Source organism: Drosophila rhopaloa, unplaced genomic scaffold (assembly GCF_018152115.1).
Source record: "Drosophila rhopaloa isolate 14029-0021.01 unplaced genomic scaffold, ASM1815211v1 contig_115, whole genome shotgun sequence".
Lineage (NCBI taxonomy): Eukaryota > Metazoa > Arthropoda > Insecta > Diptera > Drosophilidae > Drosophila > Drosophila rhopaloa.
Window position 1 is genome coordinate 3243948 of NW_025334990.1, and position 129016 is coordinate 3372963.

Sequence of the window (129016 nt, forward strand, 5' to 3'; positions counted from 1 at the left end):
GATTTCCAGTTTCGGTTAGGAAGTTTGGGAGTCTGAGAGTAGGTAAACTTTTACTTTCTCTTTGCTCAAACTTCGAGCGAACTTTGCAATCTTGAGATAAACTAATTAGCTAGATGTGTGCTTAATTTTTGTGGTTGTAGGTTGAATATTTCTAACAAATCGATGAACGTATGAAAAGTAAATGGAATGGAATTAAAGAAAATCCTTGCTTAGCACTGAAAATGGAATTGAATTTACTTCTATATAGCCGATTTTTCTATGTAATGAATAGTTAAGAATTAATATAGAAACTATTGTATTGTATAATACTCTAAATAAGAGCCGAATTTTTTGAATAAGTGAATTGAAAAATAACTTACGGCCTCAGGACTCAACTTTGCTTTCATGTTAGCCATTTTCGCTTCCATTAGATAGAATACTGCCAGACGAAAAGTTGTGTGGGCTGCTTTAAAGCCCATTAAATTACGCGAAAAGAAAAGTTTCTGGCCCCAAAGTTGAGCTAGATTCGAGTGGAAATCAGATACAGATCCAGCTACAGATGCGGATACAAAGGGAAAGCTCTGGAGTGGAAATGACGTAGCCGCAGTCTTAGATTGCGTGCGAAATGCAAGCAAAGTTGGCTTGCTAATAGGAAAAAGGGAAGAGTTGCAAACTGCCCGGCCCGGAATGAAATCGAGATAAACTACTCACAATATTTACTTTTAATTGGAGAAGTTCAAAGAATAAACAAATATCAAGGGACCGAGGAGTAGAACGATGCGGCATTAAAAGTTTTTTGTTCTTCATTTGTTTTCCACCTTTTCCCCCACATAGATGGGCAAAAATAAAACACCTTGCTATGTACACGGAAAAAAGTTCAATCAATATCAATTTAAATCAACTGGCCTAATATGTATCAATGCTATCGTTTGCCATGATACAAATATTAATTTAAAAAGTAAATAAAAGCGCAAGATACTGTGTCTTAATGTAAACCAGAATAAAGAAGATATCCTATCACACACAAGAGCTGTAACTTAAAATACTGGTATTTATTTGTATAGTTTGTTACATTATATCGTTATGTAGAAAATTATCGCTTTATTTATTTTTAGATGATTTGCCCTATATTTTTCTGTGTAGTTTTAGCTTTAATCCCGCGATTCGAGTTCATTAAGCTCCTTAAATACGGCCCAAAGTCGAATTATTATTCCAAACAACATTCGCCGCATTTGGTTGCTATCCCACTCGCTCCCATTTGACAGCCAGCCAGAAAGTTGAGCCAGAAGTTCAAAGGAGCCAGGTCAGGGGCGAAATGGGCGTGGCAGAGGTCAAGGGGCGCGGTAAAAGCGTCTGCAGTTAGCTTTTAATGTTCTCTTTTGCGTTTCGGTGTTTTTTTACGTTCGCCTAAATGGTAATTAAAATATGCCCAGATGGTGTCTGGATGTCTGTCTTTTTTTAGCTGTCCGTCAGTTGGATAAATGAGTGGGCAGTTCGGGGTCTCAAGGTCATTTGCAATCAGGGAGTTCTTTCTTTATCTCAATCATAGTCGAGGTGCGAAAAGGTCATCGGCAGTTGCTACTTTTTAACTCTTGTCCTTTTTGGCTATTTAAAAATGCAACGAAAATGAAATCTAAATTAAAACAGTACCGTATTTGGCATTGTCATCTCGTACAATTTGGATTTACTCGAAGGGCAGATAACAACTTTCGGGGACTAAGGCGTCGCATAAAAAGCTATTCGGATAAAACTTTCACAAAAGTCTCATATCTATTTCAGGTTGGAACTGGAAAAAAGGAAAACTTTTAAGAAAAAAATTATAGCTTGGTTGTTTCTAGACAAAAAAGAATATACTCCGAGATATATCCATCACTATCCATCATCTTCAAAAATGTTATTTAATTTATTAAAAATGTATAAAAACTGCAAAGATTCGAAAATGAAAAGAAAAATCGAAAAAAAAATGTTTTATATTGTTCCAGATTCTTAAGTTTCATAATCTTTAGAATTTGTTATGCATAAAGTATACCTACGACACTTTCCGTATAAAGCTTATTACTCCTTTCAGTTTCCAGTAACCATTTAGAGAACTTTACCGCCAACTTTCATTTATAATTTGCCAGCCCCTTTTATGCCGCATATTTTTTACAAACACAAAAGGGGGTGAGAAAAGCCGGGAGGGGAAAAGCATCAGACGCAGCTGGGCGACAAGGAAAACTGTGTCAACGCAACCATTTGGCTGCCAAAACTCCCCGCTTTTCCTCCAATTTCCGCGCCCTGCCAGTCTTTGCTGCTTTCCACGCTGATGGCGACATAAATAGCACCGCTTGGATGATGGCCCGGCCCTCTTTTCCCGGAAAACTCCCCATTTTCCCGCCACCCGAATGTTGGCCATATCCCTGGTAACAGGTAACAGCCGACAGTCGCTCATAAATGTAAACTTTTTCGGCTAGTTACATGTAATTATGCCATTTTACTGACAGCAAAGATGAGAGGACTTTGCCGCAGCTTTCCTCCCCCCAATTTTCCTGCTGCGACTGCTGATGTCTTTTCACTTGATTGCCAATTTAATCGGCTCGCAATTTTCCGCCTTGGCGCCATGATTAGTGGGCGGGGCCGTTTCTAATTTGTGTATCAGTGCAAAAGGAGATTCTTCAGAGCAGATTTCACAGCGGCGACACTAGAGCGTGAAAGGAAAGAAATATATTCAGAACGACGGGTCTTATATTTATTTATTTTTCTGCCTCTGACACTGGCATGTGTGCGTGTGTATTTTCCGGTCTCACTGGCACACATAATTCAAATACGTGCCGTGCATATGTAGGAAAAATAGGATGCACACACAGTGACTGCAGTTAATCTTCGCTAAAGCCCTGTGTGCTGTCAATATTGCGTGTGACCAGAGATGACGAATTTTTTGGTTTTACAATATATATTTTTCGCTCTGCTGTGAAAAACTGTTTTAAAATAACTGAAAAAATCACAGAGTAAACAATGAAAAGACTTTTGTCCGCACTTTTTTCTGCGACAGTGTGTTGTTTGCTCAACATTTAGACTGCGTGCACTTGATGTACAGATTTGCATTATGTTTATATCAAATAAACATTTGTATTTTGTAGATATTTATATATTAGTAAACTCTAATTTTTTTACAAGTTACATTAAATACCCGAAAGGTGGTTGTGTTTAATAGAAATATAATTAAGCAGTTACATGCTATTGAGTAACAATTTTAATCAATTTTTGTTACAATTATGTTTTTTAATAAGCTGTAAAGCTGTTTTTTTTTAACATTTTTGTTTCAAATATTTTGTATGCGGCATTAATTTTATTTAAAAGCTTAAGCCCAATTATATATTTACAAATACAACTAAGTACTATCTTATCGGCGAATTACGCTGAATTTAAATCCCTAGATTTTGTATCAAACCACACTCAATATAAAGACACCCAACTGAAGCAAATGGAAAGTAGCATGTGCAGTTATAGAACGAATGAAAAAGGGGAGAGTAAGCGCTTGTTCTTTCCTTTCAATTTTCCTGTCATTTTTCTTTTTTACACCCACGTTCATGCATTCCACGATAGTGTGTGTGTGTCGGAGTCCGTGTGTGCACACACTTGCATGTTTGCTTAGTTCACATGAAGTCAGTTGTTAAATTGTTGGGGGCTACTCTGGGGTTTTCATGCCATCTCTTTCGTCACCACTATAGTTCTTCCTTTCTCTCTTTTCAGGTGGTTTCAGCGGTTTTTCGGGTTTGTTCGGTCAGGTTTTCGTGCTTTTTTCGCCGCAATTTTCCTTTTCGTTCTTGGCCTTAACAAATAGACTTTAAATGTTTTGGCACTAAATTTATCTGTGCCAGCATGTGGGCGTTTACACATTCACAAACAGGTGTATACGATTTATGACATTCACCGAAAGAGAAATGTAAATATTCTGCGGTATAGTTTTCTGTTCTCTTTTTCATTTTTATTGTGAAAGCTCTTCCGAAATTGGGCTTTTCATTGTCATTTAAAGTGGCAATCATTGCTTAGCTTTACCATTTTTTGTAGGAAACACGACATATCTATTAATTAGAAAGTATATTTATAAAATTTTAAGGTCAACTTCCGCGGTATACCGGGTCAAGAAAATTGCTAAAAGGCATAGTATACTTTTTAGAGTCTTTTGTCGCTCGTGATTAATTCACGGTGGTTATAGTTTTTTACTAAATGTATTAAGCTTTAATCCAACTTTAATATTCAGTTCTTTTTAAAAGTACTCGTAAAAACCTTATCGTATTTTTAGTTGACGTTTATTTACCCCTTTTTGTTTTCCAAGGATAAGTGAAATGAATATGCGTTTTATTTACGCACTGCCACTAAAACTACAAAATACGACTTAGGGTATGGCGATTTGCTGGAATTTGATTAAACTTTTTGCATATTTCACGGCTGCAAACGAAAATGTATATAAAACTTGAGCAATTTGAACTTCTTTTGCGAATCGTTTGGCTTTTTTTTTCCTTTTTTTTAGTTATATACGGCTATGAATTTATAACGAAAAGTTTTGCATTTTGCAAATCATTTTTAACACCTGCGGCAGGGTTAAAGTTCAGTCAGCGTAAAACTTTGCAAATTAGGAGTCCTGCGCTGTTTCTTTCTCTTCTTCTGCTATTCATATATTTATATTTCGCTCAGCGCAGATTTAATTTAAAATGAGTTAACCTGTTAATGGTGCAATGATGAAGAACGAAAGAAAATGTATTCCAGGCATGACTCGTAAATTTATTTGCTGTCTGAGGAGAAGAAGGTCTAGATATCGGGGAAAGTAGAAAATCCAGAACAATGCATGAAACATATACATTGTTCGGGGTCACCGAGCAAATCAGCTGAGCTGCTGACCATAAGCAAACACCGAAGATTTATGGCTAACTAATCGACACAGGCAATCCCATAAATCTAGCCTCAGTTCTACTGTCAAATGGCCAAAAGGCCAGCGAGAGGTAAGCTTCTCGGCCAACAAGCCAAATTAAAGTTCAGACCCAATAAATGTTAATCGCTTGCTCTTTGTCTTCTCCTTCCTTAGTCCAATTCACCCTCTTCTTCACCTCAGTTTTCGAACCTTCTTTTGACTAATTTATCAACCTTTTGGGGTAAACATTTAGAAAAGTTTTCTTAAATGATTTCGGCGGGTAGTCGTTCAAACAACTATTTTTAGGTAAAATGTAAATAATGAGGTAAATATGGAACAACTTAAGGTAATTTTAAATATTATTTATATTTTCGGCCCAACATCGAATAAACTATAATATGCAATAAATTGTCAAAGCATTTTGTAAAAATGTATGTAGTTTTAGTAGAAAAAAACACATTTGTACATGTAAGTGCAAATAAATCATTATTTTACCCCTAATAGTTATCATATAAATATAAACATTTGTAAATCATAAATATACCAGTAAACATCGTCCTTCACTTTTTACAAGGTAATTAAGCAAAATGTATTTCAACTCAAACCCAAAGCAAAAGTAATATGTTTTTCTTTCTGTTCGTGCATTTGTTCATTACACCTTAACTGTTTCGGGCAGGTGCCAATGATGGGCAAACGTTGTTGAATTTATGGCCAATAAATTAAAAAACTTTTACACAGTTCCACAAATCCAAAGGGAACACGACAGTGCGCTTAGTACCTGGAAAGACATTTGGCAACATTAATTGAAAAACCCCGACTCTTGCAAGTGTGGCTGAGCATATCAAAGGCAATTACGGATGCCGTTAACAGCAGCCAAATGGCGAGGATACCACCCACTTGCCGCTGCCCCACTCATCTCATTATTTAGTTAATTATATGTTTGTGTGCCGGCAATTAGAACTCAGATTTCATTGTTGGCCAAAAACCATTTTGTGGCCTACTCGGTTGCCATCAATGGAGATGATGATGTCCATGAATGACTTTCACCGCCGAAAGGGCAAGCAGGCAACTTGGATCTGCTTTGCTTTGCTTACCGCAAACTTCTAATTAATTTGAAAGGAAACATTTGAAACGCCTTGTGTTGTGGTTACAGTAGCCCCTCCTCTCACAGCCACCCAGTGAAATGGGTCCTAGACATATGCAAACGCCTCTACATTTTCCTGTGCGCTCATTAGAAGGCAGCTCGTTAAATATAACAGTGCTTGCACTCTAGGCCAAGAAGCCAAATAAGTCATTCAATACCATTAAAGCCCTTCTGTGATTTAACAACTAGATTCGTCAAGAAACAAAATTAATAAAAAGTTTGGAAATTGTGCAAAGCTGGCGTTCATCTGTCCACTTCTCTGGCGAAAAAGTTCCACTCGAAAAACTGTCAAAATTATCTTGGCCAGCTAAAAGTTGTCCAACTTTAGGCTCTTAACACATTTAATTAAGAAGCGGAAAAACCCGAAATTTTTGCGGCCCAAGTGCCACACACAATGCATTAAAACTGAACTGAAAGTGAAATTGTTGGCAGTGCAACTTTTAGTTTTAGGAATCCATTTCGGTTTGGTTACATCATTTCGATGGCTTAAACCCTCTCGCTTTTGCTTTCCTAATTTTTATACCCTTGCAGAGGGTATTATAATTTTGGTCAAAAGTGTGCAACGCAGTGAAGGAGACATCTCCGACCCTATAAAGTATATATATTCTTGATCAGGATCACCTCCTGAGTTGATATAGCCATGTCCGTCTGTCCGTCTGTCTGTTTCTACGCAAACTAGTCTCTCAGTTTTAAAGCTATCGAATTGAAACTTTGCACACACCCTTCTTTCCTTTGCACGCAGTATATATGTCGGAACGGCCGGGATCGGCCGACTATATCCTATAGCTGCCATATAACTGATTGATCGGAAATGCCATAACTTTGGTGTTTGTAAAGTTAGGAAGCTGGGATTTTCTATGGGTTTTATATTTGGCCAATCAATCCGACCTACCAAATATCATAAGGATCAGCCGACTATATCTTATAGCCGCCGTATATCTGATTGATCGGAAATGCCATAACTTTGGTGGTTGTTAAGTTAGGAAGTTGGGATTTTCTGTGAGTTTTATTTTTGGCCAATCAATCCGACCTATTAAATTTCATAAGGATCGGCCGACTATATCCTATAGCTGCCATATAACTGAACGATTGGAAATGCCATAACTTTGGTGTTTTTAAAGTTAGGAAGTTGGGATTTTTTATGTGTATTAAGAATGCATCTTGTGAATAATTTTGGAGAATATAATGTACATAATATTCTGCAAGGGTATATCAACTTCGGCTCCGCCCGAAGTTAGCTTTCCTTTCTTGTTTTTGTATTTTATTTGCTTGAGATTTTCCCCAAAAACCTTGCACACAACTGGGAAACAAGAGAAACAACAACAGCGAATGGAAAAGTTTCCCCAGCTATGCCAAATGTTTGTATAATTCCGTTGAAAAACTTTTAATAAGCTTACATTTTTTCTAAATTTTTTTTTTTTAACTTTTATTTTTACCATTGATATGAGCTTTATAACTTTAAAATTTGGAAAAAATGTGGGGCTTAACAGAGCGAAACTAATAATATAAGGCTTGAGGATTAAAGAGGACTATTCAATTGTTTAATTAGATACTAAAGCTCAGAGAGGAATTTTTTATTTTAAAAGAAGCTTAGCAATTAGATGTTTTAACACTTTTTGTAAGAATTAAGAATATTTGAAATATTAAATATATTTATTAAAATAGGAATACAGAGTAAACTAATTAAGCAATACTGACATCTTACCTGTTGTACAGACTGAAAGTCACTGTATGGAACATGTCAAGAGACTTGGCATGTCAACCGCAAAATAAACAAAATTCGTGACCAGAGGGAAAAGGCGTCCAAAGACTCACAACGATAGAAACTGACCCCAGAAGATCAGGGAAGGGAATCTCCATAAGTCATTAACCAAGTGATAAAGAACCTGGCCTTGGGGCAATACAAGTTGTCATTCAAGACGACGACAACGGCTTGTCATTAGCGGCCGAAAATGTTGCATTTAGTTGTGGGCTTGATGAATATGGTTAATTCCAGTTTATATACCGTGGGCCGTGGAGTCTGGGAAATATGTATTTGTCCCAAGGCAACGATGACAGCGCCTGACCAAGACACATTTTTCGTTTGTCCTCTAATTGCATATCTGAGGATGGTGATTATAATGGAGATGGCGATGATGATGGGGATGCCGTACAATTACCAAAGTCTCCTGCTGTGCCGAGCTCTGTTTTGATGTCGTGGCCAGAAGAAGAACCCCTGGCCTTTGGTCTTTTGGTCAGGCAATGCCGAGTTTTAGTGTCTAATTAAAAGCAACAGCAACTGGCCTCTTAATTTATGCTCGTTCAGGGACAGGTTCCGAGAAAATCCCTCCTCACATTTGGCTTTTCCATTCAGTATTTGCATGTTTTCTCTCGGGATGCTTAATGTTCTTGCCTTGAAAAGTTTACAGCATAATTCGTACACTTGGCTCGTAATTCGCAGCTGTGTCGGAAGGTAAAAGTTGGAGGGGTAAATTGCATGTTTCGAGTCTTTGAATGTCGCACACCTGATTTCTCGTTTTTTTTTCGTAATGTCTTGGAGATTTTCAATGATCCCAATGAAATGATTATGTGTGCAATTAAAATACATTTTTACTTTACTTTTCAGTATTTGTTTAAATTAGTTTAAATTTATTGAAGCTGGCTTTGGACCGTTAGAGGTAAAAATAAAATCTGGATGACGTAACAACAATAAATAAATTTAAAAAATCAATTTTTATTTGTATTTCTTAAATATTATTATATTTTTGTTTTTACTTCAAGAATTTCTTTTACTAAATTAAAAACCAAGCAAGCCTTGTTTCACCTTTCGAATTTTGTTTTCCCAATATTTCAAATCAAATTCAAGTTCGTGAAAAATCACAGGAAAAACATTTAAAGTGTATGTTAAGAACAACGTAAAAAATTGGCATCCAAATTTATAGTTTTACAATTGGAAAAGTATTCTGAAAGTTACAGTGCATCATGGCGGATCCAGAAATGAATCAAGATACTGGGGTGTCACCTATGGATGGCGGTTCCACCTTTAACTTAAACGAACGATTGGATTGCGAGAATTTAGGTAAGGAAAAATCTGGAAACGTCAACTAAATATATACAAATGCTAAAAAATGTCAAAAATAGAGGAGATGACGGATGGTTGGACCGATGGCCAGAGACCTTCATTCGTTACCGCACTTATGCGATTGTTTGGCAATGTGTTCGGTAAAAAAATCAAGAGCTTCTTGTTATATTTTCATCTAATAATACCCTTTTTCGCAGTTGATATGTTCAGGGCGATTTTCAGCTGAAAAGAAATACCAAGAACCCCGTTTATCCGTAATCAGTATTTAAAAAAGTTTTCCCAGTTTGCTGTCTAATTTGAAAAATAAAGTCGTTTAGTATATCAATTCTGTTTATTTTAATATGACTAGTTTTATACAAGATTTTTAGCCGCAGTAGATTTCGGTTAATACGGGAATACGGCAATAGCAGGTGCAGGTTTCGAACTCTTTCACATACTCGGATATTTCGGAGAGGAACTTCTCTAGATTTTCCGGATTCCTAAAGATGTTTTTGTCCACATTTAGGTTGTTATCTACCAGTATTTTCCAGCGGCGCATGCTGGCAATGACGTCACCGCAAAAATCACGTTTATTTTTGTGCTCCGACTTTTTGATGTTTTGCATGAGCTTCTTTTGCTTCCCTGGAAATTAATTAATAACTTATTAATGTACCTGATTTCATAAAAACGTATACTTTTCAAAATTAAGAGTAGTTTTGTTTATAATCTTTAAAGGATTTACTAAACTTACTGTGCGCTAAATTCTTTTGCACTAACGCCGCGTGAGCATCCCTCTGTGAAGCATCGTACATCTCAATGATCCTGTACATGCGTTTGTCGATATCCTTGGACAATTTCAAGGCGGTTTCGCACTTCGGCTTGCATTGGCTCCAATAGCGCGCCCCCTCAAACGGACTTCGGCTCAGCTTATCGCTCCTTTTAAAATTAAGTCGATCCTTATTTCTGGAGGCCACGTGTTTTGCCTCTTGCGATTTCACATTGCCATTATGAAACCGAAAGTGTAAGCTTGCCAGCAGTTTCTCTATTCGCGACATGCAGCTAAGGGTAAATTTATAATATATTTTATCCAGTTAAAAAGTGGTTTTAAGGTTGATAGAAATATTCAAGCAGCTATCGTGTTAGATTTTATATAAATACTTACTGGCTTTAAACTATATACTTAAATATAAGCGAAAATAACGCCTGTTAAAATGTTCAACGATAAAAGTGAGCTATTAAGTTAATGTAATATTGAGTTACACAAAGATGTTTAAAGTGCGCATTATCAATAAAAAAGGTAGTATAATAATAAATGCTCACTTGGAGTTCTTCAGGGAGTAGACTCCCGGAATCGCGTAGGTGCGCAGCAGGTGGTGCAGCTTGAAGGCCACGCAGTTTAGCAGATCCTCTGCGGCGCACACCTGCAACCTTAGCAATTTGCTGTGGTCGTGCACCGTTTGCCGGCTTTTCCAGCCCCGGAACAGAGCCTGAATCTTGGTGGCCGACCTGTTGTAGTGATCCACCAGCCTCTTCTGCAGCATGTTCTCCACGAAACTGTAGTGATTGTTTCTGACCGAGAATCCGCGCCACCACCGCTGAATCGTGATGGCTGCCTTCCTTTTGTCTTGAAACTTCTTCCGGAAAAAGAATCTCCGCCAGTTTTGTTGGATGATTCGAGCTGCCTTATACTGTTTGTAGTCCAGAAGGAGCATCCAGGTACTGAAATGTAAAGCATTATTTAGCTAAGTGACCAAGTTATTGCATTAAATGGCAGATTCGGTTTATCAAAACATCTTGATTTAGCTTTATGGCAAGTTTATTGTACTGTCTTGTTATACCCTTGCAGAGAGTATTATAATTTCAGTCAAAAGTTTGCAACGCAGTGAATGAGACATTTCCGACCCTATAAAGTATATATATTCTTGATCAGGATCACCTCCTGAGTTGATATAAGCATGTCCGTCTGCCTGTTTCTACGCAAACCAGTCTCTCAGTTTTAAAGATATAGAATTAAAACTTTGCACACACCCTTCTTTCCTTTGCACGCAGTATACAAGTCGGAACGGCCGGGATCGGCCGACTATATCCTATAGCTGATCCGACCTACCAAATTTCATAAGAATCGACCGACTATATCCTACAGCTGCCATACAAGTGAACGATTGGAAATACCATAACTTTGGTGTTTTTAAAGTTAGGAAGTTGGGATTTTCTCTGGGTTTTATATTTGGCCAATCAATCTGACCTACCAAATTTCATAATTTCACTATATGCTAAGCCGCCATATAGCTGATTGATCGGAAATGCCATAACTTTGGTGTTTGTAAAGTTAGGAAGTTGGGATTTTCTTTGGGTTTTACATTTGGCCAATCAATCTGACCAAAAGGATCAGCCGACTATATCCTATAGCTGCCATATACCTGAACGATTGGAAATGCCATAACTTTGGTGTTTTTAAAGTTAGGAAGTTGGGATTTTTATGAATAATACTCATAAAAAATCCCAACATCCTAACTTTAAATGCATTATATGAATAGTTTTAGAGAATATAAATTACAGAATATTCTGCTTAGCTTTTCTTTCTTGTTTTGACTGAAATGATCTTTTTATTACCATCTCCAAAAAATCAATGTTGGTAACATTTTGTTGATATATTTTGACTGATATTATCATTTTATTACCATCGCCAAAAAAAAAATGTTGGTAAGATTAGGACTTTTTCAGTCTTTTAATATGTGTACGCGGAGGTCTATATCCTATAGCTTCCATAGGAATAATTGGGTCAAATATCTACGATTTTCGGTTTTAAAAGATTTTTTTCTAAATCTCGCTGTATTTGTCTATTATAATATTTTTATCCCGTTTTTGGACTAAGACCTTGAGAAAATCACCAGCTTATTAGTTCAATGTTAAACATGCTACCAAATCTTTCCGATCGGATGACAGACCATATGGACTAGGCATATAGTTTACATAATAACCAAGAAAGGAAGCCAGCTTCGGCAAACCGAAGATAAGCCCTTGCAGTTATTACAAAACGATATTTCGATTTCTATGCCTATATTACTAAAAACTATGAAGCTATGTCGATTTTGCGCTGCATTTTGCCATCGTTTCTATGTCAGCTATATGATATTGTTGTCCAATTCTCAAAGGAATATTTTGATAAACAGAAACAAGCAGATAGTTTCAAAACGGAAACTAGTTTGCGTAGAATCTGAGGGACTAGTTTGTGAAGAAACGGAGATCTAACAAAAATACAATATTAAACGGGAAAAGTTGGACTTATCAGTTGTTCACTACCCTATAATGATTCGTTTCAAAAGCAAAAACATTGTACAGGATTTCTATAGGGGCAAACAAGCATTGTAGTCTCATGTTTATTATCTCTGTTTATATACATACATATGTTATAAGAATTTCGATCTTCGCATTCAGTTTAATTTTGTTCAGATCAGTCTAGAATTGACGTCTCTATCGGTCGCAATGAAATCGGAGTGTTTGGTGATCGTTTTAATGTTCTTTCTTTTTGAAGAACATCCGTTTACTGATGCTAACTCAATCAAAGATTTGCAACAGGATCCATCTAATCAGTTTATTAAAAGCGAATGCAATGAATATTGCTTTTTGATTTTTAAGCCTGTTCTTGATCATTTCGTACAACTTAAAGTAGCATCTGATACCAACCAGGAACTGAAAAGCCAAGTAAATACCATGAAAGAGACTATATTACACTTGCAGAGTCAGTTGGTAATAAAAGAAGAATTTATAAATGTGAAAAATGAGCAAGCCAAGGCCCACGATGAACACCTTAAAAATAGAGATGAACAAATTTTGGACCTAAGAAATCATATTAAATCGATTGAGACATCTCTAACTGAAAAATCGAAACTGCTTTTGGAATGCCAGAAAGCAGATGACAATTTACCTGACTCATGTCCCAGTGGCAGTCCCAATGGCATTTACCAAATAAAACTTCGCGGCCTTGAAGCATTTAAAGTGCCTTGCGTGTCGTCTCCATCTGGTTGGACTGTGATTCAGAGGCGTCTTGACGGATCCGAGAACTTCGATCGAAACTGGGATGATTATAAAAGAGGATTTGGGAACATAAGCGGAGAATTTTTCATTGGACTGGAAAAATTGCATCGGATGACAGAAGCACGACCCCACGAACTCTACATTAAACTTGGGAATTTTAATGGATCCACAAGCTACGCTCAATATGACGATTTTAAAGTTGGCAATGAGGACGAATTTTACAAGCTTAAGAATCTAGGAAATTATTCTGGTAATGCCGGAGACTCCCTTATATACCATAAAAATCAAAAGTTTTCCACATTTGATCGGGATAATGACGAAGATAACGGAAATTGCGCTGGGAATGAAAATGGTGGTTGGTGGTTTATCGAATGCTATTGTACATCTAGGTATGCATGTTAAATTATAATGTTATTTATTCTTATTAATTTAACCACTTACATTACAGTGCCCTCAATGCGAAATATTATAAAGATGGAAAAGCTAAAGGTTTGTTTACTTCAAACCTAATATTTTGGGGTACATGGCATGGATACGACTGGAAAAACTCACTTACCTTTGTGGAAATGATGATTAGACCTACATCATTGTGAACCGCAGTTGTTAACTATCAAAAACCATAATTTCAATCCAAAAGTTGTGAATTTAAAAGTATGAATTCTGTCTGTTATAAACTATTTTGTATACTAATTAATACCATTAATATTTGAATAAATTAAACCTGTTTGCAATTGACTTCCCCCTTTTTTGTTGGAAGTTTTTTGATTTTTCCTGGATGGAATCCCGCAATAAAATTAATAACACTCCCTTTAAAAACGGAGCTCAGGAGACTATACATGTTTCTTTTTATTTGGATGCCATTGCCAGCCACGCTTAGTATTTATTAAGTTGAAATACACTTGCAGAATATTTTGTAAATTATATTCTCCAAAATTAATGCATCATATTCTTAACACTCATAAAAAATCCCAACTTCCTAACTTTACAAACACCAAAGTTATGGCATTTCCGATCAATCAGTTATATGGCAGCTATAGGATATAGTCGGCCGATCCCGGCCTTTCCGAATTATATACTGCGTGCAGAGAAAGAAGGGTGTGTGCAAAGTTTCATACGGACATGCTTATATCAACTCAGGAGGTGATCCTGATCAAGAATATATATAGTTTATAGGGTCGGAGGTGTCTCCTTTACTGCGTTGCACACTTTTGACCAAAATTATAATACCCTCTGCAAGGGTATAAAAATAAACTTTTTATGTGTCGAACCTTTTAATTAAGTCTGAAGTCTGTAAGTCTTATTTTAAATAGTGTACATTAAGTATGAAATTGATATTTTGCTTACCGGGAAATATGTTGCATTCTGAATTGAGATGATTTTACTGATCCCTGGTTGGACTCTGATAATACACTGCTACAAATGGTGAGACGTGATCAAGTATTTATACGTATACATCAACTGAGCAATCGTGCTTACGGTACTTCCTCACTTTGTGGCGCAGTGCCCCTTCGGGTGTGGTGCATCATTGGGATGTGGCCTGAGAACATACTGCTAAAGTAATCGCGTTGATTCCTGGTACAAATAAATCTAAGGGTTTTTCCTAAACTTAAATCTTTGCTAAATTTAAATGTGTGTGTTTGTTGGACGATCCGTGTGTTTTAACATGTTTTAATAGAACAAAGTGTTGTTTGTGACTGACATCTCGATGGAAAATCGATGATTCGGAGATTTCCGTCTAGCAGCTGGCTATAATTTATGGCCATCGGCGATTATTTCCGCATAAATCTTTGGGTTTTGCGTCCGGGTCTTCTTTCAGACGACATATTTTATTTCGCCTCTGTATCAACATGTTTCCCGCTTATCGCGTCACGAGCAAACAAATTTATGTGACTTTTTCTCCACCTCGGGGTTCCATAAATATTCCCCAGACTGGTTAGAGTTTTCTAAGGCTGTATTTAATTGAATTGTACGACTGTCTGTGGGCTGAAGTTTACTTGGGCTCAGCCAGAGCCTCCTCATTGGCAGATTCCCATTTATGATGCCCTTGACTGCAACGGGTCTCCAATTGTGTTCTAATGCTGACAAATGGTCGAGGTTAAGTTGCCATAAATTCGGCACACCAAATGCCGTTAGGTGGTGGTCGTCCGGCTGCCACTTGAAATGAAAATCGATACAGAACCACGTCGCTTTCCCTGCTCATTATGCGCCACAAATGAACCGCACAGGCACACACACACACACACACACACACACACAATCGCAAACAAACGGGCGGAAATGAAACGGAAATTCTCATTTATGGCGCCCTTGACGCCATTTCCAGTTTGGCCGCTATCTATTTGGCCCTGACAAGTTGGCACTGCTCGCTGATTTCTGATGCAGATTGCGATTGCAGGTCCTGATTGCAGCAGCCATGAGATTTATGGTCTATATACCCCGTGCTGACCCAGTAACTGATAGGAAAACTAGACCAGAAAGGGCCAACAATTTGGTACGTCCTAGTCTCTCAAAAACTTTTCACCTTGAGGATTCGCTTGCGGTTTTTTTGGGTATTCGACTGGCATGGCCGTAAATTAGTTTTTACACCTGACTGACTGGGAACAGCATGTTGTTTGATCTCTCGAAGGTGTATTTTAATTGTCCTCCAATAAGAAGTCTAGACGAGAGGACGGGAGCTGCCTCAGCTATTTATTTTTGGAATGTGTTCGCTTGTGTAAATACAGAAAGGTCCTGCCTGGGTTTATGACACACACAAAAGGAAGGGAGCCCAAATCTAATTTGAAAAGTACTAACCCGTAACGGGGCAAGGGCCATATATCAAAAGAAGCTGCTAACCCAAAACCCGACAAGCAAGGAATTTACGAGCCAGCACCCCAAACATGTTAACCATAAAATTGCTCCGAAAGCAGGGGGAAATGGTCCAAAACCCACCTAGCTCGCCTTTAAGAAACCCCTTTAATTTTCTGTGGCGCATATTATCAACTAGAAGTAATTCGCAAAAAATAGAAAATAAAATCGTTCAATGATTTAAAACCAAATTAAAAAACCCTGGACTGCATGCGCCCCATTTCTCAATACATTCTTGATACGATGTTATAGTTTATCTAACTTTAACTCTTAAATAAGGACAAAGTTTTAGTCAAAAGTAGCTAAAACGAAAACGACATATAAAATGTACATTACATATGATTTTTCTGACAGATTACAAGACAATGATTACAACCCTAAAATGACATTGAGAAGTTGGCTGTTACTGTAAACTTCTACATATTTTGACCAAATCAAAGAAAACGTAAAGTAGGCTAGGCGTTAATGGTGAGTATTAAAATGTGAACCAATTCATTAGCTCATCAGAACTCACACTCGACAGTAAATTACAGCAGAAACGTCTGGTCAAAGAAAGATTGTATCATCGCTCGCTTGTGGACCGGAAATTAAGAAAAAAATATATGCAAGTAAAAAATCCAAAAATTATACATCTTTTATAAATTGCATACACATTGCTGGAGGCTGTGGGCTTCAGCCGTAATCACCATATAAATGGATCGCATCAAGATCGGCGAGCAGCTGTTTTTCCAGCGAAGTGACGGACGAGTCCATCCGGTGGTCTGCACGGCCAAGAATCCGGAGCTCGACTCTGTGACTGGGGAATGGACGGAGGGCGCGGTCGTCAAGGGCAAGGAGGTGCCCATAAGTCTGCTGATTAACATTAATCGTCATATATTCGCTGAGAATCAATCGCCAGCGATGGTCTGCACTCCATCGCCGACTGCGACGGGCTCAATGATTCCGAAACCGAGGGATTCGAGTCCCGCAGAGGGACCTCCTGACTCCTATCGGAAGTCCCTGGGCAAGAATCCCTATGCGGAGCGCATGAGGGAGTTCCGCAGTAAGATGGCCCCAAGAAAAACCGAGACTCGTTCGGTGGTCAATCGTGACCTGGCTGGGGCGTCTACCTCGCGAGTGGCCTTTTGCAAGGCCCGCAATGTGAGTCCCGCCCAACCACGCAAGTCCCAGGGTGCCAACAACAACCAACGCTGCTCCAGTGTGGTGAGGGAGGTGAACCGCATGAAGGAGGAGCGGGAGAAGAGAAGGGCTCGCCAGGCGGAGCAGCTGCTGGAGAAGGATGCACTTCGTCGCCAGGATCCGGGGAATCCCAACTGGGAGGTGGCCCTCATGCTGCGCCAATACCAGGCCACCTTGAACTTTTCCCCTCTCCGGTTCCTAGATCCACATGGCGACTTTGTGCAGCCAATCACCGTGTGTGTGCGCAAACGACCCATGAGTCGGAGGGAGAACAACTCCAAGAACATGGACATCATCACAGTGCCCACGGCCGATTCACTGATCGTCCATGAGCTGCGCCTCAAGGTGGATCTCACCAAGTTCCTGGAGCACCACAAGTTCCGCTTTGACTACACCTTCGACGAGGAGTGCTCCAATTCGCTGGTCTACGACCACACAGCTCGTCCCTTGATCAGGACCATGTTTGAGGGCGGCAATGCCACATGTTTCGCCTACGGACAAACGGGCAGCGGCAAGACCCACACCATGGGCGGGGAGTTCTGCGGCAAGGTTCAGGACTGCGGAACCGGCATCTATGCCATGGCAGCTCGCGATGTCTTCGAGGAGGTGTCACGGCCGGAGTATCGCGAACTGGGCGCCAAGATCACATGCAGCTTCTTCGAAATATACGGCACCAAGGTGTTCGATCTCTTGCACACGGACAAACCGCTGCTGCGGGTTCTGGAGGATGGCAGACAGCAAGTCGTGGTGGTGGGACTGAGGGAGATGCCGGTGACCAAGGTGGATGACGTCCTCAGACTGATTGAGCTGGGGAATAAGGAGCGCACTTCCGGCCAGACCTCGGCGAATGCCAAGTCATCGCGCTCCCATGCCGTCTTCCAGATGGCCCTCCACTTGCCCGATTCCTGGGGTCCCTACGGCAAGTGCTCCTTTGTGGACCTGGCGGGCAACGAACGCGGGGCGGATACGCAATCCGCCGATCGCCAAACTCGACTCGAGGGAGCCGAGATCAACAAATCCCTGCTGGCTCTCAAGGAGTGCATTCGGGCTCTTAGCCGCCAATCCAGTCACCTTCCCTTCCGTGGCTCCAAGTTGACGCAAGTCCTGCGGGACTCCTTTGTCGGCGGGAAGAAAAACAAGACCTGCATGATAGCCATGATATCGCCATCCATGAGCTGTGTGGAGCATACCCTCAATACCCTACGTTACGCGGATAGGGTAAAGGAACTGGTGGCCAAGGAAGATGATGCCTTCCAATCCCCAGGGGGGGATGAAGAGAAGGCCCCCGATCTGAACGATGAATCCGAGCCAGAAATCCTGGACTACGAGGAGCCGTTGGAGGAGGAACAAGAACCGGAATATGAAGATGAACAAAATCAGCACATTTCTATATCCTCTGAAGAAGCAAGTTATTATACTCAGCAAAATACCAGCAGTATGAAGGAACAAACTTCCCTTACGAACCTCAATGAAACCATAGAACTATCCAATCCTAAGAGTGAGCAGGTGAAACTTCAGCAAGTGGTTGAACAGCACGAACTGTTGATAGATTATCTGGAGAACTTTGTGCGTGATTCTCGGACTCTAGATCCCAAAGAGGAATTCAAAGGATTAAACGACGTATTCGTGGAACTGGCCAATATTGTAAATTTTACCAGGGACTTGGTACTCAATTTCAATGCTCAGCGATTAATTAACGGCATGGTGGACAAGGATGGGAAGCCGAATGAAAGTGGAAAGGATTTGCAGAAGAACGACTAGATAGACTCCTTCATAATACCCCCATTGTATTTATTTTGTACCACTCTGTATCTTTTCATTTGAGTTTTGGGAGACCTTCAATCGTCACAAATTTCGATTCGATAAACAAGCAGTTAATGAAAATTCAAGCACGAATCTAGTTTTCTTTCCCCACAGCCACGGCCCCACACTGCACTCAAGTTTCACTTGAACTCGCCGAGGTAAAATAAAAAACTTTTCCCCTTCCTGCGGACTTTTCTTTTTATATAGCTTCCCAACTTGCTGTATGAGTTTCCACCGCTCGCTGATACAAATTTATGACCGTCCAAAGTGTAATCAACAACATGAGGAAAGCGAGTGGGAGCGAACAAAAGAAACCGAACCTTTGGGGTGGATTTGTTAACTTGGTTAACGGGCAATATATCCGGCATCATATGTAACAGGTCCGCGAGAAGCCACAAGAAGTGTAAAAAGAACGGTGCGAAACTTTTGACTGCAATAAAGCAAAAAGTAAATGTTTCAAGTGACTCGAACAGGTATCCCGAAATATGGAGCAAAGAAGTTGGGATGCTCTTTTTGAAGTTTAAGATATAAGTTAAAATTGGCAATGTGGTTACTAAAGCACTCAATCAAAAATACATCAAAAATAAAAATAAGCAAAGTGATACAATTATAATGCATATTTCCAATAAGTAAGTCTACTCCTGGGAACAACAATAAAAACTTCTCCATTTGAAAAATCCTTTCTGATTTTTAAACATTTTCCCATTTGTCATATAAGCTCACTTTGTCGTCTCTTAGTTTACTATGTAGTGTATAATAACTTTCATAAAAACATCTCTGATAACTCATTCCAAATGATGTCCATGCTGATCAAAGATGAAAAAGTGTCCCTTTGGTGCTTTAAATTAGACTGAAGCTTTATATATAAATCTTTATGATAGGCAGATCCAAATCGTTGGTAGAGAATGCTTGAGGGTAAGGTTTAAACTCCAAGCTAATAACACTGCGAATAGATACGACATCGACATTTTTCTTTAATATTTCCAGATAATTAAAATATGTATTTTCAAGTTTAAGTTCTCAACCACTCAGATTACATATTTCAAATAATTAACTATGATGAAGCAAAGCATAAGCGTCGTTTTTTCAACGAACTTTTACCAAATTTTAAGCAAATAACAATTATTTGAAATTTTGATTTAAAATGGCTTACAAATTGTTTACCGAGTCGTGAACTTGCTTCGGTAAATTCTTGCAAAACTTTAAAGTGTCAAATGCTGATGACGACGAGCACGACGATGACGATGATGAAGCTCAACCACAAGCAGCTGTAGACAATTTCCTGCCCCTCCGTCATACTCCCGAAGTCTCTACACAAGTAAATGTAAAATTTCCCCCAGATGCTGAAAATTGCAACTAATTCCACGAGCTGAGGAAACTTTTGCAGAACTTGCCGCACACACAGAGATCTCTCATTTGGAAAACTTTAAAATTAGTTAAGTTCGAGCTGAGATATCCAATAATGCAGCCCCAAAATGTGAACAAACAAATTCATCTGCGACTTCAGTCTCTCTTCTCCACTTTGCTTACATTTGAATGGATTGGTTGGGTTTCCAGTTTGGTTTGGTCTGGGTTTTGGTTTAAGTTCGGGGCATATATTTGCATCAACTTTTCCTTTGATGTGGCCTCAAATTTGCGGCATATGTAAGACTACCCACACAAACTTGATCCAAAAACTTTCAATCAAATTAGCCCAATGCAATGAACGTTGGCTGGAGTATTTGAAAACATTTGTTTGTTATATATATTGGAGAAATATATAGATATTTTTCTTATGAATAATACTAAAATTACTAAAATATGTAGTAAATGAATTCAAGGAATTGATACGCAAACAAGTTTGGTTAAAAATAATCAAAGTTGTAAAGTTCATAGTGAAAGGATTAGCCAACTTGAGGTCAATAAAAATATAAATCTAAGACGCGACTTTAGCTTATCTTTAAAATATTTACTTATAAAGTTTTAATAGCGTTTGCATGCATTTTATTATGATTAAAAAAGTACATTGTTTAAGACATGAAATCGTCACTGCATTTATTTTTGTTTTAATTTGGGTAATGACTGTTAACTATTTTCAGTTGTTCTAATGAGGAAGCCTCTTCAGGAGCTCCCCGAGATACTTTCTGCTCATTGTCTGTTTAAGCGGTTTTGGGGGAAAAGCGAAAGTGCAGTGCTGAATTTTAACGAAATTTATATGGAACAGCAGCAGCTGCGAAAGAAGTTAAAAGGACAATTTACCTCCTTCTTGTGGCACTCTCATTTTCTTGTTCCCAGTTTCTGCTCCTGCTGCTTCTTGGCTTGGAATGCATGAAAGGGAAAAGCACAAAAACATTTTCACGTTTTCCCCAACTTTGTTGGTTTTTCCTAGTTGCCCTTCTTACTCGTCTTTTCTTGTGGGATTCGTTTTAAGCCAGACCAAAAGCACTGCAATGCCAAAGAATTTAAGGGGCTGTGGCAACGGGGAAGGGGGATCGGGGAGGGGATGTCGGTGGCTTGGTTTCAACTCGAGGCAAAACACTTAAGTTTTAACCCAAATTGTTGCCAACAAAGCGGTTTGTCTAACATTCTTTTTGAGAAAATTTTGTGAAAAAGTGTTTTCCAACAAGACCGAAACATACACACACACACACCCTCATGTGTTTCCACGTACGTCTCCGCATATAAAGCCGTGAACATCCAAAGAGTAAACAAGGCATCCGAAGAGCTAAGGACCAGCCTTGGATCTGCCCCCAAAGCTAAGTAACAATAAACGTCGGGCTGAAGGGGCAAGAGCGGGGTTTCTTAGGGGTTTTCATAGGGGCGGCAGTGGGGGTGGACTTTCGGGATATCAATAAGGGATGCAGTATTTAGGAGGGATTTCGACTGACTTTTATATAATATTATATTCTTTCTGGATTTGGTTCAATGATTTAGCCGTTAACTTTTTGAATAATTTAAGACATTTTAAGACACATTTTTTACTTTTTTTAAATTTCATTGAGAATTGTTTACGTGGTAGAATATATAAATTTTTATTTTTTTATAAAACGGCTTTAGCAAAACAATTAAAGATGTAGTCTTGATGAAATTATAAGTGCTAAGCACATATTTATTCTAGAAATAAATTATATTAGGCTTAAAGATGACACCAAAATTTAATTTATACCAAAAATGTAAGAACGCCACGTAAAAAAAGGGGTTAAAAGACAATTCTACTTTAACAATTAAATAGCCATAGTTAAAAAAAAAATCTATATTTAATTTCTGCCGCATATTGCTTAATTTATTTTTTTTATCTACGAGCTGCATTTATTCAAATGTATTTTTAAATTATATATATACAGCGTTTTATTCGAACTAATTTAACTAAGCTTGAAGGAATTCCAAAATGAGAACCAAGCTCTTGGTCCAGTCCTTTGACAATCGCTGGGAATGTGAATGGCAATTCGCAGGACCAACCAATATTTTCCGCATGCCACCTTCGGGCTAACCCTTTTGCCGCCCCCATTTCCCGCCCCCGAGGCCTGTTAGCCATGTCTGATGTCTAATGTCTGGCCTGCCTGCCAGCGACATGTTGACCTTAAAAAACTTGACGTGTTCAAATGTTGCAAAACAACTCGAGGGCTTTCGACTTGAGCACTTTTTCAGTTCTGTTCACTGTTCGGTGTTCACTGTTTGGTTCGCTTTTGATGGCGGTGCAGTGTGTGTGTGTGCTGCTATTCCCCTCTCGCTTGCCCGTGCTCGTGCCATCTCGCTCTGACATTCTGTTTGACGCACATGAAGTGCCGCACTTGAAATATGCTTTTCGCCTCTGGCCAAAAGGAAAAGCGGGGAAGGGGGAGGTGTGGAAAATGTGTTTTGACAAGTGTCACTTATGCGTAGCTTCTATGAAATATTCAAGCCCCGCAAAACCCCTCGCTTTCCATCGCGTTGTAATTGCAATTGAGTCAAATGCAAAAGGGGAGGGCTTATGGGGCGGATGAGCTATATAGATGTCTGTGTGATCAATGCGTTTATCGAGTGCCGACACACACCCACAGGGACAAAAAGAAATGAAGAGACCTGGAAAAGGGATGTAATTAATTTGCACCGAAGGACTTTGGCAATGGCAATTTGAATGAGCTATAAAATAAACACAGGAAAGTGGAAAGGAATAGTTGGTTTAATATATATATATGTTATTTTCAAGGTCTTCAAGGGAATGTTTTGCTTGCTTTTCTCTATGAAAAAAAAAGGATTTACTAAAGCATTTTTGAAAGTGCCACATATATCACAAGTGAGAAATATCACTTAAGAAACGTCTGGGCAATGGGCTTCCTTTAATAAAGATTTTGCATTGGTGATAAAATTTAATTTTGGTTGATGCTGGTTGTTGTTAAATATATAAAGCTTAAACAAATACTTTTAAGATATAAGCAATTAAATATTCGAATATTTTAAGATATTTTAAACCGCACAAAAAATATTTTCTTAATTTTAAGAAATAACTCACTTATATTTACATTGTTAATAATTAAAACAATGTCTTGCTTAAATGTCACATACTTCTTCCAATACATAATTAACTTGACAAACTAACGATAAGCGATGGCTTAGAATCTCAAAACATTAAAACCATATCTAATGAAGCTCGAGCCAGAATTACTGGGAGGGCAAGCACCTGAGCTGCCCCCGCCAACTTTTATTAAATCCATCCGTAGCCAATTGAAATCGCTCCCCTGTTCAGTTCGGTTCTGTTTCTCCCACGCAGACCGGCACTCCACAAATTACCAAAGAAAACCGAATCCCCCAGTGGAGCCAACAAGTTTAGAGCCACACAGCCAGCTCCCCAAAGGCAGACGGACAGATAACTCGCTGCTCAGACTGTGGCATTTAATATGCGAACCTTTTTCGTGCTTAAATTTCACAAATAGAGAGAGCGCACAAAAGCCATTTCGTCCTCCAGGGATTTTGCTATAAATATTAAAGCAAAGCAACGCCGAATCCGGTGCAAGAGAATATTTAATATATATATTTTGATATGAATTTAAGACCGACAATTCCCTGGGCAGGTCAGCTCAGATCGCGGCCACCCGCGTCGTATACGTAATACGCCCATTAATATTTGGGACACGTTAAAGAGTTGGCTGAAAACTTTAAAGAAATGTGCTACTCTTAGCTTCCAGACCTGCTTGCCGCAACCCAGACGGGTAGTCATTTGTCAGTGGGTTAAAGTTTTTCCCCAAACTGGAGCACTGCTCCGTTAATTAGCATTTTACCGCAATCAAACGGGGTTTGCCCGGCATTCCCACCCCGTTCTGGCCACCACTGGCAAATGGCAATTGGAATGTAAACTGCGATAAATGTTAGGGGTTTTGCCATTCTGTATCTTGGCCATCTCCAGAGGAATTAACTCGACTATGGTAATGTGCAATTCAATTGCCCTTAATCATGAAATATTCCTGGCTTTCCTAAGGGATAATGTTATTATTGCTGTTTTTGAATAGAAAAAAATTAAAAGAAAATAAAGCCGAGGGGTGCTGTATAAGCTTCTCGACTTTTGTAAGGCTATTGGAGATTTTTCTATAATAAACATTCTGTATAAGTCCATTGTTTAATAATTCTTAAATTTCTCAGAAAAACATTATTTTTTATACACTGTTACCTAATGCAACAAACTCTACCATTATATAAAAATAAGCAATAGCGCTCCCAAATTAAAAATTAAGATTGAGTCTCATTTAAAATGGAACCTTTAAAACAAACATAATGTAATAATTAGGCTAGAAATTTGTTTATAAATTTTAATTTTTCTTATGACTAATAAAAATAGTAATAATACAAATATAGCCTCAAATATTTGGTCTTTGCTTTTACGAGTTCTTCCCTTTGTAAATAGATTACCAATCTCCGCCTCTTAAACCTTTAATACTTGTGTGTTCCTAGTTAAGAAGTATATATGAAGGCTAATTCTAATTTGCAATTTCCAACTGGTTCCGACAATTGCTGCAAATAGTAAATATAATTCTTCCCTTTCAGGAATTAGCATAGCAAACACTTTGTAGTGTCCCCAACTAACCAATCTTCTGGCCCGCAATTTCCCTGCATAGTTTTTCACACCTTTTTTCGCATTGAGGGGGCTTTTCCTTGTGCACAACGACATTCGGGTCAAATGCGTATAAATTTTAAGCCAAAAACACAAAGGCACATTCCAGGATATGTGTGGAAAATGGCGAAAAGGGGCGGCTAGCTGGGGAGTTTTCCCTTTGGGCCAGCAAAATCAAAGGCGAACGCTGGAAATTGAGATCGAGAATGGCAAACGCTTAGGAGCAATTACAAATTCCGGTTCTGTCATCCTCGGCTCTGTCGAAGCGGAAGTCATTATCGTGGCAAACAAAACCTAATAGGGATGGGGTCGACCCCCTCTCTCCCCACCCCCCACACTTCTTAACCCCCCCGTGCACCCCTTAACCCTCGTGTGCCTCCTGGCTAACCGCAGGAACAACAACTGTAACACGTCATTACATACATTTGCGACAACTTGGGTGGGATTGGGTTTTCTGGCTTTGACTATACGTGTGGCTACGGGTTTTGTCCTCATTATCGAGTTAATTATGTGTGTGTGACCGTCTTTATCAGGGTGCCAGTGTGTTTGTGTGTGAGAAGGTAATTACAGCGGGCCTCCATTGTTGGCCAAAATCGCATGGAACTTTGACTGTGGATTTCGGGGTTTCTTGCCTCTCAGTTTGTCCTCCATTGATACTCCGGTGTGTGCTCACCCACCCACCCAATTTTCCACCCAGCTCTTTCCCCCGAGTTTTCCACCTTTCGCTTCGATTGTAATTAATTTGCAAGGCGACTGCCCTAATGATGCGGTTCGTGGTCTATTTAAAGTGATGAATGTCTCCGAATAGCGAGTAAATCTTTCTCATCAACTTTTACCTCTTGTGTGTTGAACGATATCAGAAATATGGCGCAAATATGTTAACCCATCATTTACACCAAATAATCGGACTTTCGCATCTGTTGTCCATTTTTTTCGACCGTCTTTCCTTTTTTCGTTGGCAGACCCAACTCAATGTTCGCGATCCCGAAGGTTAATTACATTTATCCAAAACGCAACTGAACCCGCAGGACATTGACTTAATTTCCCTGGCGTTTGTTTTTCTCCTTCCTCGCTTTCGCAGTATTTTTTCTTATTTTTTGCTTTTAATTTTTTTAAACGCTTGGCAAGAGGAAAAAATGCTGAAAAAGTCGAGACCAAAGTGCTGCCAGCAATTTCCTCTATCTATCTTTATTTTTTCGCCTTTCTGTAATGCTCGTTGAAGCGCCTAAATGGTAATTAAAAATTGTTGCATTGCCGCTCGAATGCGTTTGCTATTTATGTAGTTTGGGGCATTACGTAATTTGCCGCGGACTTTCACGGAATTTAAGGTTCAGTGGATTAGCATTATATCATGGTTTTATTTTCTGTATTTTATTCTTTTCTATTTTATTTGGTAAAATATTTTTGATTATTTGTCCATGGACTGAGATTTTATTTGGCTTAAATTTTATAATATATTTTTCATTACAAAGAGAGTTGATTGATACTCGTATTATTAATTTAATAGGAATAGTAATTATTATAATGCAGTGGTAAAATCTTAACTTTTTCAGAGCTTTAAACATTGCTATAAATATATAATATACATATGTTTTTGTGAACATAACTTTGTCTAAGTTGGCAGAGAACAAACTTCTTTCCGTTTCGACTGCATTTTTGGACGTGTTTGCGCCACTTTACACCAAAGCACCTTGCCTTGGTCTGTTGAAAATTGCAAAATCGAATGCATTGCCAAAATAAATTCTGATTTGACAGCCAATAATCGACAGAGGAAAGTTGGCAACTTTTCCGAGGTGTCAGCACGTTCCGAAAGGCTTCAAAGTGGAGGGAAAAAGCCTGAGTCTGGGGAAAAGTTGATTATGATGACGTTGGCAGTGTTCTGTAATGCCGCAGTAGTTGGCTTAATCCGCCAGTGGCAGCTGCGAATGTTGCAGTTGCAGTTTCAGTGTCTAAAGTGGTGCACATCCCTAATCCAAATCCTAATCCTTAGCCACGCAATTCAAAAGGGGCCAAAACCACAGCATGTTGTGAAACAAGGCACAAAGTTATGGGTGTGCTTTGTGTGCTTTTTCCAGTACTTTTCCACTTTGCCTCTCATTTTCTCCTGCCCATTCAGGCATTGCGAGCTTAAATATTTAATTTCATTACGACTCCCACACACTCAAAGAAAATGTAAGAACGGCGACTGAGAGATATCAAGCATTCATCATTCATTGAAAAGAAAAAAAGATGCTGAAGGAGGGGAAAATGTGAGGCAACTGGAGAAAGGAAACATTTATGTGGCTTTCTTTATATGGTATGGAAACCCACTTCTGCCCTCCTTTTACTTGGCTTTTGCATCGTGAAATGCTCCGTTTTATTTTGCCCTGAGAGCTTGTTGGCAAACTGAAGAGGACAGATTCCCAAGGGAAGAGATTCCTGAATACAATTACGAAATTGTTAATAATAAGTGAAATGATTCTTTGACATCATTCTCTTGATATTCTTTACATGCTCATTGAAAGGAGTGACACAAATTGGGGCTCATATGTAATAATATAGGTTAACTGATCTTCTCAACGGTTCTTGTTCTTCTTCTTTTTAACTTGTACAAAAAATAAAAATGTATCTTCCCCCAAAAAAAATTCATTACAATGTTTTTTTTAAGCGAGTTTGAATTTTCAATTCAATTCTTCTCAACGGTTGATGTTGCCCTTCTTTTTAATTTGTACAAAGAATAAAAATTTACCTTCACCAAAAAAATAATCATATCAATGTGTTTTTTTAAACGAATTTAAATTTTTAATTCAATTCTTTTAAAGCTATTCTTATAAAACTAAAAACCAAAATATTTTCTTTTATGTTAGTTAGTTGACATGAATTTATATATATCAGAAGGTTTCTTATTTTTTTTGTATTATCAACTTTTACGCCGCAACCGGAAACCAAATATCGCTTCCGCCGGATACTACTGTCATGTCAAGGGCGGAAAACCTAAAAAACATACGGGTGAACTGAACAAAATGCGGATTTCATTGGAAAAGCCGATGGCGTGGGAATTCAAGGCAAGGATTGCACTTGATTTGCCATCAGCCCGCCGCCTTTTAACCCTCAAAAAAACGTTACTACGCTACTAACGTGTGCAACAAAAACCAACACTTTATATTCTTTGTATTTTGTTTTGGGCGCCGGCAATAATTTTGTCAATAATATTTGTTTGTTATGGCCATAAATGCAAGTTTGGTTTTTATTAGTGGTTCTGCCAGTTCCCTTTATTTCGGCGTGTCAATGGCAGCGAAAGTTTTGAGAAAAGTGGGTAGAAATGGGCAAAAGAGCGGGGGATCGGGAAAAGGGGCTTCCCTGATATTGATATACTAGCCAAAGTCATGCAATGCGGCAAATGATAAACAGCAACGCCTTCAATAACAGTTACAATTGCTGGTGGCAGGGGCAGGTGTTAAGGAAATTGCGGGTGGGTGAATGAGGTAAGAGCCACTATAAATAGATGTCTCAATGAAATTATATCGATACATGCAATTGAAAGTGAAACGGAGACAGAGTTTGCTAACAAACAATATCTTTAAGACTGTCGTACTAAAGCTTTTTAAGCTACAAAACCTTTAGTATCCGCTTATCAATATTCTAAAACCCAAATAATTCCAAAAAATGTATATATAGTATATATCATATGACTGCTAAATGCCCAAGTGGCTTTTAGCTTTACTATGACCAATTCACTTAGTGATAAAAACCCATAAATGCTTAGCCATAGATGGAAAAACAGCTGTTTCAGAGTACCCAGTTGAGCTCGTTTCGTAAAGTAAAGTGAATGACAGTCAGTACTAGACGCACTATTCATCGAAACAGTAAACTTTTTATAGACAATGACCAGCAGTGAGAACTTTACAGCTCCGGGCGGTACGGACATTAACTCTAAAGCTCCGGCTATATAACTGATAAGTGATTCTTGTTTAGTGACCGGGGAAGAGCAAGCTCATAACAATCTGATGATGGTGATAGCCACCTTGACATGGCTGATGCTCAGCTTCTTAAGTGAGATATTCAATAAAAACTGGATGTATTTGAAAAACTTAAAACTTCTTTTTTTCCTGGCCAGCTCTCATCATTTATTGCTGCAATTACTGGCAAGTTTTGAGACCGCACTGGCGAAGAAACCGGGAGGATTCCGAGCCACAGCAAAGCACTTTGCTATCAGTGGATGATTAGCTGGGAAATGCAAGGAAATGCCATCACAAAAGAGATGGAAATGGCCAAAAGGAGCAAAAGGGGGCGAACAGCTGCCGGCGAACATCCTTGGGCCTTGACACTGGCCATATGCCCCTGTGCAGCAGCTTTCATTTCCATTTTCCATTTCCGCTTCCGCTAAGTTAATTCCACACGACAACAGAAAAACAAAAAAAATGAGACCCAACAAAAACGGAAAATTCCATGTGTTGCTATTTCCCTTTTTTTTCGCGTGTCTCCCTTCTGCGCTTCTTGCCGTTTAGTTTACATCTTCTCCCGACTTTTTCCTTTGCCCAAAAATATTTTATTTCCCTCGGCTGCCAGGCAACCCAACAAAAGCGGAGGCAGCCGTCCTGAGATATTTGCAGGCTGAGCTCTCATTTCTTTGGCTGGAAAAGTGAAAAGCATCTTTTATGCAAATTTAGCAGGTGGGCAGAAAAGAGCGGGGCGCACCAAACGGAGGTCCTGGCAGATGGGCGTGGCAGGCCGGAGCTAACATGACTTCCGCTCCTTAACTGGCTTAATGTTGCTCGGCTGAAGAGAAAAAGAGTTCAGCAAGGAGAAAAGTCTGAAAGGAATTTAAAAAAAATGGGAAATAATTATTAGATTAAAGCTGAAAGGTTAAAGGTGAACAAATACCTTTGAAGTCAACTGAATCTCATTTCATGTTAATGCAAAAGTACGCAAAACCTGAAAAAGATCTATAAGTTGGTAGGCCATGAATGGCTATTTACTATTAAAGATATTACATTTTGGTCAAAAGTTTACAACGCAGTGAAGGAGACATCTCCGACCCTATAAAGTATATATGTATATTCTTATTCTGTCCGTCCGTCCGTTTCTATGCAAACTAGTCCCTTAATATTAAGCTGCTTGAAACTTTCCCAAAAGTTGTCCTTCTATCACAGGTAGTACATATATATGTCGGAATGAGCCAGATCGGGCGATTATATCATATAGCTCCCATAGGAACAATCGGAAAAATAAATTTAAAAAGATTAATACTTTGTTGTTGTTTGTTCTTTGGGATTTGGTAATATTTAAATATTATGAAATTACAGTTTTCATTAAATTAAAATCGGATAACAATATCATATAGCTGCCATAGATTTGGCTTGCCGAAGTTTCCTATTGCCGATTGTTCCTATATTCGCGTTATGATATAGACGCCCGATCCGGCTCGTTCCGACTTATATACTACCTGCAATAGAAAGACAACTTTTGATAAAGTTTCAAGCAGATAGCTTTAAAACGGAAACTAGTTTGCGAAGAATCTAAGGAACTAGTTTGCGTAGAAACGGAGATCTAACAAAATTACAATATTAAACGGTAAAAGTTGGACTTATCAGTTGTTCACTACCCTATAATGATTCGTTTCGAAAGCAACAACATTGTACAGCGATTTCTAAAGGGTCAAAAAAGCATTGTAATCTCATGTGCATTATCTCTGTTTATAAGTAAATTGCATGTAAGAAGAGAGTGCTTATAATATTGTACATTTTCAGGTTTATATACATATTATACATACGTATGTACATATGTGTTATAAGAATTTCTATCTTCGCATTCAGGTTAATTTTGTTCAGATCAGTCTAGAATTGACGTCTCTATCGGTCGCAATGAAATCGGAGTGTTTGGTGATAGTTTTAATGTTTTTTCTTTTTGAAGAACATCCGTTTACTGATGCTAACTCAATCAAAGATTTGCAACAGGATCCATCTAATCAGTTTATTAAAAGCGAATGCAATGAGTATTGCTTTTTGATTTTTAAGCCTGTTCTTGATCATTTCGTACAACTTAAAGTAGCTTCTGATACCAACCAGGAACTGAAAAGTCAAGTAAATACCATGAAAGAGACTATATTACACTTGCAGAGTCAGTTGGCAATGAAAGAAGAATTTATAAATGCGAAAAATGAGCAAGCCAAGGCCCACGATGAACACCTTAAAAATAGAGATGAACAAATATTGGACCTAAGAAATCATATTAAATCGATTGAGACATCTCTAACTGAAAAATCGAAACTGCTTTTGGAATGCCAGAAAGCAGATGACAATTTACCTGACTCATGTCCCAGTGGCAGTCCCAATGGCATTTACCAAATAAAACTTCGCGGCCTTGAAGCATTTAAAGTGCCTTGCGTGTCGTCTCCATCTGGTTGGACTGTGATTCAGAGGCGTCTTGACGGATCCGAGAACTTCGATCGAAACTGGGATGATTATAAAAGAGGATTTGGGAACATAAGCGGAGAATTTTTCATTGGACTGGAAAAATTGCATCGGATGACAGAAGCACGACCCCACGAACTCTACATCAAGCTTGGGATGGTTAATGGATCCACCAGCTACGCTCAATATGACGACTTTAAAGTTGGCCATGAGGACGAATTTTACCAGCTTAAAAATCTAGGAAAATATTCTGGTAATGCCGGAGACTCCCTTACAGTCCATAAAATCCAAAAGTTTTCCACATTTGATCGGGATAATGACGAATATAACGGAAATTGCGCTGGGAATGAAAATGGTGGTTGGTGGTTTTACAGCTGTTCTATAAGGTATACAGGTTAAATCAAAATGTTATTAATTCATATTAACTTAACCACTTACATTACAGTTCCCTCAATGCAAAATATTATAAAGATGGAAAATATGTAGATGGTGGAACTTCAAACTCAATAAATTGGGGTACATGGCATAACTACGACTGGAACATATCACTTACCTTTGTGGAAATGATGATTAGACCTACATCATTGTGAACTGCAGTTCTTAACTATCAAAAACCATAATTTCAATCCAAAAGTTGTGAATTTAATAATCTTAATTCTGTCAGTTATAAACTATTTTGCTTTCGATCAAATGTAAGTTTCGGAGAGTTCAAAATATTCCTGTATTCCATTACTACGATTACTATGATTACGATTATCTAAGAGGCGCTAATGGTGCTTGATTCTGGCTGAATATTACATCATGTAATGAATTTTTATGCGATAAATGATTTAATAATATTTTCTTGCTACGCGGCAAAGTGCCTCCTTTCATCACCCCTTTCCTAATGATTTAAAAACAAGAAAGGAAAGCTAACTTCGGGCGGTGCCAAAGTTGAAATACCCTTGCAGAATATTCTGTAAATTATATTCTTCAAAATTATTCATATGATGCATTCTTAATACTCATAAAAAATCCCAACTTCCTAACTTTAAAAACAACAAAGTTATGGCATTTCCAATCGTTCAGTTATATGGCCGCTATAGGATATAGTTGGCCGATCCCTATGAAATTTGGTGGGTCGGATTGATTGGCCAAAAATAAAACCCATAGAAAATCCCAACTTCCTAACCTTACAAACACCCAAGTTATGGCATTTCCGATCAATCAGTTATATGGCGGCTATAGGATATAGTCGTCCGATCCTTATGAAATTTGGTAGGTCGGATTAATTGGCCAAAAATAAAACGTATAGAAAATCCCAACTTCCTAACTTTAAAAACACCAACGTTATGGCTTTTCCGATCGTTCAGTTATATGGCAGCTATATGATATAGTCGCCCGATCCGGCTCGTTCCGACTTATATACTACCTGCAATAGAAAGACAACTTTTGGGAAAGTTTCAAGCAGATAGCTTTAAAACTGAGAGACTAGTTTGCGTAGAAACGGACGGACGGACAGACGGACAGATACTTTATATAGGGTCGGAAATGTCTCCTTCACTGCGTTGCAAACTTTTGACTGAAATTATAATACCCTCTGCAAGGGTATAAAAAAGCATATTTATTGTTTAAAACATTTACAATTGAAGCAATATTTTTAGCAAAATAAGCAATAAGACCGGAAGCTCATTTCAGTTTTAGTTTTAAGTTGTTAAGTGATTTGGTTTCTTCCTATTTTTTGCTCACTTTCAACGGCCACGTACTTGACATGTTTACTCGTATACACAGTAATGGCGCCTTTTCAGAAATATTTTTGGCTTTGTCGTTTCTTTAAGTATTAGCTACATTTTACTACATTTTATAAACTATTTTCGAGAATAACTAAAAATGCTGAGTCTGTCATTCTTTTGCTGGATTACTTCTAAAGGTCTATCGGTGTAATTAAATTTCGATATGATACTGAAAGAAATCACACAATCAAAACTTTCTATTTAGCTTTCTGTTCTCGTGTAGAAATGTAAAATCACCAACATATTTCAAAGGTAATCATATTTAATTCTTATAATAATACCTTACTTTCTTATTAAATAAATCTAAAGCTTTAAACACTAATGAAAAAAAACTCTTCTACTGTATTTCCATTTTCAAACGTAGGCAGCAACAATTATCCGTAACCCATTTACGATGGCACACATCATTACCATTCACCATCGAAATCTGCCTTCATCCTTAATTCTCAACCTTTAAAATTTCGTCAGACAGAAATCGATTTGCCGAAGGCCTCGACAAAGCCTTTATCACATAACTCAGGCCAAAGCCAAACTAGAGTTGACTTCACAATCAGCTGTCGCAAGGGGGAATGCGGAAAAGTGGGTGAAAATCGAGGGAAAAGCGGGCTGGGAAAGAGGTAAACTCTTGAGAAAAGTTTTCGTCGGCACCAAATCAAATGCCGATTATCGCCCAGTTAGTTGCACTCACAAAGGAAACCGGGAAATCCGTTCAATTGAGAGTCGTAGTCACAGTCGAAATGGTAGAACCAATTCGTGGCCTGGCACCAAATGTGATACTCCTTCCTCGTTCTGGTTCAGACCCTCTGCTTTCAGGGAAACCTACGACTGTTCACTCATTATCGGCGTGTTTGTTTTATGAAGGTCGTTTCCAACAGCCCGCACAAAAGGATTCGGGCACGCACGCACAGACATCGTCGACAGTGTCGTCACCCCATTCTCCAGCCCTCTTCTATATAACCCCCCTCCCCCCAAGACCAATCTCCAGCCCCTAGAAATCTCTGAACATTTCTGACAATGTTCACTGAGAAAAGGGATTTCTGAATAAGTTCGTGAAACGGAGAAAAATATTAGAAATCATCAGCAATATTATAAGTATGGAGTTTCCTTATGTGGGCGTTGGCTTATCACTAAACAAACTATTATTAAAGACAAAGAAGCCCAAAGTTGTATTGATTAAATGCATTCAAATGCATTCAGCTTTTGCACAAAGGGCAGAATTGATAAGGAAATTGAGCAACACATCGGAGAGTGCCTTTGTTTAGTTAATCAAATAATGTTTGTAGCTAGTAGTCCAAGTTATAGAAAAACACTTTAACCATTACTTGTGAGTCTTATTCAAAAATAATATAATTTTAAAATTACATTATAAATATGTTTGGAAGCTTAACATGTTTCTAGCACTGTTGGTTCTAGTTATAATTTTTACCTTTGTTATAATACCAATTTAAAGTCTTATCACCATTAAACTGAATAAAAATTTTAACTATTTCAAAAAATTATCGGGTCAACTTCTACCCGATAATTTTTATATTGATATATTTTTTATATAAAGTTGTATATAAAATATATTGTAGGTAAGAGAAATGTTATAGCAAATGCCCCTCGATATTGCTTATTTTCAGACTTTAATTTAAAGTTTTTAAGTCAAATATTCATCACAGTGTTGCTGTTACCATTTTGGCCATTGTTATTTGCCTGCTTTGCTTCTGCTTTTTCATCTGCTTTTCGTCTTTTCCCCGGTTTTCCACCTTCCTTTCCGGCTTTGTTGTCTTCCCCTTGCCGCTTCTGTTGACACTTTGCGTTATTGTTGACTGGTCCATCTCGGTGATATCTTTGATAAATCTCGGCTTTTGCTTGTCCAAGTAACCAAAAATTTGTCTTAACTTCAGCAAGTGCTAATAGCAAACACAGGGAGCAGAATGATGGAGAAAATGTGGGAAAACCGAGGGAAAAAGAGCCAAAATCCAGCTCAAGTTCATCATAATTGCTTATGACGATGAGTCGAGGGAAATCTGTTTCCCAGCTTTCCCTCTATCCGGTTGACTTGGAGGCTGCGCATTAAATTATTTCCCATTATTGACAGTTTATCAAATTGATTTAACAAACCGCCCACCGGAATCCCCGCTCCTGCCTCGATTTTCCCCGGTTTTCCAGCATTTCCCCCTTTCAGCCAACTTAAGTGTTCGTGATAAATGTTATGGTTGTTTGCTAGCTTCTTTTCCTGGCCCCCTCCCCCCTTTCGTCCTGCTATCTAAGCTTTAATGTGCTTTTGTTGCCTTTACTTGTAGTGTGTTGTTTGTGTGTGCGTGGGTGTAGTGTGGGTGTGGGTGTGGGTGTGTGGAATTTATGTAATGCCCAAAGTTGAAGCGTACTTTTGGGCTGTTTACTTAATGTTTCTGCTGCCGCCTCAGCCACTCTCAACATTTTTAGTTAATTTTAGTTTGTTTGCTCAGGAAAGTGTACTTGTACTCAAACTGGCTAAATGTTTTATTAATTTAAACACAAAGCTGTCCGGGAAAGCAAAAGTTTTCATTTATGGATTCTACCATGAAATAGTTATTCAGGTCCATTTGAGCATAAAGTCTTTGGAACTGAAGTCAGAGCCAAAATATACATTATGCATTGCATATTTGAGGCCTTTAAAGCTATGCCAAAAGGTGTGACAGCATGGGATTTGCAGAATGAAAATAAATATACCTCGCAAGTGTACTTCAATGCTAAGAGATTTTTAATAAAATTATTAAAGTAATTGAAGATAAAATGGCTAATAAAAATTATTCAACAAATAAATGATTGTATTATTAAAAAAAATTAGCTATTAGTGTCTCTATCGGCTTAAAGCAATATCTTCTTAAGCAATTATAAATATTACAGTTAATCTGGATTGATCTTAGCTGAAATTAGATTGTGAAACTCGAAGGCCTGAAGGCAAAAGGCAACTTATACCGCTGCCATGACAATAAATATTATTTCCGGTTACAAAAACGTTAAGAAATATAAAATAATAATGCAACGGAGTTGCAATCTACTCCCTCTCTGCACCATTCCCTCGATTTCAGTGGGATACATGAGGATGCTTCAGTTCAAATCGAATCGAACAATAGGGGAAAAGCTGCTTTTACCAAGTAGATATAATCCGATATTCATTTCCCCTTCGCATATGCAGGGAAGATGTTTGTTATATATTTTGTGTGCGCACAATATTTCTGTATTGTCGTCCTTCCCATTGTAATTAAGCCCATGCCAGGATGAAGTGCATATCAAACACGTCCTGGGGCATTTGGCTGCGTCTCAAGTGGCTGGAAAATGGGGAATCTGGTGGGGGAAAACGCTTCTGGTTTCCCTTTGTCTTGCTTTGAAAATGCCATTGACAATGGTGACTTGTGCCAGTACTGTCACGTCCTTGTCTAAAATAAAAAAAGAGAAAAAAAACGAGAAACAACAAAAGTCTGACGTCTGAAGTGGCGATTCACAAAAGGTCCGAGATAAAATCCGTTTACTTTTATATCCGACTGATTCCAGCCAATTTGTGTGTTTGTTTTCTATAACAGTAACATAAATAATCTCCCTCTTTGCTCGTTTACACTGGTCACTTAATTGCCCAACAATACTCGCCGTCCATAATTTATGCAAAATTTCCTTCTATTGCCACTCAACACCAAAAACAAATCTCTAATTCGTCTGTTGACTTTTAAATAATTTATTTGTCAAGTCAATGGCTGAGAGATAGTATTTAAGAGGTCGATACTGTATTTGTATATTTTCCAAAATGTCATTGGCAAATTGTTAATTAAATATTTACAAGGACAAACTGTAGTAAATTGTTGATTAATTATTTAGGGGTTTCAGTTGGGAGTCGAGGAACTCGTTGCCCTGCCTGTAAATGAAATAGTATCTAGATTTCACAACTTTGACTGCTGCTTGTTGCTGTTTTGCCAAAAACTTTCTAAAGTTTTCCCACCCACACAGGCTTCTGATTTTTCGACATGCCAACACTTGTTTTTCGACTGAAGTCTAAGTGATTTAGGCTAAACTTTTTCCCCGGAAATGTAGCGGGGAAAACTTTTGTTGTTCTGCATAATCGCCTGTCGGAAGTGTATCGAAAAAGGGAGCACTTTCGCCCGGCAAAAAAAAAAAAGGATTTAGCAGGGCTAAGTGCATTACGAAACAATCAATAAATTTACTCGGGCGCTTATACCGGTGCTCAACTCCAGGAGTCTCAAAGCTCAAAGTCCTGCTTGTGGTCCATGTTTATGGGCCGCCCAAGTTGGGGATTATATATTCCTGGCTGGGAGTGTGTGAGCCAACCACGTGCCTGAGCATGACACAGTCCTAGCCCAGTCGAGTCGTAATTCATTTGCATAACATTAACGGGCGGGCGGATGCCATAACATGAGCCACATGCCAGGGTCTAAACTGGGCCAGCAGCAAAGTTTAAATAAAATATGTGTGCTAACGAATTAACCTTAAACACTTTGTTGGCTTTCAGGTGTACAAGTGTTGAGCAGCAGAACGAATTCAAAAGGTCGTGCCAACTTCATTGGCTCAGCCTGCAACAAAAACGGGCTTTGCTGGTTTAGACTCTGGATGCTTTTATATATGTACAATATAAAATCATTTTTTAATATAATTGGAAGAATGTTTACAACCTTGTTTTCCACATAAAGCCAAATTGATTAGCATTTTTATTTATTATTATTTTTTTAAAAAATTATTCCTTGTTGGTTTACTCAAAAGATCCTCATACTTTATTTGCTTTTCATTTAAAATTTTGATTTGTTTGTAGTCAGAAAAATTTTTGCAGCTTAGCAAGGAAATACAGGTTAAAGGCTTTTATCGACTTAAATGTGGAACGCATGGCAATAAATTGATTTAAATAATAAAATGTTAACAACAAATTTGCCCTTAAAAATTGTTTTATTACCAAAAATAATAATTTTGGGACTGAGCTACCTTAAATTAAAGTACTGTTTCTGACTTTTTTGTAGGTGTTCATTGCTTTAGTCAAAATAAAATAATTTGCTACCTTTGTGTTTTAAATCAAATATTTTTCCTTGCCTGTCTTTAAGTGATTAGCAAATAAAAGGTTTGCAATTTTACATTTTTTATTAGTTTTGAAACGAATTAAAATCTTCAATTGTGTATAAGAACAACCTTACCCCATTTCTCTTTCGGCTGTTAAGACTCCCCGAATTAATTACAAAATTATTTTTCATAAATTCACAGCTTTATTTCATGGAGAATAGTTGACAAAATTAGCGACAAATGGGAGTTATTCGATCGATCTGAGCACTTTACTTCTTGAGCAGAGTGGAGACGACGGCGGGGGCGGCGTAGGCGGAGTACACGGAGGGCGAGGCCACGTAGGAGGCGGAGTACACGGAGGGGGCGGAGTAGACCGAGGGGGCGGCATAAACGGAGGGTGCGGAGTAGACAGAGGGAGCGGCGTAGGCGGAGTAGGCGCGGGGGATGGCGGCGGAGTAGGTGGTCGCAGGAGCGGCTGCGGCATAAGTCAGGGCCGGAGCAGCGGCATAGGTGGCGACAGCGGGGGCCACAACATGAGCCTGGGCAGCGGCGATGAAGAGAGCCAAGCAGATGAGGAACTAAGATATGGGGGAAAAAAGATATAAATAATAATAATAAAATACTACGAAAACTAAAAATCTAATTTCTTGATTATTTTTTCAATCGGAAATTTGAAATATTTTTTATCAAGCTGTTTCTATATATGTATTATATGTATTTACATATATTATATGTATTGTAATTCTTTACTTTTTAGAGACCTAAGGATATTTAATACAAATATATATGTATTTACATATATTATATGTATTGTAATTCTTTACTTTTTAAAGACCTAAGGATATTAAATACAAACTTCACTTACTTTCATATTGATTTTGTTTTTTTGGGTTTGTGTTCGACGAACGTTCTCAAAGATTGGAAGTGCGTTGACTGATGCTGTTCTCCAGTCAAACCCAAGTATTTATACCCCAAGAGGCCAGAGATCCGAAGAACAAGTTACCTACTTTATGCGGATGTGGAATTGGTAGCTAATCCGGGCAAACCATATCGAATGGATTAGTATTGTTCAACCGAGTGTCTGTTTATTTTTACACTCCGACAACAAACCGACAATTGGCCCAAGGGGCAGGAGGGACACATCGATTGACGGACTGGCAGGAATGTCAGCTTCATTGTTTGTCTGCACCTTTTGGGTCAAGTTTGGTGACAAGCAAAAAATGCGAGCAAAAAGCTTTTATAATCACGCTAAACGAAAACCGAGTCAAAGCGGAATCATGAAATAATTACGCTCAAACAGAAAGCGTAAGTGGATAGCAATCACTGTAATTTACGTCATCGAAGTGAGTTTCAATTGTAGCCCTGGCCGTGACATTGAACAGGCTATTGGTCAAATCGTAGAGACTTATCAATCAGAAAAGGTCATTATTATTTCATTTTTGAAACCTTTGCATCAATTACCTTTTTGTCAAATATCTTTAGAGACGAATAATTTAGTTTGGTAAATTGTTTTTATTTGATTATTTATTTTAACAAAAAGCTACAGAAAACATAGTCTTGACTATCAAATAAATATAGAGTGTGAAAGTTAAGTTGGCTTACCAACCTTTCTTTGAAAGAAACGAAACCTTAACTTTTAAAGGTATGTAGCATTCCACTTCTAGATATTTCAAAGAAACAAAGTTGGTAAGTGGGGTTTCGCTAACCCTTTGAACTTCCAGACAACACTTTTCCTAACCCTGTAAAGATATCGTGCCATTTTCAGCTACCGATGTTTGCAGAGAGCTAGTCAACCCTAGACTTGATGTGTCAGTGAAAACTAATTCAACTAACTTAACAACTTTTCAGCAATGGCAAACAAAAACACCGAAGCGGCTGGAATGTCATTTCCCAGTACTTTTCCATTATTATTGACCACGGAGAAACTGTCGCTAAGGACTTGGATTAGTAACGCTGTGAGTTCGTGAGTTACTTACCAATTATGCTAAATATAAGCAAAACTTTTTCTTTGACATAGCTGGTTTGCTATTCCCAACATCTGTATGATCATTTTGTACATATCCTGGAGACAGGCATTAAAAAATCCCATAGACAATACAGCTCCTACAACGATGATCTGGCAAAGGCATATACTCTGCTGTTGGCCCATTTCACCAGGCTGGCCCACAAAGAGTTGGGCAACCGTCGAAGTGTCCTACTGGCCAAGGTAATGAATATTCTCAAATTGCTAAATGGGATGCAGAGGTCGGGAGATCGCAACGTTCAGTTGGTCCGGGGATTCGCTTTGATGCCAATCGCCGACAGAGCCCAAGACGCAGATGCGCAGTTTGTGAGCGTTCTCAAGCAAATCCCGACCCATGTTCCGGCCCTGATTGGACGCGGCTGTCTGGCCTTCAACCAACAAGATTACCTTTCGTCCCTGGGCTTTTTTAAAAGTGTCTTGGCCAGCCAGTTTTCTGGACCGCCGGATGTTCATGTCGGCATGGGGCACTGTTTCCTGAACATGGGTGAACTAGACAGAGCCCGTCGATCTTTTCAGTTGGCCCTGGAACACAATGGCCGATGTCAGAATGCCCTTGTCGGAATGGCCCTGCTGAAACTCAACCAACGCGAGAAAGAGTCCACTCAAGAGGGTATCAATCTGCTGTGTGCCGCCTTTGAAAGGAATAATCGACATGCCGTAATTATGAGTATCCTCGCCAATCATTTTTATTATGCCGGCGACTACGAAAAGGTCTGTGCTTTGGCTGCAAACTCCTATAAGGTCACTGACATTCCGCAGTTGCAATCGCAGAATTGCTTTCAGATCGCCAGATGTTTTCATGCCACCAAGCAATTCGAACAAGCCATGGAGTTTTACACTCGGTCTGTGAGATTGGCACCTGAAGGATATGTTCTGCCCTTCATGGGCCTGGCACAAATGTTATTAAAGCGCGGTGAAATCACAAAGGCCAAGGCCTGCTTGGAAAGATTCCTCAAATTCATGCCCAATGAGGCTAGGGCACTGCTGCTGCTGGCAAAAATTTACCTAAACGAAAGATCTCCAGGACAAATCGATAAGGCGATCAATATGCTGGTCAAAGTGACGTCATTCGTGTCCGCTCGCCATGATTTCGATAGCAGACTGAGTCTGGCATTTGCATATGAACAGAAACAGCTCTGGATGCCGGCCATCGCTGCCTACCACCAGGCCATGAGCATATACATGGAGCACGGACAACAGATCCCTACCGAGTGGCTCAACAACCTGGCGGCCACTCAGGTGAGGGCCAAGATGCCACAGAAGGCACTCCATACCCTCGACCTGGCGATTTTCCAATGCAGAGCCAAGAGTGGCGTTCACGAGGTGACCAATCTGCTCACCATGCGATTCAATAGAGGTCGGATTCTGGAGGATCTCCATAGGTACGACCTGGCCGAGATTGTCTACAAGGAGATTATCGACGACTATCCGAGCTATTACGACTGCTATTTGAGACTAGGGGTGATGGCGATGCAGCGTAATCAGCTGGACAAAGCCAATGAGTACTTTAAGGATGTCCTCAACGCGGACAACGATAGTCTTGCGGCCAGGTGAGTCAAAAAGAAACTACAGATATTTAAAACAATAATAATAAACCATAAATTAAATCAAAACCATTTTGTATTATACTTAGGAATATGCTGAATTGGTTGACGTTGGTTACAAAACCAAAACTATTTCGTATTTAATTAGGCAAATACTTTAATAAAACATTTCTTGAATTTTTCATACCTTAGGCATTATATGGCCGACTGCTATATGAAGCTGAATCTAAGCAAACATGCTATAGTAAATTACAACGTGATTTCGCGCCACACTGCAGAATGCAAGGATATCTACACCTTGGTGGCTCTGGGAAATTTCTGTCTCGAGAAAATTCACAGTTCGTTGGATAGAGGAGATCAGTCCTCAGACAACACACAGCTGGAAAAAACCTTAAACTGTTATGTAAAAGTAAGATAAAGTAAGGTTAAATAACTTTCCAAATGGAAATTAATAGAGAATTTTCCATTTCCAGATTCTTGAGCGCAGTCCGCGAAACATATGGGCCGCCAATGGCATTGGAGCAGCCCTAAGTAGTTACAAAAACCTTACCGAAGGTCAGGCTATCTTCAAGCAAATTGTCGAGGCTGGGAATGAGTGCCCCTCCGCCATCCTCAACTCGGCTCACACAGCCTTGGAGCTGGGCCAGTTCAAGGAAGCCAGTGAGACATACAAGCAATGCCTGCAGGACTTTCTGCCGGAAAACAGTGTGGAGGTAATGCAGTTACTAGCCAAGGCTCTTTACGGCGAAGGAAAAGCCCGCGAGGCTAAGATGTGGTTGCTCAAAGCTCGACACTTGGCCCCTAACGATAATTTTTTGATTTTTAATTTGGCCCTGGCCATCATTAAGGATGCAGAACAAGTCTTTGTCCTTCCGCAACCCGAATTGCAGGATCTCACGAGGGCGGAACTCGAGCTTAAAGTGGCGCACAAGTGAGTATGACCAAAAAAGAATACAAAAAAAATAAAAAAACACTTTACTGAGCTAAGAAGTTAAAAAATGAATTTCTAGATCAAATCACCACCAGCAACCCCAAATTGGAATCGATAATGATTCTAATAAATATTTTTTTCCAGCTATTTTTACCATCTGTATCTAGCCGAAGATGGAATTTCGCAGCTCGCTTGTGAGAAAGGGGCCAGTGAATGCCAGAACCTGATGTCCAATTTACACGAGGAATACCAGCGAGTGCTTAACTTGCAGATGACAAACAGGCAGGTGGAGGAGCACGTCCTCCGAGAGAATGAAGTCCTGGGGGTTACCAACAAAATTATGTCCGAGCTACTCAAAGATGATTCGAAGAATGGCCAAGAACCTGGAAGGATATATCAGCAGGACGTGGAAGTAGCCGACGATCAAGACTCTAATGATGAGTCCAAAAACCAAATTGCCAATAATTCTCGCAAAAGAACTATGATTAATGAAAATAAGCCGGCCAAAAAGTGCAAGACAGATGAGTTTTTTGATACAGATGATGACAGTGAAGAGGAGGATGACGAGGATGATGACTTGGAAGACAACGAATCACTTGAGAATGATCCTCAAACGGACTTGGATTCAAATTTAAGTGATGATGAGGAGTCCGAGGGAATCGAAGAGCTATTGGACCGCATCAAGAAAGCCACCGAGCGCCGCCGACTGGAGCGGCAAAACTTTATGAAAGTCCGGGAAAATTACAACGAATGAAGAAATTAAGCAAGACATTTCAGACCAGTGACCAAAGGATCTAGACAGATAAATTCAATAACAACAGAATATGGATTACCTTAAAAATGTTCTTTATTATAAAGCGCATTAATACGAATAAAACTGGAACTCGCCAGGCACTTCTGAGTTTTATTTTTAATATCCCAATATGACAGTGCTTTATTCCCCCTTTTAAGTTGATTATTACCCAAAATGCTGTTAATGAATTTACACATTTTCTTCGTGGAATTCTGACCGAGTTTTCCTGTGGCAAACACAAATGATTCATTCAAATGTGTCAGTTTCTCTCTGGGGAGCGGAGTAAAAACTCGTTTCCCCCCAGAACAGCAGCATTTGAATGCCATCTCATGTCGGTGGAGCCGCAGGCCATTGGTGTCCTGCTCGAATTACCCATACACTTGACTGCCACTTTGTAACTGTCAGGGAATCTAACGAACCAAACCGAGGAACCCAGTCGAACTGAGCTGAACCGAAAGTTAAATATTCGTTAGGCAAACGCGAAAAATGATTCGTAGATGGGGCGGTGCGGCTCATTAATATCAATTTATGAGCTGAGACACGAAATTAGTCTGTGACAAGTTTCGCCGCAGGATGTGGACAAACAAACAAGCACCCGAATTCATCCATCCATCCATCCATCCTGCACCACTCCACAGCCACTCACACATGTCGTTGCTTTGTTTTCTGTTCGGTTGGTGGTTTGAGTGTGGGTTCTGGGTGGTTGAGTGGTTTTCGGGCTTCGTCTGGGGTTGCGTTAATTAATTCCAAAAGTGTATTGCGTGTCCTGCCAAAAGGACAAATATGCGTACACGACTCATGTCCTGTGGTGAAATGGGCTTGTTACGGGTGTCTGTATTGTCGGGCCCCCCACTACCACAAATTATGAAAAATATTTCCAAATAAATCAGGGAAAACGAGCTGTCCGAGCGCACACATAAACCTCACTGCGGAGAAAGTCAGAGAATTTTTGGTCAGGGATTTCTAGTTTTGAAGCAATAGAATTTATTTTTGATTTTCCTGCAAATATTTACCCTCCCTTTATTAAAATAACATCAAAAACTGTCAGTTTTATACACATTTTCTTCTTTATTTTTTGTTCACTTATTTTCACTTGTTTTTGCCCGTTTGCAATATTAAGTTTTCATTTGCTTTACATTAAAGGGAACTGAACGAAAAGTAATGATGTTTGCATGAAAAATAAATATTCAATTCGCTTACAAATAAGGGGTTAATTAAGAAAATATATATATTCCTAAGTTTATATTTGTAGAGTCGAAAGTCCTTAGCTGCTAGATCTAAACCAAAATTAAATTTCATTCTTAAGTTTTTCGATTTTCAATTTATAATTCGAGTCACAATTCAATTTGATTTTGTCATTGAAGAAGCACTTTGCATGTTGGGGTTTTTATGGTGGGAGGGAGAAAGAAGAATCTTTAAATGGAAAAACTTTTAGTTCGACCTTAGAGCGACTACGTTGAGTTGGAAATTGGGCTTTTCTTTGGGCAGGTGGTGGCGGAGACACATTGAACTTTCGTTTTTATTTTGTTTTTTTTTTTGCGCGCGATATAATTATGGATACATACAGATCTTTTACATATTCGTATTATATAGATTTGATAAAGAACTCGACAACAGATGCGTATAAAATTTCATTCCACATTTAACAAAATATGATTCGATGCACATATACAAGTATAACTCATTTCATTTCACACCATATCGTATTGTATCGTATCGTATCGTTTATAATATATATAGTTTGCGCCTATTTCAGATTCCTTTGTTGGTTGCTGCTGCTGTTTTGTGCTATATGTGTTATGTCGATATAGAGATATGCCATTAAATTCTGTAATTTTATCATATATATGATCAGGGGGATAGTCTTTTCGTAGATTCGCAATGTGACTAACTAAGTTCAATTTAGTTTAGGCTACATTAAGTGGCTAAATCGTTAAACTAGTTTAAGTATTAGCTGACCTGATCCTAAATTAAGTTACATATATACACATCTATAGCTTAACTAGTTGCGATTCAGTAAATCTCTTAGTTTGAAGTATAAACTAGTTTTTCGTTAATTTCACAAGCATAGCTCCTTTTGTTCACTGAAGTATTCCACACTCTTTTTTGTTTTTTGCGCACAAAGACAGATTCGAGTTATGCAGTGGTAAGTAAACTAAATAAATGCTTTTCCTTTGTGGTTTCCAGTTACACTTAAGTCGGGTTCGAAAAACAATGCTAAATCCAGTACACATAGGCTATATCTATATATCTGATTTTTAAATTAATTTTCCATCTGCTCCTGCTGCTCTTTGCGTGGAAGTCTTGTCGAGTTTTTGATGCAGCTTAACTACTATAATACATAATTTGGGATTCAGTTACCTCTCCTCTTCGACTATCTCTCAGTGTATCGATCTAATTCTTTAGACGATGGTGGTGCGCTCGGCGCCCAGAGTTGTGGTGGTGCACGTGCTGCTCCCGCCAATGCACACGATCTGACACTTGATGTCCTCTTTGGCTAACTCTCAGGAGCTCACCGTCTCGTAGTTCCCGCCCCCGCCGAGCAGGAGTGGTGCCTGGACGCCGGCCAGACCACCACCCACTCCCAGGGTGGTGCTGTAGGTGGCCGTCTGGGAGCGCGGCGAGGTCAGCAGCGACTGGGCCGCTCCGATGGTGATGTTGCCGCTGGTCACCGAGCTGGTCAAGGCCGCCGAGATGCCGCCCACGTGCAGGCTGCCCGGGTGGGGCAGGGTGTTGCATGCACCACCGCCCACCAGACCCACGCCCCCCAGCCCGCTGCCGTTGGTCTGCAGCGATCCGTTGGACTGGCCGCCCAGCAGGGGCATCGTGCAGGTGGTGGTGGATCCGTAGGGCGAGGTGGGCGAGGTCCTGGTCTCGTACGCCGGCAGGTGGTAGCCGCCGGCTCCTGCCGCCGTGACCGTTGCTCCGCCCCCGCCACCCCCCGACCCGGGATGCGGGTGTAGATGTTCGGGGGCGTCCGCGTGGACAGGAGGGGCGGTGGGGCGGTGTAAACGGGTCGCTGAGCGGCAGGAGCTCGCTGTGGAGTGTTGTACAGGCTGAAGGCAGGATTCGTGGTTAGCGAGAGTTCACCGTACTGCAGAGAAAGCGCAAGTAAAAAATGTTTGATAAATTAATTAAGATTTTAATAATTATATTTTGCACAAGTATTTAAAAAGTGTATTTTTTTGGGAAATGTTTTCTAAAAAATGTATTCTTACATATTGCATTGATTAAACTTTGCACAATCATAAATTGTAATGGTTAAAAGCTTCGTTAAGGGTAAATATATACTTCAAAGTTAACTATTAATTACAATAAGTTAAGCTATTGGCTTCTTATACATTTATATTTATGAATTAAAAAATTGCTTCATTTTAATGGTTTAGGTAAGCAAAAACATAACCTTTGTGTTTATAATAGCTTGCAAAAGTTCATTAAAATTAAATGGTTGTAAAAAATAAAAATTTAATTACTTTTTCCATTCAAAAAAAGGAGACTAATTTACTTTTACTCAGTTTGTAATTAGTTCCCTTTTGTGATATGTAATATTTAAACTAAAACTTTGATGAGGATTTCCCCCAACCTTTTTGATGCCACATTTATGACGAACGCTGGCAAAAACAATTTCTAATCGAAAAGTTCGCAAACTGACCCACACAAACACCAAGAACTTCTAATGAGCTTGTTAGGAACTCAACTCGGAGTGACAGACCAACAGAAAATTACAAAAAGCCAAGCTAAACAAAAACCTAAACATTTTTGAACTTTTCCTGGCGACGACTGTCAGGCAAAAGCATTTTGCTCATCAAAATTTGATGCCGCTTTTGGCCACCAGACCTCAAACAGGAAAAAAAAAAAAGAAGAAAGTTAAACAATGGTACAAATTTAAGCAAAAGTGCACTGGATGTGGACACTAAGGAAAAGTTTAGGTGGGCCAACAACTTGTTGTTGCTGCGGAAAACAACGAAACTAATTTGTGTAATTTATTTACGGTTTCTGGCTAATTGACGGCAAAAAAGAAAAAAGTGAATTCTAGCCTTGCCACACTGTTGCTAAAGGATTTTTATGAAATTTGTATATAAGTAACAAAATTTATAAATACATACACATATAAATTTCGGTAAATTTGTACGTTGCTATTACGGATTTTGTATAAGTAAAATTAAAACACAAAATAAGAAATCATAATTGGGGAAAAAATGTATTTATATTTATTGATTGAAACTCCATTTTTATTTTTTTGTAAATTTGAATTACGCTCCTATAGCTCAATAAAATTGCATTATTCGTAATGTATTGTAATATAGTTTGTGTTATAGAATTCAATAAAAGCGTGCTTATATTTTCTTTTAAATATTAATTCTCATAAGAAAAAATGGATTGTAGTCAATAGAGAATGTACCAAATGTATATCATTGTTCTGCCAAATCATATTATGCGATTCGCAGATTAAAACCCATCGCACTTCCAGCCCCTGAAACCATTCTATTAATTCGAGACTTTTATAAAGCAACAGCCAAAAACTAGGCAACACTTTACGTTTTTTCCTTTGTATAGCGCTGTGAATCGTTCACAATAGCAACATTGAATCCGGGGAATCACAAATCGTAACACTGAATAGCTAGTCATATTCACCTGTTTGCCAAACGTCGGCGACAGAGAGGGCGGTGGCGGGGAGGCAGTGTTAATCCGCGTCGGCGGGGTGTACAAAATCCGCTGCGATTCCATATTCAATCGGTCGAAGGCCTTCTCCTCCTGGTGGAACTCGTCCTCGCTGTTGGCCTCCTGGGGCACCACATCCGGGTTTTTGTCCTCGAGGCTGGAGTGGCTGCCCATGTTGCGGGACAGTGGCTCCGCGCTCCCCTTGTCCGCCTCCGTGGTGGTGGCATCGCCCCCGTTCCCGTGGCGCCTCCCGCCCCGCTTGCTGCGGAATTTGATAACGATCACCACGCAAATAGCCACCAGAATGAGTGTGGCAATCACGCCCACCAGGGCGCCCAGCAGGGGCGTCAGTTGCACCAGCACCGCCGTCGACGAGGCTATGGAAATTGCGAAAATGGAGAGCAGATGCGGGGAAAATGTGAAAAATTAAATGGCAAAACGTGGACAATTCAAAGAACAAAAAACCCTTTACGAGAGTGTTGCCCTCGTTCGACTAGACCAATTAAACCCACCAAAGTGGTTGATAAAATGTTAATACATTTATGGAATTCTATAAAATAAGTTAAAAGGACTTCTTTAACTTTAAATAGAACTGTATTAAAAGCATTTAAACAAATACTATATATGAAGTAAAAAAAATAATAAATAGAAACAATTTTAAATCATATCAAAATTTTTAAAATAATTAAGTGATAAATTGCAATTTTTCTTCATTAAAAATATGTATGTACTTTTAATTTAAATTATTAAAAAGGAAACTAAGTATAAAGTATATACTTGCAGGGGTGATTCAAAGTATTTAATAAAACTGAAACTTAGTCAAATTTAAATCATGAATTAATTATTTATTAATAGAAATATTGAAATTAAATTAATTTCAAAAATGGCCCTAAAACTGAGCTTCAAAAGACTAAAAGGCTAAACTTGCACCTCCAATTGCCGAACACTCACCTGTTCTCAACAAAGGAGCCGAAAGCGTGCGTCCTCGCAGGCGATAGGCAACCTTGCTCGGTCCCTGGGCATTAACCGCCGTGATCCGGATGACGAACACGGAGTCGCTGGGCAGACGCTTCACCGTGAACTCCGGATACTTGTACGAGGCATTATACAGGATCTGGCGGTTCAGTTCGTCGTAGATCTGTGCGTGGAAGTGCTGCGGAATGCCGCCATCGTAGCCGGGCATGCACTGGATCTGCAGCGAGTTGGCCGTGGCATTGAAGGCCGAGCAGTTCTTCACAGGTTCGGGAAGGTCTAATGAGTGGAAATGATAAAGAATATGTGTTTTAAATAATAACATATACAAATTTTTATAATTTTTAGCAAGGGTAGAAGTCCTTATTTAATTGATACTTATAATTTTCCCAAAAATTTTTATTTATTCACCACTAAATATCTAAAGTCTTATTTACCTATTTCTCTAAGATATATTGTTATTATTATTTAACGATTTTTAGTTCGTTGAACATATCGAATGGCTATGGAGACTTGCTAACCTTTTTAAATGTGCAAGTTCAATTTAATGTTAAGGCTGGCAATTGAAAGTGTGCTTTGAACACATTAATTTTAAATATTTAGGGCCATGTGTTGTTAAATTAGAAGATTGTACTGTTGCCAGATAAATAATATTAAAATTCCTAAGTCATCTTTTAATAAAATGGAATTTTCCTGACACAATTAGTTCTACTGAGCACCTGTCAATTGGAAGCCATTGTCCCAGCTCCTATAACCAGAACACTCTAGCTGATGGCCTATCAAAATTGCTTCATGTTTTTGGGCCATGGCCAGCGGAGGCTTTATAAATAAATGATGTACCCTGGCAATTTATTGCATTTGATTATCAGATTATCGGGCCGCACACAGATTGCAGTAGTTGCAACAGTGGCGGCGGCAGCAGCAGCATCAGGAAGGCAAACATGCAGATGGCGTTGGTAAACATGGCTTTTATTGCTGTCAGGGACGCAACCGGACGGACGGACAGGACATGCGGATGCTGTTGCTGTCTTTGGGCCCCCAGGAACTGCCCCACCCCGGGCTCAACCCCTTGACAACCGTCGGACAGGCGGGGCAATGCGTTAAATTGCCGCCTGGCAGGCAACTTCGCACAGCGACCGTCCAAATGTAAATAACGTGCAGAGATTCACTCGCCGGTATCCATCCGTACGTGCTGCGTGCCACAATTATCTACTGACCAGGCCAGCAGCCGAATCGAGTCAACATGTTTGCCGTTTGCCGCTTGCCTCGATGTGAATTTAATTAAATTTTTTCACATACCCTTTGAAAGAAGCGAACGTTAACTACATATTGTTGCGAATGTAGCACAAAATTACGAGTCCGTAAGAAATAGTTATTTTTCGTTCAATTTTTGTATCACTTAACTAGATTTAGTTTGGCATCAATAATTCGCTATTCATGTTTTAAAAAACTAATTTTTAATTCACAATTGTAAATTAACAATTTTTTTAGAATTATTTAAGTAATATTAAAATGGGCATCACACAGTCAAACCTTCGAAATTCTGCTATCAAAGCCATTAGGAAACCTTTTTAAAAAATAATAGGTATAGAAGTTGGGTTGTCTGTTCAACAGAGATAATATGTTAATTATAAGAGTTTAGATCTTTAAAAAAATCATTGAAAACATTAAATTTGTAATGTTATTTTGGTAAAATATCTTTTGAATAGAAGATTATTTTTTGGAAATTCAGGAAATTAAGTGCTAAGTCTGCAAGGCTTTTGGACACGAGCAAGGTAAATAGGCCCCCCAATAAAAAGGGTATTGGAATCGTCTCTGTTCTATCTGATTTCCTGACTCCTCCCCGGGTTTCTTTATCTTTCGCTCACCTGCCGGCTGGATGTGATACCAGCAGGGTGGACTGTGGCCCATCGGACTGCTGGCCACGCAGGAAATGGCGCCGAAGCTCTCGTAGCTCTCCACATGGTAACTGTACACGTTGTTCAGCGGGGGCGCGGAGGTGGTGGTCGGGGGCGTGGCCACGCCTCCCCGGTGGTGCTGCTTGTGGAGGGCGGCCAGTCGCTTGCGCTCCGCCAGCTGAAGGACTCCGCTGGAGGAGGAGGAGGAGCTGTGGTGGCCGTCTCCGGGGGACGACATTTGCTGCTGCTGCTGGGGCAGCTGCTTCCGCTGCGGCTGCTTGCTGTTCTCCACATGGTTCTTGTGCACCATGTTGGAGTAGACCATCTGGGTGAAGGGCTGGCCCACCTCCTCGCCGTACTCCTCCAGCTCCCCGTACTCGTCCTCGTCCTCGAACCGCACGGCCGCCATGCGTCCATGTCTTCCGTGGAGCAGCCTCTGCTGCAGTCCGTACGAGTGCTTCCGCTTGCTCCGCTGATAATATCCGTTCAGGTCCGGACCGGAGGCCAGCAGCAACGGAGCACCCACTCCCAGTTGGGGCAGCTCGATGAGGCTCTCCAGCGAGTTGTTGAAGTGCCACTTGTAATTTAGATTATCGAGTGGATTCGCGTCCACCTCGCAGGTGATGTTGATTGTCTGCTTGAGCGCGGCACGTATAATCGTCGACTCCGACTTGCAAACGGGCGGATCTGAAAATCGGAGAGTACACAGGGAAAAATTGTATTGTATATTTAACTTTGATTATACAAAACTAAAAACTAACTTTAATTACAAAAGTTTAGAATGATTTCTATCATTTCTATCTTATCATTTATTTTAGCTATAAGATTTTTTCATCATTTTTTGCCATTTTAATATTTGTTCCTAATAATTTACTTAGGAAAGGAAATGTGATTTTAAAATAAGCCAGCTAAGAATAAAATTATGTTTTAACAAACATTTTAGGCTGTAAAAGTTATTGGACAATAAACATTTAATATTAAATTTTTTTATCATATTAAAAACTATTTTTTTCTGTGCAGAGTTCAAGTGCTGAAGTCAAGTGAGTGGGGTGTGTGGCCAAGAGGCGGCACTTACACTTCACATCCAAGTAGACCTCGTTGCTGGACACACTGCCCTGGAGGTTGGTGGCCCGGCAGAAGTACTGGCCGTGCGAGGACTTGGAAATGCCCTGGAGGACGAGGGTCTGGTTTGAGATGATGATGCCGCGGGAGGAGTGCAGTTGCTTGTCCTGAAAAGGGAGCGAGATATAACAAATATTATTCAATTAGTGGTTATGGAGGTGTGCTGAGGTTTTCTCCTCCCAAGTACAAAATTCCCAGAGTTAGTGGTTATAAAGGGTTAATCATATTTGTACATTTAAATATACTCACACTGTGATACCACTCCACACGTGTGATGGCAGGATTCGCCTTTACATCGCACTCCAAATAGACATCGGTGCCCTTGAGTAGATTATTCGGATCGAGAGGAGCGCCCAGATTCAGGTTGACAATAGGAGCATCTGCAGAGGAAGGTACATTAAATTTCTAATCAAAGCCCCTTACTTTTAAAGCCAACTTACGTGTTACATTGAGCACCCTGGAATCCTTCAGATACAATCCAGTGTGTCCATTTCCCAGTGTAGTCATCACCGTCGTGTGACCCTCGTGCAGTTGCTGGGAGGTGATCCCCGCATTTAGCGAAACAGAGCACACCACCTGCCGTTCATTATCCTCGGGAACGGGTATCAGCATTAGCTCCGATATGGTTGTGTTTCCATCGGAGGAGGTCTAAGGATATAACGATACAATAACTTATGGTTCCCGATAACTTTTCCTGGTTAGAAGAAAAAACTTACCGATGTCGAAGCCCCTCTCACAATCTGACCCGCCTTTGACCAAATAATTTCCGGCGGAGGACGAGCTCCAATTGCCGTGCAAGTGACGTGGGTTCGGGTTCCAGCTATCACGGCGTGATTTAGGCCTTGTAAAAGCAAACTAAGCGGCGGAACTACCGAGAAAAATAGCAATAATTCAAGTTAGATTTATATCAATGGCATAATGGTTTTCTATTTTTGTAATTTGTTAATAAACGATTTACCCATGAATAGAAAACTCTCTAATTAATGACCGATTTTATCTGCGATCCTAACAATATAATCAAGAGACTACTGACACGCAAATTGTTATTCATTTTAGTTTTAAATATAGAAAACAATGGCTGGTCACGAATTAAAATATGTAAAGATCTGCCGTTAGATTAATTTGAAATAGTTTACAGCTTAAGTTCTGTTTTATGCACGATGCTCATTTGCAACCATTATTGCAATATGAAGGCGGCTGATTAACATTCAGAAATTCAGTTATAGCCACACAAGGACACTGCGCAAATTTCGTATCCAAGGCTGCCGCTTAATTTCCTGCTCATCTATAACCAACCTTTATGGAAATGTCCATTATTTATGACACATTTTATTATGCCCATCACTGGGACCCACAATGCGATTAGCATAGCGAGCCGAACCACCCGCATAACCATAAATGCATGGATGTGGATGAATATGCGAGTGGTCGTGTGTCCTTGCGGCAGAATGACAAAACTTTAATTACATTAATTTCCATGAAAATGTCACGCCCACCAACTAAAACCAAAAACAACAGACCTCAAACGCTGACCTTCAACTGTGTTAGCTGTGTTGGTAAGCCCCAGCAAATTATACAAACTATAAAAGTTGTGCATTTTATTAAAAGCCCATTTCAAGAGGTACTTACGATTTATGTCGAGGATAACTTTCTTGGTCAACGCTGCAACTACATGGCCATTGGACGCCTGGCAAGTGTACATCTGGAATTAGGGTACGAACAGAAGGTACAATATTAAAACCCGATGATTTATGCTCATTACAATAATTGCCTTTTACTAATAAGAGCGAATTCCAATAAAATATGGACCTTTGGACAGGGCAAATATCGATGATAAATCAACCTGCTCAACATTTAATTTTAATTGCGGGAAATGTGTATCGAACACGCACCAATAACAAGAAAAACCGCCCATAAAGCCTAATCAATTATGCTTTCAGTTGGAGACAGAAACTGAGACCAGCCGCAAAGAGTTCAAAAGGTTGGCGAATGCAAGTATCAATATCATAAATTCCCCTGGCTGGTGGTAATGCGATACTTCTTGGGAACATATACATTTCCAGCATTTTATTGGGCCAAACGAAAACTGTAACGATGTCTGGCAATAAAAATATTTGCATAACTTTTGGGTTCGCCGCACCGCAAGTCTCGTTTTCGATTGGAGAATTAGGTCATAAATTTCTATTCGGTTACACAAGAATATCTAACGTTGTTTTGGAGATACTTGGGTCGGTTATTGGGGCAGGTAGGGGGTCTTGGGGGACTTTCCCGGGCTGGGAAATGTCACACAGTGGGTCATTGATACTGCGAGGTGTTTATTATGGCATCGAACGGTTTCCGAACTATTGAATTTAAATCGATTGGCAGAAGCGCGAACAATAGCCACAATTCATAACCACAAAAGCTTTAACTTGTTTTTCGATATTTAATACGGCCAGTTGAACTACTGCATTGTTTTTTCAGCTTTAAAAAGTGTAGATAGATTAAAATGATTTTTTTGCCGATGGCTTATGCTTTACTGTTTGTTGTTCTACTTTTCATCAACAATATATGCTGCTTTTTAATAAGAACAATTCTTATTCTATTAAACATGGAATTGTTTTTATTTTTCTTGCATTAATAAAGTTCCATTTTTAATTTTGATAATGGGTAAATAATCTGATTACCTACAACTTGTTTGCTTATAAAGAATTTGTACTCTTTTATTTTGCAGTGATTAAGTGAAGTCTTTAAATACAAAATAAATACGAAATTATGGCCTGGTTATAGAATTCAATTTTTATGACAGAATTTTATTTATATTATTTGCATTCAAGGAGTACAGTGCAAAATTTTCTTTAGAAATATTCCTAATTTGTAAAACTAGTTACTTTTATATCAAATCGAATGATTTATTCAATAATTTATCAGCGCTTTTTGACTCCATAAATCCCCTGAATCCTCCATCCTAATTCATCTCTTTAGTCTAAGCTAATAATTTTCGGTATTACATGGGCAACACTCAAGTGATTCCACTCAAGCCATTCATCCATAACACAAAAGACCTGAGCGGCTCACAATTTGCTGCTGAACTGCGAGCTGGTGGAACGGAAACCGAGATCTGAATGGCGGGATTAGCGCTGCCTAACAATAATGTTCATTACATGGACCAAAGAAAAATCCGGCTTAGAATCACCAGAACAGAGCAGTCCCCTCGGAGGAGGTGGGCAATCTCTGGGGGAGAAGGTGTTCTCCGAAGGGAGGGGATTCTCCATTGGGAAGAGGGTAAGCCGCACAAACCACCCAGGGAACAATTCCCAATGCATTCGGTTGCATTTGATTTCTATTAGCCATTGTATGGACCCGCTTGCCACACGGAGCGCTGTCATTAACGGAGGCCCACAGACCAAGCCGTCCATTGTGGCCAGCCGAAAATAAATGGCCAACTGGAAGCCGAGGGGTAAGCAACAGCGCTGAGAAGCTGGCTATTTTATAGACAAATCTTTGGAGGTTTTCAAAGTTTATTTGCCAAGCTTTGGTTTAAGTTTTCAAGTGACGTTTATAAAATTTTGTAAGCTAGTAAAACTAAAAAATCAGTTTTAAGAATAATTAAAACCCATATTTTATCTTTATTATCAAAATACAAATATGGGGCCACTTCTAGAAACCACGAAATAATAAATAAAAACATTTATTGAATAGGATAGTTGACTTTCTTATGAGAAATCTTCAAATTTGAAAATAAAGCAATAATGGACAAAAAAAGTTAAATATTAATTTATAACCAAATTTATAAAAAATTTTGTTAAATAAAAAACTTTGAATTAAAAAAAATTAACATGAAGTTAGTTAACTCTTTAGGGTTTTTGAATTAAAATTTGTTTATTATAATTATTCATTATTATAAGTGATTTGTAGCTAATTTAAAATAAATATTCCTCTTAAGCATCATTTTTCAGCTATTTGCGAAATTTTCATGGCAACACTGATGAACAGAGAACTGAGGGCAGAGCTTTGAAATCGAAGGCGCTTTGTGCGAAGGTCGTAAATAAGGCTTTCGATATTTGGAGCAAACACTTCAATTCCCCTCCACAGAGGTTAATGACTTACCGTTAGGAGATCCTTCCGCTGGATGTTTTTCATGCGCAGGACATTGCGAACGGAGCCATCGGGAAGGACCTGAAAGGAGTCGTCGATCAGGGCGTGCTCACGCCACCAGGAGACCCGCGGAGGAGGAACTCCACCGCTCGAAAGGCAGGTCAAGTCGATGCTGTCGCCCTCCAAATAAGGACCTGCAGTTTGGTCGCGTATCTCGGCACCATGATGGTCCAGTATGGTCAACTGAGTGGGTGGAACTGTGGAATGAATATGAAAACAGGAATTAAATAGGTAATCAAATTTGTAAAAAAAATTATACAATGGAAATTTAAGAGTTAAATACATAATATTGTAATCTCGACCATATAAAGTCGTCCGGATTACCCTACTGAATCATTAATACGATAGAAAGTTAAATAATATTAGAACTTCGTTGTTTCTTAATATATATATATATATATATATATATATATATATATGTGTATATATATATTCTTTTACTTCGAGATATAGTATTTTTGTAACTTTTACAGCAATACGGTTTTAGTTTTATATAAATCGGACGCCTTTATATATAGCTTCCATAGGCACGATCGAAATGACTTTAATCACCGATATGTAAAATATTTATTTTTTTGGACAGCTGCTGGGATATATAATATAAACATCGGCTTGCCGAAGTTAGCTTTCTTTCTTATTCATGATATGTATATTATGTATATTAATAAGTAATCAACGCACCCAGCACTGTTACATTAATGCGCCAATTACGGGTTGGTGACTTGTGGAAATCCACACGGCACTTGTAGAGTCCGCCATCTGAGGTTTGGATATTCTTGATCCGCAAGGCAGGAGGATTGGTATCGTAGTGGAAGTGCGCTTTCTTATTAAAGACACTTTCATCTGCCCAAGGAATAGCCTGGTGTAAAGGGCGACCTCGAGCATCAAACCTGTAATGACAAAAAATGTGGAAGTAAATTAGTTATATTACAATGATTTATGTATCCACTATTATACTATTGACATGAAGTAAGTACTTTATTATATGTACCGTATTTTTATTGACCAATTAATGTCTCCTTACAACTTGTTTCCATCTATAGAACAGGCTAGCCATAAATAAACCTTATCCCCAACTCTTTGGCCATTAATGGAACCTAAAATTGAGTTCCTCATGAAAAACGCTTTTGACATGTTCACCACCAATCGCCCAACACCTTCAATTACCAGACCTCGATAAGCTAAATTGTGTTAACCTGGTTCATTGATTTTATTGTCCAGGCAATTGAGACAACATCGGGCAGTGAAATGTGTGTCAAATCCGGGGAATCTACTAAAAGCTGAATACTTAATTAGCTTTCCCTTGGGTCAAACTATTTCCAGCCGTTCAATTCAGAAATAGATATAGAGGGTGCAGGGCATGAATGGCCGAAAAAGAACTTTGTTTTTATTGTTATGGCCAAACGTTTTTGTTTTATGGCTTTGTCCAATGCATTTTGACAAAGTGCCGCATTAAATGTCAACACAGCCCAAAGGCTCTGCGCTCCACACTCCGAAATCAGCTCGCCCATTCATCGTAAAATGCATTTACAGAACTTTTGATTTCCATTTGCTTTCGTTTTTTATCTCCACATTTTTTTAGCATTTTTAAATGGTCACATTTAAATTGGTTTCAGTCTTTTAATTTGATTTTTCATTCCTTTTTTTGTTCAGCATTTCGTTTGACCTTTTTAGTATCGTTGGCGGAGGGATGAGGAGATAAGGCTCTGCAAAAAAGGCAGAAACACATTTTTGCTATTTATGTTAATACGCTCCAACGCCCCCCAAGTGACACGCCCAGTCAGCCCACGAAATCGTGTTTTTCCATTTTCATTTTATAGTTCACTTCAATTAATTAATTGATCAATTTAGCGCTTGTTGTGCTTCCCTTTTGGTTTAAGCGGATTACCATTTTATTTTTGTATTTTCGTATTTTCTTGAATTTTTATTTCACTTTGTTTTCCAAATGAATTAAATTCTTTTGAGGACTTTTATTTTTGTTTCTTGTGGCACTTTTTAAGTAGCTTTAAAGAACCCACAGAGCATTTAAATTTCCAAGAAGTATTTTTGCTATAAAGAGCACATGGAAGAATTTTACGTTTTGCTTTTTTTCGGCTGTGAGTTATGGAGAAAATTCTGTGTTGGTAGAGCTATCAATTTCAAAAGGGGAGCCTCGACTAAATTTAGATTAAGGATTTTGCTTAATGGTGTCTTGGATAAACCTGGAAAATTTTCCTCATGTTTTGCTGTTCAAAATATGACGTGTAGTTTACTGAGCAACAAAATTTGTAGCTGTAGTTATCTTAACCGAAAATTACGTTATAGAACTACTATGAATAGTAAATATTTTTCACTAATATTTTAATTAATCAAATATTAAATTAAATATTAAATAATTAAGCAAATTCTTAGCCGAAAAAACACTTTATAATAGTTTATATTTCCAAGTAATGATTGCTGTTGGTTTTATTTTATATAAATCAATTAAGCAAAACTGGAGAACACTGAGAAAAGCTTTACTTAACCGCAATTATCAACTTAACCCCAGATTATCCCACATTTCAAATAGATCACTGGCCACTTTGTACACTTTAGATGATTTATTATTTAAGCAAGCCCAAACACACATTCGATAAATGCACTCGGAATGAAGAAAACCCAACCCAGAAGAACAGGAGTAAGTGGCACAAGATGGATGGGATATTTGTTAATGGATTTTAAACATAATTAAATTATGTGGAGAAGTGAGTGAGAGCTGGACACAGAAGTGGAGGAGTGGAGTGATCTGGAGGCAAGAGGTTATCCGTGGGTAATCCATGGCAATTGAAAAATAAATTTCTCATGCAATTAATCTCTCGACCTCTTCCAGCCTTTTGGCCATATTGAAACTTCCAGCACGCCAGAACATTTGAGCAACAAAAACAAAAAAACAAGAAGTAAAATTTATGAAGTGTGGGAAAAGCAAATTAAAATTGATGGAAAACAATAAAGAAATGCGGGCGAGAACCAAATGCCGAGGAGCTGGGGAAGAGGTATCTGCATAAACCTCAACTTTATGCGGTCGTAAAAAGTGCTCCCCCTCCCGCTCTCACCCAGAAAACGGTAGGTGCAATCGAGGGCACACTGTACCCAAGACCACAGGAGTTCACATTCTACGACAGCGAGCTTTGACACTTTGACTTGACATCATCGATTTGTGTGCAACGAGAACAGAGGAACAAACTTAATGGAAAATGAAATAAAATTCAATTTCTGGTCTATTGCGCATCTGTCTACTTGAGACTCCACTCGACTTCACCTGGCAGCTTTTCAGTCGTCCCCCGTATTTTCCATCATGGATTTTCCTGGAAAATCGCAAGAAAAAAAAGTGAATTGCCAACGAGCGACCTTTGAGCCGAATTGCTGCTGCCAATCAGTCAGTCTATACGGTTATATATATAAATATATAGGTATTTATATTACCCGTTTGAGAGAACCACCTCCTTGCCATTACTTGTGACATTTTCTGGCACACAGACTCATACATGTTTTTTTTTCGTACCTCGTTCTTATGAGCTTGTTAAAAATTGCTAACCTGCGAGTTAGACACTCAGAAAAATATCTAGCTATATAAAAAGTAATTAGAATTGATTGCTTTGAGAAGCAAATACCAGAAACATAGCAACTTAACATTGAAACAGCAAACTATTAAACATAAATATTATTCAATAATAAATTCTACTATTTTAAATTGATTTACAATTTCCAGGAAAAAGGTGGTTGTATAAAACGACAATTACCTTTATTTATAGGTATCTTTTTCGAAGTGCTAATATCGCGGGGTAGAGGGGGTGGGACTTTTTACCTCAACCCCAACCACAAACCTTAAGTCCCCTTCCACACACGTAGGTTGTTCTGTGTAAGTAATGTTTATATCGTCAAATTCAACATAAATGCCTCACGTTAATAGAATTTATAATGAGCTAGCGCCTACTTTGGGTGCCTCAGTGTGTGCCACGCCCCCGCACACCTAAAACTGGTAGCTTCTTAATAATTGGCTGCCATTACCCACGGAATCTATACGAAACTCGTTTGGGGTCCTTGGATAATTCCAAAAAATATCAGCTCAGCTCTGAGTTACCCCCTGGTAAAATCCCTCAGTGAAATTCATTTAGATGACACTTTAGCGGGGCGTTGACTGTGAAACAATCCCAGGAGATTGAGAAACGGAGGAGGTTTTAATATACACGGGATATGTGAGACCTAAAATGGATGAGGCTGTAAACTTGGGTGATGAGATGAAGATGGCTTTGAGGAGATTTATAAATGATTTATAAAGGAAAGTGAATTCGTAGAAAAGTTGAAAAAGATGAAGAAAAAGGTTTGAATTTGGATAAATTTCTATGAAATATTTAATATGAATATATTGTGATGGGCATAATATTTATCATGGGTTTAAAATTGAAGTGAAAATAAGTAGACTTTAAGAAAGAAAAGATACTCAGAATTGAAGACCACAAGATTTAAATTCAGTTTTCAATACTTTGATATTTGCTATGTATGTATTTTTTACTTTTTTATATTTGTTTCTTATCTATAGTGTTCAAACTTACGTGTAGATGGGCTTGGCATTTCCCTGGCGATACCAGATGACCAGTTGCACCTTATCGGCGATCATTGTGCCTGGTTGCAGATCGCAGGGCAGCGCCACCTCCGAGCCAACGGCAGTCAAAACCTCTGATAGCGGTCCTGAAAAAACACAAATAAACGAAATTATTAATGGGTAAGGCTTTAAACGATGCATTTAGAATGGGTTCGATTCGGAAGTGCGGCTACCAGTTGGTGTTATCGAAGCCGCATTCGTGGTTTCCCTTAATTGAAATATGTGACCTCTGACCTGGGCCTATCGCCACATCGCAACCAGTCCTTTGTGTGTGCGCTACAACTATAAATTGACTGACAGCTTGATTTCCCTTTGATGATAAAGCCCGCTCGCTGAAAGGGTTCGGATTCGAGCGCCAAGCGGCCATTTCCATTGTGCGGATTCCGACATGGAGACATCATCGGCGCAGCGAGTGGCGCCTCCGCAGCCACGTTTCACCACAGTTCCGAATAGTCCAGGTCGTTTGGGTGGGGTTCAAGCCATGGCGACACATAGACACACGCTTTGCGTGTCGCCGCCCAGAGGGGGGTAACTTGGGGGGCGGAGCGGTCTTCAATTAGTCGTCTCCCTTTGGAGATGGGTGCGTGACACGGACCAGGTCGTTTAATTACACAGAGCTACTTAATTATACTAATACTTTAACTATTTAATATAGGTTTACTTCAAAATTTATATGAAGAACTATTTAAACAAGTCATAAATTCCCTTGAAGATTTTTTACGAGTCTGTTTTACAAAAGAACATATACAGAACTGCAAAAGAGCACTCCAGCTTTTCTATATAATTTTAAACTAATCCTAATAAATAATAGGAATATATAAATAAATTTATTTTGTAAAATACTGCAATATATTTAAAATCTTTAATACTTTTTCTAGTTAAGACAATCGTAATAACATCGATAGAACTGAACTTTTTTCTCATCACCATTTTAGGGTGTTGGCTTGGGAGCCCCCCCGCGAACAACTTTGACTTCATTTGTGCCTTTGCTGTTGTTGTTGTTGTTGATTGGTATGTATTTGGTATTATCAAAAGGCATTGTAATTATACAAATTATATTTTCCATATTTTGTATTGCAAGACCAACAAAAACACTGGCAATGGCATTAAAGGGCGTGCCGTACGTGCCTATATGTGTAACCCTCTGCCATATCCCCCCTCACATAATTGGGTTAGCCCCCAAAGGGGAACCGATGAACGTTGAATGGCTTTCCAAATATTAATCAATATTTATCTAGATTAGCTATTTACCTCCCACTGCCGTTTCAGTTGGCTCTTCCTGTTTATCTGAACTGAAATTCAATTATTATAATGCGTTCTTACTCGATTAATGGGCATTTTATAACGATTGGAACATGGAATATTGGAATGGGAATATTATGTTATTGGCATGTGCGAATTGGGAATTGGGGGTATAAAACATAAACATAACAAAATTATGGATTTAAAAAGAATTTCAAATGGGAGGATATAATGAAATTGAATACAATTTGAATACAATACGATACATTTGGGTTTGAATTGAAATGAATGTATTAGCCAACAACAATAGTTTAAATAATTAACTATTTCAGAAATGCCATAAATTCTCCTAATGAGTTTTGGCTGGTCTGCAATGGACGCATTTCCCAATCCAGAATATCCGAAAAATCATTTCCCATTTCTTTGCTTGATTTCATTGGCATTTCCGGATTTCCGAGCGCCATAAGTAACATTTGCCATTAGGCAATCGAACTCGAAATCCTCTCCTGATATGCATAAACACACTCAAATAAATTAGGGGCCACATGGACCGGGGAAGGGGTGTAATATCGCGGAGTCAAGAGGGCGAGGCGCCACGAAAATAAAATAAAATTGAAGCAATTGGTAATCGGATGAATGATATAATTCATTGGGGCCAAATGCAATTTGTTATGGCTCCGAAATGGGATTTGTATTTGGGTCAGCAGATCAAAGTGATTAGGCGAGGGCCGAAATGAGTAACAGAAGAGTTCAATTGCTAATTGCAGTCCGTGCAACAAATGTTCACACACTCGGAACTGAAATGACTCTGAACTTTTGCAATCCCCGTCGATCTTTGTCCGACTTTGATGCTCGGCGGAAATTGGTTGCTGTGGGGCCTCTGAAAAGATTTATTGTCACTCGGCCTGATACTGATTGAACGATCGCCCAGTGTGACAGAAGTGTATTCCAGTGTTTCGTCTCTCCGTTTTTCTATTTCTATTGGCCCCGCAATATTTTGACAAATTTAGTCGGATCTGTTGGCTGACTGTCGGACATTTGGCCGCTAATGGTGCGTGCAACAAATTTCCCGCATCATGTATTCTATAATTAAGCGGATCGCTACGAATTGAGGCAAGAGACCGCCTCAAGATGTTACGCGTTCCGCGTCCGATGTTGTCGCCTCATAATTGTGCCACTTTAAGTGGGCGTCAACATGATAGGGCCAAGTTGTTGGCTCTTCCTCCTCGAAAACATTTCCGACTGATGGAGATCTCTGCGCCGAAGAACTAATTCTGGTTTCCTCAGCACTCAATTTATGAAGTGGCCGGGGGGGAGCTACAGAAATTTATTCAGGTTCGTGGAATATGGAATCATGTGTCATATTCAATGTTTCTCAGTTTGGTGTTCTTGGAAACGGATAATAAAATATTCAAACTACGATGTTGCCGAGGGAATTACCCTTTTCCCATACATCCCATCAGTTCACAGTTCAAGTCGAAGAATAAAATTTATAGTTGTGTAGCAATTCAAAGGAATAAAATCTTTTTTGAAAAATAAGGGGAAGTTTTAGAGCTATCTGTAGTAATAAAGATTTTCGTTGACTGATTACCCAAACGGAACGAAAAATATATATTTACTAATGTTTTGCAGTACGCAAGAATTAAATAACTTTGATACAACTATCATTTAAATCAATTTTTTTTTGTCTAACCATTTTTTAAATTTGAAAAAAAATGATTTATTTAAATTTGATGTCGTTCATGAATTTAGTTTAAAATCTGAATTTCTAAAAACTAAATAAATGACTAAAATTCTGGTTAGATAAAAAAAATGCATTAAACATGCATCATTTTTTAAATCTGTGTTGAAAAAGTGGCATGGAAAATGAAAAGCACATAAATCGTTCGGGAAAAAAGCGTGCTAAATAGAAAGGCAGCATTTCATTGCATTTATTCTCTGCACTGCATTTCCCACTGCAACTGCATAGCTTCCCCGCGGCGGAATACCATCAATGCAGCACCATTCGCTAAGCTCATTTAGAACTTTTATGAAAACAAACAAAAGGCCAACAAAAGTGCCCGGGCAATTACCCAGTCAATCAGTCATCCATTTAAATCCCAGCCATCGCATTCATCTCGTTTCGGTTATTTATTTATTTATTTGTTCTGCCTGCAACTGTGAAAATATTTTGACAATCGCCTCAAGTGATCCCGATCTCTGGCTCCCTGTCGATGAGGTAATTATTCAGATCATTTGTATTGCCCAACGCTGCGGGGGCTATCGGAAAGTTATAGGCGAAAGCCCTTGGAAAACTCAGCGTGAGATCTTTGAAGCTTTTTCTTGGCGCCAACGAGAAGCATAACAAATAGAAAGACCATACTGCAGGAAATAAATCAAATTAGATATGTTGTTTACATTGCTTTCTTCCGAGAGAAGGGTTCAAATAGAGGATTTAAAGGTGGAAATATCTATAAATGGAATTGATGGGTAAGTCAATACCTCAATCTGGTCCCACCCAAATAAAAAGGAGAACACAACACACCTGAACGACAATCCAGCAAACAATTGCTGACGACAAATTGCCAATGACTCAAACGACGCCATCAACAACAGCAGCAATTTGTACAGCAGCAACATGCACAGCAGCAACAGCAACACCAACCGGCAACAACAGCAATTGTCGTAAAATGTTTCTTTGAATTTTTCCATTCTTTTTTGTTGCTTCTGTCTTGGCTCCCTTTATTTCTATATTTTCAAATAACAACGGCAACAAAGTGGAGTTCCCCTCCCCTTTCCCTTTTCCCTGCACGTGACCAATGACAATTTGCGATCCACTGTCCATTTATGACCCCCAAGTTTAGTCGTTGTCGTCGATTTGAGCTTTAATATTTCCTGCAGGCGGCATTGGTTGAGTTTTAGGCGCCTCCATCAAAATGTCGTAGGCGGAAGTTGAAATTGCTTAGGGGGCGGGGCCTGTTGGCCGGTCATAATGCGAATAATACGATTGCCGATTGCTTATGGCCTAAAGTGGAGAATTGGCCAGAGGAACAACGAGTGACAGAATCACCTAAATTAAGTCCGAAATTAGCCGGGCTTGCCAAGTTTAATTCTGAGCTCAGTTCTATGGGTTCCCTCCCTAATAAAGTCCCTTTGTTATTTCCTCTTCATGGGAAGTTGTAAAATATGGAAAATACTCGTTAGACCTTCGTTTCCCTCCCAAGAAGCTCTGAGTTATTTTATTTGATTTTCATTAGATTGACTTTGGGCCTTGGCCCTTAGCAAATTTTTGTTATGCATGGGGCAACATAAAGATGGTATGGCCTTCTCTCTCAGGGGTATTTTTCAATTTAAATGGGGGAGGAGGGGATTCTTTTGGGATAAGTTCGAATATTGAGGAAATTGAGGTTGGATAAATGTTTGAAATGGGAAAGTCAGTTTGTGTGGGTCAAGGTTTTGTTAGAAAGGTTGGAAGTTGTTGGCTGAGGTTAGGAAATGTTAAATCCTGGTGGGTTAAATATTATCGTTTGCCATCTATGGCAGCTTAAAATCAACTGAAAATCTATATTGTGTTAAAAGTATTATTAAAAGTCAATGGTTTTATAAAGCATTTTTTATGCAATAGTTCAGAATGTTTTAAATTATTGAGCACTTATATTTAAATTAAATTTTTAACGCCTAAAATAACCCTTAAAATCCCTTAACCCTGCGACTTTTCTCCCAAATTTTACACATTGTTTTAGCTCTGATACATTTTATTCATTTAAAGACCTTGGCCCTAAACCCCAAGCTTGTTGCTATTAGATTTTTGGTGGTGCTGGCATCAAATAGCGTGTCTGACCCACATCATCCGTCCAGTTCATTCGCATCCCCAGTTTGACCGGCTGTCCAGCGCCTCAGTTGTTATTGCCTACCCAGCGCATAACCCTACAGGTAATTCCCTAAATTAATATTTATATAACCCACCCCCTACTGCTAGGTGTATTTTCGTATTATTTTGATATCACAAATGTAGCACTCTGCCTTTTTCTCCGCTTGGCTTAACTTTATCATAATCTTGGTTGAAAAATCTAACGCTCGTAGCATTTGTGGCAACCGAACTAATTTTATGATGGATTACTTAGCTGAAAGGGGGTATCCCATATAATAGCATTAAACCGCCCACCACCAATAACTTACACTGCGATAAATATTTTATGTTATCAAGTTACAATGCTTTTTCAACTTATGAATTTCCAAATGTTAATTTTAGTGTTAGCTAGAAAAGCACTACGGGTGTCGCCAGTGGAGAAGGTGGTTCCATCTACCGCGCTTTCTGGCTGTCCATCAAGTGCAGCGTTCGCCGCGCTTATCAACCCTCACCTGACCACTAATAGAACCTCGAAGTGCATTTGCCTTTGTTGACATTTGTAAAATGCAAACAGAACACGCAACGGCGATGGAAAGTCCGTCTGGAAGCGGACGTACACAGATAGAGATACCAGGGCGGCCAAAGATACGGATTGCCGTAGACGCGGACCTAGACGGAGTCGCAATGCACCGAAGCCATCACTCAAAGTGATTAGATCGTCGAGCGGGGTAATCGAGTGTAGCGCTCAAGATACAGACACACAGACACATGCAGGATGGATAGATAGACAGATAGATAGATAGATGGATGGATGGATGGATACAGATTATGTGGGAGCTTCAATTGGGTTTTCGGTTTTATTGCCCCAATGGGGGAAGTCGGGAATGCCAAATGGAAATGGTCATGAGGTCGGAGTTCTTTTCGAGTCGGAGTTGCCTGTATTTACGATATTGACACTAGAAATCGTGACTTTTCCATAATGAACGGGATTTACACGTGTTTATGGCAGGTCATAAATGGTTCGACACCTTAAGGAATTCCACTGGCCAAGTTCTCCCCACTTGGCCCTCCTTCCTGTCGGTAATTTCCTTTTGTAGAACCACACGGAGCAGAAGTCAATGCTTGAAATGAAAATATTATTTAAGCTCTCCTACCTCTTAGTGCACTGCGATAAAATATTCAAAATGATTTAACACAAAATCTAAAGCTTTTGAACACTAGTTTTAAAGTAAAACCTTTTAATTTACTTTAAACATTAATTTTGAATATACATAAGTTTTTCCAGTTGCACTTTTCGTACTTTATTTCCATTACCAAATATTGCATTCACAGAATAAGTCCCTTTACATTACTTATATTTAAGTATGTTACAAGTTATTTACGTTAAAAGCGTATTTAATATGAGCTGCTTTTTTTTGCCAGTTTTTACTTATCAAATTATTATTTTTTCTGAGTGCTTTTTTTACTGTATTTTCCTATGTGGCAACAAAAAGGAGAAGCTTTCAGACTGCATTAAGCTGAATAACAGAGAAGTTCTTATGGGTTCTTGCAACCCCTTTGCCTTCCGCCTAAAACACCTGCTGTTTTACCTTTGACAAAGCTCAGACAATCAGAGTGCTTAAGTGCTGCTCCCCAAACAAATGAGACATCATTCAAAGTTTCGCCAAAAGTTTTCTTAAAGCCGCTTTAGAGAAATAATTCACCCACTTCAAAAAGAAGGTGGATGGTGAGCGCTGGAAAAACCTAATCGTTGTGGGACATGAAATTCATGCCGCATCAAATTACCTATCCTAGAGCCTCTGAGCCGGAGAAGAAGATATTATGCAAAATAATATATAATTTTGATAGCACCCAATTTGAGCCTGTCATAACAAGACCAGGCTCACCCCCGTCGACCTCTTCCAGCGAAAAATCGATATATGTAAAAAATGTTTGCATGACTTTAGGAAATTTAGCAAACTTTTTTCCTTTGCCTTTGTTTTCTTTTTCTGGCGGTTTAGTGTGTGTGTGTGTGTTTGCCCCAATATGAAAGCTTCATTGATATAAAAAATATCTTTTAAATGCAATAAACCAACGAGAAAACGATAGCAAATGGGGCGGGAAAAGGGGGTAGGGAGTATGCTCCAAAGGCGGTTTAGGAAATACAAGACTCATAAAATTAATATGATATAATAAAGAAAAATTTGCAAGCTGCCAAAAGCATAACGATTGATTCTGAATTATAGCCCAAGGGGCAGAAAGAAAAAAACAGAGGAAAAGCACCATACAGCGGTGGTGAAAAAAATATAGCCAGATTATTAGGAATTTAGATGTTTTAAATTATAAGGGGCAATTAAAGGTGTAATATTAGCAATTATATTATATACAATATATTTAAAATGCAACGCAATATACAGGAATTAACATAGAACATAGAACAGAGGCTTTAGCATATACGCAAACATTCAAAAATAAAGTCATTTAATAAAATTAAAGAATTACTTGATTATTTTGAGTTTACAAAACATAGTCGAAAAAATCATTGCAGCTGTCAAAAGATTGCAAAATTAATAGGAAAATAGTAGTAGAATCGTTTCTTTTAACTTATCTCTCTAAAGATCTAAATATGTACCAATAATAATTTTGATTCTATTTTTTTGCCCGGAACTGCACTTTGAGGATTGAGAGGAACCTTCGCTTTTGCAATATGTTTGCAGAAAGGAGATGGGGGAGCCGAAATCAAATCGAATAAATAACACGCAGAACCCCCAAGAAAAAAAAAACAACAGCAGCAACCCAAATATGTTCGGCAATCAATGGCAGCCGAAAAAGAAAAACTTTCGATGCCGCAAGGAATTTTCCGAGGGATTAGGGGAGCCATGTGAGCCAGGGGCAGCGGGGTAAGGGGGAGGGGGAGGGGCCGTGCGGTGCGGTTGGCCACTTGCTTCACATGCAGCGAAATTAATCATGGCATTGTTCGGCGCTTTTCAAAATAATAAATACTTCAGCGCGACTATAAAATAAATTACTCAAAATCATTTCATTTCACTAACGCAACAAGAGCGTAGAGGGGAATGGGTCTGAAATGGGGAATGCCATGTGACTCTAAGCACTGGATCATGACAAAAAAAAAATAATTCAGGAGCGGACCAGTGCGTTCCGGCAGACACAACGTGGATCGCGGAACAGTTTCCACTTTTCGGTTTCGGTTTTCCCCGCGCACGTGTCAACTTCAAAACGAAACGAAATGTCAGGGGAATTTGTTGATCATTAATAACGTGGCACAAAAACATTTCGGCCACTTAGGAGCCATGAATGGGCGCAACAGAAGCAAGAACAACAGCTCCCAGACAGTTGTCGGCGTAAAGAAAAAAATAAAAATGCCCATGGCAAAAATTAATCACAGCTCCAAAGGGCGAAACCAAAAATTTAACGGAATTCGTTTACTTCAAAAAATGCCTATGGGGTAAATTTAGCTACAATTTGTAGCTAAATAAAGTGTATATCTAAAAAATCATTGATTTGATTGACACAGTTAAAACGAAGTATTATTTTAAATCAACAAATTTATTAATTATTTATTATTTGCAATGTAAGATGCAATATCATCTATGTTTTATGTCTCGGTTCCTTAAACAGCACTTATATTTTTCTGTGATTTAAATGGTACAAAGTGCTCTTTGCCATATAAAATCTTGAAAGCAGTAAGCTTTTTATCCTTAAACATTTTGTTTACTTATTTTTATATCTTTGCCTGCATTGCTAATTTGTTTTTCGTCGAGTTTATTTTTCTATTAAACCTCTGTCTCTTCATTTAAAGCGTTTGCGATTTATGTGAAATTGAAACTAAATTCATGTGCATATTTTGGTGGATTTTCATTTCACTTTTCCCCATCCCAAGTCTTGTCCTAAAAAAAACTGGAACAGCAATATTCGTATTCCCATTTTTTGGCTGCTTTTATTATTTTTGTTTTCATTGCATTTTTTTCGTTTTCATTTTGTTTGTATTTCGGCGTCGCAGCCACTTCCGCCCAAAACTTTTTGCTTTTGTTTGGTTTTTTCTATTTTTTGTTTTTGGAATGGGCAATGGGAATATTTATACGTCAGCGCCTCCCTTTCCACATTCTCCTCCTCCTTAAATATTACCCTCGTCTTTTGTGTGTGCTTTTTTTTTAATTTGGAGCAAAATGTCAAAAAGCTACAGAAAATTAAGTAAACAAACTATAAAAGCAGATTATAAAGCCCCATAAACATAAACAACAAGAGCGGTGCTCCTCGAGATATGCAAATGAATTGGAAACTAAGGAAAAACTAACTTGAACCGTTGATAACTTCATTAACAAATTGGATCTGAGATGGGGAGAATCAAGAGCAGGGGAGTGCAGCTAACTTGTAAATTATTCGTGAATATTCATGGATAGTTTTTCGGTCCGAAAACACTTTAAAAGGCGTCTCATAAATTTTTCCTCCATCCGACTTTTTTATTTAATACCACTTTAAAAATTATTTATTCTCTGTTGACTTGAATTAAATTATTGGGTAGCGAAGTCCGATTTTGGTGGACGCTTTTTTCAGCTTTAAAAATCTTTAAAGACCTCAATTTTACAGTAGGAATGGCAATAAGGTAATTAAATAGTATAACCAGAAAAGTGGCCTTTGGCTCTATGAACTTTTGCTTAAACGAAATACAAATTGGACGTAACAAATATCCAAATTCTAAGCGATAGGAAATAAAATGACCGACACTGACTACGTTCCACAAAAGCAGAGTGAAGAGGAGGTATTTTCCGACATATACTTATCTTTACTGTCGCGACATGTACACAGATATCCCGAAAATGGGACACACAGAATGTGGGTGCTTCCGCGAATAATGATTGTATTCAGCAGTGGGGATTTGGACACGATTACAGACATCATAACCAGTAATATGGTGCACCCCATTGGAAGCGGACTGGTGGCAAGTGTTCTCGTAGAGGAATCAATAAGAGACGAAATGATAAGGAAAATTCGTGCAAACTTAAAACCGATGGATGAGCGCATTCAGCGACATCCAAATTACTTAAAATCGGTTAAGTTTATCGACCGCATGAAGTGCTCAACAATACACATCGAGGAATTCGAGGAGACAGACATGAAAAAACGTTATGGTGTCAGAATGAAGGGATCTCCAATTATAGTTTTGGACTTCCCGCAATACTTTTTCGGTGATAAGCCATCGGCTGTTATAACTTTAAGTACTTTTCGAAACCTCAGTGAAGTTGTGAAATTGTATAACCGAGAAGGCTTGAACTTCGATTCAGTTTCTGTGTGGTCGGCTAAGTTGGCACAGTGCTTCGATTTGGTAACCAGACTTCCACAAGCTTCGCAATGGACTTTTAACTGCATCAATGAATCAATTACGATCCCAGCACTGCCTGTTCCACCCATCACTGGAGTTTCAATCGTACAACAGGTTCACTTTGAGGTACATGTGATTGGTGACAAGGTAAAAACCATAGCGTTTCCCATCAACCATCACGAAAATTGATGCTAATTGATGCCTTGTTTAATAAAATGTATAAATTATTGGAAAATAAAAAAATTATTAGAAAATAAGTAAATTATTGGAACATAAATGTATATTAAATAAAAATTAGTACTACAAGAAGATTTCACTATTTCTATACTTCGCTGATTTTATGAATTCGTTAGAGTTTTATTTATATTCTTCAGAAATCTTATTATCTTGCCTGGTAAAAGTAACAATTTTTGTAGTTCATTCAACCGTCAATACAGTACAAAATTCAACTACAAAATACATGATAGCATTATTCTACAGCCAATCTACTGTAAATGCTTTTTGACTTAACCAACGAAAATGATATCTGTGTATATATTCTTAAAGTGGTTTGTATTTCACAACTGTTAAACAATAAATATTATGGTTGCAAATGCTATAAAAGCGTATAACCTTTCATAATTTACTTATTCTGCCTTAAGCTGAGTTCATTCAACCGTCAATACAGTACAAAATGCAACTACAAAATACATGTTAGCATTATTTTACAGCAATATACTGTAAATATTTGTTGACTTAACCAACTAAAATGATATCTGTGTTATATACACATTTATAAAGTTGTTTGTATTTCATATCTGTAAAACAATAAATATTATGGTCTGCAACTTCTTTAACCTTTCATAATTTACTTATTCTGCCTCAAGCTGAATTAATTTATTATTTGGGGTAAATCTACTCCCCTCTTTATCTGCTGATTTTTCTTGTGAAGTCCACTCATCAATCGGCTTGGGAATATTTATGGGACGAATGACTCTAATTTGTAAGTCTCAAACCCATCGAACACACACACGCGACAGATAATTTGTCAGATAATGGCTCATCTATCAGTTTTTGACAAGATTGATGGCTAGATAATGCGATTGATAAATCTCCATTATTTTTCAGCATCCTTTCTCTCCATTTTCCTCGAGTTAATTTGAATCAGAGTGAGTGCAGGAGGATTTTTCCTGTACCGCTGAGACAATGATTTGATTTTGGCCATGTCACTTGCCATGTCATCATCCCCCTGGAGAGGTGATTTCTCCCCAGATTTCCACACGCCCGCCATTTATCATGGGGGAAAAAATACACAAGAAAATAATGCTTTGTGTTTTAAAATATTTGGTGCTGCCTAGTTTTTTTTATACCCTTGCTTAGTTTTATATCAATATACTTATTCTTAAGCTGTTTTTAAGACTTAAGATTTATAATAATTAGATATCAGACCAATAAATAAAAAATAGGAATGTAGAAAGTTTGTTTCTATGATTTGGTTCAGTGTACGAAACTACCATCAACTAAGTAAGTGACTCTCAGGCAATCAAGCCTCTACGGCAGGGGCTAAGAAAAATGTTGTCGGCAATAAAAGTGCCCCTTGATTGGCATCATCCGTCGGATGGATTTCTAACCCAATCACACACACTAGCCCATTTATTCAAAGTCATTCACAGCTCACATTGTGATGGAGATGAGGTGACAGTTAGTACCCATTCAAGGTGTGATCGTTAAAATGGCCACAAGCCAGGAAAAGAGGGTTAAGCACGTCAGCTTTTAGCTTTAACCAATTGATTTTGGATCAAATTTTTGGAAACGTTTAGAGTTTAACGAGCGGCACTTAAAGTGTTAAATTCCTATAAATTCCTATTAGTAAGAACTTGAAAATTAGTCTCTAGCTAGCAATAGAGATAGTGGTGTTAGAAACATATATTTTGTAGTTATTTTCTACAGGTATAATTTATTTTTTAGGGAGGGAACAAACGCCTTTGATTGCAGGGTAATCATGTGTGAAGTACCTCCCTTTTTCACTTTCCACTTGAAATGTCCCCAGTAATTACATTAAAAATTGATTTCAATGACTTGTGAGACCACACAAAAAGAACCAAATTAATTTTCCCAGTTTTCCATATCATATAATTTCGTCAAAATACCTATTCATTCTGGAGGACCGTATCGATCTAGTGGATTACTATCGATTTCTCTGCGAGTGAGCAAAGTAAACACAGGATTTTCGTGCACTTTCCTCTTTATTTTTGAGCTACTCCTGCTGTTATAAAAATAGTTGAAAGCATTTACCAAAAAAAAAAAGAGGGAAGACGCAAACATAATAAAACACAACAATAACCAAAACAACATCAAAGCAAGGGCCACACACATCCACCCGCATCGGAAAATCGCTTATGCAGGAAGCACTTTTCTTGGTGGCTCCAGCTCCTTTATGCCGAGATTTCCCAGCTGCAGCAGAGGAAAACGCGGAGCAGAGGAAAACTCTTATCCTAACCCGCTCTAGTTCCATTATTTTTTTTTTGTGTGAACGTGATTTCAGCATAATTCCGTATATCAGAGCACAAATGGAGCATGCCACACGTTCGTTGGGTGAAGAAGGGAAGGACACTCGCAGCGAATCCACAGTCACGGCCACAGGCTCAAAGGAAGGACACCCCGCAAAAACACACACGGAGTTATTGAAACCAGACTGCACTTTTAGCAGTTTATTGTGCCGCGATAGGCGAAGTCTTCCTCCTTCTCCTCCTCTTTTCCCCTCTTAAAAGATCTGGCCAGGTCAAGTACATTATAGCCGACTGGCAGGAATGCTGCTCGAAATCTCCACACAAATATGAGAGCAGTTGGCTGAAAACGTCAAGAGTGTTGAAAAAATCAAGTCGATGAAAAGGCCGAAAAACACTTTGACTGATTTGTATGTGGAGCATATGAGAGATGTATGGGAGGTGGAAAGAAAAGTTCTGAGTTTAAAGTGTACTAAATAAAAAGTCAAAATCAGTACATTAACTTTTAATCAACAAATTAACTTTAAATCAGAAATAAACTTATTAATTAACTTATTTTTAATTGGAGAGTACGAGTTATGAAGCGGTCATTTACACTTATTTAAATCTTTGGCAATATCTAAGGATTGACCCACTTTTTAATGATTATCCCAGCTAAAGTTATATATACGTTTTTATTATTAACTAAGAACTAGAAAGTTTCCCATATATATTTCACCAATGCTTTCCCATTTTAAAATGTTAAATGTATCACCTTTTTTTTGGCTTCTAAAGTATTATTATTATTTTATTTAATAATTTATTATAATATTTCCTAACTTTTCAAAACACACTCGTTGACCACTGCGGCCAGAACTAAAAATGAGGCGAAATCCATTGATTCATTGAGTGCCAATTTACAAATCGAAAAGGCAGCCGCCAATGCACAAACAGCAATCTCAAGCGGAATCAGAAACGGAATCGAAATCGGAGCTCACACACGGAAATCGAACAGGGGTAAAAAAAAAAGAGGTGGGGGCGGGATCGAGGGCTCTCTGCAAACATGGAAAACATGAAAATCGAGCGCTTTAATATTTTGAGCCCATTGATTTTTGAGCCACCCGCTGCTGGCCATCGAATATGGCCGGAACCATACCCAAATGCCCACCGTTTCACCCGTACCCTCTGGTCTTAACATGCATGTGTGTGTTTGTTTGCTCAAAATGTTTTCCTGGGATTTTCCACAAATTTTTCATTCATCCATTTCGTATGCCGGCTGTTGCTGGGATCTGCGCCGCCGCTGCGGGTGAGTAATTTTTCAAGTATTTTCCATGTCCCCGACCCTGTCTGTGTGCTTAGCTCCTGTTGTGGGTCGAGAGGAGAGGGTCGTCCTGGGTTGTCCTGTCCTGTCCCCCGCCAATATCCCCGAAAATCAAAAGATTAAAATGAGCAACGAGCGACGGTCATGGAGATAGGGAACAGGACCTACGTCGCGTATTTGCAGGAGCGCTTATTGCCAGGGATCGGTTTTGATTTCGTCACCAGATGCTGCTGCCCTTTGCTCCACCCACCAGCATTTTTCCACAAATTATTGTACAAATATTTGACTTCCAAAGAGGGAGCGCACCGCGGATGGTGTTAAGAAAAAAAGCATAAAAAAGACAAAAACTCGCGCTACACATTTATTGAACTAATGGATTATTTCTGCGTCAAAACAGCTGCGACCTCTTCTCGATTTGATTTTTTAACCTCCCCGGATTATTCAAAGCATTTTCCGACCTTTTTTTTTATTGATGGACTTTGAAACCAGAAACCCTCTTGATGACTAGGTCTTTAAATGGAAATCAAAGCCAATGCATTTAATTAGATTGGAATTAACATTTTAATCCATGAAATTGTATGGGAATTGAATCGAATTTTCATCTCAATTGGACAGAAACAGCGGAAAAAATGTGGAAAATCAATTTCATATTATGAAAAGGAATGCCAGTTAACGTGGTGAACTTTGATTGAGCGCCCTTTTTGACAGACCATCGGTATCCGGTATGTTCGACCAAAAAAAAAAAAAGATTTGATTGGTTTTTTTTTCTGTACTTTTTAATTGAAAGATATCTGCATTCTAATACGTAAAGTTCATGACCACTGACATATGGAAAATTTAAAAAAAACAAACGTCAATATTTAGTTGGTTATTAATCTATTCTTTGTATAGTATCCATTTAGCTATAAGCCAATTCTTTGAATAGTTTCCAATTATTTATTAATATTTGTATATGAGCAAAGCAAAACAGGTATTTTTGAAGTTAAATAATTTTGATATTCACATTTCCTTGTTTAGCGCCCTCTAAATGACGCCCCTGGCCTTTTCTTTTTTTTGCATTTAAACATACGGTTTGCATGTTCAAATTACATTGAAATCGAGGTAGCAGTGGCAATGGAAAAAAAGGGCAGCAATCACAAAGCACAAAAACCATTTCACAATTTTCTGTTCCAATTGGCCAAAACACACACACACACACTGTGGGAGCTTTGGCCATTTGTAGGCTTGTGTTTAGTCGGTTTTTTTATGGCCCACATGAATTTCAGTTGTGGCCACTTCATCCACAAAAACACACAGAGAAATACAAAACATACACACATGTGCCACAATTTGGCCAAAAAGCTGAACATTAAAATGCACTTGTTAACAAGTAATTTGTTGGAAATGGCAGATATTTGCTTATCGTAGCCATGAAATCAGTTTAGCCGATTTAAAAAAGGTTGAATATTTGATTAGATATAGCCTCGTTAGGGGCATGAACCTTTTGGTTAGAGTGGGAAAAAGGACGGCAATTTGTGTGTGTGTGGGATAGTTGTGACCCTCTGTTAAACTGGGGGGTGAAAAACTATACCCTGGTCATGTGAGCAAGTGCATCACTTACAATTAAGATCGTAATCACTTCGAATGGTGTTATAAATAAGTCAAAACCTATGGGCGAGGGGTGGATTACCAGATTACCATAACGAGGAAGCATCTGAAAGCACTTAGAGTCCTCCCTCCCTCCTCTTCTATATCTCAATGAGAGGCCATTCGGCATGAATTTAATCTTTATTGGAGGAGTCAGGGCAAGTCAAGTGGTGGGAGAGAGAGAGAGTACTTGAAAAGTCTGGCATTCCGTTCCGACAAATCCCCGCAGGCGAGACAAAATCAATTTCAATCAAACAAATGCAGCGAGTCGGAGGAGGAGAAGCAAAGAGTCCCCAGACCAAATCCACTCAAGTGAACCAATAAAAACATCAAGCACAGAAAAATAATTCGAGGCAGGAACAATTTTCAGGGTGCCAGAGTTGAGAGGGGTTGACTTTTTTTGGCAGGGGACTGAGTCACTGGAAATGAAATGCATGTAACAAAATAATTGAGAATAATCGAATTTAAATCACATTTTTCCTTGACACTGATGACGATGACACAATGATGATCTCGATCACCAGAGGTTCGGAAAAACCAGAGGGTGACGAATTGCCGAGGGGTGAACAAGGGTGAGGAAAAGTTCAATTGTGACTTTCCACATGTCACAATTCAAGCGGAAAGACAGTCAAAAACAATTCAAAAAGTAACCTTCTATTAACTTTTTTTCAAATAAATTTAGATAGCATCCTAACGGGTTTCCAGATAACAGATTTTATCAGATCTTATACAAAGGTTCGCAATCAACTGTTTTAAACTGTTCAATTTTTTTTCAGACAACAGAAAAAGCATAATTTTGATGCTGAAGTTGGTTTTTTAATAATAAAAAATTATCTTTTTTATTTCCAACCTAACTAGTCTCCCTTGACAATCACTCTTTCATTTTGAATAGTCACACTTTTGTAATTACTGAAATTTACAGTCACAGCTGCAGTCAGAATTTAGTTATTCCCGCTGGGCTTTGCCATTGAAGCACGACATTTATTTTTCTGGCAGCGATCCCCGAGATCCGGAAAGTCAAAAATGAATTTTTCCTGTTTCCCGTTTCCCCGTGCAATTAACCCTCAGTGCCCCACTGTGTGTGTGTTTATTTCGGGTTTCCCTGCCAGATGTTTGGTCTGTTCGGTTACGCCTCCGTTTGGGTAATGGGAAAACTAAACGCAATCGTAGTCCGAGGTTTTGGGTTCGGGACATGCCCCATTTATATAAACAAACTCATTGACATGTTCTCTAATTTCATTTGGATGTCCGTGAAATGTCATTATGTAGAAAAATAAAGGTCTGGGGAGAAAAACTATTCCAAATGTTGAATTTTTTATGGACTTTGGTATGTGTGTTACTGAGGCATAAGAAAAATTCCATTTGAAAATGAAATGCACATAGTTTTTAATTCCAGCCTTAATTGGAATTTATAGCAAAGTGTTAATGTCTAAATTGCTCTTGTTTTATTTATCGCTGTTGTTAGTGGTGTTTCGCTATTGACGCTGTTGTTGTGGCAAGCCTACATTAAACTCAAAATATTTTCAACTGCTTTCTGCGGTTACGCTGTTTATATTTCAATTGAGGTTTTCACGCAATTCGGAATGTGTTTGCTTGTCGTTTTTACGGTGCCTTTTATTTATTTATGCCGTGCCACTTCCGTGAATTTCGGTATCCGAAAATTGTATGGAAACAGGGTACCTACCTTCATCGGCGGTGGCGGGGTGCTGTTCACCTCGGACCAGGGAAATGGCTGTGGCCAGGACCAAAAGAAAAGCCACCAAGTGACGGTGGAAAACCGCAGCGAAAAGTGTATCCATTTTTGTTGCGTTCTTTGATGGGAGTCCTTTCCTTTGGCGGAATTTTTTAAGTCGCGACTTTTCCTCAAGAACGTTTATTATTTTTGCGTAGTTTCCTGGGTTCTTGGCCCCGATTCCTCAGTAATTGTTGCTTTAATTTTCCTCTTGCCGATGATGTTTCTTTGCTTTTGCTTGGTTCTTGCTCGGACTTTAGTGTTTTTCATAAGTTTCCCATTCGGTCTAGCCGCGGTTTCGTGATTTTCTCGCTTTTTCCTGACGCTGCTTGCATTTTCACTCGCATCTTTTCTATTTGAATATTTTCGCTCTCTGATTTGTGGTTCAATTCGATTTTTCCATCATCAGTCGCTCGCTGCCGCTGACATTCGCCACTGAAAATAGAAAATGCCAAACATTAAAAACAAAGGAAAAACATTTTCACGAATTAGTTTTCATTTATGCACAGTTTGGATGGGGGAACAGGAACAACACAAGAAGAAAAGAGCAACAAAATATTGAATTGCAAATTGAATCAGTGAAATGCATGTAGAGTTGTAGCTCCGCCCCTCAGTTTTCCCCTCATTCATCGAATTTATTTGCTGGTGAAAAGTGGACCACTTTTGGGGAAATTCCAAGGAAAATCTACATACTGCAGCGTGTTCGATCAAGCTTTCTTAATTATAAAGTGGAATTTGGCCAGAATTGGATTTGTATGTGAATGCAAATCAGAATGAGTAACCTGTAGAGACTTTGTATTTCCCTCTTCAAGCTGAGCAAAAGTCAATTACTTTATGAGGATAAATACAAAATATCCTTAAGTGGGCCAACTAACTGATTCCAAACCTTTAAACCTTTTTTGTCTAAAAAAATAAAATGAGAAAATGATCTTTTCTCCTCCTAAACAAAATAAAATACCTAAATAATTTACTGCAAGACTTGAGTTTATTAATTAAAAGTATATACATACATATATGTATATACCTTGAGCACCTATTTAGGATCTTTTTCATAAAAACCTAAAAAATACAATTTAAAGGTTTGGATGCAGTTCGATGGTGCTTACTTTTGTTTTACATTTTGTTTAGTAAAAATATGTCACTAAAATATTTGAAATTAAAACAAATTTGTTAGCTTAAGCCAACCGCAAAAACGGAAATTCTTTGTTTAGTTTTTAAAATTCATGAATATTTGCTTTCCAACTTGCAATTTAATTTTACACCAGAGATCCGTCCGATTTTCACTACCAATTGGATCAATATGTCGACGCCTCTTAATTCAAATTCATCAGGAACAAACTTTTCAGACACGCCCACAGAACGCAGAGCACAAAAGGTTCGAGCCAGAACCACACAGGTAGGTATCCCTCGAGTATTCCATTCCTCCCCCCGTTTCCACCCACTCATTGCGAATGCAATTGCCCAGCACCGAAACCCAATAAGTTTAATGATGTTGCTCCCTTTTGGGGCATGAAAATGTCTTAAATATTTAAAGTGGCAGACAGTCAGCCAGAGGCAAAAAGCCTGGGAGCAATATATCTAACAGATTACAGGGGAGCCTCGACAGGCGGACGAGCAGCAGACAAACTGACCCACAACCTTGGCAGTTGCGCCGAGGGCAGTGTAAATAATAAATAAATAAATATTGTTATATTTAACAACAATGTCGGTGGTGGCAGGAAAACATTCCACCTTGGACAAATAAAGCGTTGGAATATGGAATATGAAAGTACATTTTTGTCAACCTTTCAACATGCCAAAACAAATTGACCTCAATTTTTTATTACCCACTATCCAGCCAGTTGGAAGTGCACGAAAAAAGTGAATTATTTGGGGTTGGGAAAAAAAAGAAACGAGGTCTGTCAGTCACAGGACCCCAATTCAGTTTTCGGCCAGGTGAAATACAACTTGATGCGGGCCAAATGCTAAGATTTAAGTATCTGGCTACTCCACCCCAATTTCCCAGGCACTTTCCCTTCTGCTTTTCCGGAGACTTTCCCTTTCGGCCGTTGACGTGTGTTACTTATGTGCTCTACTTTATTTGCCTCTATTCTTCGCTTTCTTGAAGCAATTTAGCAGCATTTTGTTTAACCAAAAGGGGCTTACAACGATTCTTCTAATATAAACACTCACACATGCACGCACGCAAGGACGAACACACACACACACACACATTGGTGGCTCACATTGACACTTTTACGGGTAACGAAAAAGTCAGGAGCGGAGTGGCTGAAGTTAATGATGGTACTTAATAGATTTTAGATTTAATTGAAAGAGCTTTTAAAAGACGTTTTACTAATTAATGAAGAAAACATTAGGTATTAAAAAAAACATTTTAATACGTAATTAGAAATGCGTAATTTATTTATATTATTAGTTTAATGACATTAAAAAATTATACATTTCACGTCTTCAATAGAGTAAGGTTTTACAAATTTGAACCAATAGTGGTATATTGATATTCAATCTCTAACAATCGAACTTCATTAACTACATAATCCCCTACTCTTAGTCTCTATAATTCGAAATACTTTAATTTGCAATAAGAAGTGTAAATATAGTTAAAACCAATTTAATATTCCCAAGTCTTTTTTCAGTTAAAAATAAACTTATTTCATTTTGTTCCACTATATCTATTTTATAACTCAGTGATTCATATTTTAGTTATCTCCATTCCTTCCCATTTGTTATCTCCAATCCCCTTAGATTTTCCGAACCGCCCCTGGATTTCTCCCATGCAGTGTCGCCCACAATTTTCCACGGAGCAGCAGCAATAGAAACAGAAAAAGAAGCTGAGACCGGGGAAAACTGGCTACAATGCATGAGTTGCCATTCATAATATTAGCGCGACGGGGTGAGCCTAACAAAGGAGCCACCACTGCCACCCCTTTTTGCACCCCAAAAACATCTGGAGAAGGAGCCACAGGAATTGGTGAATAAGGACAGGAGCTCTGGCTGAGAAAGAGAAACTACACGTGTAGGCAAAGCAATCAACAAGCAGGATACGAGTCGAATGAGTAACATAAATAATAAAAAAACCAGGAGAGGCGGATCAACAAGGACCAGAAGGCGCAGGAGTCGGCTCAGACATTTGTATGAATGATGTCTGAGACCTGGACGACGCATGAATGGCAAATGGCAAAATGGGTGAGTGACGAGTGGCAAGCTCCTGCCGTGCCACAAGCACCCCCCATTCCCCATCCCCCTCCCCCATTTCCACCTGCCTCGCCTGCTCGGGAAAGCCTGCTTATTTATGCTGTGCCTATTGCTGCCACTCGAGACCCCAGTATATGCCATGCACCCCCGTTTTAAGCCAGCGAATGGAATATGACGGCAAATAGAAAATATTTATGTATTATGCAAAGCGAAATGCGAAGGTGCTCCGTCGGGGCACCAATAATGGAAACCTGTTGTCCGGGAAATCTAATTTTCGACATTCCCACACACACACACACACACAGAGGACTCAGACCATAACTCACCCAAAGCAGGAGCACATGGTTATTTAATTTGGCCATTCTGCAGCCCCAACGAAATAATGGCCAGGTGAAAGGGCAGGTGTAAGCTATGGCTACCAGGTGGCGAGTGGCCCAGGAAACTCCCCGGCAGATAAGATATGATTTGATATCTGGGAAGGGTGTTAAATATGCCAGAGATTAACAGAGCAATTGTTGGGTTATTATCGGACGTTTATCTCTCCTGAGCGGTTGTGAAATTCTTAAGATGAATTGTTTATTCGACTGTTAAGAAATATTTATACAACTCTTGAAAAATATTTTAAGAAATCTAAGTAAATGCAAGAGTTTTGTTTGTTCGGTTTTAAATTGTCTTTATAACCCATTTTTGTAGCTTCCTTTCTCGACGTTTTCTCTTGGATTTTTGTTAAAATTTTATTTCACACAACTGAGTGAACAATGCGAGAAATTCTTAGCCAATTTGCATAAGTGATTTGCTCTCCCTTTGTATTCCCCTCCACTGAGCTTTATTGGGTGCCAGTCTGATCTCTCCATGCCGCTTCCTGTGGCGCCCCAAAATCCCTTCGCCCGTCCTTTTATCTGGATGTTGTCTGTCTGTCTATCTTTCTGGGGCACAGGTGAGAAAGGAAGGCAGCAGAGGAAGTGTGTGGGAGATATGTGAGAGTGTCAGCAACGTGACGCTTATAAATTTATGAAGAAAACTTCTCAGGCTGCAAGAAATGGAAGGCAGCCCCCTAAACATCATTCTCTTTTTTCTGAGTTCATTGTTGGACTGGACCATGTCACATTGACAGCTTGAAGCCCTACACAACGGAAAATCTATTGCTTTTATAAGTCAATAATCGTTCTATTTTGAAGTCCTCCATTTATTTGTCACTTAAAATAAATATATTTCACTATTTTCATAGTTCGACTTTTAGATTTAATGTTCTTAAAGTGTTTGCTTTTTAAAGTGTTACATATTTCCATCTACAATAATGATTTATTTCTTTCTCTGTGCTTCCGAAAGGGAAGAGGATCCTGTGAGGACAGGGAGGCCGTAGGACAGAGGACTGCAGTAAGTGAAATTAATTAAAAAGGACGAATAGCGTTAGTCAAGGATTGTTGGCCGATGGGGAGTTTGGAGCGTCGGGGAGATGGATGGACCGGAGACACACAATGAATGGGCAAAAAGATGTCAACACTTTGTTGGCGATGACGACGTCGTCACGTTGTTGTCCTGTCTGTGAGTCCGTACCGGGGTCCTTCAGCCCATCATCCATTGTTGCTGCCATTGTTTCATATTGCTCTTCTCACTCTCGGCCCTTGGCAGTCTACTGCTGTTTATGAAGTGGCAGGAACGAGTGGCGTTGTTAATAATAGAATGTTACTTCTATTTTAGCCCGCTTCGCGTTACAATCTCCGTTCAGCCAAGGAGAGAATCTCGTTTCTCGGTTCGAGTTTCACGTTTCTAGGAGCTTTTTGTTTCTTGTTTTCCTTGCACTCGACAAAGAGTTTTCACTCCTACAAACTTTGCTTGCGCCACTTGACGAGTCTGATGGGAAGTGGAAAGGAGTTTTTCTCAGGGTGGTCATTTAAATAAAAGAGTTTAATATTTTATTTGAACGACTTTTTCAGCATCTCGAGCATCGCAACGCTATGCAATTATTGCGTTTCTTTCTTCTGCAAATTAAATGTCTCACTGGCACTGCCAAAATCACTCAAAACATAAGTTTATACCACTTGTAATCGAAGCTTTTATTTGCTTTTGCCACTAATTGCACTTGCTACAGCTTTCAACTTTTTGAAAACGACTAATTGCACTGCAGCTTCTAACATTTATTAATACGCCTGTCAAAAGGCCAAACGTAAATATTTATTTTGAAAAAATAATATCTCGGTTGAATTTTACCATTGAGAAAATAAAAGATAAGTTTGAAGTTTAAACATTGCACATGTTCTCATGTTGTCCTGAGTACTTAGACGAAATCAAAAGGCAAATAGAATATATGTAATCAAGTTTCACCTGTCCAATTTGCAAAGCCAAACAAAAAAGGTTTGGTAAACCTCTCGAGATTTAATGCATTTGCATGCCTAGCAGGACTAAAACAATTTCGTTTTCATTTGCATACCGACATATATTTTTAATTAAAAGCAAAAAAGTCAAAGCGTTGAGAACTGGTGGAATGGGGAGGGAAGTATTTTTATATACCGATTCCCCTGAGCAGGGACAATAGCATAGCAAAGCTCGTAAAATTTCAATGTCAACAATTTTCCACACATACACGGTGGCTCATAAAATATCCTATATATGCCAGTGTGTGTTTGTGTGTCTGGTTCTATATCTATGACAAAAAAAATTGTTTATTTAATGGAGGCAAAGCCTCGAACCCCGCTCCACCACTTTGAGCTTGTTTACATTTTACTCTTTTCAATGTACTAAAAATGGGTTTTTATAACAAACTGAAGGAAACAAGGTGAAAAAGGATGATATTAAGAGGATAGACTGATTACTACCCTTTAAAGTGAAAGTGGTTTTTTAATATTTGAATAAAAATATTATCAATTGATATTCTTATTCTTTCTCTTTGTATGGCTTTTAAATTGGCAACAAAATTGAACCAATTATTATATTATTCAAATGCCTGATTGGATAAAATTTCACCTACACAAATTAAAATGGTTGTGAAAATCATATTGATTTTGGAAATAAATACAAACGTATCTGTGAATTTTTCTTGTACGAAATATTTGAAAATGTCTATTAAACCTTTTCTTTTGGATACTTTTATAGGGTGGAATCAGTATAGGAGCCGATAAACTCGTGGGATTTTTCTGTGGAGCAGAGAGCCGCGTAACGAGTCAAAAGGCACACACACAGATGCCATGAAAATACAAACGCACTACACACAGACTCCGAGGAGGTCGTCGCGCATCCTTGGCACATTTCATATGGATAACAAATGCTTGGAAAATTATTTTCAAATGTGCCGCCAAAGCGAAAAGGGAAAAGTGCGATGGGAGTATTTGGGAGTTTATGGGTGGCGCCTTCCCCTTCCCCTTATCTTCTTTTCCCAGCACTTTTCCTCCCATTTTCCCCATCCTATTTGGTTTAAGCAACAGCAGGGTTAAGCGCCTTTTATTGGGCTGCCGTTTGATTTTGTTCTCATTTTTATTATATTATATTTTTTAAAATTTAATATATTCTTATTTGTTTTACATTCACTACATTTCTTAAATTGTATTTTGCATTTTTGTTCTTTCCACATATAAATTACGTAAGATGGAAAATCCTCTGGTTTGGCTTGACTTTTTGAGAGTTTCCCAACGTTTGCATTGTGCGGTTTTCCCTGTCTACGCACGTTCCTTTTCTTTTCCCCGTTTTCCCTCTCGTTTCCGCTTTTCCTGCGAGTGTGTTCATTGGCGGCCTAGGTGTGTGAGTATTTGTTCAGGCGAGAGGAGCAACAGGATTTATTCGCCTTCTTCCGCTTTTCACCCGTTCCTTTGGCCCGTCAACTTAATTGGCTTCGGTGCGAAATTAATTGGATTTCATTGCTCCTTATCTTTGCATTTTATGTTTTTTATCTTTGTTTTTATTATTTTTTAATTACCACAAAATGTATCTCTGTGATTTTGGCATGCAATCGCGAGTTGCATAATTGGCTGACATTTGATTTGACTTTAAATGCGTTTTCCATGTAGTAGTTATATAAATAATATTTAATAATATTTAATCACTGAAAGTCGTATTTAATGGATGTCAACTTGGATATTCTCATTCAGTTTACCTCCTTTTTCCCCTTAAACCCAAACATTACCTTTTAACCAGAATGTTTCAAGCTATTAATATTTTTCCTGTAATGCTTTTACCCACTCCCTAGAAATATGTCCGTATTTCTCAGACATTGATCACACGGTAAACGCAAACGGACTGGCATTAGCAAATATAATATTTTTGTGATATATAAACTGTTATCTCCGGCAGTCCGGTTAGTTTTAATTTCACCCCACTAATGCAAAGTTAGTAAAGCGGACTTAGTTAAGCACGCGATCTTAATTATGTAGGAGGGCAGCGCTTTCAAGGAATGAGAATCGCATTGCGTAAGCTCCACTAACTAGGAAAAGGAAGTGGAGGGCAGAAAGGGGCAGACAACACCACCAGACGCAGACCACTTGGATCTTGGGTTTGGGCCATGGCAGGCACTTTATGGCCATAACCGAAAGTGCCATTGACTGTGGCCCCCGCCCCGCTTCCCACTTACCCCTCGCTGCGATTACCTGCGGGCGACAACCCTAAAGCTGACGCCAGCCCCCGGCCACGCCCACTCCACTAATGGGGATTAACTTTAGCCCCGACGAACAGAACCGGGGAAAGAAAAAGGATAAAAGCGTTCTGTTTTTTGTGGCCATGCAGAGGGTATTTTAATTTAAAATAAAAATATTAAGGGATATATGAATAATATAAGAGGATTTTTTCTGTTCAGGGTCTCTTGCATATGAGATCAATTAAAACAAACTGGATCTTAGGGAAAATATAAATACACGAATAATAATAAATACAGGAATAATAATAGTGAACTCAAATTTATTAAAATATCTCATTGAAACTTTTAATAGAGAATCCATTGTTTATTGTTTTTACCACATGGATATTAACAATTCTGACAATCTAAAAAAAGACATTTAAGATCAACTTATCCACAATAAAAGAGACAACCAAATATGCGCTATATTATGTTAGCTTTAAATCTTTTAGACAAATAATGGGAAAAAAACCTATAAAAAGAAATAAGATTCTTTTAAAAATGTAAACCTGTGGTATAAGATATTTTGCAGCTGACTTCCATTTGCCATAAAAGGGTATTTCATATTTCGGTGCTAGAACTAATCTTGTTTTTGTGTGGTTTATTTGTGCCTTTTTTTGTTGGGCTAAGTGCGACTCTGACATATGCACAAAGGGCCACGCATGCAAAGAGGTGAGGAATGGGCCGGGAAGGCGGTAGAAAAGCGTGGGGAGGTGTGTGGAAAAGCGGGAAATGAGAGGCGGAGGGAAACTCAGCAGGCGCTGCGACACGCACCAAGCAAACATTTTTCATCGTTAGCAGCCATAAAGAAGACAAAACCAGGCATCAGGCCACCCCCTTTTCCAGCGCACTTTCCTCTTTATCCTTCCATCCCCCCTTTTCTTATTTCCTCCCCCATTTTCCACCAAGTGGCCAGCCGGAGACAGACCACAACTAATGTAAAAACAAACACAACACCAGCGACCAAAACAAATTTGCACAATGCACAAGTGTGAGAGTGAGATAAATGGGAGGAAAGTGATGTGGGAGGGATAAGGAAATGGAAAGAGGATACATCTAATACATGATAACAGTTTTCATCTCTTTTTTACCAGGATGCGACACTTTTTTTTAGCAGCTTCAATTTAACTTTTCAAAATGCAGGAAGTTCCCAAAAAACAAACTACTAACAGTGTTTAAAAATAGTATTTATTTTTAGGAGATCCAAAATTAACTAGAAATGCTACAAAAGTTATGGAAGAGTTTTCAATCAATTTATAAAGTAAATGTACTCAAAAAGTAAAGTTTTCTTAAATATTGTCAAAATGTAAGTTAGTTGGTCTCCTTTTTTTCTTACTATTTATGAATAAAAATTATATCTCTCTTCCTGATTAGGGATTCAAATTAAATTCCTCTGTATTTGTTTGGCTATAAATCCAATTTTAAAAGTCTTTGCAACCACAGTGCAGTCTGGTTCTGGAATTGTGTATAGACAGTAACTCGACCTGTTCTCCCTTCGCATATTGGTTGTGCACACACATGTTTTTGTTCTTTTTTTTACGAGAGTGTATGTGGCGCCAGCAGAACACCCACTCTTTTGCCATTTCCCCGCCCACTTATTTTCCTCCTGAGCCTTTTTTTCAAGGCGGCTAACGACAGGGCAACTCAACGGGGGAAATGGAAGGGGGAAAAGCGGCGACTAGGCGTGAATTATGACCTATTGAAACCTCAAACAAGACCCCAGCTCAACAACAACAGCTCACTGAGTCACTTTTCCCCTTTTCCCCCCCCACACACTCCTTTATTTTCCCGGGTCTCAGGACGCTCCTTTCCCGCCCATTTCCCCCTCATGTCTGCAATTTTTACTTTATGACTTTATTCTGTCCTCGTTTTATGCATTTTTTATGCCGCTCCGTTGCGGTTTTCTCACTTTGTTGGCCGACAAATCCACTAACAGAGCCACCCCTTTGGCCCGCAATGGGTTAATATCCCACAACGCCACTCCCCTGATCCTGTTTCTGTTTGAGTTTGTTATCCCTGCTGCATTATTTATGCATTATTTAGTTGAAGCGACAATTATTGGCTGTCGGACAGCTTAATGGGTGTAGGTTAATGTGTTCCACATGTGAAAAATGAGGGTATTATGAAACGTTAACACCGGAATGATGGAAGGGGATATATAGTTTTATGCTGGCGAATTTATATGTAGGGTAAAGTTTAAGGACCCCTGTTAATCTTTCTTTCCGTAGAAATTGCGGACATAAATTTAAATAGCTTTTTGCATCTGAACTAAGAGCCGTTAAAAACTTTAATTTATTAAAAATAATTGATATTATTAAAATTTATAAATGTATTTTAAAAATAAATCAAAACTAATTGGTCTACTTAAGAATTATGAACCGATTAAAATAACCTTCAGTTGAATTAAAACATAAAAGCTAAAACCAGATGGTAATTTTAGATTTTTGAATCAATTATGAACCCCTTTGTTCCCATTTTTGAATCCCCACTATAATTATTCATTTAACTATGTCCACCATAAAAAGGCCCCAGCAAACTCCAATTAAAATGCATCTATAAAAATATACTCGTATATTGTAAACTATCCACGTGTCGACATTTAGGTCCAATAAAAAATATGAAACGAAACCGCCTCGTTTCCCCGATATAAATCTATAGTTAGAAACTGAAACTACCAAACGTGAAGAGTAAACAAGTCGGGAATTTGTTGCCACCCAAAAATGATGAAACAGACACATAAAAGAAGGGGCAGTTCGGTGGGCCGTAATGCAATTATATATCCCGAAAAAAATGAGAGTGGGGGCATGAAACAGCAGAGAAAGTGGGAAAAAGTTTAAGTGAGGAAATTGCGTGCAAAAGGGAAGAAAATTTATTGGAAAAACAGGACGAAAAACGAAATTAAACACGCGCAGTGGAGCCACTTCTCTGCCTTTTTTCATTTTCTCTGCCAGCATAAAATGTCTGAATTATGTTCCATAATAAAAAGTTATGACTGTAAAATTTTTTAATTGCACATTTGGGAGTTTTTTTGTTTATTTAATTTGAAATTCGTTTTTGGCTCAGACACCGCAAGGAATTTTATTGGCCGACTCCACGTTGCTCCGTACAAATGTGTCAATAACTCGGGAAACGGACCAAGACAAAGTTTTGCCATTGTGGTTAAACCCAAGTTAAATACTTTAAGCAACAGCCTCAGCAAAAAACAGCTGCAAAAATAATTCCCCTTGTATATGTGTACTGTTTATAATTTTATTCAGCCTTTGTTCTGACTTTAGAGGAGCAATTAAATGCCCGACGGGCGAATGTGTTGCTCACTGAATTTTCCACAGAAGTGTTTTTCTTTAGTGACTGACTCGACATCGGCGGCAGGAAATTGAATTGTTATTGTGGGCAAACTTCGAGACTGCTCGACGAATTATGAAGCCCGGAGTTCTAAGGGATTGGGGCCTTCCCGATATGTAAGCCGAGATTGACAGGGAAATTTGATAGACGCACCGTAACATAAAAGTAAATACAAATATAAATCTGAGACAGTGTTTGTCTAGGGAACCCAGAGGCAGCTGGATCAGCTTGCCAGTGTTGATTCAGCCACAGAGTAAAATTGATTTGTTTAGGCCAAATCAAGTTTAATACAAATTGCAAATTTTATTTGCATCACTCAAGCAGACTATTTCATTTAATAAATTAAACTTTTAAGATGCAATTAGTTGAAGAAGGTATGAAACTTTTAACAAAACAATTACTGATTCCAAAATCTTTCTTTAGTAAAGTATGATTTAAAGTGGTCGTAAGTGATTTTATTTTGCCAAAATATATTATTTTATGTATTTATATTTGTTATATAAATATATGTATTATATAAGCGGAACATGTAAATATTGTCGAAGATATGATATTTTTAAGATTTTCATCTTTTTTCTCTTGTTTGAATTTGATTATCACTTAAAGCCCTCTGAGATTTAACTCAACAACTAATCCTGTCCAATTCCAGAGGGCTAAATTTTAAAACTCCTGGACATTGAAACTTTCCACAAGAAAGCTGTTTATTTTTTATCCTCCATGTCCCACTTTGGTTTTCCTCTTCTTACCGCAGAATTTCTCCCCCTCTTTCTACCAAATGACATCTGCCGTCCATCTGCATTGTTGTTGGCGGAGTCTCCGGCTAATTTGCTTCTCTTTTGCTTTAATCTGGTCGAGTAAATTTACAAATTAATTAAAACAACAAACAAACGAGCCAAAAAAAAAATGTCGGAAAATGTTGGAGGAAGAGAGATCAAGTCAAGCAACAGTCGCGAGGCCAAAAGTCAAAAATATTTAAAGACAGGAGCATGGCCGAAAAAAAACCTCAAAAACACACAGACAAACAGCGAAATTAAGGCACTAAAATCAGGAGCAAACAACAACAATGAGTAGTTGAAAAGGCCAAAATGAGGGGGCCGAATTGGTAGCAGGTTTTGGACCCTTCCTCCCCTCCCGTGTTTTTGCCCTCCTCTTCCTCGTTTTCCAGCAAAATTCAAGGGACACCGCAGCAACAACACGAAAAGGAAAACACAGCAAAGGCAACAATAACAGGAACAACAACGAGGGCAAAAAACAACATTCAGGCCCGACGGCGAATGTAAAAAAGTCAAAAGTGGCAAAAACGTTGGTAGATGGTGCAAAGGACCTTTTTCTGTGGTTGGGCAGGGAAAAGCGCGTGGAAACGCACAGAAATAATAATAATAAAAGCGGGGGCTCTCAAGGAGGGGGGTGGGTTGGTTGGGGGGTTCAGGGGGTGCTAGCGATTTCAGTGAGCCGAGAGTAAATTATAAATTAACGCTGCAGGCGACGCGAGGTCAACTTGCTGGCGTCCTTTGCTTTCTCAGCCCCACTTTCTCCTCCTCCTCGCTTTCTTTCTGCTGCTTTTTGCTGCTGTTCTTTAACTCACACACATTCGCATGGTCCGCAAATCCGTGTCCTTTCAAGAAATAAAAAAATGCAAGTTATGTTTCACGACTAAAAGATACCGGGTATCGCCTTAGTTTTTACATACATTTAATATAATTATTAAATAAGAATAGCTGCATTCTGGAGGTTCAAGGTGGCTCGACTTAAAATTTCCAAAAGTTTTTGGTCTTACTCTTAAAGGTCCTGCGGTTCAGATCCCTCTCCAAAACAATCCCAATACAACATGCCCCAAAACTCTACAAATACTGGGTATACGTCAAAAAAAATGAAAACACGAGAAACACACATACAATGGAAAGTCGGCACGCGGCCTCAACTGACCGCAAAAAACATAACGAGAGGAAGGGAAAAGAAGGGTGAGAAAAGCGGGAAGGAATCGGAAAAGCGGAGAGTGGACGAGGAAAAGCGGGAGGGGGTGACTGGAGGTCAGGGAGCGTGGACAAGTGCTTCAATTGGCGTTGGTGGCGATAGTAAATTTCCTGGTCCCTTTTTTTTTGGCAAGGGGGATTTTCCGAATTACCAACGTGGAGTTCAAGTGCAGCTGGTGGTGAGCAGGAAGGGGGATGAAAAGCTGGGGGGAGAGTGGCTTCCCGCCAGATGACATGATAATTGAAAATAAGTTGAGATTTGGGAGAGAGCTTAAGGGCGGAACAAGCTGAAGTTCCACTTGCTGGTTAATAAAGTTAGCAAAGCAAAGTAGCAGAAAAATTATAAGGGGTGGAGTTTATACCAAAGGGATTTGGGTTTTGAGGATTTAAAGTTTACAGAATACTAAACAAAGATGATAAACATTATGATTTTAAAGAGAAGTTGTTTACTAAAGAAAAAAAAAAGAGGATTATTTTGAATTAAGAAGTAAGTCAAAGCTAGATAATTATTTGCTTCACCTCAATAAAAACTAATTGTTTCTTAAAAGTCTATATATTTCAATATTTTTATTTATTTGTATATAAATAGTATTTATAACTTTTAAAGAAAGAAATGACTGTAAGAGAGTCCCAGTTAACTTTTTTTTATTTTTTCAAAATTAAATTTCTTATTAACCCCATACAAAATTCTTTCCCAAGAATTCTTCACTTGAAGTTGCCCCAAAAAAGCATAATGTTTAAATGTTTTTAATTTCTTTCACTCAGTGGCCCTCCCCACAACTTTATTGAAAGTTAAGCTTTTTCCTTTTTTCCCAAAACAACTTTATTTCCCAGCATATTCCTTGGCAAGTGGCAGAAGTTTCTCAAGTCCGTATGGCTTGATGGTTGCACTTTTATTCCTCAACCTGTGGGGATTCCCCGCCACTTCCCCCAGGAGATTGTTCACCCTGCCAGGCATTCATCCAAGCGATGTCCATGACAAATATGCGGGAAACATGAACATATAAGCCCAAGGGGGCGGGGCTGCCGGGCACGAAACCCCCAATGAACAGGTGTGGGACAGGGGGTTTAAGGGGTCAGGCGGGACACGCGTGTACAATTAAAAGTTTCATTGACTCGCAACATGGACATGAACGGACATCCGCTGGCGCAGGATCCTTGGGGAGCGGGGTTCGGTATAAATTTGAGCCTAGTTCGCTGTCATGATTCTAATTTATGTTCTAGATATGCAAATTACTTTGTTATTTAATCCTTCTGTGTAATCCGCTTGGCATCATCCTGAGGTTAAATTTCAGTTGCTTAAATTTCTCTATCACTGACACTGTGCCACACGAATCTGCGGCTGTTGCAGCAGCAACATCTCACGAACTCGGCAGCAACACCAATTTTGAAATATATATTATATTTATGCAATCAGGCTAGTATTATTTACGAATTTTGACTGTCTTTAAGAACTTGTATTGCTGGACTTGGGCTGCCCAAAGTGCCTTTGTGTTTCTCTCACGAAGTTGCAACAACGCGCGACGAACTGGCAACAACCGACAGGCGACACCGAACGAGCAACTCGAAGGATCCCCCGTTTTTTCAAAGGCAGTGGATTCGGTTTGGCATTGGTCACTTTTTGGCCTGGCCTTAGCCGATTTCTTAACGCGATTTTAGCACTGCTTGCCACAAAAACAACGACGCACGCGACGCTATGGTTTTTTTTTGGTCGAACACAGTTTGAACGCAACGCACAATGCCGCCCTCGCAATTTCGAGTACCACAACGCTTGAATCTCTCGGCAACACTGAACGCAATTTATGAATCGAGTCGACGACTGCATCGCGAGTGGATCGCATTCGTCGCCTGTGGATGGTATGTTAACAATGCGCGGAGAGTGATGAGTGCGCAGGCGCCGCCCCCATCAGAGAAATATTGGGAGAGTAAGGCGTTCCACTACGTGTGGAAGCTATGTTAACATTTAATTCATTTGCCAAAGGAAGATTTTCTGATGGCCAGGAAATTCTTGATCTTGTTGTCTGAAGTTTTCTGCGAACATGATTTTGGCATATCAATTTAGATTACTTGTTGAGTTATTTTAGAGCATATATATTTTAAGCGGAATAAAGTTTAATCAGTTTAAGTATCTACAATTTGATTTTATGAAACGTTGCCTGTTAAATTACGGAGTATTACTTCACAAAATTCAATTCAATAATTCTATCTGTAATGGTCTATTTTAATTTAATTTTATCGATATTCAAAATGTATTTGAATGAACTAATAGCAGCAATGGCATAAATACTTTTATTTTAAGTTTGGAATCTACAATCTACTACAATTTATGATTTTACAGCGATTTATAATTTCTTGTGGTCACTAATACATTAGCCACAAAATGACACACATTTTCAATAACTTCCACAAACAAAATCATACACAAGCCCTCTCACAAGGTCCACATAGAATATCAGAGAGAATAACATGAGTTCTCATAAATTTCTAAGTGGAATCAGTTTGACCGTTAACAAGGAACCCAAACATTGGTAAAAAAAAATGTATTTTAATCTAATAATACGAGCGCGATGGATTATCAATTTAATTAAATTTAAAATACCCAAAATATGTACTTCATCAATTAGTTAATCATTCACTTTTAAAAGGAACCTATTTAAAATTGAGCTCAGTCTGTTAGCTGTTAACATAAGTTGGAATATAACATTTCGGAGTTATGGCATCCAACAGAACATATAAATAACCAGTGAAAGGGGAAGTGGGACCTATTTAACAGTTTTCGGAGTGCTGTACTGTTAACTTAACTTATCTTATTGGAACTGACCTACGTAAAATGTTGTGGTACTTATACCTTGCTCAGTTTTAATCAAATATATTACCAACATTGGCAAAACCCAAAACCCAATCTACTTTAAACGAATTTAAAACTTGTTATATAATTGTAATGTTATCTTTTACGCCAATTTTCTTTATATCTCAATTTAAACATCAATAAAATTTTATTTTCAGCTTAATTATTTTTGCATATCGATGCTGGGGAAAAAACGGCTTAATATATATTCAAATTAAGTCCAGCGAACTTAATTACGTGTAAGTGGCCACATTTAAATTTAATCCTGCAGGGAATTCCCATTTTAACCATAACTCCCCAACAAAAATGCTGGTGGCATTAAGCGCGGCAGCCAAACAAAAGATTAAACTCAGGTAACAAAAAATTAAATGATAAAAAGACACAAAAATACAGAAAAAATTAAACCGAATGCAGGGGTTAAATCGGACAGTTGGATCTAAAGGCCGAGGTAATCGGAGGAACAACAGAAGCCTGTTTATTTTTCGATTTTAATCTCGAGCGAGAGCGATGCAATCTGAAAAATGCGTTTTGCCCAAAGTGGTTCAGATTTTCTCTGGTTACGACTCTCGATTTCCCAGTTGCTTTAATGCAATTTGAATAAAGTGCGCAAGGAGGAACCAAAAGACAAATGCGGCACCATTCTAGCTATCAAGGCAACGCAACACAATGGTAGGAATGGTGAAAATAAAAAAAATAACGTCAATTTTAATACCAATTAGGATACTTTTTTCCTGCCCTCGTCTTTTTATTCGAACGGAATGAATAAAGACTGCAGGACTGCTGAAAAAGGAGGAAAAGGCGAGTGGAGAGTGCGTTGGAACCTGCAGAGCGCGACAAACAAAAGAAAGGAAACCTGTTCACCTGGACGGCAGGTACATATCACCGGCAAATCGGACAGGGAAAAAAGATTCCAAACTAAATAAAGCGAGGCAACGAGAAAAGCAGGGCGCAGTTGAAAGATTAAAATCAGAATCAACGTAAACAGCAGCAAAAGAAAATAATGCAAATTCAGATGAGTATCAAAAGTTGAAGTTGAATTGTGTGGATGCTGACAGGCGGAAAGGGGGGCGGTGGGGCGGCAAGGCGGCTGGGGGAGTGGCACTGCAGCAGCATCCAAACAAACGCCAGGACAAATGCTTGCCAGCAGAATGAAGATGACTCCCGGAGCAGCGGGCATTCATCGTTGGGCGGACCTCGAAGTTCACAGCGTTACACGGCAAAAAAAAGGAAATAAACAAATAAACATAAAAAAAGTTAAAGGAACCCCTGAATAGAAACGGCCAAAGGTCACTGAACCATTAGCTAGAGGCAGCCAACTGACAGGCCAGATATGTAGGTATGTAATCTGCACTCACATTCATAACTACACTCGACTATCAACGCATTTCACAAGTTGTCGGTCATCAAGGAAATGACAGGTCTATAAGAAAAGGAATGGGAAACTTAGGGAGAAAAATATATGTTTATATTAAGTAGATGTATGGGTTTTCGGAAGGGAATGTTGTGATAAATCAATCAAGTGTAAAGGTTAAAAAAATAGAAACTATCACAAAACTTCTTTTAATGTGATTTTTTTTCAAACCATACACTATCAAATATATCCTCTTTAAAACCAATCACAATAAGAATTAGCTTGACATGAATCAACATTTTTAGCAATTCTTAATTTTTAGATAGTGTATAAATATTTTAATGTAGAAATTTTCCTTTTTCTAATTTTTAAATAGTTTATAAATAATTTAGTGAAGAAAGTTTCCTGTTCCTAAACGAAGGAATTTTAGATTAAAATCATTATTTGAACCGGTGACAAATTAGTTAATCAATTTAGAAAATATTAATAAAAAAGAAAAAAAAAATTCTATAAAAAAATAGGCTTAGCTGAAATGTATTTGTTCATTTCATTAAACATAATTGTTGTCTAGCATACAGTTATCTAATGACCCACTAAAACATTTCTCGCAGTGCAGGTAGAAGCGGGCCAAAAGCAGGACAGTTGAACAACAAAATTAAGTCGGACATTTAGTTTGGATTATGCCAGGCCGAGTGAAGTGGCGGCCAGTCGAAAAAGTCGAGCATTTCGAGCAGCTTAATTTGTGTTTTTCCATTGTTTCGCTGGCTCCGCTCTTATTGTTGTTTCGCATCTGGTCCGTTCTTTGGGATTATGTGATTCGGCCTTACTTGAGGTCAAAGTTGACACGCATTTGCATAGGAGAGCAGTAAGAAAGAAATACCGCACTGCCTCCCCTTGTAATTCCCAAACAAACGATTTAAAAGGTTTGCGGCAAAATATCAAAGCAAATAGTCGACAAAAAAATGGTTAAATGGTCGGAAATGGATTCTTCCTCAAATCGTCAGCTTTGGGCCAGCACTTAGATGTCCTTTTGGGCCACGGCTACCTATTCTCCTTCCGCCGCATAATCTGCATTATATTTTACTGCTGTTTCACCTGTTACACCTTCTCGTGTTGCTTTAGTTTCGGTTTATCTCCATGTCTGTGCCCCTTTTTTCTCTCTGTCTGGAGGTTGAGTCCCGGCCTGGCGCTTGATTTTATGACCCTCATTAAATGCGCTCGGCTCGCAGGTTATTTCGCGTTGGTCCCTCCCTCGCAGCGCTGCTGGAAAAACCTGGAAAACCCATTCAGAGTTCCTTTTGTCTTTTCCTCGGCGCCGTAGGGTGTCCACAAATGGGTTCTTCGAACTCGCATCTCGCATTCGGGACTCGGTTCGAATTGTGTAAGAGTTTAGAAAGACAAATGGGGCCTAAGCCGCGTAATAGATCAGCGGAATTATCGTGTAACAATGTGCTCAAACGAGTTGAATAGCCAGCTAATGGGATAGTTTAATGGTGCAGGGGAACTAGTTCAATATAACTTTTGGGGAGAGGTTTCTAGATTTATTATCCTGGAGCCGAGGTTATTCAGCGGAATGGTCTTGCTTATTATGCGGAATATTAACAAGAGAGAACGCTATAGTCGGGTGCCCCGACTATCAGATACCCGTTACACAGGTAAAGGGAGTGCGAGGGAGATGGAGATAGAAACTTTGATCACGCATAACTTTTTAACGAATGGTCCGATTTGAAAAATTTCTTCTACATTTCGATAGGTATCGATAAACACAATAAAACTGCATTTTTACTTTTCCGAAATATTAAAATTTTTAAAATCGTATATAAGCGATTGTGGGCGTTAAAGGGGGCGTGGCACCTTTTTGAAACAAACTTGCGCTGCGTAGGAACTCCTAGAATCTGCATGCAAAATGCCAATCTTCTAGCTTTTATAGTTTCCGAGATCTCAGCGTTCATACGGACAGACAGACAGACGGACAGACAGACGGACAGACAGACGGACAGACGGACAGACGGACATGGCTATATCGACTCGGCTAGTGACCCTGATCAAGAATATATATACTTTATAGGGTCGGAAACGCTTCCTTCTAGCTGTTACATACTTTTGCACGAATACAATATACCCTTTTACTCTACGAGTAACGGGTATAAAAAGCATTGTACTTTTCTTTTGGAACAGTAAAAAGTAAAGTAAAGTTAAAAGTAATGCAATTCATAAGAATATATATGTTTGATAATCCAGATTTTATAAGAGCACTAGTTTGGCTTTCGCTTCTTGGTAAAAAAAAAACCTCGTAGAATCTTTAAATTAAATTATTTTTGTAATCTTTAATAAATAATAAGTCAACTTAATTCATTTATTATAAATTTGTTTTATCTTTTAAAATGTACTACATCAATTTCTTTTTTTTCGTAATCCAAAAGTAATGCTCCCGAATTAGCTTAACCAAATATTCCATTCTAAATTTAGACGATCTATCTAAGTGCATCCCTTTCCTTGCTTCTGATTCTTTTGTAGCTCATTCAACAGTTTACGCAAATAAACCCCAAACAATTTTAGCCACCCCCAAAAAAAATGTCTAAAGCATTTAAAGAACACTTTTTTTTAGCATTTGCGTTGCTATTCCGCATTTATTATCACCGGGTAAACAGTTCAAAGCGAAACAAAGCTCTCGAATGGTGTCGTTTAATGAATTTTTATCTGCGAAAGAGACGGGCATAGTCCTGCAAGGAAAGAGACGGGGAGAGCGGTGCGAAGCGGGCTCTTGAGGTCATAAAAAGGGTTCACAGACGATTTGCTCGAATTAATTGCGCTGCCATTAACGAAGCGACGTCGAATACTGGAAAGGGAATGGGAATGGCAATGACAGCCCAAATGGGTGGGGAATACCTCCCAAAACAACGTCCCTCCGTTCCAGATACAACCCCAAGTTGAAAATTCGGTGAAATTATTCTCGCTGGTAATTTGTTTTTAGCCTTTGTTGTTGACTATGAAGGGGAAATTACGAATTCGCTTGAACTGCACAACAATATTTGTTTATTTGATTTTATTTCGCATGTTTTGTTCGGCTCTTTATTCCTTTATTTTTATTTTTCTGGGCCCCGGAAATGCGAATTGAATTGTGGGTAAACCAAACAAAGCAACAGGTTCTGGTTAATTGAATTCGGGCTTCTGTTCTGAGGGCACAACTTCTCTCTTTGAGAACCAGAAAAAGTTTTCAGCTTTGATTGCTTGATTTTTAAATATTTCCGAGATTAAGTCTGACCTTTCTGGGATTTGCAGCCCAGTCTACTTCATTAAACCCGCTTTTGTCTCTGAAAATGTCCATGTATCTTAATTAAATCTGTACAAATTGAACACATGCGAGATGCATATCTCGATCATTAGATGAACAAATTTTTATGGAACCTCATCTGATTGGAGTATCTCCGTATCTTTGGCAAATTTATACGATGCTCGGCCATCTAAACTATCATTAGTGAAACACAACGTCCTGCAGATCCAACTAATTAAGTTGGATAACTCGGGGAGAAACACAAATCAAGTGATGGATACGATAAATAAGAGAACAAGCTTCTGATACCTTTCCAGCTACCAAATGGAACTATCACGTGAGCTAAGGCCTGTAAAAGAGTCATTTAACAATCGTTTTAAGAGGAAGGCGTTGCTCTGGCAGGAGCCCAATAATTATCTACTACATCATATTCAAATGAAATGATGAGAATGCAATTAAAAATGCATAGAAACCGTCGGGATGGTGCGATGGAGGGTTCACTCAACTGTGGCTTTGATTGCTCAATTTCGATTACCTAACATCCCGACATCCAGACCCTAACCTCGGTCACAATCGGAATGGGGCGAAGTTGCTTGACAAGATTCGGGGAGCTGGGGAGCTGGGGCGATTAGAAGTCAATCCAGTTAATCCCCAAAGCGCAGCTGCCAGATCATAAAAATCAACGAAGGAAAAAACTACGAAATCAAAGAAACCCTTTTGACTGGATTCTTGCCCCTCTGGAATTTTTATTGTATCCGCATCTTTATGGGCGTTTATTAATTACCCATCGAGGCATTGATTTTCATGGGACAGCAGCGGCTTCGAAAGAAGTTCTGTGTTTTTTTGGGAGCACAGGGAATGAAAGGCTTGCGTTCAGATCTTGACTCCTCCGGTGAATGACAAAAACCCAAGGCGTTGAATTAATTTGTGTCCACAGTCCACTCAAGTTCCCAGTCTTTTCCACTCCTTCCTGCCACAATCTCCACCATTTCGATAAAGCGTTTAGTTGTGGTCGTCGTTGCCACTGATAAATCGTTCAGTCTGGAGATGGGCTTTCAACGCTTTTAAAGCTGCACTGGGAAAATAAAATGGGAGGTCCCACAAAGTGTTTTCTAATTTCCAGATCAGGTGACACAAAAAGATTTTAAACTGTTTAATATTTTTTAAATCAGTTTTGAGAATTTTAAAGGAAAACTTTTAATTTACCATTTAAAAAGGTAACAATTACTACTTTCCATTCCAAAAGCTCCTCTTTTGAATTTTTAAATTGGTTGCAACGTTAAATTCTTTTTGTCACTTGGCAAATTTCCTTATTTTTATAGTCGGTAAAGAAACCTTGTCCATTAAATGTTTTCATTTAAAAAATATCTATAAGCTGACATTGAATTTTAAACTGCAAAACGAATTTATTTCCGTGTTCTAACCATTTCATTATCTTCCGAACGGGGAGACACAAAAACATTTTAAACTTTTTAATATTTCTTAAGTCAGTTAAATAAATTTTAGAGGAAAACTTTAAATTTACCATTTAAACCAATTACTGCTTTGAATTTTTGAATAGGTTGCAACATTAAATTCATTAGGTCTCTTGGCAATTGCCTATTTTTATAGTCAGTAAAGCAACTTCCTTTATAATATGTTTTTAAAATGTATAATTTAATTTTAATCCGCAAAACGAATTTCTTTCCGTGTTTCAACCATTTCATTACGCGTACGAGTATTGATGATCGGCTGTCGACCAAATGACCAAAGTCTGAGATAAGAAAGACCCCAAGGCGGATGCCCCAAGAGGCTTGAAATGTGAGACCTGAGAAAATGCAACCGTTCGGGGAGATAAGCAGCCCAAGAAGCTTCTTCATTGAAAGGGCCTTTAAAAATTACCTGAGCTCCGTAATATGCAGAAGGTAGGTGTGAATATGCTCGAGAAATGCCGGCGATAAAGCGTAAAGTTTAAAATTTTAATTAAGCAAGAGCTTTGCTTGCAGAGGTATGCGGAAAAGAAGAGGAGAGTGGGGTTTGCAGAAGGAGGTGTCAGCTTTTGAGCAGCTTTAAGGATTGCAGCTTAAGCCGGTCTGCCTAATTGAATCTCGGGCACCTCTTTGGGGGCGAGGGGGCGTGTCCTCGCATCCCAGCCCCAGATAACTTAAAGCGATTTCTTTGGCATTAAGCAGATGATATCACAACAAGGCAAAACAATAACGAGAACGGAGCCGAGAACTCGATGCCGGTTCCTTCGCAGGGGATTAAATTCGTTATCGCAGTCTGGCCTTGGGCCCATCAGTTAGCAGACTCAACAGTTGACTAGATGGAGTGACTAGCATCGATGCTCGAGGTCGCAGATTAATTATATCAACAAGTTTATTTTATATTTGTACACGAATCAAAAGCGATTTAGTCATTCAGATAAAAATAGTACTGGGTATTAGCTTATATTTTAGAATTGTGAGACAACTTTAGACCCTTACCCTTTTTTGATAAAATTTTAAATTATATCAATGGAGTAAAATAGAAAGATTCTTTCCACATTCTAAAAAATGTCTTGTGACCCTCACAGAAGTAAACACACAAAACACTAATAGAAATCAGCAAGTATACAGGGGAATGGTAATGGCAATAATCGTATTAAAAAACAAGAAAGGAAAGCTAACTTCGGGCGGAGCCGAAGTTGATATACCCTTGCAGAATACTCTGTAAAATCCGAACTTCCTAACTTTAACAACAACAAAGTTATGGCATTTCCAATCGTTCAGTTATATGGCAGCTATAGGATATAGTCGGCCGATCCTTATGAAATTTGGTAGGTCGGATTGATTGGCCAAATATAAAACCCATAGAAAATCCCAACTTTCTAACTTTACAAACACCAAAGTTATGGCATTTCCGATCAATCAGTTATATGGCAGCTATAGGATATAGTCGGCCGATCCTTATGAAATTTGGTAGGTCGGATTGATTGGCCAAATATAAAACCCATAGAAAATCCCAATTTTCTAACTTTACAAACACCAAAGTTATGGCATTTCCGATCAATCAGTTATATGGCAGCTATAGGATATAGTCGGCCGATCCTTATGAAATTTGGTAGGTCGGATTGATTGGCCAAATATAAAACCCATAGAAAATCCCAACTTTCTAACTTTACAAACACCAAAGTTATGGCATTTCCGATCAATCAGTTATATGGCAGCTATAGGATATAGTCGGCCGATCCCGGCCGTTCCGACTTATATACTGCGTGCAAAGGAAAGAAGGGTGTGTGCAAAGTTTCAATCCGATAGCTTTAAAACTGAGAGACTAGTTTGCGTAGAAACAGACAGACGGACAGACGGACAGACGGACAGACGGACAGACGGACATGGCTATATCAACTCAGGAGGTGATCCTGATCAAGAATATATATACTTTATAGGGTCGGAGATGTCTCCTTCACTGCGTTGCACACTTTTGACCAAAATTATAATACCCTCTGCAAGGGTATAATAACAATTTTGTTAAGTATAAAGATTTATGAAGTAACGTTTTTAGAAATTTAAAAAGCTTAAGGTTAAATTTTTGGCATGCTTAAAAAGGATGAGGCGAAAATAACTTATCCTCCTAAATAAATATCTTATCATTTTTAAGGCATAAACATTAATGTATCAAAATTATCATCCATATCTAACAAAATGTTTATACTCGATTATGTTGAAAGAGTAAAAACTTTTTATATATTAAATCAATTTTTAACGAAAAAGTTTATCCTCGACTGTTCGGAAAAAGTTATTATATATTAAATCGTTATGAGAATACAAGAAAAAACTCACTGTATCGAAACACACTTGCATATTTCTTAAGTTCACTGTTCGAATGATTACTGAGTTTTAAAAATAAAAAACTGACTTTTTAAATTTCTTGTATTATTATTATTAAATTGATTATTGAAGTTCATCGGCCAGGTACTTTTCGGGATCGTAGAAGGAGGTCATCACGATGCGACCGCTGAACTTGCGTCCACTCAGCGCCGTCAAGGCCTTTTGGCAATCCTCCACGGACTCGAACTGGACGAAGACCTTGCCACAGCCCCGCTGCGGGGATTGGCCCATGGGTCGGGGGATCTTGATGGTGCGGACGTCTCCGTACTTGGTGCACTCCTCCTTGATGTCCGAGCGGATGTCCTCGAACTCCTCGTCGTCCAGCAGTTCCTCCGGCAAGACCATGTTGAGCAGGCACAGAACCTCGGTGGCTGTGCCGGCGTTTAAAAGCGAGGATATCCCCGGAACCTGCACCGTGGGCACCTGTCCAGTAATCGCGTTCTTTCCCCCGGCAATAGAGCGCTGGACCACCAGCTTGCGATCCCCCAACTGCATGCCATGCAATCCAGCTATGGCCTGATCCGTGACCGTGGGATCCAGGTACTCGAAGAAGGCGAAGCCCTTGCTCAAGCTCGTGCTGCTGTCCTTCACCAGGTTGAATCCCCTCAGCTTCCCGAAGGACAGTAGCAGCTCCTTGATCTGATTCTCGTTCAGGCAAGTGGGCAGGCCACCCACGTAGATCTTGTTCGGAGAGTCGGGAACGAGGGGGGAGATCACATGTGATGCGGCAGAGGCAGCAATGGGAGGCATGGTGAAAGTGGTTTGGGGCAGACTAAAACCAGTGTCCGAATCCGAGGAATTCCCGTTGGCCACCGGCTGGTAGTCGTGGGGTCTTCGTATCTTCAGGGTCTGTCCGCGGAAGCTGATCCCATCGAAGTTGATGGCCTGGGTGGCCTCGTCCATCGATCGGAATTCCAGGAAGGCGAAGTTCTTCTCCAGATTCGTCTGACACGTCAGCACCGCCTTGCCGTCCAAATACTGCGAGCCCTCGAGTCCCAAGGACAGGATCTGATGGTTGAAGAACTCCATCATGTCCTCCTCCGTGATGCCGAATGGAATATTGCCCACATACAGACGACGCGCTTGTCGGGTGACCATCGCAATGGCGGCGGACTCCGCGGTGGGCGGGGCATCCGGCAGAATCCGCGAGGCTATCTGCCCGCTGGCCTGCATGGCCTTGTACTGGAGCGGAGTCAGGTGTTCGTACCCGGCCGGCGGAATGTCCCAGGACGAGGGAGCACGACCCGGACGTCGTTCCAGTCGGGATTTGTCTACAAAGATCGCATTGGAGCGCGTGGGTCGGGGGCGAGAACTGGAACGCGAACGGGAACGTTCATTCTGGGTGCGGTCCCTACGCAACCGACGACGACCCATGGTTTCGATAAATATCCACAAAGAGAAGGTCCAACAAAGGAGAAATAAGTGCTGTTAATAGTCGAAACAGATTTTTGACAGCTTGGAAAAGGGTGACAGCCCGTGGAATCGATAATAAGGAGTGTGACCTTACTTAAACATTGGAAGTACAAATAATACAAATATAGTTGAAAACAGCTTACATTTTTTTATTTATATCTTTAGCTTTGTACAAATGCATATGAGGGAAGCTAATAATTTTTAAAAACAAAGGGCTACCCCAAATTCTTACAGAACAATTTTTTTTCATTTTTAATAATGTTTACATTGCCATAAAAAATATTTATTCTATTACTTTATGCCTTGATTTCAAAAATATGTGTTGATTTTCAAATAAAAATGTTTGCTAAAAATACATTTACTAAGCCTTCATATAAAAGAAAATAAATTATAGTTATATAACTCGTCAAACCCGTCATCACTTCTTTCCAGTTTTGTAAACCTCAAAGCGACACTTAAATCCATTAAAATATTTTCCCTAGCCCAATAAATATATCAAAAATTTATTAATTTAAATGCCAACATTTCGCTGAAAGCCACAATTAAGTCGTTTATCATATAACCGAATAGTTTTCGGCTTTTATTGTGATTCGTTATATCTTTCGACAAAAAAACGTATCTACGTATCTGCGGGTGCATATTTCCACCGAATAATCATAATCATCATAATTTTCGTTAATATCGCCAATCAATTATAATTAATTGGCAACGGCTCGCCCGCAGGCAAAATAAATAGAGAAGAAGCAATTTGTTAGGGAATGCTTTTTGGGTTCGTCAAAAGAGCTGCGTGTGTCTCCATCGCAATGTGTGGTCTTCCCAGTTCATGTGCCCTCAGGGGGTTCCGTCCAGGGATAGAAAGAGCTCGCAAGGAACCAATCCTCACGACATTCCTTGGAAACACGACAACGACTTCATTTGGAACCGAGGGCGGCTCAATTAATTCAAAAAAGGCGACACAATAAAACTGTCAACCCAGATCGGACAAAAGAGGGATATCAAACTTAGGACAGAGAAGCGTTCTATTCACGGAAAAAAATCTTCCTTAAACGATTACATATGGGTGAAAAAAAGATCATTGGCAATTTTAGTTTACAACTTTTTATTCTTAATTATTTGCTTTGATAGAGCTATAATATAAATTTCGTATAATACCCTTATAGATTATTTAAATACCGATTTAAACTCTACAGTGTTTAATATCATTTAGTCCAACTCATTTTGTTTTATATTCTTCATACTTGCAACTTTAAATATTATCTCCATCTTATGCAAAAGATTTTCCCTCAGTGGTAGAAACACAGCTCCTATTTCACCACTCTTCTCGATTGAATCCTCAATAAACAACTTTGTCGGACCCAAACCCAAGTGATAATTTATGTCCTCGATCGCCGAATGAGCCACACGATCTCCTGCGGTCTGGGATCCGCGATCCTTTATGGAGATGCAGGCATTTTTCTCCCATCAACCAGGATAATGGTCTACTGTTTAATGGCTATTTGATGGCCAAGCGATCGCGCACAGATAAAAAGATACAGTCCCAGTCATGATTCAATGCCAATTTGACACTTGGAAGGAGATGGAGCGGGGAGCGGGGGTGCATAGTAAAACGCAATCTCTGTCCGGCATTAAGCCTAAATTAAATATATTTCATCCAGTGTCCAAAAACCAATTAATTCTTTGTTCTGGCGTTTGGGCTTGTTGTTGTTGTTGCTGGTGTTCCAATGGCCAGAACCTGTCCACAAGCCTGACAAACGCAATTAATTTCTCCATTTAAATTCAGGCAACGTCGCCCCCCTCCCCTCCCCACCCTTCCCGTTGCCTTGGGCTCCGACTTTCTGACATATCCCCACATTGATGTCCATCGATGGCGGTGTCCAGATGATGACGAGCCCCTCCGTTTTTTTCGTTCCCAAATTTCGATTTCGGCCTTTTATTTAAACAATAACGAAGGCGATAAATTAATTTTTTCTTTAACACACAAACAACTCAATAAAAATTCATAACAGATTGTGCCACGTTTGAGTTTTGGCCACATGCATGAAATGGAAATCAGATAAGAGGCAAAAAATCGTGCACACCACTATATTAAAATTGTTCTGGATGAAATTTAAGTTTTTTGGTTGTGTGGGAAACAATTTTGGAAACTTAAGTGAATTTTGATGTTGAAGAGATTTTGAAGGTAGACATAATGTGAAACATTTTATAGTTTAGTTTGATTTTATGTTATTTATATGTTCCTATATATAACATTTTGTATACAAAAAAAATCGAATATTTTTCAAAATCCTTTGGACATTTTCATTTCATTTAAAAAAAAAATTGTAACCCACATCATATATCAAATACTGAAAAATTTTTTAAAAATATATAGACTGGAGTTCATCGCAAATACCCCTTTTAAAATATGCCAAAACGCGTGTAAAAATTATGTGTTGGTAAAATCATCGCACAATCCTCAAAAATGATCTATGTTGTCCTATACAATTTTCATTCTGTGTACGATGTTAATGGCGTTTTCTAATAATTTTAAAAGAGTTAAATTCACAAAATTGTCTATACAAATAGTTCTTGCTTATGAATTTTGTTCCCAAACACATTAGATATAAAATTAATTTATCTTATTTGCACTTTGTTCTTTCACATTAGTTATACGAACCATTTTGTATTTTCGCACTAAAACAAAGACTTATTTTAGCATTGTTAATCACACTCTCTTAAAATGTTCTATCATTTTGTTGTGTTTACCGACTAGATGGCGACTATTTGCTTAAACTGCAATATTTATTATATTTATTTTAAAATATACAAACCAAATTTGCAACCAATAGTTTGTTTTCCATGTTGTTTAGGTTGTGTTTTGTTGTCTTCTTTGTGTGTCTTTAAAAAAATAACACTGCCATATTATTCAGGCAAATGGATACCGCACAAGTTAAAAATTTGTATTTGTTAGAGCCCGTGGGACAGATTGATATTTATACATTTTGAGTGACCCCGAGGCTTGAGCCAAGTTTGGGTGGGCGGGGAGTCCTATCTTGCGGTCAAAACTCTTTCCACGAATTGGGGACCCCAAATGAAAAAAGAGGACAAATAATTTTATAATGAACTCCGGGTTCGGGGCGATTTCATTGATGGGTTCGTTTTCGGTGGCACCAATTGATTTGTGGCCGTAAGCGTGTGAACGTGATTTTATTATCAAATATTGTCCATGTCGTGTTAGTTTTAGTAAATTAAATAAATCATCCAATGGCAAACAGCAAAAAGTTTTCTGTGCGAGTACGGTTTTGTCAACAACAGCATTTCAATTTATTTTCTGATGAATCAACAGAAAAGAAAAAGCCATCACGAAAAATAAAAACAAAATAATGAAAGCAAAAATAATACAATTTTTGCATACAGCTTTTGCCCTTTGCCCAGATGTGGCTGTCTCTTTTTTATTTGTCCCCGTCTCCCTTTCTCCATAAATATCTCTCGAGTGCATCCGCAACTACTTCAGATTACAGATTTCAGTATAACAATTTGTTTTTTCCCTCGTGTTTTTGTTTTTTCTTTTTTTATATTGTTTTATGCAATTTCTCGACAATTTGTCGGAGGCTTCTTCTCGTGCCATCGCTTCATTCTTCAGTTTTGGGTGAGGAATTTGCATCATAAATTGTCAGAGATGTCATAAAAAATAAATATATTTGTACATACTGCATATACATTACTGTATATACATTCCGTTCGGTCTTTGTTTTTGGAGAAAAAAACCAAAAAAAATGCAGAAGAGGACTTTGTGTGGAGGGCAGGGATTTTGTGGGAGGACATTGACATTCAGCTGGTTCTTCGTAATTTCATTTCACTTCACATCAGAGAGTTCTCCTTCTCCTTTATTTTTTTCTGGGGTCACTCCTTGTGTGATGCAACTGAATTAAGCCCGAAGATACCGCTTTCGAGCGAGAAAAGGGAATTCCTAATGATATTGTGGCCCCAATTATCTGCTTAGAGTTGGCCAAAGGAATATGTAATACAGTTAGCTGAAGTGCAATCACATCGGATCAGAAAAGGCGGTTGTCGCTTTAAACAGCTTTGTAATCAGGTTTTAAACTAACTGGGATTTTATTCAGTTTTTAAAAGAGTTCAAAGGAAATCATAATGCGTATATTACTTAACAAGAGAGATCGTTATGTTTAAGTTTCACGTCCATGGAAAAATAAGTATTAGCAGAAAATGTTTTTATTTATTTCGTAGGAGAAGTATGTATATACAGAATTTATTATTTACTAGCATTTATTTTCATAAAAAAGGCTACATATTATTTGTTTTTGTATATCTGCGTTAATATTTTGTAATAGAATTTTTTCGGTGTGCTCACTAATCACTTTTTTTGATCGAAATTTGTATGGATGTACGGTTGAATTCTATCTACATTTTAAGCCAGATTCCAAGAGCGAAAAAATGGAAACAAAAAATTAAATTATGCACTATTTAACCTTTAGTATTTCGCACCATTACAGTTATAAACCAACATTTGCAGATTGCCTTTGTACAAAATACACGTACCAAATTTTTCGATTAAATGCAAATTTAACAATGCACACTGGGTACATAGAACTTTGTCCTTCTCAACCAAAATTAAAATTAATTTGTACGTGTAATTTGTAATTAGTTGCGCAAAATATATTCGACTAAAACAAACAATATTGATGTTTTTTATACAAAATTCAATTAAAATTGTTTTTAAAAAGAACATGTTTTTCTTAACGTTTCTGACATAATTCCCTTTCGATGATTTTTAATCAACTTTAAACATCTAATCAGAAATCCAATAAATTTTGTTTCTATCGTTTGAATGCAGTCCAAAAAGTTTCACAGATTTGCTGATTCGAACAGAGCTTCAACCCCATTTGATAATGGGTGATCAACATTTAATGTGGAAATTTTCATAACTATTCGATTTCTGAAGGAGAGTGCTCAAGTCGATGGTCGCCTTTTCCATTTTCCCTTCGATTCTGTAAGAAACTATACAAAAGTCATTGTTTCAACCCCAGAAACAAGCCACAAATGCCATTAAATGGATTCCCCCACCATGGATTCGCCCTGCACCCCCTTTTTTGTGGGGTCTCTTCCCTCCTCTCCCCACCACTTCAGTTCCCCTTCGCTGCACTTACAATATTTATATCCTCCCCTTTGGAATTTAACCCTTGAACGCTTCTTCTCTGAAATTGATTTCTATGCAATTGTTGTTTTGCTCGAAGACTTTGAAGGAATTTATGTTTATGCTGCTCCCTTGGCCATTCTGCCCGACATCGTTATAATTCAATAACCAGATTCCATCCTTTCTTGGGGGAGACCCTCCTTCTTCAATCGCCTTCCTTTGTCTCGGACAATGCGTTAAAATCAATTCAGAATTTATGCACTTTGGCTGGGTAATTTATTTTATGAATGTTTAATAATCTGTGCACTGAGTAAATTTATGACAATCGCATGTTAATTGCCTGCTTGGCGCCGATATGTCAGTCAACAAGAAGGGCCAGAAAGGGGTTGGTTTGCCAGTTTACCAGTTTGCCAGTTTGCCAGTGGTCGTTTGTTGGGGATATAGCTTAGCAGTCGAGTCGCTCATTTTGTTTACATTCAATTTCATAAGTGGTAGTCCAAGGGGAGATCTATTGACCAGCGTTGACTCTGGGAGCCCCAACTCCCCCTTGGAGTCCTTGGGATGGGGGAAGAGACATAAGCACTAGGCTGACATGTTGAACACATCATTAGAGCGCCCTGCTGACGAATATCGATTGAAATTTCCATCAGCCATTTAATCAGAGGGGAAAAATGGGGGCAAGAGAAACATTCACAGTTAAATATATGGTCTAGGACTAACCAGAACTTAGTGGCTTACTTTGGAGAGTAGAAGTTGTACATAAGCTTTCAGTGAATAATGACAATGAATAAAGGCAAGCAATTTTGGCTATCAATAAACAAGACAATGTTTGCTGCTCTTAAAATTACATGGATTGCATATTGGGATAAGATAGTTTAACAATTATCTTAGTCAAGATTTACATTTAATACATTTAATTCTAAAATATAAATAAATCAATTTAATATTCTTGCTCGCAAATAATTTAAAACACAATGGTCACTAATGTTTACCTTAAAATTCATCGTTAAATAATCAATAAATAAAATATATATTTCTGGCACATAAAACAAGACTGATTTTTCTATCAAAGAGGAAATTTAATGTTTGATATTTACCTTTTAAGGAGAGATAGGTCCACAATTTCTTTTGTGGTCAAGTGAACAGATGGAATTCGTTCCAGGCACTCTAAAATTCTTCTGTCATTCACCTAACCAACTTGGTCGTTTCCTCTCAAATTCCCACTGAAGCTCCACTGACTGACTAGTTGGTGACCCACTTGGAGCTCGTAAATCGCCAGAACTACTTCAAGTTACTATCCGTGCATCCTGGCTGGCCATCATATTCTTCAACGTGGAACCGAAAGCGACACTTGTTTGTCTAAGCGCTGTCGCGTGGCAACCTCTGACCTCTGCCCTCTGCCCTCTGTCCCCTGTTGTCTGTCCTGCGTGTTTTCTCACCGCCTCTCTGTATTTTCCGCTTTTCCTCGTGATCTCTTGGCCGAGGCAAATTTGCGGCAGTCGCAGTGGAAAGACCAACAGAAAGTTTGAAGAGCATGATTTATGGAAGCTCTACACATCATAAGCGAATGCGTTTATCATTTTTTACACTCGAAGCCAAAGCCGAAGCTGCAGCTTGGCTAAAATCTTGAAACTGGCGACGTTGACAAATGACTAAAACAGGCGGCAAATCCTGAGGCCCTGAAGCCTTGAAATCCGTCCAAAGCTCCGGGGCTGCTCTTAATTTGATCTCTATTTCAGTTTCGGTTTCAGCACGTGCATCCGGATTCCGGACAGGAAAGATATTCCTTTCGTGCTGTCATTAAATATGCAATAGATTCCTCCGCTCCTTCTAACTTTGTTTTTGTTTCTTTTAAAGCATTTGGCCAGTCAGTGTCGCATAAATTATTCTGTTAACAAGTTGTGTCAACATCATCATTAACAACAACCACTACAACTACACTGCGGCACATCTTATTGTCGGCTGGAGTCTGAAATGTGAGACGACGACGACTACGACAAGGTCCGCATCAAGTGAAACTTTTTTTATATTTTTCCTCTTCTATTGGCTAATGGGAAACATGTGTTGCCGCAAAAAGTTGGACATGCGAGTTGGCCGGGGCGATTCGAGGCAAGAACGGCGACATTTGCAATGGAAATCGACGGACTGAAGGTGCAATTTCAAGCCTCGAGATAATCCAGTTGAGAAATATAAAACTGGATGAAGTCGCATATCATAAATAGAACTGAGCTTTGTGTATGATTAAGAATTGAACTGAAATTAGATTAATGTTTTTGCTTTTCCAGAAATATTTTTTGTGTGGCCTCAAAAACTTGCTTACTTTAAAATTGTTCAGAAGCATATTTCTTATAAGAAGAACGTAAAATGTATAATCTGACATTTAAGAAATATTGTTCTGCTCTTAAATTATTTCTTCGAAAGTGATGCGTTTATCACAATTTATAAATATATATTTGTGGTATAAAATAAATCAAATTAAAATTTGTTTAAAGAATATTTTGTTATGATTTGAAAGATATTTAAAATAAAATAAATGGTTTATTTTATAAACTCTTATTGCTGATATTTTATACCATCAATATCTAAATTGAAATGTTATTTTTAATTAGAAATTGTATTCTTCCCAACCAAGTTCAGTAAAAGCGCTAGATCTTCCTTACAAAAATTAGCCTTTTTTAAAACTCAACCTAACGTCATTAATAGATCTCCAGCCAGGTCATTATAAACTTTTACTGCTCTCCCCTTACCAAGTAACATTTTTTGAATTCCTGGAAGCTCAAACATTTTTATGTGCAACACCATTGCATTTTGTGCAGTTCCCCCACAATTCCCAGCGTAACCCATTCGACACTTGACCATTCCACGCACAACCAGGCAAACTTCCTCCCACTTACTAGCGATAATCCAAGCCCAGAGGATGTCAACGAACCAGGGAAGTTCTTGGGTTCAGTTTACCCATTTGTGGATAGCTCAGCCATGACCAAAGACGTGAAAAGACGGTGCCTTGTGGGCTTCTTGGCAATTATCGGCAATCGCAGAGGAAGCGATCCCAAGAAACATAAGTCAAAATTCCCCGACTTCGCCGGCAATTGCAACTAAGTGGAAAACAAAGAGAGGCGCCTGAGCAGTGGCGATTACCTTTTACGATTAGAGCGAAAAGTGTCAGGCAAATCAACCTGGGTGAGGGGAGGGGAGAGGGAGGGGAAATGGGCAAATATGAATCATATTTTCCGATCGGGAAGCCAACTTCCTGGTCAACAAACAAACTCGCAAACCCGAGAGTCAATGGCTAATTGGATTTCCCGAATGGATTCCGCAGCCGAGGACGAGGATTGGGCCATGCTCTAAACAATAAATGTGTGGCCGAGGAGATTCGGTTTTTCGCTGGCCATTGTCAAAGGGTCTCCTACTCGCTGGCCGGCTTTGTCAGCCTCGGACACTCTGGCATAAAGTGAAATTGTGCGTAAAATTCGTTGGTCACGTTTCCACGTCTGTTGACAATTGTTTTTGCCCGGCTCTGTTGTGTTTTCTGCCATTAAACGCGTGCACATGCTGCCCCATCCCCTCCTGCCCTCCATTCATCCATCCTTAGATGACTGCAGTTCGTGTCATTTCCATTGTGTGGTCCCAACACTTGAAAAAATGATTGAGAATGACTTGAACTTTACACTTTAGTTGCAGTGCTCAACAAAACAAATTTCGTAAATTGGCCAGCAAATGTAAACTCTTCGTAATAACAACTTTATATTAGAAACTAATACGTGATAATAAATAAATAAATTATTCTTAGCAGAAATTAGCATTAAAATAAAATTATACGAAATGTTCCAAATAAAGTAATTTATCAAAAATAAAGAAACATATTGTTCCAAAAGTAGAGCAAGTATTTTTCCAAGTGCAGAAACCTCTGGTGACTGCAGCTAATCTTTTGTTTAGATGTTACATGGCACAAAGGAAGGGAAGAGGGAAGAGGGGAAAAGGGAAGAGGAACAGGAACAGAGCTAGCTCCCGCTGAGGCCTCAAATTAGGCACAAATTTCACTGGCCGAGTGTCAATTCTGATCATATCTGGGACGCACTCGGGCCAAATTGCACTGGCGACAGGGAGCGGACAGGATATAGCCGGAACGATATGGGACAGAGGATATGTTGAGTGGTGGGAGAGGGAGAGGGCGGGGACAGAGGGACACACCTTTATGCCGGATCTGGGTTTCAAACTCATTACCAACATTTGGCAAACTATTGGACAATAACAATGCTATTTATCGGAAACGAAATACAATGCATATCTGTAGAGATGTATACTTTTTCAATTTAAATTAAAAACCACTAAATTACTAAATGAAATGCAAAACAAATAACCAAATCATTAATGGATTTGTCTTAAATTAAGTCTTAATATGTATATTTTTGTTTTTTGCAAGATCTTATTTAAATTTTAAGTTTCATCTCCTTTAACAACAACATCAAAAAAGTTAATCAAACAAGTAACCTGAGGGGAACTTCGGTGAATTAATTTTAAGGTCACAAGAGGTCAATTGAAGGAGGCTTTAGGCCAGAACAAACAGCAGAGTTAAAGGCAAAAGCAACAGGAAACAGAACAGCACTTGAAGAAATCCTGCAACACTGACCAACAAGCCGAGGAGCAATAAGGAAACTTGAAGTGAGTTAAAGGTTGGGTTTGCGTCGGTGGTTGGTGGAGTGAAGTGGCTTATAAAGGATTGCGTTGCCAGGAAGCAAGGTTTATTGTGTAACGCCACTGCAGGAGAGGAATCCAACCCAGCCCAACCCAGCCCATTCCAAGCCAAACCAAACCGAGTAAACCAAACGTAAAGCACACACACTCTGTCTCCGTCCTTCTTTTTTTCTGTCACTTGTTCCCCTCTCCCTTTCCCCTCACCCTTTCCCCTCTCCCTTTCCCCTCTCCCTTTCCCCTCTCCCTTTCCCCACTCCCTTTCCCCTTTCCCGTTCTCCTCCCCCACTTCACTTACTTACATCGCGATTTTTGGTGTATATTATGACCCGACTTTGGTCAGTGATGGGCACTTTGATATTTATATAGCCAGATTTATTAAATGATTTTTTTCAACTACTACTCAATTAATTTTTAGTACACAAATCAAATTAGGAAATGTATTTTTAGTTGCAACTATGTTTTAGATTTCATACACAAGACAGTTAATGCAGTTACTCTTCTAGTGCGGCATAAAATATATTTCGAAATTTTAAAATATTGGCATTTTGCTGAGATGTCAATATCATGCTTTTCATGATTTAATCATTAATTAAAATTAACGAATCAATGATCTTTTGTGACCTACAACTTTAAGCACTTTGCCACCAAAAAAAAACGTTTTGAGGAAACACCAATAAATGTATTTCTAATCAAACAGGAAGTATTTAAATATTATTCCAATATTATTGACTTATTTATGTGACTCTCCATTATATTTGTAAGAAATAATTTAGCTACTTTTTGTAATCTCGGAAGAACAACACTGTTTCGAAAATGATAAATGAGGGCAAACGCGAGGGGTCAGCGGGATAAGGAGGAGGACAAACCGTGAGCAGTTGGTCGAGTGAAATGCAAAAATTATTGCGAAATGTTTTTATGACGACTGAAATATTCGTTGACTCCGGCTCCAGTTTCACTCCCACGTTAACTCCGTAGAATACCCCAACCACCCAGTACCTTCCCGTTTTACTCACGATTTTTTTCCGGGATCGAAGCTTTTATTTTTTGCGAGATTGTAACGCATTGATGATGTGTGGATGTGTGTGTGGGCGCAAATGGCATGTTCAATGGTGTGGGTGTGTATCCGTGTGACGTTGCTGTGATGTCCTGCTGAATCTGCAGCTGTGTGTCGATTTTTAAGCCTTTGGGCATTTTATTTGTTTTAAGCAAAAGCAACAAGAAGTGAAAAGGCAGGAATCAGAAATAAATTCTGTGCATGGTAAGGAAATGTCCTCCGGAAAGGAGAAAAAACACGAATTCGCTATGCTCTCTGGATACTACTTTAATTTAATTTCATCCTGTGTAAAAAATCTTTTGGCTAAATATTTACTTCATTTTTAGGATTTCTGCAGCAGAAAGAATTTGTAAAAATAATTTGAAGAAAGCGAATTTAAGCTAGAATAACAAAAGTGGGAACCCAAAAAAAAAGTAAAAATAAAACTCACTAGAAAACAAGAAAGGAAAGCTAACTTCGGGCGGAGCCGAAGTTGATATACCCTTGCAGAATATTCTATAAATTATATTCTCCAAAATTATTCATATGATGCATTCTTAATACTCATAAAAAGTCCCAACTTCCTAACTTTAAAAACACCAAAGTTATATCATTTCCAATCGTTCAGTTATATGGCAGCTATAAGATATAGTCGGCCGATCCTTATGAAATTTGGTAGGTCGGCTTGATTGGTCAAAAATAAAACCCATAGAAAATCCCAACTTCCTAACTTTACAAACACCAAAGTTATGGCATTTCCGATCGTTCAGTTATATGGCAGCTATATGATATAGTGGCCCGATCCGGCTCGTTCCGACTTATATACTACCTGCAATAGAAAGACAACTGTTGGGAAAGTTTCAAGCAGATAGCTTTAAAACTGAGGGACTAGTTTGCGTAGAAACGGACGGACAGACGGACGGACAGACGGACGGACAGACGGACGGACAGACGGACATGGCTAGATCGACTCTCCTGGTGATGCTGATCAAGAATATATATACTTTATAGGGTCGGAAATGTCTCCTTCACTGCGTTGCAAACTTTTGACTGAAATTATAATACCCTCTGCAAGGGTATAAAAATATGACAATCGAAGACTGATTTTAAAGTTGACAGAAAAAGTGGTTTTAATTTCTGAGTTTTAGTTCTTAGTGAATTTTCTGATTTTCACAATTGCAATTTTTCCATTTTAATTTTCCCAGTTTTTGATGCCGTAAAATAGATTTTCCATTTTCCTTTCAATTATTTTGTAATTTTAATTCTGATATTATTTTTATACCCTTGCAGAGGGTATTATAATTTTGGTCAAAAGTGTGCAACGCAGTGAAGGAGACATCTCCGACCCTATAAAGTATATATATTCTTGATCAGGATCACCTCCTGAGTTGATATAGCCATGTCCGTCTGTCCGTCTGTCCGTCTGTCTGTTTCTACGCAAACTAGTCTCTCAGTTTTAAAGCTATCGGATTGAAACTTTGCACACACCCTTCTTTCCTTTGCACGCAGTATATAAGTCGGAACGGCCGGGATCGGCCGACTATATCCTATAGCTGCCATATAACTGATTGATCGGAAATGCCATAACTTTCGTGTTTGTAAAGTTAGGAAGTTGGGATTTTCTATGGGTTTTATATTTGGCCAATCAATCCGACCTACCAAATTTCATAAGGATCGGCCGACTATATCCTATAGCTGCCATATAACTGATTGATCGGAAATGCCATAACTTTGGTGTTTGTAAAGTTAGAAAGTTGGGATTTTCTATGGGTTTTATATTTGGCCAATCAATCCGACCTACCAAATTTCATAAGGATCGGCCGACTATATCCTATAGCTGCCATATAACTGATTGATCGGAAATGCCATAACTTTGGTGTTTGTAAAGTTAGAAAGTTGGGATTTTCTATGGGTTTTATATTTGGCCAATCAATCCGACCCACCAAATTTCATAAGGATCGGCCGACTATATCCTATAGCTGCCATATAACTGATTGATCGGAAATGCCATAACTTTGGTGTTTGTAAAGTTAGGAAGTTGGGATTTTCTATGGATTTTATTTTTGGCCAATCAATCCGACCTATCAAATTTCATAAGGATCGGCCGACTATATCCTATAGCTGCCATATAACTGATCGATTGGAAATGCCATAACTTTGTTGTTGTTAAAGTTAGGAAGTTCGGATTTTTTATGAGTATTAAGAATGCATCATATGAATAATTTTGGAGAATATAATTTACAGAGTATTCTGCAAGGGTATATCAACTTCGGCTCCGCCCGAAGTTAGCTTTCCTTTCTTGTTTTCTTTAATTTTCTGTATATATTTTTCAGGTACAAACAAATTTCGCGGTTCACAAAAGGTACCCATTTTGTATAAATAAATTTTTGACATAGCTATAAATTTCTTTCCGGATGTAAATGACTTTCCCTGCAATATCTAGGTGGACTTTTTGTCTCCGCAACTGGAGACAACCTAATATAAAAAAGTAACCTCCTTTTCAATTTGGCATGTAAAAGAAAAGCTGTTCTCCCGGCAAGTATATGTTGTCCTTGACAGCCACAGACTTTGCTCAAGGGATGTGGTCAGGACAAAGATCCACACACACCCGCACCGACGGCCTGACACACAGATACGGTGACCGAAGGACACAGGGGCCGCCAAACAATTGTCCTCCACAAGCAAAATATTTGTATTTAATAAAGCCAAGCCAGAGTTGAGAGTCGGGAGGCCTGACTTTGCATACAACTTGCGGAATTTAATGCAGCCTGCGGACATGGCAATGCGACTCGAGGACTCTGGCAAAAAAATAAAGTAAAATAAAACAAAACAAAACGGAGCGAAGTGCGGCCGCTGCAAGGCGTAAAAAATACAATAAAATTCGAACATGAAAAGCCTATTTAAAATGCTGACATACGAAATGCGAAGGAACCGACACTTGAGGGCGCCACTGTGCAAGTGGGCGGTGTGGGCGGAAAACGGGAAGTAGGAAACGTCAGGGGGAGAGGGGTGAAGGCGGAATAAGGGACTTGACGGCATTACCATAAAATGGAAACAAAAGGCGCAGGCACAACAAGATCCACTTGACTTCCCACCCCTCCCCCGAAAGCCCCAACAAGAATGCGAAAATATGAAAATTGAGTGAGAATATGTAAATGTAATGAAATATTGTTTTCACTGAGGGAAAGTGGCATAGTCGGAGGACTCTTCGCACATGACGTCCTCTCCTCAATCCTTCTTGCCCTCCATTTTGGCCGAAAATTTATGCGTAACAAGTCGTTGCTCCATTTATCATTTCACCCCGTGATTTACACTCTCGCTTTTGTTTTGCCTTGTCTCGACTGGCAGGCAGGCACTCCTTCTGGCCAAAATAAAGGAGAGTATCCTGACGGACTAGCTGGTCGGGTGACTGACTATCCGTCTGAGTGTTGCATGCAGCCGGTGGGGGGCTGTTATTTAAATTATGAAAATTATTCAAACCGCAAATGGAATCATCATCATCAGTTATGGCCCCACAAGCGGCATCCCAGCCTCGAGGAGTGCGAGGTTTCTCAATCAGACCGAAAAGATAATCCGCAAATGGCAATCAGAAAGAAGAGGCCCATTTATATAAAAAATGCGAACAGATTTCGGTTATTTCGTTTGTGGCCCAGTGAAATGGTCTGAAACTTTGGTAACGAGGAGTTAACCCATCAAGCTATGGATTATCAAAAGTTCTTCTGAAATTGATTTGGTTATCATACAAGGTTTAGGCTCTCAGGAGGCGTTAACCCTTCATGAAGTGGATTAAAACCAATATTTACCGTTTTGGCATTGAAACGTGATTTTCTTTGGATTATCTTAATTTCTTTCAAATTGTTTCTGTGACAGCTGCAAAATTTGTGTGACACATCACAACGAGCTATTAATTATCTCCGCAAGCAATTCACAAATAACCGAGAGATATTCAATCTCAGCCAGATTTCTTAACTGTCACGATGCATAAATTGTGGCCATTTGGGGGGAAGGGAATGGGGAGCTCAAATAAATTAAATGAATGTTAGCCCCAATTTGAAACGTCATTAATAAATCCCAGAGCAGACCAATCCAAAATTCGACGTTGTGTTTGTGCAAAATGACATTTGACCAAAATGTTTGGCACACACTCAGGCATAGATGTACAAATGAAAAATGCTTGAATTATTTTGTTTGTCAGGTCGAAGGTAAACCCAACTCAGCTGGAGTGGACGGACTGCATAGATGGATGTACAGATATTTACGTCTAATGAGTTAATTCAATTAAGAAGCCAAGCAGCAGCAGAAACGATGAGGAGAAGGAAATCCGAAAGCAGATAGAGGAGACTAGAGACCACCGCATGCGACTTGCAATTTGACAGTTTTCAATTAGTCAAAGTGTCATTGGGTCATGAAAAGTCAGAGAGGTCAGCCTCCGTCCGGATTTCCCAACATGCCGCCCTCTCTGGCCTGTCTGCCCCAGTCGCACTTAGCTTACCTACTTTTCAACTGGCCTAGACACTGCAACTGATAAGTGCATCGAATTCTGAGTGCCCTTTTAGATAACATAAAGGTAAAATAAAGTGAAAAATGTATCAGATTAAGTGACACTTAGATGTAACCATAAATTCCGAAAAGGTTTAATTAATTGCATTGCTTAAAATTTTATATTAAAACTATATATAGCAAAACTACCACATTTAAATTAAAAAGTAAAGTACCATAGTGTGACCAATGCCAAATTGTTTCTAAGTGTGACCATGTGCGCGACTTTATGTCTATACTATTTTCCTTATAGTTCCTGATTCGTGCCCAGGATCACTTCAATTAGCTCATTGACACAAATGTGAAATAAATAAAACTAGAAAAGAAGAGTGAGTGGACTTGGGAGTTTTGAAGGAGGTTTGTCATGAGTTTAACCCAGTGCTGTTTAGTTATCCCAGACGGATAGACAGTTCCTCTGCCAATTCTGGGGTGAATAATTCATGAATACACCTAGGCAAGCAAATGAATGGCATCACCGGTAAATGGGTAGAAAAAACGGCGAGGGGCGTATTAAAATCGACATTGCTAATTTAATGAGTTTCCTTCTCGGCTGGCTTTCTCCCTCCAAATTTCGGTCAGAGAGAAAGAGGTCCCCGGAGGCAAGAATAAACACTCGAGCGTTAATGCACGAAATATTTAATTTATACTTACATCAACATTGGACAACAACCTTGGGTCCAAATGTTTTTATGGCCAGTCGGTCGGCAGAAGGCAATGATGAAGTGAGATGATGAGCGAATTGGAACGTGGCCGGAAGATAGGAATGGGTGGCAAAAAACGCCAAAGGCGCCAACTTCTGACACGGCCTCAGTTGAAGGCTAATAAAAATCAAATATGAAGGCATTCCTGGGGGGTGAATGAAGGTGTTAGTCCAGGTGGAAGGACACTATGGACTTGGTTGCTCACTTGGCCAAAAGCATTTTGAGTTATAAGCTGCCCCACGGACATAAGCATTTCTACAGAGGAAAAAATAACTGTTTTTGTGGGTTAAAACTTACAACATAGAGCTATAGTCACGTTTAGAAAATGAAAAGCATATTTAAAGGGCCTTATAGAAAACTATTTATGTGAAATTATGTTCCCAAAATTTGTTTTTAGGACTATCTTAAAAGTGTGTCTTATTATTTATGTATACAGTAATAAGCCACAGCCAAGCGTGGCAGGGTACCGCTAGTTATTATTATACAAATCGAGAAATTCAGTCAAAGTATATTGACAATGACCGATAAATTTATTTTTTAAATCCATTGTAGTGGGTCATAAAAAAATAAACAATAATAAATTTAAAAATAATCTAAAAATCTTCCTAGAAACAATTGGTGTTAATATCCAAGTCAAAATGTTGTTAAATCAAAATATATTGTTAATGACATTAATCTATTTGTTTGTGAATTCTTATATTTCAAATACTGTATTTTGTGAGTTGAAAAAAAAGTTTATTTAACAAATTCATTACGAAAAGCATCAAATAAACTTTCCAGAAGCTAATCAGTGTTAATGTTCTATATCAGCATTTGTTTTCTGTGGAAAAGTCGGACCTGCGGCTTTAGGTTGCCATAACAGAGACACGAGCAAAAAATCAACAGCCAGGTGGGATGGAGCTGGAAAAGGGGGCGTGGCAGGGACCTAAACCTGAAGCACGTGGCGATAAAGAACACATTCACGGCACTTTGTTCGAACATTAAGTGGATTTAATGTAAACTTTATGTTTTCCTTAGGTTACGTGGTCGATTTCCGTTTTATTGCCTTAATTAAAAGGTCTTCCTGTTCCACAATCCCCTTGCCCCCCTGCAATCAACCATATTTATGACTATTTGAAATATTTATTTGCCCTTATGCCATTTTATGGGGGTAGGGATACGTATCCCAACATCCATCCCAGGTGAGCTCGTCTTCCTTTTCTCCCCCGACGGCCATCAAATTGGAAAATGTGCTGGGCACAAAAATTAAAATCGCATTAAATTTGATGTAGGGAAAATTGTTATGGGCTTTTGAGGAAATCGTGGAGTGGGATTGCTGTGTAATGCAAGACGCTAGATAAGAAAAGCATTTCGGGATTACCCTTGGGCGTCATCATCATCTCTATAAAAAATTAAATGAATTCAAATTCATTTTAGATATCGAAGCCTTGGTCAACCAAGTTAATAGTGTAGATTACATAATGATCGCGTCAACACCTTTGGCAAAGAATCACACCTGTCTATGGCAACTCTGGCACCTGGGTGGGTGTTAATGGCCGCGAGAGTTATTTGGAGATCAGTCCATAAATCCAAGCCATAAATCGACCACGCGGTTCAAGATTAAGAGGCTTTCTCGAGCTCTGTGTAAAAGGCATGAAAAGCTTATCGCGGACCGATAAAAAGATAACACATAAAGAGCAGTCAAAGAGAAATACATACTTTCATTTTCACCAGAGATAAGGCAGAAAGAGGCCGTTAAATCATTTCCATGAGCTTATAACACGGATTAGCTTCCAGAATTCCCCTTAAAAATGGGTTTAAGCCGAATAAAATGAGAAGAGAGATGAGCTTGAATAGCTCAGTTTTAATATCGGTGATAAAATACGAGATCATGGCCACAAATAGACATTAATGTCTAGTCCCAAGATTTAATCCGAATGTAGCCAACGACTATGATCTACAGAATCTTCAGTTCAATAGTGTCGTTTCATACGAATGGCTTGCTGAAAATGTTTCTTTAACTGTGTGAGCAGGTTGGAAATATATAAAAGCAGAGCGGAAAACAAAATGTTTATCTTGTGCAAGCATTTTGCTTTCCAAATCCACTTCCAGCTACGAAATTGTTGTATATTATTACTTAGGAAGCATTTTACAACTTCTCTTGACAACAACTTTGGGCTGCTTGACAACCCACTTGTGGAGCTGCCTCTTGTTGTTGTTATATATTTTATTTTTTTTATTTTTAGATGATGTTGTTGTGTGGACCCCGAGCATTCGTCGTTGAGGTAAAATGCAAACATGAGGTTGTAAAAAGCGACGGAAACTAAGTTACCGAAAGCCTTTTTGGAAGCAGCAGCAGAAGCAGTTGCTCAAGTGCTGGGAAGGCCAAGTGCTGGAAGATGGCAGGAGGCTGAGGTAGGTGCACTTAAAAAAATTCATGGGGTACGTAAATCAGTATTTGATCCTTGTTATAAAAACTAATTTAAACAAGTTAACAAAATAATTATTCAGAGCAGTAGAAATCAACAAAACTCAATTGGGTATTCGCAATTTAATAAAATATTTAAATATTAAAATTGTCGACTCAGAAAAAAAATGTATGTAGCTTTAAAATGATACCTTTGTTAATAACATAAATATTGAAATTAAATATTAAACTTTTTTAGATATTATTCGGATTAAAATGTGCCTTCTTTTGAATATAAAAGTAATGTATTGAAAAGAAGAACAAATATGCAATTTAAATACGGAATATCTTAGAAGATGCTATAATATCTTAAAGGCATTAAATAGACTTATATTTTTATTATTTATATATTAAATATATTTTTATTTTTATTATTTATATATTAAATATATTTATTTTTAAAATTATTTTCCTCACTCTGTATTTATGGGCAGGCAGCTGCGGCTTTAATGCAAACAATGAAGGTTTTACTTCCAGCCCCAAAAAGGGAGCGAGCGAGAGAGGGGAAGCTACTGGAGTGCCCTTTCGTTGGGCGCTCTGTCCCTTTCCCTCCCACTGGGGGGTGTGCAGTGATGGGGTTCCCCCCTTTTCAGACTGCGCTTAATTGCGTAGGTTGGTAGCCGGCAGAGCAGCCTCTTCACTGGGCACTCGCTGCTTATCTTTGCCCCTGCCCCAACCGCTGCCCCGCCCCCTGGAAAACACCCGCCTCCGCTGCACACCTTTTATGCCCCAACATCGTGCTCTCCTCTTCCCGGGGATGTGTACATTTTTACTAATTTACAACAATTTTCGTTGTACTTGAATACAAAATGCAACCGTTGCTCTTTCGCCCCCCCCCCCCCAACTCCATGGTTAACACTCCACTGCCCCCTTAACCCACTACGGCCCCCCTCCCGACATCATCCACTTGCCCTGTGCTACTTTATGGTGAAGTGCGCGAGGCATTAAGAAAAATGTATGATGATGCACCTGAAAAAAGGGCGGGGCGCGGGGAGAACAGTGGTGATGGGGGAAGTCCCAAAAAAAATAAGATGAAGCCAAGAAGGGAAAGAATAAGCAGCCCAGATGCGCACAACAATACCAGCTCTGAAAATATTTAAATGAGGTTAAGTTACCGTAACTATTCTGCTGATAAACCCCAAAAAACCCACCTGTCCAATTTTACAACCCCTCCGTGCTGAAACTACCACCCTATTTTCCCTCTTTATCCCCTTTTTCTTGACTGCAAGGCACCCAATGTTTTGAACTTTTCCACGCGCAATTAAGATAAAAATATTTAACTATTTTTTAACGATGTTCTATTAATTTGTATGTTTATCATCTTCTTTGATCACTAAATTGTGTAACATTTTAAAAGACAATATGAACACATATTTATTTAGAACATATATAGCCAGCAATATTATATAATTTTAATGATTATTTTATTATTTTCTATAGATTAGTTTAGTATCAAGTTGATTTAAGTTTACTTAAGTATAAACATTCTTTTGATTTTTTTATATTTTATACTTCAAACATTTTGCAGTTTTACGTGTAAAGATGTTTAAAAATTGAATTTTCATATTAACACCCATTCATTTGGCTCCCTTTCAATTTGCAAACACATAGCGTAATTTTAGACGAAATTCTCTTCGTGTACCACAGAAAACTTTCCAAAAGATTCATTCAGCTTAAGGTGAAAATATCTGAAAGTGAGGGTGTATCTTTGTGTGTACTTTTTTGGCGAATCTCTGCGATGTCTGAGCTCGTTGCAAGGGTTAAACTGCGGAATTATTTCGCTAATTGGGTCAAGTGTGCCCAAAGTCATGACAAAAGCGACCTGTTACACCTGGTTGCAACACAATCAAGTGGATGGAAAGTGCAGGGGAATGCAACACAAGGGATAGATAATATAAAATATTTAGCTAGCACACAAAACATCCGTGGTGAAAGCAAACAATCAATGCCATAATTATACAAATTTAAGATATTACATAACTGAATTGCGACACTGAAACCCCAAAATTAATGGTATCTATACCCATAATGGGTGGTTAAAAAATATAATTAAATGTGGGTGGACTGGCTGGGAATTGGGTGTTGAGTTGGGGAAGTTGGGGAAGTTGTCTTCCGTCTGCGTTGAGTGGCTGAGCTTATTATTCCTGCTGGGAAGTATTGCGCGGCACTTTAGCACTTAATGAAATTAAAATTGTTCATAACGCTGCCTTCTCCTTGCTTTCTCCATTTCTCTTGTTCCGTTGAATGTAAGAGCACTTCTGTTTGAACGAAATTGCATAACGCAAATGAATTTCGAATGGAGCGTTGACAAAAGGGAAACTTAATACCAGCTCCTTTATTCCACTGCCCCGGGCTTTCTATATTCTATATACATATATGGTGTAAGTAAGCAGATATGCAGGCATGTGTGGCTTTCGTTATTAATAAACAGTGGATGATACACATCAGCATATGTATCCACATATATCTGTATTTACAACTGTTTTTCCACCGATACCATGCTCCTCGTCGCCGAATCCCTCTGGCAGCTACCAAAAATAAATACGCGCATAAATTGTCAAAGTCTCCAGCGAAATCAACAAGCGAATATCCTGCGGATATTTTGTTCGACATTTTGTCAGCTCGTTCACTTCATATCCCCCTCTCTTTCTCGCACTGGAACGGGAAGGGGAGAGGTTGTGGAAAAGAGATAACACGAGTAAGCTTTGAATAATGAATTGCAATTAGCGCAATTACAACAGATTGTCACAACTATATAATACAGGTCAGGCTTCAATTGTTTCAACCTAATATAAAACAGTACAGAGAGAAAAATACATAAGTTTCAGTGAATAAAAATCTTCCAAGAGGGCTATACAATTTTACAAGGTTCGAATTTCGATTTGAACGGTATTGAAAAGTTAGAGGTTTTACCGAGTTGCAAGGTCTTTAATATATAATTTGTTCGTCAAATTTGCACTTAATCTTTTTGGTCATTTTTAATCTCTTGATTGCGAATCTCTATCAGCTATAGAATTTAAATTTCAATTTATACTGAGACATATTTACCCCTGTTTGAATTAAAAAAGCAACAAATATATAAAATTATATTTTGTGGACAAAGGAAAAATTAATTTTTTTAATAAAACACATAATGATCCAAAGTTTTTCTCGGCCTTTCTAATAATACCAGTTCCACCTACATGACACGTGTACATGTACATGCAGAAAATAATGTAATTTTATCTCTCGCCAAGCAACGCGTGGCACAAAACATGACAAATTGAATAATTTAACAAGGATTTAGAAGAGGGTTGAGGGATCGTCAGGGGCCTCAAAAGTCTACAGAGGAATACCCTCTCTGAAAATGGGTCACACATTCGGGGGGTCCTAAGTTTTGCCCCCAAAAACCACCAATCCCCAGTCCGTTCCCACTTTTCACCCACTCTCATTGTTTATGCGCGTGTCGAATTTTGGGGTTTAGTCGCCAGGGACCACTGGGAACATAAATATTTATCCAGCGATAAAAGAATTTTAGGAATTTTTCCTTCATTCTCCTCAAGTTGTTGTTGTGGCGATGGGGCAAATAAGTGGCACAATTTGACTTGGTTAACCCGAAAACCAGCTAAATGTTTGTGGTATGTGACGGGCGAATCCGCAAATGTCAAGGGACACATATAAGTAGTTTCAGGTGGGTAGTTTATCGAAAAAAGAGTTGGATTAGCTTAAGGACTTCCCTGAAACAATACTTTCGGCAATCCAATAATTCTATTTACTCCACTTCAATTAAATTAAGTTGTATAAACAAATTAAATTTGGTTAAAATATGAATAGTGATCACGTTGAAAAGGAATTCAAAAAATAATTTCTAAAATAGCGGAGAGTGTTTATTACATTTTTGTACCCTGTTATCTTACGACCAGAATAAAGAAGTTTCACAAAAAAATATTATGACTACAACCTTCCGTGTTTTTTTTATTTTATAAGAAATATCATTGTTTATTTAGTTTTACAATGCTTACGGAATTTTTCTCACTTACTCTTTATTTACTCGAAATGTTTTTTCGACATCCAGTTTATTTTATTTTGTGACCGGACAAGCTTCTTAAAATATTAAACATGCCCTGTGAGTTCAAGGATTTCTGAGTGAGATTTAGAGGTATACATGCCCTGCGGCATTTACTGCATAACAATGAAAATTACCACACTGATGACGACAGAGATAATGGTTATGTGGTTGAGGATCTGGAGGATGGTGATTCCTTCGCTCGCTTTGGAGGAGGAGCAGTGTCATCTCTTCCCAGTTGTTTGCAGGTGAGCAAATGGGCAATCTCTCTTTTTGTCCCTCCTCCTTTCCCTTTCAAGCTGTTTGCAAGTCAACAAAGCTTTCCACTGCTTTTCACCGCTCCGACGGCCACGCCCCCTTTTTGCGCCCCTGTTGACTGTGCCAATATTGACGCAGACCGTATCTCTTTATGACATATTTTTGGCCACTGTCAGCAGAGCGTTCTGGCATTTCTGGGCCTTGTTTACATCCTCTCGTGGTCTGCGACTCGCTTTTATTTCCCAGCTCTTTGAGCTGATATATATATTAGCGTACTCGTGTCTGTGATAGTGCGACTTGTTTTTAGGGACAAACAGACAAAAAAATAACCTAAAATCCCCTGTTGTCTGAACTTTGCTTTTTTGAATGTGCTTTGATGTCTCTGTAGAATTTTCCAGTTTTGCGTCTCCTCTATTTGGGTTAGTGGGTAATGCAGTTGGAATTCGTTCGCGAGGTGAATTATGAGCCCAGAAGATGTTAACGACGTGGGAGAATCCCACAGATAAATAGGAGACCTGGGGCCCCAAATCGATCGCATTGGCAGTATAGACTCGTAGCTAAAGACCGCCCACAAATCAGGTAAGAAATACACTTTAGGAAAAGGTTTATTAACTCTAAAGTTCATTTCAAGTAGGATATGTATATTAAATAAAAAAGTCTAATATTAACTCTTAATAAATTAATGTACATTTTCTGTAAATGCATTTTTCTGTAGTTCATGTCCAATTAAGTACATTCTTGCCTTTCTTTTATGGACTTAAAATCAAATGTATTTTTATTTGTAAAAAAACTCTACAAATCATTAAGAAATGTTTATTTATTTTTAAGTCAATTGGCCAACATTAATTTATTATCATAAAGAGGGCATTTTACTTTCGTTATTTCCCCTTTTTGTTTGGGATTTCCCGTATTTGTTTTGGGTGGCACTCGATGACTGGCACGCAAACTGAATCGGAAAAGCGAACCAATCTAGGGCCATAAATTAATCGAATCGCCCAGTTTTCAAACGGATCGCCGAGGACAGCGATGGTTGGGGATCTTTGGCGGGGTGCAAAGTCCGCAGACAGTTCTTGGAAGACGGCGACAGCTCCATCACATCGGACCCACATATCAGGCCAGGCGACAAGTGAAGTGTCAGCCATTGACAGGTTGTCCCCCCTATAAACTCCGATTTAAGTGGCCATAAGGCAGGCAGATCACGTGATTGGTCGCTAGGTGTCACACCGACACATTAGAAGGGCAGGAGGATTTTAAATGACTCACTGCACAAAGGATCTCAAATACGTGAAAGTATTTGATTACCGATTGGTCGAGAATGGGAAAAGGAAAAGACCTGACCTCAACCTGATCGACAAGCGGATTGGTTTCTCTGTTTCCGCATTCGCCGCAGTGGCGATCGATTTGCCAGACAAATTGCACCAACTACCTCGAAATGTGCGAATCGAGTTGAGAAGAACCCACCGCAGAGTGACAGCTTGGAAACCCTAGAAGTGTACATGGAAATCATGGGCAATTCCTCACGATCTCTTTAGTTGGAGGTCTCGTATCGCATTTCAATGACGCGACCACATTCCGCGCACTTTGCAAGGTTTCAAAGCATATACATTTCTATTCCTGCACAAAGAAAAAATAGGCCATAAAACTAGAACAAAAAGTATTATTTCGGGATTGAGATCCTTTATCCTTAGATTAAAAAAAGCTGTAGTTGTAAAGTGTTTTATATTTTTTTTAATCTCTTTTAAATGAGAGTTTATTGTAGGGAAGTTCTCACCAAACATTTGCGTTTGTGATAATTATTTATTTATTGTAAAATGATTACTTTTAAGATATATCGACATATGATGTCTATTCTATTATTATATTTCTCACAAACTGAATTTACATGTAAGCTAGTTGTGTGTGC

The 129016-nt window shown here is 38.7% G+C and overlaps 11 protein-coding genes across 13 annotated transcripts; 7 read left to right on the forward strand and 4 right to left on the reverse strand.

The window, feature by feature from the left end:
* The first annotated feature begins 8801 nt into the window (after nt 1–8801).
* LOC108048667 lies at nt 8802–9400 on the forward strand. 2 transcript variants are annotated; one of them, XM_044459797.1, is made up of 4 exons: nt 8802–8892; nt 8953–9072; nt 9135–9215; nt 9273–9400. In XM_044459797.1, the coding sequence occupies exons 2-4, from the start codon at nt 8976–8978 to the stop codon at nt 9299–9301; spliced, it is 207 nt and encodes a 68-aa protein (XP_044315732.1). In that variant the 5' UTR covers nt 8802–8892; nt 8953–8975; the 3' UTR covers nt 9302–9400. The 2 variants fall into 2 exon arrangements, with proteins under 2 accessions (XP_044315732.1, XP_016984966.2); XM_017129477.2 differs by having other exon boundaries at nt 8835–9072.
* On the reverse strand, nt 9388–14764 carry LOC108048666. 2 transcript variants are annotated; one of them, XM_044459794.1, is made up of 5 exons: nt 14569–14764; nt 14437–14502; nt 10375–10773; nt 9806–10113; nt 9388–9696 (listed from the first exon to the last, which is right to left on the reverse strand). In XM_044459794.1, the coding sequence occupies exons 1-5, from the start codon at nt 14637–14639 to the stop codon at nt 9440–9442; spliced, it is 1101 nt and encodes a 366-aa protein (XP_044315729.1). In that variant the 5' UTR covers nt 14640–14764; the 3' UTR covers nt 9388–9439. The 2 variants fall into 2 exon arrangements, with proteins under 2 accessions (XP_044315729.1, XP_044315728.1); XM_044459793.1 differs by having other exon boundaries at nt 14437–14505.
* LOC108038081 (fibrinogen-like protein 1) lies at nt 12497–13827 on the forward strand. The gene is made up of 2 exons (XM_017114798.1): nt 12497–13481; nt 13541–13827. Exons 1-2 carry the CDS (start codon nt 12541–12543, stop codon nt 13683–13685), a joined length of 1086 nt encoding a protein of 361 aa, XP_016970287.1. The 5' UTR covers nt 12497–12540; the 3' UTR covers nt 13686–13827.
* Nucleotides 14765–16449: 1685 nt separating the features above from the next.
* On the forward strand, nt 16450–19007 carry LOC108038079 (kinesin-like protein Klp59C). The gene has a single exon (XM_017114795.2). It carries the CDS (start codon nt 16633–16635, stop codon nt 18877–18879), a length of 2247 nt encoding a protein of 748 aa, XP_016970284.1. The 5' UTR covers nt 16450–16632; the 3' UTR covers nt 18880–19007.
* Nucleotides 19008–28848: 9841 nt separating this feature from the next.
* LOC108038083 lies at nt 28849–29197 on the forward strand. The gene is made up of 3 exons (XM_017114800.1): nt 28849–28882; nt 28940–29017; nt 29082–29197. The coding sequence occupies exons 1-3, from the start codon at nt 28849–28851 to the stop codon at nt 29189–29191; spliced, it is 222 nt and encodes a 73-aa protein (XP_016970289.1). The 3' UTR covers nt 29192–29197.
* A 1408-nt stretch (nt 29198–30605) lies between these two features.
* Nucleotides 30606–32227, forward strand: LOC108038078 (fibrinogen-like protein 1). Its single transcript, XM_017114794.2, has 3 exons — nt 30606–30677; nt 30781–31763; nt 31823–32227. The coding sequence occupies exons 2-3, from the start codon at nt 30829–30831 to the stop codon at nt 31965–31967; spliced, it is 1080 nt and encodes a 359-aa protein (XP_016970283.2). The 5' UTR covers nt 30606–30677; nt 30781–30828; the 3' UTR covers nt 31968–32227.
* Nucleotides 32228–38357: 6130 nt separating this feature from the next.
* LOC108038082 (cuticle protein 16.5) lies at nt 38358–39352 on the reverse strand. The gene is made up of 2 exons (XM_017114799.1): nt 39040–39352; nt 38358–38752 (listed from the first exon to the last, which is right to left on the reverse strand). Exons 1-2 carry the CDS (start codon nt 39043–39045, stop codon nt 38444–38446), a joined length of 315 nt encoding a protein of 104 aa, XP_016970288.1. The 5' UTR covers nt 39046–39352; the 3' UTR covers nt 38358–38443.
* Nucleotides 39353–39739: 387 nt separating this feature from the next.
* On the forward strand, nt 39740–43688 carry LOC108038080 (RNA polymerase-associated protein CTR9 homolog). The gene is made up of 6 exons (XM_017114796.2): nt 39740–39816; nt 40023–40129; nt 40192–41747; nt 41934–42150; nt 42215–42672; nt 42817–43688. Exons 2-6 carry the CDS (start codon nt 40025–40027, stop codon nt 43424–43426), a joined length of 2946 nt encoding a protein of 981 aa, XP_016970285.1. The 5' UTR covers nt 39740–39816; nt 40023–40024; the 3' UTR covers nt 43427–43688.
* Nucleotides 43689–44513: 825 nt separating this feature from the next.
* On the reverse strand, nt 44514–93301 carry LOC108049650. Its single transcript, XM_044459147.1, is given in 15 exon segments — nt 44514–46409; nt 46412–46559; nt 48101–48504; nt 49079–49378; nt 50968–51684; nt 52073–52226; nt 52369–52499; nt 52560–52767; nt 52836–52987; nt 53749–53821; nt 56209–56453; nt 56938–57146; nt 60828–60963; nt 78365–78847; nt 92763–93301. Coding segments are annotated over 14 exon segments (3534 nt in total). The 5' UTR covers nt 78480–78847; nt 92763–93301; the 3' UTR covers nt 44514–45867.
* On the forward strand, nt 70597–71768 carry LOC108052562. Its single transcript, XM_017134968.2, has one exon. The coding sequence runs from the start codon at nt 70663–70665 to the stop codon at nt 71455–71457; it is 795 nt and encodes a 264-aa protein (XP_016990457.1). The 5' UTR covers nt 70597–70662; the 3' UTR covers nt 71458–71768.
* A 9576-nt stretch (nt 93302–102877) lies between the features above and the next one.
* LOC108043630 (splicing factor U2AF 50 kDa subunit) lies at nt 102878–104296 on the reverse strand. Its single transcript, XM_017122413.1, has one exon. It carries the CDS (start codon nt 104221–104223, stop codon nt 102913–102915), a length of 1311 nt encoding a protein of 436 aa, XP_016977902.1. The 5' UTR covers nt 104224–104296; the 3' UTR covers nt 102878–102912.
* Nucleotides 104297–129016: the final 24720 nt, after the last annotated feature.

Bases quoted from the DNA above. Each gene is read 5' to 3' on its own strand.
- LOC108048667 (XM_044459797.1), top strand. From the start codon at position 8,976: ATGGCGGATCCAGAAATGAATCAAGATACTGGGGTGTCACCTATGGAT. The intron at 9,073-9,134 runs GTAAGGAAAAAT...TGTCAAAAATAG, and splicing joins ATTGGATTGCGAGAATTTAG to AGGAGATGACGGATGGTTGG. The intron at 9,216-9,272 runs GTAAAAAAATCA...CCTTTTTCGCAG, and splicing joins ATTGTTTGGCAATGTGTTCG to TTGATATGTTCAGGGCGATT.
- LOC108038081 (XM_017114798.1), top strand. From the start codon at position 12,541: ATGAAATCGGAGTGTTTGGTGATCGTTTTAATGTTCTTTCTTTTTGAA. The intron at 13,482-13,540 runs GTATGCATGTTA...CTTACATTACAG, and splicing joins GAATGCTATTGTACATCTAG to TGCCCTCAATGCGAAATATT.
- LOC108048666 (XM_044459793.1), bottom strand. From the start codon at position 14,639: ATGTTCTCAGGCCACATCCCAATGATGCACCACACCCGAAGGGGCACT. The intron at 14,506-14,568 runs GTAAGCACGATT...CACCATTTGTAG, and splicing joins CCACAAAGTGAGGAAGTACC to CAGTGTATTATCAGAGTCCA. The intron at 10,114-10,374 runs GTGAGCATTTAT...ATTTACCCTTAG, and splicing joins TACTCCCTGAAGAACTCCAA to CTGCATGTCGCGAATAGAGA.
- LOC108038079 (XM_017114795.2), top strand. From the start codon at position 16,633: ATGGATCGCATCAAGATCGGCGAGCAGCTGTTTTTCCAGCGAAGTGAC.
- LOC108038083 (XM_017114800.1), top strand. From the start codon at position 28,849: ATGACCAGCAGTGAGAACTTTACAGCTCCGGGCG. The intron at 28,883-28,939 runs GTACGGACATTA...ATTCTTGTTTAG, and splicing joins GAACTTTACAGCTCCGGGCG to TGACCGGGGAAGAGCAAGCT. The intron at 29,018-29,081 runs GTGAGATATTCA...TTTCCTGGCCAG, and splicing joins GCTGATGCTCAGCTTCTTAA to CTCTCATCATTTATTGCTGC.
- LOC108038078 (XM_017114794.2), top strand. From the start codon at position 30,829: ATGAAATCGGAGTGTTTGGTGATAGTTTTAATGTTTTTTCTTTTTGAA. The intron at 31,764-31,822 runs GTATACAGGTTA...CTTACATTACAG, and splicing joins TTTTACAGCTGTTCTATAAG to TTCCCTCAATGCAAAATATT.
- LOC108038080 (XM_017114796.2), top strand. From the start codon at position 40,025: ATGGCAAACAAAAACACCGAAGCGGCTGGAATGTCATTTCCCAGTACT. The intron at 42,151-42,214 runs GTAAGATAAAGT...TTCCATTTCCAG, and splicing joins CCTTAAACTGTTATGTAAAA to ATTCTTGAGCGCAGTCCGCG. The intron at 42,673-42,816 runs GTGAGTATGACC...ATTTTTTTCCAG, and splicing joins GAGCTTAAAGTGGCGCACAA to CTATTTTTACCATCTGTATC.
- LOC108052562 (XM_017134968.2), top strand. From the start codon at position 70,663: ATGACCGACACTGACTACGTTCCACAAAAGCAGAGTGAAGAGGAGGTA.
- LOC108043630 (XM_017122413.1), bottom strand. From the start codon at position 104,223: ATGGGTCGTCGTCGGTTGCGTAGGGACCGCACCCAGAATGAACGTTCC.